Source organism: Lontra canadensis, unplaced genomic scaffold (assembly GCF_010015895.1).
Source record: "Lontra canadensis isolate GAN:19392208 unplaced genomic scaffold, GSC_riverotter_1.0 scaffold4, whole genome shotgun sequence".
NCBI lineage: Eukaryota > Metazoa > Chordata > Mammalia > Carnivora > Mustelidae > Lontra > Lontra canadensis.
Window position 1 is genome coordinate 706,212 of NW_022630998.1, and position 144,179 is coordinate 850,390.

At 39.4% G+C, this 144,179-nt stretch overlaps 2 protein-coding genes across 5 annotated transcripts in view; both read left to right on the forward strand.

The window, feature by feature from the left end:
- Nucleotides 1-29,615: 29,615 nt before the first annotated feature.
- Nucleotides 29,616-83,924, forward strand: SNX2 (sorting nexin 2). Of its 2 annotated transcripts, XM_032844305.1 has the most exons (16): nt 29,616-29,782; nt 48,990-49,107; nt 53,893-54,056; nt 55,387-55,453; nt 55,804-55,847; nt 57,195-57,336; nt 63,229-63,307; nt 70,758-70,833; nt 71,813-71,926; nt 72,181-72,274; nt 73,684-73,889; nt 80,585-80,728; nt 81,177-81,188; nt 81,929-82,009; nt 82,100-82,171; nt 83,431-83,924. In XM_032844305.1, the coding sequence occupies exons 1-16, from the start codon at nt 29,675-29,677 to the stop codon at nt 83,479-83,481; spliced, it is 1,572 nt and encodes a 523-aa protein (XP_032700196.1). In that variant the 5' UTR covers nt 29,616-29,674; the 3' UTR covers nt 83,482-83,924. The 2 variants fall into 2 exon arrangements, with proteins under 2 accessions (XP_032700196.1, XP_032700205.1); XM_032844314.1 differs by lacking the exon at nt 81,177-81,188 and having other exon boundaries at nt 29,619-29,782.
- Nucleotides 83,925-100,586: 16,662 nt separating this feature from the next.
- SNX24 (sorting nexin 24) overlaps nt 100,587-144,179 on the forward strand; it is a 156,008-nt gene continuing 112,415 nt past the window's right edge. For all 3 annotated transcript variants that reach the window (XM_032844337.1, XM_032844343.1, XM_032844350.1), the window contains exon 1: nt 100,587-100,689. In XM_032844337.1, coding sequence (XP_032700228.1) covers nt 100,630-100,689 — 60 coding nt within the window. In that variant the 5' untranslated portion in view covers nt 100,587-100,629. The remainder of the gene's footprint in view (nt 100,690-144,179) is intronic.

A 144,179-nucleotide genomic window follows, 5' to 3' on the forward strand; every position in this document is an offset into this window, starting at 1 on the left:
GGAAACCTATGCTCAGGCAAGACCCTGAGAAATGGAAATCAGAGCTTCCTTTTCACCTGCACCTTGTTCTAAGCCCCCTCCTCAAAGAAAATGCTTCCATTACCCAATGGTAGCATGAATTTCTCCTTTTTAGAAAATCTTATTTTATCGGTTCATCTGCAAGGCAGTTCTTTATGTCTTACAAGCCACTAGAACAGTTAGGGTCCTGACACTAACCAATGAAACAGCACACACACATTGGGATAATTCACGATGAACGTGTTCCAGGGCTCTGGGAAGGATGTAGATCCCCAAGAGAGAGTCTATGAATCTGGGCTAGCTAAGGAGTGCTGTCACCTCCTTAGGCACAAAGAGAGGAAGTGATTACCAGAAGGAAGGAGAGCTGTGGCCAGTGGATCTCCTTGAGATGAGCCAAGACTTTCTGTGATGGCCAACTTGTAAGGTGACCTCCCGGGAGGTGACCAGGATCATACAGAGCCTGACCTCATTCTCTTCCCCTCTTTTAATTTCTTGTCACAACAACCCTCATCAGATGACCCCAACCAGAAGCCAGGAACCTCAGGAACTCCTTGATGGAATCTCTACTGGTCCGCTTCCTAAGACAGACATTAAGCTGGGAAAGACCATGTAATGAACCTAGAATGGCACTCCCAGTGAAAGCAGGAACAGGGTCACCCACTCTCCTTTGTATTCCCCAGAGCACGTTTCACAGATGAATTACTAATTACATTGTATAGACACAATGCGCAAGGTCTACTAACCCATTTCAAAACATTCACAAAGAATGTCAGGTAGATCCCAGTCAGGCCAGTGAGAGGAATGACAGTTGGACTGCGATGACCCCAGTGAGCTCTGAGATTCTCTCTCAAAAACCAGGAACCAGTCTGAAAGGCAAGGATCCTTCACTAAGTCTTTTGTGAGACCAGGAGAAAAATGCAAGAGGAAGGTCCTGAACGGGCTTCTGAAATATCGTAGATTGGTTGGTATGCTGATATTCTGGGCCAGCCCAGTCCCGTAGATGGGAGCCACAGAAATGGCACCATGAATGCGCACAATTACACCCTCCACTCCTACACCTGTGTGCCTGGTGGTGCAATGCGAAGGGGTGTGAATCCATGGACAGGACCCCCAATGCAGCACCGGACCCTGGAAAACACCCTCCTCAGAGCGAGACAGTGTTAAGCGGGGTCTTACAGCTTTATCTTATTCCTTGTTACATCACTCTTTGAGGCTTATAACTTCATGTGTATGATTTATGTGTTGGTTTAGATGTTGGTCGGTGACAAGTATAAAGAAAGATCAATGAAGAAAGGAGAAAGGTCCCTGGGAACTTTGGAACTTAATTTTTTAAATGTCAAGCTAAGGAAATCAGAGAGGGCCACTCGGAACATGGCATATATCTTAAAGACCAATTAGCATTTTACATGCCTTTTATTAAATGGATACTTCCTTTAACTAGCTATATTGCTTTCACTCAACAGCCTAATAACCCAGAAAGTAGTAAAACTAAATGCCTACCTTATTGATTAGCTGTCAAAAATATTATAATATTTCACCTTTCTCATAAAATATGTGCTAAAAATTTATTAGGACATTAATATACAAATTTACCTTTCCAGTGAAATGTGCTATGAATCCCAAGCAGCGTGCTTCCTTTGGTCTCTTCAAAAGCAGTGTTCTTGTACAGAACTACAGAAAATACTTATAAATATGGCAATTTTCATAAGTGAGGATTTTGTCCGTGAGCCTTCCACATATGTTCTTAGTTCTCTTACTAGGATTTTAAAATAGCATAATTCCTGTATGATCCTTTGAAGATCTTATAGTAAGAAAGAAATCATATAAGCATATATTAAACAGAGCTCATTTTTTCATTCCTGGAAACACAATAAAAGCAAAAATTACTGTGAAGCAATCATGTTTTTCTCCCAGAGGGTAAGGGCCCTGTTTTATTTACCTTTGGGTTCCCAGCATTGATGCTAAAGGCTGGCATAGCGTAAGTGTTTTAGAAATGTTTTAACCATGTATATACCATATATGCCAAATATGTAGTTATATATACCTCTCTCATCATTGGAAACTATGTGCTAAGAATTATCAAATGACTACAAGTGTCCTACATACATGGCTTACTCCTAAACATGTGGAATGATGTCTGTGGTGTGTTTTATTAATTCGAATGCTTTCAGCTCTAGGACTAGAAAGCCTTGTTTTAATCCTCCGAAACAACAGGAAAATTGATTCTCACGTGATAAGCCGTCAGGAGAGAAGGTAAGTTCAAGACTGGTGAGGTTGGCAGCTCAGTGACATTTCCAGAGATGCAGATTTTTTCCATCTCTCTGTTTTGCCTCCTCTGCACATTAGCCTCATCGTCAGACTGTGGTTAATTTGAGAAATGAATACAATGTTCAGAGACAGGAAAAACAAAGCCAAGTCCCTTTCTTCCCTGAGTCTCTTTTTAAGATCAAGGAAGAATTTCCCAGAATTCACCCATTACACACATAACAAGCTTCTCCTCAAGTCTCAAGGACCAGAATTGTGTGTGTGTGTGTGTGTGTGTGTATGTGTGTGTGTGTGTTTTAAGAAAAAATATCATCTTTATATCAGAAACAAGAGTCCTCCAACATTCTAATAGAGCAATCAAGAATATTGCTACAAATGTAATTGGAAGTAACTTGTACCTTATAACTCAAGATAGGAAAGCTATGTTTTAAACTGAGGGTCACTGGAGGTTCGGAGGGGGTTATGGGGATGGGGTAGTGGGGTGATGGACACCAAGGAGAGCACGTGATATAATGAGCACTGGGTGTTATATAAGACTGATGAATCACTGACTGCTACCTCTAAAACTAACACATATTATATGTTAATTAATTGAATTTAAATTTTTTAAAAAAGGAAAGCTGTGTTTTTATTTACGTAGCAGATACTCTTGGCTGCCTTCCCAACAGCCATACCCTTTCCTTTTCTTTCTCAATCAAGTGCTGTATTGTAAGCAGATGTCTTCAAAATCATCTCCCTCATATTAGTTCACACTGAAATGTACTCAAACTATTTTTGTTTCCTTTACTGAAAACCATTTTTTTTTCATTCACACTGTTCCATACAGCTAGGATACAATTGTGAGCAGTACAGACCAAAATTCCTATCCACAGGGGATTTAAATGCTATTACAAGTAAGATATACCTCATATAAGAGGCATTTTAACAATAGGTAACAACTTAAAAATATGTAACATGAGTTTTTGATAGTCTTAGAGCAATTGAGTTTCCCTGAATTTATCCTGAAAAAATAATCAGATGTAGGAGCAAACACATTCATTAAGTGGATATTCACAATAACCCCTAGGAGGGGAAAATTGAATATAGCCTATATATCCAAAATCGCAGACCTACTTGGTTTTTTTTTGTTGTTGTTGTTATGATTTTATTAATTTATTTGAGAGAGAGTGAGCCAGAGACAAAGAGAAAACGTACTCTAGTCAGGGAGGGGCAGAGAAGCTTACTCCCTGATAAGCAGGGAGCCCAATGTGGGACTTGATCCCAGGACCCGGGTATCATGATCTGAACTGAAGGCAGATGGTTAACCAACTGAGCCACCAGGAGCCCCAGGGACGTGGTTAAGAGAGAATTATTGGGTGTCTATATAGTTAATCATGAAAAATGATCGTGGTTATCATGATGACTTCTGAGTAATATATACAGTTGTTGAATCACTATATTGTACATGTTAACTATACTGGAATTAAAATACGGGAAAAAAAAAAAAGTAAATTTGATCCTGAAACAATTGGTATGCTTTAAAGACACTTTAAACAAAACATAAATTTGCATTTGCAAAAGAAAAGGAAAAAGGAAAGGAATTATGCTGCTTTTTATTACAATATTGTGTCATCATGAGACATCCTTGTGTGGAATTCTATTTATTTCTTTGTAAAAATGTTCAGGATATGACACCAAATGAAAAAACAGGCCACAAAGTAGTATGGAAATTAAAATAGTGTTTTGTTACACATAAAGATGAATAACATCAAAATGTTAACGGTAGTTAACGGTAGTTTTCTCTAAGTGACATAATTTCGAATGAGGTTTTTTATTTCCACCTGTTTTCCAGGTTTCATTTATGAACATGCACGGACTTGATACATAATAAGAGGTGGTAGCTAAAGTCACCAACCCTGATTTTAAAGTTTTGCTATAATACCATCAACCATTCATCAAGCAACCCCGTGTACAGGGGGTAACACCCCATGTTACAGCTGATGCACTAAGCATTCCATGTGTGTTTTTTTAGTTAAGCCTTTCAATGTCCCCATAGGTTAGGCATTGCTATTTTCTCTGTGTTCTCCCCAGGCTATAAAACGGATTTGATGGAAAGTAAATATCTTGGCCAAGATACACACTACTAAGAGTATATCTAACTACTACAGGGTTCACCCTGAATCCAATCCAAAATAGCCTGACTCAGTCTGGTCTTCTAAGCACTGATGTTACTATGTCTACAAACATGGGCAGTTAAAAGCATGAATTGGCAGTTAAAAGTTGAATATGGCAAAAAGTCAATGACTTAGATCCCAAAACTTTGGGGAAAATACAAATGGATAGACAGAACTGTATCAAGAAGGCAAATTAACTGCCAGAAACTATCTTCTCCAAAAGAGTCTCTTGGAAAAGAACATAATTATACAGAGAGAAAATAATATATCTTGAAGAAAACTGGAAATATACTAATAGTAAATATTATACTAAATATTAGCTGCTACCAGTGAAATATTGACAGTTCCGTGCAAGAAAGAGAGCAGTCTAAAATTCAAAACACGGTCATCTGGAAACACAAAGACAGCGACTCAGAAAAGTGGGTGTGGTTCTGAATGACCCTAAGCCCCCAGGCAAAGAATACAAAATTAAGGGGGAAAGCATTAGCTGAGGCAGTAAGCAGCGCAGTGAGCAGTTAGAGACTTGCATTCTGATAGACTGGGTGAAAAATACCGTGGTCCACTTTGATGTTTTTCCGTCCAGGCCTGAGTAGCAGGTGCTCAAGGGTGTGGCGCAGGAGGACCTCATATCCAGAAGATAACCGCTATTGCACTCAGATGTTTCTCTTCTCCGTTGCTCCAGACCACTCCAAAATGTAACAAGTCTGGACATAATCCTTTGTCCTAACTAGGGTCAGTGAGGCACTTCTGCTTCTGCTCTCGCTCGGAATCACTCACGCATCTGCAGTTAGAAGGTAGCTGGGCGGAACTGGGCAGGAAGCATCAGCCACATGTCCGAAGCCCTGGAGGGAAGTTTGGAAGGCTGGAACCCCTCTCGTTCGCCCTACCCAAAGTCTGCTTTTCTTTTCAAAAAGTCCCCCATTTCCCAATGCGCAGTGCCCTTCGTGGAACCATCTAGGTGCTCACAGGCAGGTAAGTAATCCAGACTATACTGGATCCCCACCCCCTATCTTTGGGGAATGTGATTGGTGAGTGAGGTCCTGCCAGAAAGGAAAATACTCTCCCAGCTGAGACTATTAGTCCACAGCTACACGTCGTGGGGCGAGCCTGGGGCCACACCTGGGCAGCAGGAACATGTCCTGGAGGACAATAAGAACACGCTAGGACCTTCATGTGCCCATGACCGTATCCAAAAATTTCCCATGAGGCTCTTCTTTGTCCGTCTCTACCTTGGAACAATCCAGAGAAGGGGATTCTGAGAAACAGAGCTCTCAGAGAAATCACATGCCATCACAATTTTAAGAAAAACATGGAAATGATAAACATGAACACATCAGCACAGGGCCTCGCCCATAGTTAGTGTTTACTGAAAACTCACTTATTTATTTATTTATAAAAGATTTTATTTATTTGACAGAGAGATCACAAGTAGGCAGAGAGGCAGGCAGAGAGAGAGGGGGAAGCAGGCTCCCTGCTGAGCAGAGAGCCCGATGCGGGGTTCGATTCCAGGACCCTGGGATCATGACCTGAGCCAAAGGCAGAGGCTTAACCCACTGAGCCACCCAGGTGCTCCAAAACTCATTTATTTATCACTGTGGTCATAAATCAAATGACCTGTGCTAATGGTACTTGAACTTGAAGTCACTGTTTATGGCCATTTTAGACATGTGAGTTGCTGGCACATTTTGTCGGAGTAAAGGGCAATGGGGCTCCACTGTATCTCTTCTTTTGAACATATTTGGAAACTGTTTCCATGGATAAGCTAGCTGTCAGTTTGGTTAAACAACAAAAACAGTGCATACATGTGAATTTCTTGTGTTCAGATTTATTTTCACAAGGCTTGTAATTGAATCTCTAGTTTTAAAAATAAGAACAATCAATATTTTTAAGGGTGACTTTTACAATTTAACGTAATGCTCTTAAATGTTCTTACGATGAATTTTTCTGTGCTGTATTTATGTTATTTCATTTTTTCACTGTTAGAGTTGACTCACAACAAACTTCCCCAATAACTCAAATCATTCTCCCATTTAAAAGGCACAGTTGAAAGTATATAATTCAGGGGCACCTGGGTGGCTCAGTAGGTTAAGCATCTTGATCTCAGCTCAGGTCTTGATCTCAGGGTCATGAGTGCCAGCCCCACATTGGGCTCTACGCCCATGGAGCCTACTTAAAAAAATACAAATATATGAAAGCATATAATTCAGTGACACTATTTTATTCACAGAGTTGTGCTACCATCATTATAATCAATAATTACATATTTGTATCACCCCAAAGAAAGCCCACATTCCTTAATCAAGTGAGTATTATAAATCAAATGTGTTAAATATATAGATAAATCTTAAATTCTCTTAATTTTTCTAACTGTACTCTTTACAAACTCAGTAAGATTTTTGCTTAAAATCACAAATATAAAACAGTTATTCACTTACGTTAAATTAGAATCACAGGGCCCTCCTAACAGGCCAAATTATCCAAAACATTATAAATATTTAAATATAGATTATTCCTGGGGTGCCTGGGTGGCTCTGTCAGTTAAGCGTCCCACTCTTGATTTTAGCTCGGATCATGATCTCAGGGTCATGAAATTGAGCTCTGCATCAAGCTATATGCTCAGTGGGAAATCTGCTTAAGATTCTCTCTCTCCCGCTACCCTGCCTCCCACTCATGCTCTCTAAATAAATAAATAATCAATCTGTAATTAATTAAAGTATTCCATAATAAAAATTTTAATAATATGAATTATCTACTTCACTGTTTCTACATTTAATTCCAAATCTTCCCAGAGGTAAAAATACACCTACCACTAAAGAAATTTTGTTATGCAAACAAACATACTTTAGGATTTGCTTTCGAGAGCAAATTCGAGAATATATTTTTTCGTCCAGATTAAGTTGCATCCCAACAAGAGGCTTTGGCCAGGGTTTGAAGTCTAGAACCAGAGACACCCAGAACAACTCTTCTCCTCACCATGAGTAATGAGCTAAGCCCACTTTTATGGGTACTATAACAAGAAGATTGGCGGTTGGAGACTTAGTGGCAGCCAAAGTGGGAGGTTTGGGATAACCTAGAAGAGAGAGGGGCCCAAGCATTATGGTAGCAGGCAGAGGCTGGTTTATATGATGAAGGTAGCTGAGGACTTTTAGGACAGGAATGGCTAATATCCTGAGCTATAATTACTCTCTCTTACCTAGCTGCAGAGGTCTGATAGTCTTACATTTGAAGCCCAGAAGTAGGATGAGTAGGATAACCAAGAGTGATGTAAGGAACCAGGCAGCTGTATGGGCACAGACAGCCATGGGAGCAGATGCAGAAGCACTCCAGAAGCTTCTCCCCCAGGGGGGCTTCTGGGCTACCAGAACTAGGGGCTTGGGCCATGTTATTTGGCTATTAAAGGAAAGGGGGACTCCAGAAGGACAGAAGGCTAGGAAGGCCCTGGCAGCAGAGGCTTGGGCCAAAGGAGGATGTAGCCACATGCTTTTTATAGAAAGCTCTACTCAGGAGAAAAAAAGATGGGTCCTTTCCTACATTGTTCCTAAGAAGACCAAGTCATAGAGTATCTCATTTTGCTGAGTTACAGAATTCTCCATTGCATTCAACTACTCAGCACCTCAGCAGCCAGAGAAGGCTTCCCAGATCCTCTTTTTCGAACCAACCCTCATGAAAGAAGGTATCGGCCTCTCATGTCATGAGGGAGGAAATGAATCATTTGACTGCTCTGACACCAAGTGCTCTTGATTTGTCTCAGAAACTCCAAGGATTTTTGAATTTTGGTCTAAGTAAGCAGAACATTCTGCTAATTTTTCCGTGTGGGTTGTTGTTTATCTTCATAACCTTCTGATTCAACTTAAGATTTAAAAATAGTGTTTTGTATGGGAATATGATTTTGAGTCCCCAAATAACGGATCTCTTTAAAGCGGCTACCCACCATAACAAAGATGCAAAAATTGGGCCTTATTTCTCACTTTCAATGATGATTAGCCCTCTGTATCTAAATCAGGCCATTAGAGTTTGGCTCTTTGAGCCCTCAAGTATATATAGACAGTTTTGAGAACTGGTGTTACTCTACTTCCTTCTAGTTTCACCTTTGTCCCAATGTGTTGTGAGTGAAGGGATGCATAAGAGGAAGGGTGTGTAGCGCTTCCTGACATTGTGCCCTGGCCGCTGGAAGCGCTTTTGGTCAAACCACCATGGCCTGTCCTGGCTCTGCCTGGCAAATTCTCCTGATCCAGAAGGAGAAGTCACTGAACACTTCTCTAAGAATAGTTGAAAAAATGTTAGTGGCAGTTAGGAACTGTTCCACTTAACTTCAGTGAACAGTTAAACTTACCACAACTTCAACTTTGGCGCCATTTTGTACCTTGCTCTGTGGGGGGATTCCAGTTACTGACAGACTTGACAGCCCACTGAAAGTGTTGCCTCACAACCACTTTGGAGATTGGAAATGTGGGTAGACAACGACATGAAGAGGAACGTGTTTTTCTGCCCAAGAGAGAAGAAAAGTTCATGCAAGATTGAGCAGAGCTGTCATAATAAGTTTGTTTTCTTCTTTTGTCAAGGAGCACAGCATCTTCTCAACTCTTCTCATACAAAAAGCCTTTCCCCGTGGAACAGAGAGATTCTTCTGTGCCTCTGTATAGACCATTTCAACTAAAGGGTGAAAATCTAGAACGTGACATTCCTTACATAGAAAGGAATTTCCTTTTGATATTGCATCTCAACTATCCTGTGAAAAATCCCCACTCCCCCCCTTTTTTGCAACACTATGGTAGAATTAGCAGCTTTCTGCTTAAGAACATTTGTAGGGTTTGTTTGTTTGTTTTTTCATATCTTTATGTAATTGTGCATTTGAAGGTAAATACATAAGTATGGTATTAAAATTGAATTGCGTGCCCTCAAGATAATATGCTGAAGTCCTAACTCCCAGTTCCTTAGAATGTGACCTTATTTGGTGATAGGGTCTTTACAGAGGTTAAAGCAAGTTCATTAAGGTAGGGCCTAATTCAGTATGCCTGGTTTTCTTACAATAAGGGAAGATTTGGATACAAGGACACACACCCTCAGAGAATGCCACATGAACATGAAGATGGCCATCTACAAGCCAGGGAGAAAGGCCTGGAACTGATTTTCCCTCCCAGCCCTCAGAAGGAACCAGTCCTGCCCATACCTTGATTGGAGACTTTTAAGCTTCTGGAACTGAGACAATAAATCTCTGTTGTTTGAGTCACCCAGTCAGTGGTACTTCATTATGGAAGTGCTAACAAACTAATAGGCATGGCTAAACAATAAGCTTTGTTCCATGTCCAGCCAAAAGAGGCCATCATTTGGGTTTTGTGCTCCAGAATCACAGATTCAAATGCCAGCAGGTAACCCAAAGCAGTGAATCTAGCTGGATGGACTACCTAGGGTAGTTACATGAGATTGAGGCACAGGGGAAAGCAGACAGCATCCAGATCTAGCTGGTTGGTACCACACAGAAATACAGGCCTAACACTGCCAGGTAATCTGACTTTTTAAAGAGAAACCCAAAATGTGGATTTTTTTCAAATATAAAAATCTCTGGGGTTTTTTTTAAGATTTTATTTATTTATTTGACAGACAGAGATCACAAGCAGGCAGAGAGACAGGCAGACAGAGAGGGGGAGGCAGGCTCCCTGCTGAGCAGAGAGCCCAATATAGAGCTCGATCCCAGGACCCTGGGATCATGACCTGATCCAGAGTCAGAGGCTTTAACCCACTGAGCCACCCAGGCACCCCAAAATCCCCATTTTTAAATATTGACCACTAACTGGGAAAGTTTCAATATTGTCTTGGCCAGTATCATGTGGGCCAAATAAAATTTGCATGATACCCAGTTTTGCCTACAACTTAGTGGTATTTTGAGGAGAGGTTCCCCAGGATGCTCCCAGAATGTGAGAGGATGGATTTGGGGATTTCATTTCTCCAAGCACTTCATTTCCAAGGCTCCTTGAACTGAAGTGGGACTGTGTGACTGGTTCTGACCAGTGGAATGTGACCAGCGGAAATGAGGTGTGTCGCTACAGTGCTGAGATTGGCAAATATCTGGATGCCTTCGGCTTATTGTCCTCCCTTTCCCGGACGATGCTGGAGATACATACTGACCTTGCCAACTTAAGAGGTCAGATTTTTATCTGACAAGGACAAGGTGAAGAAAATTGCAAGCTATTCACATATGGGATCCTTCTCCCTGACGCTGACACTGAAAGAGTGAGAAAGCAGGGGGGGGAGGGGGTTGCCAAATATTAAGATAGAGAATTGGGGTGCATGTTTCCAACATCCTCTTCTTGATCTTGAGGAACAGCAGAAACGTGAGTTAGAGTCAAACTCCCAGTTCCACCTGGGAAGGGTACACAGTAAGCAGTAAGTAGAAGGTGTCTGGTGTCCCTTTCTGGAGAACATCCAGGAAGAATTTGCTACGCTTTCTGCGGACATTCCCCAACAAGAGGGACCACTCAGAAGCACACAGCATTATATATGGTTGGTTTAGGCCTCTATTTGCCTTTTGCCCATTCCTTTTTCCCCTAGAGATGGTGTGGGATAATGGCCAAGAAGTAAAATTTGTACTTCCTTTTTTTTAAACTCCAAAATTATGCCATCAACATAACCATTATAAAATTCTAATTGAATAATCTTATCAGTCACTCCTACTTCTAACATCTCATTGGTTACAGGACTTAATTAAGTAGTAACATTGTTAGAAATGGAACATACTTTCTGGGTACTAGAAAATGCCACAGAAAGGCCCTGCTCCTTCTTTGGTCTTCAAGTTGACCTTTGGGCTCTTTCAAAATTCCCATTCTCACCTAGGTATAAACCCCTGGGTCTTATGACTCTCAGATGAATACATATTAACTTACTTTTGCATGCTTATTGAGTACCTTTTAGTGCTTACATGAGAGTTTATGCCCAATATTGCCCTCTGTCACACTTAAAGCCTTTGCTGACTATTCCCTGACACCCCTCACTATCATTTCTTCACCCAAAACCTCCCTAAACAAGCCCTCCCTGAACAATCTCAGTAAGCTGACTTCCTAGCATTTCTAAATGTTTAAGTCTCCACATGTTGCAAATTTCACTTTGTGAATTTCTTTTTTTAAAAAACAAGTTTAATTACCTTTTTTATTGTCTCTACATCCAACATGGAGCTCAAACTCATGAGCTCAAGGTCATGGGTCTTCCCACTGAGCCAGCTGGGCGCCCCTGTAAATTTCTTGAGGTCAAGAACCAGAGTGTATATTTTGGCTTATTCCAAGTTCCCACTATACATAGTAGTCTTCTATATTTAATTGATCACATCTATATAATTTTAAATTATTTACATGTAAATGTAATGATTTATTGTGATACTTTCCTCATTTCCACATGTCAAAAATGAACCTTTTGTTTGGAAATAAATAAGCCTTTTTAGTTAGGGACTGGCATATATAAACATGGAAACTGGTTCTACCTTTGCATCCATATGTGTTAGCTGATGTTTATTTTTTATTGTAACACCTGATGAACTAATGGCATCAGGCAATTTTATTGTTGGGATCTTTTAACCATGTGACTGTTTATCTCACATGTTTACACTTGAGAACTAGTAGTTGCAAAGTCAAATAAGCAAGCAATGTAGATTGTTATCTACAGAAAGAATTCATCTAGAACACAGGATGTTATAGAAACAGAAGGTGAGTACATTTTATTACTGTAGACTTTCCTCACTCAGCTGGAAATTTCCCTTTGTCATTTAAACATTAACTTGAATAGACTAAATTTTGCATTAATGAAAACATTTTAATCTTCATCTCTGATGCAACTGGAGAACACTGTGTTTCATACATTACTGCACTGTTCTCTATACTTCTGAATAGATTCTCTTGTCAAAAACTGATCATAACCACCCAATGGCTTTTGCTGATTGTGTGAACTTCACTGATCTGTCTCATTTTTTTGCTTTTTTTTTTTTTTTTTTTGAGTAATCTCTACCCCCACTGTGGGGTTCCAATTTCCAACCCCAAGATCAAGAATCATATACCACTACTGACTGAGCCTACCCAGGCACCCCTATTTTTGCTTTTTTGTACTTTCAAATTTTCCCCATGGGTGTTGGGTGGGCACTTTAGGCACACCCTAATGATCCATTTACCAAAATGTCTTTGTAGTTTGGGAGTGGTTGGAGAGATCTTGAGTAAGGTAGGTAATCAGGAAGATAATGGTAGGGTAGGGAGCAGAGGATGTGATGTAAGATCAGATAAGAGGTGCATCTTTGGGGTTTGCAATGGGGATGCTGGGCAGTCACACAGAGCCGGGGAAGTCAGAGGAAAAAATACACTATGTAGAAGAGGTAGATAGAACCCATTCCCCAGGAAATGGCTGGCAAGAATATCACGGAAAGCTGGCTAGCCAGGGTTAAAGGTGACTTTCTCCTTGGCAGAATGGGCAAGGAAGAGCATGAAGCCTAGAGACCCAGACACAAGGAGGTCAAGCAATCCTCCTGCCATCTCCCCGGAAATAATTAAAAGGCCTGACAACATGACTGACAGCCAAGAATAGCACAGCCACTGGGCCCAGGGCTTCTAAACTCTACGGAGTAGAAACTCAAGCAATTTTTCAGAATCTCTATGAACAGGGAGAAGTCTAATGCCTAGTAAGCTCTGTTAATTGGAGAGGGATGGAGCAATCTACAAATGACGGGGTCCTTGGAGCAAACAGCTAGGATGGAGTTGGAAGTAGGACAGAGAACTGGTAATTCTCATACAAGAACTTACCTGAGTAAAAAGGGTCCACTCCGTAGGACTTTACACGAATTTACTGGAGTAAAATTCACATATAATATGCTATTAGTTTCAGGTGTATGTCGTAGTGATTCAGTAATTGTACACATTACAAAATGATCCCCGTGATAAGTCTAGGTACCATCTGTCACCATACAATTATGATAATATTATTGACTATATTCCCTATGTTGTACATTACATCCCCATGACTTATTTATTCTATAACTGACAATTTATACCTCTTAATCCCCTTCATCTGCCCTCTCCCACCTCCCCACTCTTGTAACTGACAATTTGTTTCCTATATCTGTTTTTATTTTGTTTTGTTTGTTCACTTGTTTTATTTTTTAGGTTCTGCAGATAAGTGAAATCAGATGGTATTTGTCTTTCTATGTCTGACTCTTTTCATTTGGCATAATACCCTCTGGGTCCATTCATGTTTTCACAACTGGCAAGATCTCATCTTTTTTTGTGGCTGGGAAATACACCTGTGTGTGTGTATGTATCTCAACACAAAATCTTCTTTATCCATTCATCTATTGACTCTTAGAGTTGCTTCCATATCCTGGCTTTTGTGAGTAAAAGCTACAATGAGCATATGCACGTGTCCCTTCGAACTGATGTTTTCATTTTCTTTGGAGAAATACCCAGAAGCGGCATTACTGGCTTGTATGGCATTTCTGTTTCTAATTTTTTGAGGAATCATCACCCTGTTTTCCATAGTGACTGCACCAGTGTACATTCCCACCAATGTTGTAAAAGTTATTTATATATTTTGGCTATCAATTGCTTATTGGGTGTATGATATGCAAATATCTTCTCACATTCAGTAGGTTGGCTCTTTGTTTTGTTATGGCTTCCTTCCCTGTGCAGAAAGCTTTTTATCTTGTTATAGTCCCAATTGTTTACTTTAGCTTCTGTTGCCCTTGCTGGAGGATACTGGTCCCAAAAAATATTGTTGAGACCAATGTCAAAGAGCTTTCTGCCTTTGTTTTCTTCTAGGAATTTTATAGTTCTAGGTCTTATAGTCAAGTCTTTATCCATTTTGAATGTATTTTTGTGCATGGTGTAAGATACTGGTCCAGTTTCATTCTTTTGCATGTAGCTGCTCAATTTTTCCAAACACCATTGATTGGAAAGATATCCCTCTGTGGGTGAGTGTATATGTTGGTGGGGGGGTTCCTATATTTTCCAATTTGTATGTACAGAGTTCAGTTGTGTTTGTAAATTAATTTTTAAAGTTATTATTTTCATATACATCTCGGGGAAATGGTACAATGTGAAAATGAGTAGTACAGGGAAGATATCCTTAGGATCCAAGTACATTTTCTAGATGGAAACTGCAAATTAATCTCTGAACTTTCTAGAAGAGTTTCAAAGGAACCTCATTTAATTACTAATTCATAGATCCATAAAATAAAAACAGCTCAGTTTATGAGTGCATTCTTGGTCCCATTTTTTCAAGCAGAGAAACAGAGGCATTAATTGCCCAAAATCCCATGGCTAATATGTAGCAGAAATGAGAATGATGCCCTGCTATCCACTATCCAAACACATTCATCTTTTCATTATAAAGTGATTGTTCAAAAGATGAGGTGGGACGCCTGAGAGGCTCAGTGGATTAAAGGGCTGACTCCTGGTTTTTGGCTCAGGTCATAATCTCAGGGTCATGAGGTCGAACCCCTCCACCTTGGGCTCCACACTCAGCAGGGAGTCAGCTGGATATTCTCTCCCTTTTCCCCTCCCCCCACTCACATGCACTCTCTCTCTCTCTCAAATAAATAAAGTCTTTAAAAAACAAAAGAAGATGAGGTAAGAACAGAAAACATGGAGAAGGTGTCTTTTGAGCTGGACTAGAAGGGGGGACCCAATTTTAGCAAGGTAGGAAAGAAACAAAAGATATTCAAAGCAGAAGCACACGTGCAGGAATAGAAAACATGATCAGGGAAAATAAGCTGTTCGTTGAGCGTTATTGTTCCAGGTACCCAGCTTCTATGGAATGTAAACGCTCCCTGCCCATTGATTTAACACAGTAAAATTTTTCCTTTAAATACTGGTTCTAAATGTGATTCAACATCACGAAAAACATTTACATCAGAGAAAATAGTAGTTCATAGTGCTTAACTTCATAGGATTTTTGTGAAGATTAGCAGTATAACATGTAAAATAATTAGTAGTTAGCCGGCACAAGTAAGCAGTCAGTAAAAACTAGTTGTTATATGGATGCCTGGGTGGCTCAGTCAGTTGGGCGTCTGTTGTTAGCTTGGGTCATGATCCCAGGGTCCTGTTTCAAGCTCTGCAATGGGCTGCCTGCCCAGTGAGGAGTCTGCTTCTCCCTCTGCCTCTCTCTGCTACTCCTCCTATTTGCGTTCTCACTCTCTCTCTCTTTCTCTGACAAATAGATAAATACAATCTGAACAAAAAATTATTATTATTATTTTAATTATTTTTTAAAAGATTTATTTATTTGACAGAGACACAGTGAGAGAGGGAACACAATCGGGGGGGAGTGTTAGTATTTTATTATTTTAGTTATTTTAATTTATATATTATTATATATAATATATAATTTTATATGATTATATAATATTTTAAATATATATTACATGCAACTTATATGTATGTTATAATGTATATTAATATAGAGCATATTATTGTATATTGTATACATTGTATATATTATATATTATTTAATATTATTTAAAATGTACTGGATATTTTTATATTTTTATAACTGTTATATATTGCAATACATATTATAACATATATTATTATATATTATATATAATTATATAGTATTTCAAATAATATATTATAAAATAATATATATTATTTTAATTATTATTAAGTCGATATAGGTGGTTCTCTAAATGCATCATTTTAAGAGCATGTTTTTAAATATCATTAGTTTTCTTTCTTCCTTTCCTCCCTCTCTTTCCTTCCTTCCTCTTCTTTCCTCCTTCTTTCTTCACTCCTCTTTCTTTCCTTCCTTTCTTCCATCCCCTCCTTCTTCCTTCTCTTCTTTCTTCCTTTTTAACCTTATCTTTCTGTGGAGGCAATGCTCTGGCCTTCATTATTTAAAGTATAAAGTGGTGGGGCACCTGGGTGGCTCAGTTGATTAAGTGCCCGACTCTTGATTTCAGCTCAGGTCATGATCTCAGGGTCCTGGAATGGAGCCCCATATGGATCCCCATGTGGCTCCCCATGTCAAGCTCCACACTCAGTGGGAAGTCTGCTTGAGGATTTTTCTCTCTCTCCCTCTTACTGTTCTCTCTCTCTCTAAAATAAATAAATAAGTATTTATAAACAAATAAAGTAGAAAGTGATTGTAGAAATTTCAGTTTACACTCTTTTGGCCAATAACCAAATGGGAAGCCAATGAAGAGAGACAAATCATTAAGAGGGGCTCTTTGCTCCCAGTACACAGAAACCCAGGTGTGTGTCCAAAGCCTGAGGCTTTGAACATGATCAAAGAGCACTTATTTGAAAAACACAAAGGAATCCATTTGATGTAAAGTATGACAGCAAACAGAATGAGACTTAAATACCCAAAGACCTCAAAGGCATAAAACTACTTATCAGCTGATTAAGACGTAACTTTCTAGTTCCAAAAGTACTGCCAAAATGGGCTTTTTTCTTCTAGAGTGGTGGTTCTCAAAATGTGCTATTCTAAACAAATGCATCAATATTATGGAGGTGTTTTTAGAAAAGCATATTCTTGGCCCCACCTGAGACCATTTGAATCAGAAAACCTGGGCATAGAGCCCAGAAATCTGGTTTGGTCAAGCCCTCCAGGAGACTCTGGTGCACACCCAAGCTTGAGAATCACAATTGTCCATAAGTTGACTTTTGCACAAAGACATAGTCCCACAGAGAGTTAAACAAGCATAACCAAAATGATTGTCATCTCCCATGCTCTCATGACCAAGTGAGGGAGAAAGGAAAGGATCGTTCAGCCGAAATGCAGCTGAGGGTTAATTTCTCCAGTCACCATAGGCAGGTGGAGGACACGGGTGGGTGACGACATTCATGTAGTCAACAGCTCTTCAGGAAAATTGAGTTTGACCTTTGCCCCAACATACAAGGTCAACATGAACTAGTAGTGGCTGTGACACCGACAGCATGAACTGGGTGTGAGCTCTAATGCATTATGCTGTCCGAAAGGGATGGTCATTGAGCCCTTCCTCCCAGCAGGTTGGCTGGACGTAGTCCTCTTACTGACGGGCAGGAATGCCCAGTCACATCAATGGGAGCTGGGCATTCATTCAGGCAAGAAGCTGCCAGGCAAACAGCATGCTCCAATTCTTTTATTTTACTTACTTTTTAAAAGATTTATTTATTGAGGCAGCTGGGTGGCTCAGTCAGTTAAGCGTCTGCCTTTGGCTCAGGTCATGGTCTCAGGGTCCTGGGATCGAGCCCCCCATCAGGCTCCCTGCTCAGCCGGGAGTCTGCTTCTCCCTCTCTCTCTGCCACTCCCTCTGCTCTCTCTCTCCCTCTTATTTATTTATAAATAATTTATTTATTTGAGAGAGAGACCATGAAGGCATGAGAGAGGGGGTACAGGCATAAGGAGAGACAGAATCCTCAAGCAGACTCGGCACCCACACACAGCCTGTTTTGGGTCTCAGTCTCACAACCCTGAGATCATGACCTGAGCTAAAACCAAGAGTCGGTTGCTTAACCGACTGTGCCACCCAAGATGTCCCTCCCAATTCATTTAAAACATATACATCAGTCTCCCTTATCTGTGGGAGGGATAAGTTCCAAGAAACCCAGTAGATGCCCGAAACTGCCAAAAGATCTGAAACCTATATATAATTTACATTTATCCTATACATATGTAGATACCTAGGTTAAAGTTTAATTTATAAATTAAGTTGATAAGAGATTAACAGCAAAAACTAATAATAAAATAGGACAATTATAACAATATAATGTTGTATGAAATATTATACAGTGAAAGTAATGTGAATGTGGTTCCTTTCTCAAAATATCTTCTTTTTCTGCACTCAGGCTTCCTCTTGGGGTGATGTAAGATGATAAAATGCCCACATGATGAGATAAAGGACGGGAATGGCATAGGCACTGGGAAGGAGCGTTAGGCTCCTATCGACCTTCTAACAATATGTTAGAAGGAGTATCATCTGCCTTCAGACCCACGTTTGTCTTCAGGTAACTGCAGAAAGCAGAATCAGAGACAAAAGGAGACTAAAAAGTCAGTAACCCACTAACATTTTAAAAAGATCACTGGTAGCCAAACTTAAATTGCTATATTTAATCTAGTTTTATCAGACTGTTTTATATCTAAAGGCTTCAAATACTTTGAGAGTCTGGCGTCAAAGACCGAAAGGCTCATTATAATTGCTATTTACCAGGGCAACTGGGAGGCTCAGTTGGGTAGGTGCCTGACTCTCGGTTGCAGTTCAGGTCATGATCTCAGGGTGGTGAGGTCAAGCCCTGAGTTGGCCCCTGAGCTCAGCGTGCAGTCTGTTTAAGATTCTCTCTCCCTCTCCCTCTGCCCCTCCTCACTTCTGTGTGTGCACACTCTCTCTAAATAATAATAATAATAATAATAATTGTTATTTACCTGGAGGATCTTAGCCCCACAAAAATAGACAACTGTCACAAAAGAATGTCCCCACAGTCACATCTTCATGGAGTTTAAAAAATTTTGAGAAAAAAATTGTTAGTATAGTCTCTACCAACTGTTTCTCAGATTTTTAGGGCCGTTTTGTATACTTTATTCATGGAACATCGTATCATTATTAAATATAAAGCAGGATTAGGTTGTTTATTTAATTAGAATATTCCTTTAAATGTGGAGGGCAGGGGAATGATATGTGAACAGGGAATGATAGATGAAGCCCGCTTTCTTCATTGGTAAAATGATAACTTTAATATAAAAGCACTGGAAAACAAGACGTTCTCATTATGGCGACTGAGTAATGAACAACAATGTCACAATCTAGCTCTGTAAATAACATATTGACTGTATGTATAATATTCTTTTTCTGTCTATGCAAATATTTTCCATTTACGCTGTTTGCCAAGATAAAACCATTTTTAAATGACTTCCTTAAAATAACACCATCTTCTTTACTTTTTCTAAGCCCTATATTTACTTTCAACTGAAGATATTTTTAAGGTTTTAGACTTCACTAGAGATTCTCTTAGAAAGGGGTTAGATACTGGCATAATGAAAAATTTTAAATGTTATAGAAAACTACCAAATATATGGAATTTCTTCCGATTCTTATTTGCTGGCACATTGGTCTCCCCCCCAAAAAAGGTGTTACACAAATGTATGGAAATTGTTCTATAACAGAAGGACAAATGTCTACGTTCTCTATGTACCATGTTTCTTTTTCGTGGGAGGGATTCTGACCAGGAGCTCACTCCAACAGGGGGAATTAAGTTTCTCAGTAAACTCGAGGCTCTTTGGAGAAGTTAGTCATCTAATAACGATGCTTTGAAAGAAAATATAATTCCCATTCAAATGTCAGCATCAGATGTACTGCTTTTAGGGATGATATAAGTGTGATATAAAAATGGTAGGATTTGAGATTCCCTCATCAGTCTTAACTTTCAAGATATCGTGTATATGCTGGCTGGAGTTAACAACATAGCTCTTTCATGGGCTGCTGAAAATTTTGCACTCTCCCTCCCACCCTTTGTAATACTTCTTAATGTGGGAAGAGCAGAGTAAGCAGAAAATTAAAAGTGCCTCTCTTTAGTTCCATATGCCTTACCAGCTCTGGGCCACCATGCTGCTTCATCTGCCTAGAATTTAAGGAATGAAACTGCTTTGGTTATATGCATTCCTCTCATCTAATCTTTTTTATTACCTTCGTCTTACAGATGAGGAAGTTGAAGGAAAAGAAGAATCAGAAACTGCAAAGCCTCCAAGCTTTACCACCGCAATGTCGTTTTAGCAGATGGACTTGTCAATTTGTATTCATGAAATGTACACCCACCATTCTGAAATGATCAGGCTCAGCTGTATACTTCCTTCTTTCCCAAGACTGTGAGCTTTCAGGGTAGTTAACTTTTCATAAGAGTAGAACTGTAGAAAACTCCTGCTTATCAGAGATAATTTGTAGTTGTATTATTTAAGATTCAGTTTGGCTCTAGGTAACAGAAATTCCCCCACAATAAGATAGAGGTTTGTTTCTGTCTGATGTAAAAGCTGGGAGGCAGACATGTCCGGGCTGGCAGGGCAGATTCTCAGAGCCTGGGACCCATGCCCCCTCTACTGCATTGCTATCCCGGTCCCAAGTTTTCTTCATGGTCCAGGATGTCTGTCAGGGTGCCAGCAATTACGTTTGAATTCCAGCCTGCAGAAGGAGATAGTGGGGGAAGGGCACATCTCATCCTTTTAAAGACATTTCCCAGAAGTTGTGCATAAAATTCCGTTGCCATTACATAATTCGGCATCAAATAAGATGACAAGAATTTAGTCACATGGCCACCCCTGGCTCTAAGGAAGGAGGAAAATTTTTCTTTATTCTGGGTTGCCGTGATGCCCCCTGAAACCTGATGCTTACTACTAAGGAACAATGGGGCAGGCCTGGATTGGGGGATCAAGCCACCTGGTAAGGGGAAAGAGGTACGGGCCGGTGGGAATGCCTTCATGCTGGGAGGACAACAGGGTGAACTGGGGACTTCAGAGAACTGGAGAGCATATACCAATAGAGATCTGGGCCATACATAGCCAGATCTTTGTTTGTTTGTTTGTTTGTTTGTTTGTTTTTAAAGAGAAGCCAGAAACCTGGATTTTTATGTGAAATTCCTGATTTTAAAATATTGCCAGTACCTTAAAATGTAAAAAAAAAAAAAAAAAAAAAAACCTACCAAAAAAACCAGTGTAGTCCAAATAAAACCCATCTGTGTCAAGCCTACAAGCTGACAGTTTGCTTTCTTTGATCTGAAAGAATTGGCTTTGTTTCTTTTTTAGATTTATTTTCAATTAAACAGAAATATTGAGAGAGGATGATGTGTAAGGTACCACATCAAGGGCCATGAAGGACAAAAAGATATGATCTTTCCCTGGAACAGGAAAGTCTCTGTTGTAGGAGACAGGTTTTATGACAAGAATTGGAAAAAAAAAAATTTTTAAAAAAAGAAGAAGAAGAAGTTGCAGTAACTGGGTTTTAGTTTTATTTTGTTTTCATTTCAGCCCAATTTCCTTACCTGACCTCCATCTTATTTCCCTGGGTCTTTCCTCCATGTTTAATGGTTTCCATCCCCATTTTAGCTCACCCAAGTAAATAGCTTTGTCCCCAAAATTCTGTATTCATAAATATACCTCTTGGAAATATCAAATATTCTCTTATTTTTCTGTTCTCAATATTGTTTTTCCAAGAAATTGCCTTAAGTCTTTCTTCACCTGCACCAGTCCTTGGAAGGCTAACCTTATAAACATTCATCTCTGAACTTGACTGTGTCCTCCAAAGAATGTATTGATGGGACAAGAATTATCAATATTTAAGTGTCTACCGTATTCACTTTGCTTCTGCCAAAAGGAGAAAGTTGAGAGCCCAGGGTAAAGCCACCAAAGCCACTGAATCAATTCTCTTAGGAAAAGTGTTGAGAGTGGAACACAAGCTCATCTCCCTCTGCCCTGGGGAACAGCAGATACCCAATCCCACTGCGTTCTCTGATGCTGTACTAACTGGCAGACTGGAATCAGAACTGGCTATAACATTTGCAAGATCCATTGTAAAATGAACATACAGGACCCCTTGTTCAAAATTGCTAAGAATTTGCAGCCAACGACTGCAAAGCATTCAGCTAAGAGTGGAGCACTTCTGAGTGCAAGATATAATGTGACTGCACACGTCTCATGACCGCAAAGTTGACCGTGACTGCAGCAGTGGCCAGGGGAGTGACAGGAAAATACCACCCAGAAACAGAAGGGGAGGGGGTTTACAGGGGTATTGTGGAGTGAGAGAAGCACAGGGGGAGTTGGTATGAGGGAGAAAATGGAGAGGAAGGGATAATGGGGTTTTGTGTAAGTGTAAGGACCTGCTTATTACCCTTTATGGTGTTCAAGAGATACAAGTGATGAAATAGTTATTTTGAGAAAATGGTTTCGTCTCTAGAACTCTGATGCCATTCATGGACTGAGACACAGGAGGTTCCAACCATATATCCATTTCATAGCTATTTGTCAAGTCATAGGTTAAGGGATCACTGACACTTTGAGTAATGGTAGCTTGTTTGCATTTATGATCTGTAAGAAAGAACACCATGCTTGACTGACCAACTTCCTTCCTTCCTCCAACAAATGTGAAGTCCTTCGTTATCTTTCAGTAAGGAGCTTAAATATTTTCACTGAACAATTGTTAAAGTTAAGCAACCAAAGGATTATTTGGTTAAGCAACCAGAGGATTATTTTTCCTGATATAATTGCAAAGAAGATCATTATGGATCTTACGTGTTTCTAGCTGCTTATGTCACCGCACTCACTAGAAGTTTTGTTCAAGGGTAAGGTCTCTCCAGAGTCTTGTTGATCTGTTGACTTCCCTCTTTACACCCTTCCATCTGCATCTGACTTCCATTTCGCTTTTTGCACTGTGTTCCTACAGCCACAATTTCCATGCAAACAAGTGTTCTCACAACATTGATTGCTTCCCAGAAAATTCCTTTGACCTCCTTGCCTTGAGTAATAGGTCACTTTTCACCCAAAGTATAGCCCATATTGGGTTCAAAATATTACTTTTATGCTACCACTTTTTAATACCCTTGGGAAAAGTTCTTCCTTCTTTCTTTTTTAAAATATTTTATTTATTTATTTGACACACAGAGAGAGCACAAGCAGGGGGAGCTGCAGACAGAGGGAGAGGGAGAAACAGGCTCCCTACTGAGTAAGGAGCCTGATATGGGGCTCCATCCCAGGACCCAGGGATCATGGTCTGAGCTGAATGCAGATGCTTAACGACTGAGCTACTCAGGTGCCCCAAGGACAGCCCTCTCTTTTGAGAGGCCTCAAAATCCTTAGCTGCCTTAGCCCTCAACCAAGCTCATTCTAAAAATGTCTAGCCTTGAATCAATCCAACCATCCAGCTCCACTCCTACACCTCCAATGCTAGACTACAGGAGAAAATAACACAAATGTTGGGATTATTGCCACCAGAAACATATGGTCTCCACCTCATTTATGCTTCCAATAATGTTTGCCAGTTCCTTATATGTCCCTGGTGAATGTTCTCTCCGAATCTTCACAGATCTACTGAAAATACTCTTCCATTTCCTCATGACACCTGTGCTGATACTGACCTCTTTTCTCTTGGAAATTAACCTCTCTTTCCCCATAGGGAGGAAAAAATATTGCTCTTGGGTGTGGACTTTTTCCATTTCCTGCTCCTGTAGCATTTACAAATAAGTCTATGAATGTATCCACCCTGTGCTAGACTGATTGCATCAATGGCCCAAATTAATGGCCTCTCTTTTCCACACCCTTTGCCCTGCAACTTTGTAGTCCCTTCCCACTGTGACCCTGGGCTTGGCTATGGGACTTCTGTGAAGGCTTGAAGAAGTTCTTGTGTGTCTCCACCTTCTATTTTTTGGAAGCCTGCCACAGCCATGAAATATTGACCAGTCTAGAAGGATGAGAGTACACGCAGCAGAGCTGAAATGTCCTAGTCAGGACCAGCCTTGTGCTGTCAGCCCCTTGTCAAGCCCTCAGCCGACCGCAGATATAATACAAACAACCCCTATGATGAGATTTGCCAAATCTTGTCCAGCAGAACCAGCTTGTGGACCTGCAGACTCATTAAAAATAATAAATGGGGGGCGCCCTGGGTGGCTCAGTGGATTAAGCCTTGCCTTTGGCTCAGGTCATGATCTCAGGGTCCTGGGATCGAGCCCCACATTGGGCTCTTTGCTCAGCAGGGAGCCTGCTTCCCCCTTTCTCTCCACCTGCTGCTCTGCCTACTTGTGATCTCTCTATCAAATAAATAAATAAAATCTTAAAAAAAAAAAAAGAAAGAATAAATGGGTTTGTTTTCATTGACCAAGTTTTGAGTGGTTCGTGATACACAATAGCGAATACAAACTCTGAACCCCCCCTTTCTCTGCTCTCAGAAGAAGTATACCTTCTTTTTTAAAGGCAAATCCTACTTCTTGCTGTTTACCTCATTCCAACCAGTATACTTTCAGATTTCTTCCTTTCTGATTATATGTCTCCATATTGTGAACCTCTTGCTCTGCTCTCACTTTCCCTAATATGTAAACATGTATAAATCTCTCTAAAATAAAACAAACATGTACGAAAAAGTAAACCTGTATCTTCAGCAAGTTACTGACCTATTCTGGTATTCCTTCTATTTATATGTCTTGAAAGAATAGTCTATCCTTGTATAGTTGTCTGGGTTCTCCAGAGAAACATAACCAACAGGATGTACTATATATACAGAGAGAGATTTATTTTAAGGAATTGACTTATGCAATTGTGAAGACTTGGTGAGTCCAAAAAGAAACACACACACACGTGTGTGTGTGTGTGTGTGTGTGTGTGTGTATATATATATATATATATATATATAGTGGGTAGACCAGCAAGCTGGAGACCCAGGGAAAAGCTGCAGTTCAAGTTCAAAGATGGTCTGATGGCAGAATTCTTTCTTGCTTAGGGAGGTCAGTCTTTGTTCTATTAAAGCCTTCAACTGATTGGACGAGGCCCACCCATATTATACAGGATAATCTGCTTTACTGACAGTCTAGTGATTTAAACGTTAATTTCATCCCAACTACATCTGGGGAAAACCCAGAAGAATGTTTGACCGAGTATCTGGGTACCCATGGTCTGGGCAAGTTGACACATACAATTAACCATCACAACTTGCTATATCCTTTTTTTTTTTTTTTGTACTCAGCAATGATTCACTCTTTTCTGTTAACACCTTATTAATATACTGAAGGCATTTGATACAACCACACTCTTTGTTCTTTTACTTCCTTTGTAACCCTTTCTAGACTGTAGTCCTAGACTACTGCTTTTCTGTTTTCTTCATAGCACTTCTTCCTTTGCTTGCTTCTTAAGTGTTCTTTAGGGTTGTGCTGCCCTGACTGTCTGGATCCTTGCTGCACTAGTTGCTTTACCTACTGTATGTTATATCTTCCACTTAGCTCTCTATTTTGAGTCACATGCTCATTCATTTATTCATCGAAGGTATCTATTTTGGGTACTAAGCACTATGGCGGTTTATGGCAACCTCTAAAATGGCCGCCAATGAGGTGCCTGGGTGGCTCAGTGGGTTGAAGCCTCTGCCTTCAGCTCGGGCCCTGATCCCAGGGTTCTGGGATCGAGCCCCACATCAGGTTCTCTGCTCGGTGGGGGGCCTGCTTCCCTCTCTCTCTCTGCCTACTTGTGATCTCTGTCTGTCAAATAAATAAATAAAATCTTTAAAATAAAATAAAATGGCCACCAAGATCCCTCCCTCCTGTTATTTACACCCTTGTTTTGCCCCTCCCCTTAAGTGTGAACTCGCAATAAACAGAATACAGCAAAAGCAAGGAGATGCCCTTTCTGAGATTCGGTTATAAAAAGACTCTGGCTTCTGTCTCGCTTGCCCACCCTTGCCTTTCTTAGTGCTTCCCCACTCTCTGTCCTAGAGTCCTTGCTCTAGGGAAGGATGCTGAGATATCCAGTGTAGGAGGCCTTACAGAGGGGCTTGTGTGGCGGTGAATTCACATGTCCAGGCAACAGCCAGTAAGAACTTGAGGCCTGCCAAGGGAGGCCTGGAAAGGGAGCTTGGAAAGAGATCCTTTTCCAGTTGAGTGCTGAGGTGACTGCACGCAGCTCTGATAGTTGCCTTTATTGCAGACCGGTGAGACACCCAGAATCAGAGGCACTTGGCTAAGATGCACTTGGATTTCTGACCCACAGAAATTGTGAGAAAATATACATCTGTGTTTTTAAGTTGTTGAGTTTGGTATAATTTGTTTTACAGTGATAGATAACTAATACAGGGCTACCCAGGATCCAAAGTCAATTCAAATATAGCCCCTAGATGCAATAATCCTCTAGACTATTAAGGGTGATAGAAAAGAGGCCATGATCACAGTACAATATGCTAGGTGTTATAGAAATATACACCCCAGGATGCCTGGCTGGTGCAGTGGGTTACATGTCTGATTCCTGGTTTTGGCTCAGGTCGTGATCTCAGGGTTGTGAGAATGAGCCCCACGTTGGGCTCCATGCTTAGCGTGGAGTCTGCTAATGACTCTCTCTCCCTCTCTCTTTGCCCCTAACTCCCCTTAAATAAATCAACTAAATAAATAAATAAAAATTTTAAAGAAATATACACAGCAAGTGATGGCAGAACACAGAGAATTTTAATTGTGCTTGATACTAAAGGATTCCCTTGGCAGATTTTATTTTGTCCCTGAATGAGGGTGTTAAGCGGTCTGATAAAAATGAGGAGAAAAGGTGATAGGACAGTTAAGAGAAAGGAACATTTTAGAACCTCTTCTGGGAAGAATCATTAAAGGATTTGACAAAGAAACAAATAATGGTATCCAGGCAGTGTGGAGTTGGGGTCAAAGATCATGGACTTCAGGACCTTCCGTCAAAATTGGGTTGATGTATCAAATGGTCTTAGCATTTGATCTAGTCTTAGATATAAGACTAGAGAGGCTGGTGGGACTTCAGAGAAGATTATACAGAAGAGCCAAAAAGCCAATGAAGAGAAACAGCTGAGAAAAATAGATAATTCTTAGAGTTCTGGCTCACGGAATTCAGGTTGAATAAGGAAAGAGAGACAATCAAAGCTGCTAAGAGTCTGGGGGAAATACAGCTGATTCTGACCTCCTACCAATCCCTAGGACTAAGGGAGTGGGTGCTATTGGGTTTAAGCCCGCGTCAGGCCCTCCATTTCAGAGTTGGAGGAGACTTCCAGCAGAGTGTGGGAAAGGAATGGTTACCAGAAGGAAATGCCGTTATGCTACCATGATTGAATCAATGTTTTATAACAGAGACTGCTGGTTCCCTACCAAAATTTCCATTTCTTCCAGAGTATGAGAACCTCTAGTTTTTAGGAAGTGGAGTAACAACTGCCTTTCCTCCTGTGGCTAGGGATAGCCATGTAACTAACTCGCTGCTCAAAGGGATGCAGACAGAAATGTGTGTACAACTTCTGGACTTGGCCCTTAAAGGGAAGGGGCTAGTGTTCCATTTCCCTTTTATTCCTCTTCCGCCTGCTGGAAAGTGGTTGTGGGGAGCCAACTTGGACCAGGAGGAAGAGATTACATCCTAGGGAGGACAGAACAACAGAACAAAGCTATAATCCCTGGATGATCTCATAGAGCTTTCATGGTCCTATATGAGGGACAATTAAACTACATTTTTGAAGCTGCTATGTGAACCAGACTAATGCCATCTTGGATAGATCTGCCATGATGACCCCTCTGCGACCTGAACCTTTGTGAGCACAGCCCCACCAACACCCACCCCCAACACATTGTTTCTTTTTGTTTAGCCACACCCTTAAGTGTACCCTCAGGGCATATGTCCCTGATCTGCTTTGGAGATATGAATATGACACATGACTATTTTCAAACATTCTCCTCCTGGGTAGTCCCTCAGCAAGTATTCCCCTGCCTCTAAGGCTATAAAAGCAGTTTTATGGGAGGTGGGGCTGCGGAGATCTACAGGTCTTGCTGCCACTGAAGACACGAAGACACGCTTCTGTCTGTAAGTCCCCTTAATAAAAAACCATTTCATGTCAAGCTGGACTTGTCCGGCCTTTTTCTTTGGTCTTACAGCCCCTTCAGCCTTTGCGGATTGTTCTGCATATACCTTCTTTTTACAAAACAGCCACGTTCTCTGTCACAAGTGGCTGGACCTATATTTCAAGTAATTCAGATGTGCAGTACAAAAAATAAGCTGGGAATAGAAATGACCATAGCAGAAAAACAGAAAGTAGTAAGCAATAAGCAGAAACAGAGGCAAAAAGTAAGGATGCAGAGAAGCATCACCTCACCCCGGGCTGTGAGCTTTCAGGAGAGATTGAAGGGTCTGATCAGTGACAAACTCCAGACTAACTATAGGCTGGTGGGGTGCAGGCCAAGGAATATGCCTCAACAGCATGATTCTTCCAGAAAGTGACACAGCAATGGTTCTAGTTAAAGCAGTGATGATGGTGGTAAGATGACCCAAGCAATTTTTGAGCCTTGGTATACTTACTTAAATGAATCATGGTTTGGGCTAATGCTTCTTGATAATCATCATGGAAATTTAGAAATGTAGGAGCGAAAGAATTCTTAGCCAAGTAGAAAAACCTGTTGTAATGCAGTTTAAAAAATAAGGCCAGCGATGCTAAGTAAGTTTTGGGCATAGCCAGTAGAAGCCAGACATAATTCGCAGGCCAGTGAGGGCTGAGAATTTGTACTTAATTTGTAAAGAATCCCATCGAAGCTTTTTATTCCTTTGGCAAAAATTATAACCTCAGGTTGCTATTTGTGATGCCCTCTTTTAATTTTCCATGGGCGTATTTTGCATTAACATAGCACTTTTTAGCTTTCGGAATATTTTAACATATTTTTTCATATGATCCTGAGAATAATCCTGGGCAGTGAAGTGTGAGTGGAGAATTAGTAACATTTCCGTTTTGCTGCTGGGGAAGTTGAAGCTGAAAGTCTTCAAGAGATCTTCCCATGATGAAGCACTAGTAATTGGCAGAGGGATTTAAGTATCACGCTCTTGCCAATCATCTGATTTTCCTGTTATTTGCTCAGCCTTTCTCGTCTTTTATGCAGGAAAAGTATGTTGCGGTTCATGATGAAACTGGAGTAAACCTCACACAAGAAAGTATTCAGGGCATTTTTGTTACCTAGAGCTGCTCTGGCCAGTAGGTAGCCTCTAGCCCCATGCGGCTATTTAGATTTAAGTTAAATAAAATGTAAAACTCAGCTCCTCATAGTCGCGTGAAGGGGTCAGTGGTTACACTTGGCCAGCGGTTACTCTACTGATACAGAACACTTCCATCATGCCGGAGAGTTCTGTTGGACAACCTAAAGGTGTCTATTTCTCACCAATCCTCCGTCTTGCCCTCAGTGTGTGTATAATCCAAGCCCAAACTCTTCCACTTCCTAAAGCAGATTTGCAAAGTGGTAATCCCAGTTTTACAACTGGTAACACCGAGAAATCGTTTGAACTAGACGTGCTACGGAGGAGAAGGTAATAAACGCCCCAAAGCCTTCCACCCAAATCCGGCCAGCAAATGGGCGGAGAAAGACAACCCACCCAGAAGCAGAAGAGGAAGGAGAGGCAAAGGGGCGGAGCCGAGCGCAGCGCGCCCGGGGTGGGCGCCGTCACGAGGCCGGGGGCGGGGCCACGAGAGGCGGGCCCGTGGGTGGAGGGGGAGCAGGGCGGCCGGCGCGCCAGCACTGCCGTGCGTGCTCACGTGACAGGTCCGCGAGGCCCCGCTCGCGCAGTCGTCTGGACGAGCGAAGATGGCGGCCGAGAGGGAGCCTCCTCCGCTGGGGGACGCGAAGCCCACCGACTTTGAGGAGCTGGAGGACGGAGAAGACCTGTTCACCAGCACTGTGTCCACCCTCGAGGTGAGACTGCGTCGCCGTGGGTGCTGCGCTCCGCTACTGCCGCGAGTCTCACCTTTAGGTGCCTTTCCCCTGCCGGGACTTGTCCCTCCCCACCCCCCCGGGTTTGCAGGGACCTGCTCGGGGCGACACCTGTGACGCGGGTCCCACCTCAGGTACCTGTCAGCGGGCTGGAGCTTGGCCTGGACGGATAGGCTTCCTCGGGAGACCAGTCCGGGGGCCGGGGGCTGACCTGATCCTCTCTGGGGGGGCAGGGACCGGCCCGAGCATCTCAGCGCCCTTTCCCGGCTCAGCTGGCCTTCCTCCGTGTCACTTGCATCTCTTCTCCAGACCAGAAATGGGCTTTCCCTGAGTCCTGATAAACCTCACCACCCTCCTCCCGACGACCTCCGCACCCGCTTTGAAGAAGTGCTTGCTTTTCCCTTCCCAAGGGAGGGTGTGCCCCTGAAAGGAGAGAGCAGTGAACTGAGTGTTGAGTGGCCCTGGCTGTCCAGGGAGCGTGTGGATGCACTTTTCCCAGTTATGACCCTTCAGGGATTGCCGGTTCCCCTTGAGGGAGGTGCCTCAGTGTTCGACTGTTAAATGCATTTAACCGGTTTTGTCTTTAGTTCCTAGACTTTTTAAGAATAAGAGTGTTTAAAAAAAAAAAAAAGAACGAGGGTTTATAAAATATTAAGTTGAAGGGAGGGTGTAGTCCAGGAAAGTGCTGGTTGGTTGTTGGTTTTTTGTTGGTTTTGTTCTGTTTTGTGTTAAAGTTATCTCAGAGAAGTAAAAACAGATCCTCACTCCCTTTTTCCTCTTTTCTCGCATGGTCAGCGGTCTCTGCAGTTGAGTGTTCCTGTTTTTGTCAAAGGAAACACTGTTAACTGTATTGGCCTCCTAGATCCATTTCGGGTTTGAATTGCTTTGCATTTGGTGAGGGCGCCCACACCTCATAGCCCAGTTTTATGCGTGTATGTGTATTAAAATGTATGCAAATTGCCCAGAAGATTGTTTACCTTGGGCTGTATTTCCTTATAAAGTGCTTTTTAGTATGTTTTTTGGGGGGGGCTTGTGCAGCTAGACACTGAATCAATTGGAAATTACGGTAAAAGACCTTTTATTTGAAAATCATTTACTGGGAACTTCCGGGAACCACTTTCCACAGTGACCATACACTGCAAATTGTGTATACAGATTCTCGGTCAAACCCCACCTCCCCTCAGATTATGTGCTTCTTGGGGCTGGGGATAGTGCCTTGATCATATTTGTGTTCCTTCCAGTCCTGAATATTTCCATTTGGTAAATGTTTGCTGGATTCATTGTCAAAACATCATCTCCTAACAATTAGTAAAAATTGTCTTACATAACAGATTAACCTTTTGGGTTTAGTATCTTTTTAGCCCTTTATACTTACTGTATAACTATCTTAAAATGTAATGAGAGTGTCTGTGCAGGATCCTAAGACCTGTATTTCCTTGAGGGCTGCAGAGGTTTTCCACCAGCTTGGATCAAAACAAACTATTGACCTAGAGTAAACTTGACAATGTGAATACTAAGCATTCTGGTTAATTGAGGATTTTAGGAGTTGAGTAAAAGGAACTATAATCTATCTCCCAGTTGGTTGGGTCTTTTTAATAGGGTCTTTGCCTTTTTTTCCCCAATAAAAGTCTACAGAACTTTTGAGTATGAATCAATTTATCTTGGTTAGTACACGGTGAAAGTTATAAATAAAGTTGATTTTGATTGTTTATCCAAACGCTGTTTGTTATAGATTCATTCAGGTTATTAACTTTAAGGTAGTATAACTGAGATGTATAAATTCAGAATATTTTTGCTTTCCAAACTCTTACAGGAAGGATATATAGCACTGTTTTTTAGTATACCAAAAGTGCTGTAAGGGAATTTTTTTTTTTCCCCCCAGTAACTCCACTTTTGTTTTTTAGAAGTACTTCTCAAACCTCCTGTGTTGGAGAAACCAAGGGATTCTTGTTTGAAATGCAGATGCCCCTAGATCAGTGCTTTTCAGAGTTTATACATAAGTTACCTAGGGATCTTGTTAAAGTGCAAATTATGATTCTGTAGGGCTGGGAAAAGTCTGTTATGCATTTCTAAGAGACTCCTCATGACATTGCTTCTGGTCCACAGACAGTAATAAGTTCCCAAGCCCCAGATAATTCTGATGTAGATCATCTGCTTTGAATAGTTATTATCTAAGCTGTAAATTGAAAGACATATAAATTAATGTCTTTAATTAAAGAAAAAGTAAGTCCGAGTTTAAAAAATTATATATTTATGTAGAAACTTTTTCCTTTGAGGGCATTTGGAGGGAAAAAAATCAATTGAAATCCATATAGGTGAAATAAGATAATAGACATTTTCAGTGTCATCATTGTTAGGCTTGTAATGACCATACAACTTAGTGTATATTTTTAACATAGTATTAGACTTCTCTCATTTCATAATTAAGAACAGTAACATAAAGCCAAATTCAGTGAATGAAACATATTTAAAACTCTTAGTGTTTGTTATTGTTGTGACTATGAAACAAAAAATAGGCAGCAGCTGTCATAGGGGGCTGGGAAGAGAAAGAGAAGGAGAAAGAATCTAGTGAAACTTGTTCTTTTTGGTACCTGAGAGGCAAGGCTTTAAATGTTTAAGAATACTGCTTTTTCCTTAAATGATACAGCCCTAAGCTTAAAAGGTGCTTGCCCTAGAGTAGTATGGAGTAGTAAGATCACACCTTAAAGAAAATAATAAAGGGGTGCCTGTGTGGCTCAGTTACTTAAGTGTCTTCCTTTGGCTCCGGTCTTGATCCCAGGGTCCTGGATAACCCTGCTCAGCAGGGAGTCTGTCTCTCCCTCTGCGCATCCCCCCCTCCTAGAGCATGCACATTCTCTCTCATGCGTGCTCTCTCAAATAAATAAAATCTTTAATACAAAAATAAAGTTGGGAAATTTATATTATATGCCTTGTTCTCTATCTTAAACAGCTGTATTGAGGTATAATCTATGTACCACACAATTCATTCATTTAATGTGTACAATTTAATGGTTTTCTAGTACAGTCACAGATATGTGCACCCATCACCACAGTTAGTTTTAGAACATTTTCATCACCTCAAAATGAAACCCCGTACTTTTTAACTATGACCCCCATCCCCATTCCCCAAGCCTCTCTGTCCCCAGCCTTCAACAACCACTAACTAACTTTCTGTCTTTGTGGACTTCCCTGTTCTGGACTTTGTATGAATGAAATCATATAATATGTGGTTTTTCATGATTGGCTTCTTTCCCTTAGCATAATGTTTTCAAAGTCCTTTTTATAGAATGGGGTGGAATAATATTTCATGGCGTGGCTGTACCACATTTTATCTGTTCGTCAATTGATGGTCATGTGGATTGTTTCTACGTTTTGGCTGCTGTGAGTAATGCTGCAGTAAACGTTTGTGTACAAGTAGAATTACTGGGTCCTATAGTAACTGTACTACATTTAATCATTTGAATAATAGCCAGACTGATTTCCCAAAGAAGTGGCCACACCATTTTACATTTCCACCAGCCATGTGCGAGGGTACCAGTTTCTTCATACCCTCACCAACGCCTGTTAATAGGACTTTTTTTGGTTCTGTTCATCTTAACGAATATGAAGTGGTATCTTAGTGTGGTTTTGATTGCATTTTTTTGGTAACTGAAGATATTGCACATCTTTTCATATGCTTTTTGGCCATTTGTATATCTTCTTTGGAGGTATGTCTATTCAGATTCTTTGCTCATTTTTTTTTTACTTGAGTGGTTTATTACTGAGTTACAAGAATTCTTTATAAATTCTAGATACAAGTTACTTATTACATGCATAATTCATAGATATTTTCTCCCATTCTCTGGGTTCCTTTTCATGTTCTTGATGGTGTCCTTAACAATTTTAAAAATCATTTAGCAAGGTCCAGATTATTTTTAAAATTTTGTTTCTCATGCTTTCACTGTCATGTTTAAGAGTCCCCTGTCAAATCCAAGGTCATGAAGATTTATGTGTATGTGTTCTAATGAGAATTTTTTGATTTTGGCTCTTACTTTTGGGTCTTTGATCATTTGAGTTAGTTTTTGTGTATGGCATGAAGTAGGGTCCACCTTTATTTTTTTGCACGTGGCAGTTCAGTTGTCCGAGCACCATTTGTTGAAAAAACTATCCTTTCCCCATTTGAGTGGTTTTGGCACCATTGTTGAAAATCGCTTGACCATAGATGTTCATACCTGGTTCTCGTACTAACCTCAAATAGAAGGGTCAGTTGAAGTTAAGATGAGGACCATAGTCTGGTCAGTTGTGCATATGATAGAGATTATAGAGCATTTCATATTCAATATCTAGATGGTCTTAAAACTCCTTTTCTCTGTTGTGCTCAGAAGACATCTTACTTCATTGACTCCAGCAGATACTTGGGTATTTACCCTCTGCTGTACCGTTTAGGTGATAATCGTAGTGCAAATATCAGCGAACTATTGCAAATCTTGGAGGACAAAAAATCTCCAGTGGAGAAGAAAGAAGTGTACGGAAAACTCATACAGGTTGTGATTATATGGTCTGAAGATGCATTTGTTTTCAGTGGAAGTACCAATGAAACATTGGGGAGATTCTAATTCCTTTCAGTGTTCCTGATACATAGTAGATGAACAGTAAATGCATCTCTTGGCTGGGAGAAGCTCACTGAAGAGGTAATATTTAAGAGAGACCTTGAAAGGGTGATGTAGTTTCAAAGTGGGAGAATAGCAGGTCTCACTCGAGGGTCAGTCCATTGTCTAGGAAACCATAAAAAATTGTGTGAGTGGCTGAATATGGGGCGTTATATGTTTACTACGGGTGAGATTGTGAAGGGCTTTGGAATTTGTTACGTAGGTGGGTGAGATCTATGAAAGATTTTGATGGCAGTTACCGTGATCACCTGGGAAGATAAACGTGCTAGCAGTCTGAGAGGAGATTTTGAGTGGAAGGTATTACTGGTAGGTTGATGAGTTGGAGGCTATTTTAAGCCTGAAGTTAAAGACCTCAAGAAGCAAAGCACAAATAATAAAGGAGAAAAGGAAATTGATAGAACAGTAGCTAAAAAGTTAGACATCTAAAGACATCATTTTATGTCTCCCTCTCGTGAGGTGATTCTTAGACAAAGGAATTTTAAGTTTCATTTCACTTAGGGTTATATTAAACCAGTGAGGAGAACGCCAAGCAGTTAGAAATGCTGGGTGGGCTAGAAATGTTGATTTAGGAATCTCATAAATTTGTTGAATGATTACATTAAATCAGATTGTGGACATCTAGTCCCTGCCCTAGGGAGTATAGGAAAGGAGTCAGTGTAATAAACATAGCTGTGTGAACAGACACCTGCAATACCAGGTGATCCATGTGTAATTGAAATGCACCCATGGCACAAAAATGGTACGGAAGACTGGAGTGACTTAATTGCATAGAAATGATCTTTGATATTCTGAACGTGGGTGAAATTATGAGGAGAGAATAAGCAGAGTAAGACAAGGGACTGTTGATGAAGAGCTACTAAATTAGTATGTACTGTGCTTTTGCAATAGGTACTAATAGTGCATAAGTTGTTTTCTTAATTCTGTTTTCTGATCTCTGGGTAGTCCTCCAACTTTAAATGTACTCATTTTTCTGAAAATTCCAATGTGAGTTACCTTTGTTTCAGAGAAACATTTTATGATCAGGTGTTAAAAGGAGGTGAGCACTGAAAATTACTAAAAATTTTTTTGAAGCAGTAGCACTCAAGTTGACCAGTTGCCCTTAAAAACCATTAAATTTGAGGATTTTAGAATGAACTATTTTTGTGCCTCTAAAAAATGTTATTAAATGAAGTTGCTTGAGATAGAGTTACTTTTCTGTAGACTTTTTTCTTAAAAAGAATAAAATTGGCCTTTAGTGTAATTTTACAAGTACCCACTTTCCTACAAAATGGAATGGTGTTTTTTGGTTTTGTTTTAGGTTTTTTTGGTTTTGGTTTTGGTTTTGGTTTTTTCCCCTTCTGTGATGGTAGTTTTTACTTGGGGCAAAATTAACCTCAATTTAGTAAAATTCACTACCACCTTAATCAAGATACAAAATACTTTTATCACCTAAAAAAATTCTCTCACATGGTTAACACTTCTCGTTCCTAATCGCTGGCAACCACTATTCAGTTAGATGGAATCATACAGTGTGAAACTTTTTGAGTCTAGCTTCTTTAATTTAGCCTAAAGTATCTGAGACTCAGCTGTTGTTTCCTGTTATCAGTAGTTCATTACTTTTTTATTGCTGAATTTAGTATTCCATTGTAAGTGTAGCACAGTTGTTTGTTGTTGAAGGACTGTTCTGTTGTTTCCAGCTTCAAGCATTAATGAGTAAAGCCAATATAAACATTTTTGTGCAGGTTTTTGTATGAACACCGTTTTCATTTCTTGTGGGTGAATATTTGGAAGTAGGATTGTTGGGCTGTATGGTAAGTACGTTTGAATTTGTAAGAAACTGCTATACTTGTGCCAGAATGATTCACAAGAGGTGAAGTCACTTGCTTTTAGTCCCATAAGTTAATGGCTGTAGTAATAATAAAACTCAAGAACATACCCATTAGAACACTGTTGTCCAAGTCTGAGATTCGTTAATCTATGGTTTCATTTTCTAGAAAGTATGATGCTTCAGTATAAAAGCATGTCACTCTATTTCCTGGTATCATAAAAGTTATTTTAATACAGAAATTTTACCCTTATTCAGAGTCATACTTTGTATGTATTATTGAATGTTTGAATATTGAAAGCTTGCCCCAGGGAACCTTTTGTGCAGCTAGATTTGGTTTAGTCTCTGGTCAGGTTTCTATCCATTCCATCTTTGAAATCTAATGAAATTATAAAAGATCCAAAGGAAGGAAGGGAAAGAAAGCAAAGAAACCGCCAGACTCTTCCAAATCAGATGTATTATTACATTCCCATAGCAGTGAATGAGAATACTAGTTGTTTGACATCCTGTCTGCACTTGTTAGTGTCAGTTTTGATTTTAGGTAGTGGTAAGCTTTAGGGGGGATTACATTGTCTTGAAAGAAGTGATTGTTAAATTGTCAAGAATTTGGAAACTGGTTATTAAACACAGCCGTTGTTAAAAATAAGTTCCACAAACATATTTAAATGAATTATATTAAAAATGAAGGTGGGTCGCCTGAGCGGCTCAGTTAAACAGCTCACTCTTGATTTTGGCTCAGGTGGTGATATCCAGGGTCCTGGGATCAAGCTCAGTGTCAGGCTCCGCACTCAGTGGGGAGTTGGCTTCAGGATTCTCTCTGCTTCTGCCCCTCCCTTCACTCACTGGCTCACTCTCTCTAAATAAATAACGTTGAAATCTTCTCTCTCGAAGACGTGGTCTCTCTCTCTCCCTCTCTCAACATTTACCAGCATACCAATGATTTTTAGCCCTCTCACAGGTTTGTAGTGTTAACTCATTATAGTTCTAATATACATTCTGTAATGATGAGTGATGTTGAGGTCTTCATATGCATATTCACTGTCTGAAAATCATGTTTGGTGATGTCCTTTCACATCTGTTGCCTATTTAAAAAGTTGGATCTCCTCATTGAGTTTTGAGAATTCCTCATGTATTCTCAGTACAGATCCTTTGCCAGATGTATGTTTTGCAGATATGCTTATCCAAACTGTGGCTTGTCTTTTTATGCTGTTAAAATCACTTTTTACAGACCGAAAGTTTGTTACTAGATGAAGTGTAAGTTACCCTTTTGTTGTTGATTGTATTTTAGATTTCACCTGTGAAATTCTTTCTTAATGCTAACCCAAGGTTACAAAGGTTTTATGTTTTCTTCTAGAAGTTTTATTAATTTTAGCTTTTACATTTAGGCCTAGGATTCAGTTAATTTACATGCGCATTCAAGTTATTTTTTTTTGCATATAGATATCCAGTTCCAGCCCAATTATTGAAAAATAGTCACCCCGTTAAGGTTTGTTTTATGGATCAAAATCTGGTCTTTGTGGTAAATATTATGTTTGCACTCCAGAAGGTTATATAGAGTCAGATGTGGATGGGTGGAGTGTTCTGTAAATGCTATTTCAAGTTGTTTGGTTGTATTTTTCAATTTTTACAGTATTGTCAATGAATCTCATATGCTTTATGGCAAGTTACGCTAGAATTGAAAAGTTTCTTGATGAGTTGTCTTTGAACCTTTCTTAAAGGTTTTGATCTTTTTTGATCTTTTTTAAAGATCAGTTGAGCATATATATGTGTATACATCTGTTTCTGGACTCCATTCTATTTCACTGATCTACTGACTCTTTACCAGTTGTATGCTGTCTTACTGTAACTGAGTCTTGAAATTAGTAATGAGTCCATTGACTTTTTTTTTCTTTTCAAAATTGCTTTCCCATTTCTACTTCTTTTGCCTTTCCATGTAAGTTTAGAATCAATTTATTGATTCCTACCAAAACTTCCACCTCGTATTTTGATTTGGTATTGTGATGAGTCCATAGATTAGTCTGTGGAGAATTAACATATTAACAGTATTGAGCCTTCAAGTCATAGGTTTACTATTTTTTTTTAAATTTTACTATTTTTTACACACAGCCAGAGAGGAAAACACAAGCGGGGGGTGGGGCAGAGGGAGAGAGAGAAGCAGGTATCCCACAGAGCAGGGAGCCTGATGCAGGGTTCCATCCCACTTGGATCATGACCTGAGCCAAAGGCACAGGCCTAACAACTGAGCCACCCAGGTGCCCCTAAGCCATAGGTTTACTGTTTCTTTCCATTTTTTTCTTGTTTACTTGATTTTTTTCATCTGTGTTTCAGCATACCAATCTAGCACATATTTAGTTAGTTCATACTTATTTCCTGGCTTCTTTTTACATTTGTTTGTTGGTGGTATATTTACCCTCTATCCAGCAACTGTACTAAACACTCATTAGTTCTAGTAGGTTTTTTGGAGAGTCCATGGGATTTTCATGTATTTAATCCTACTGTTAGTGATTTGGAGTTTTATTTCTTTGTTTCCTGTATACCTTAATGTAGTAGCTAAGACCATCAGTATAATATTGGATAGGAGTGGTAGAAGTGGTTCCATTTTCTTCCTTTTTGTGAACTTAGGAGGGAAATATTCTTTATACATACGATGTTATCTGGTAAGTTTTTTTTATTTTTAAAGGTTTTATTTTTAAATAATCTCTCCACCCAACATGGGACTTGAACTCAAAACTGAGATTCAATGTCGCATGTTCTACCAGCTGAGACAGCAAGGTGTCCCTTAGGTTTTTTTGTTTTGTTTTGGTTTGGTTTGGGTTTTGTTTTTGTTTTTGTAGATGTCCTCCACCAAGTTAAAGAAGTTCTGTTCTTAGTTTTCTGGTATTTTGTATTCATGAATGGAGGCTGGTAGATACTAGATTCTTTTTCTGTTTATTAAGATGATTGTGTAGTTTTCTTCTTAGGTTAATGATAACATGGATTATATTGCTTGATTTGAAAACACTAAATAAACCTTGCCTTCCTGGGATAAGCCCATCACAGTCATAAATGTACTTATTTTCCTTTTTATATGTTGCTGCATTCAGTTTGATAGTATTTTGTTTGGGCTGCTATGTCTGTTACAGTAGATATTTGTGCAGTATTTTCTTTTATGTGTAATATCTTTGATTTTGGTACTGGAAATACTGGTTTCATTAAGGGAATTGGAGAGTGTTCATTCCTCTTCTGTGTTCTGGAAGAGGTTGAATGGAATTAGTCTTACTGTCTTCTTTAAAGGTTGATGGGACTCACTAGTGAAATCATCTGAGCATGTAGTTTTGTTTTTGGAAGACTTCTAACTTCAAATTCATTATCTTTAATAGATACAAGGTGATTTCTTGTTGAACTTCTGTAGTATGGGTTTTTCAAATAATTTGCCCATTCAGTCTAAGTTGTGAAATTTATGGGCATAAAGTTTTTCATAATACTCTTTTTTATCCTGTGACCATGTTTGTGGGGTTCTGTGGGTGTTGCCCCTGCCTTTTCACTCCTGGCATTGACAATATATGTCTTCTGTTTATGTATTCATTTATTTTAGTCTCTCTAGAGAATATCTTGGGATCTTTTCAAAGAATCCGCTTTTGCTTGATTTTTTTTTTCTCTTGTTCGTGGAGGCTTAAATCATTGATTTGAAACTTGGTGGTTTTTTATTTGCTTGTTTTGTTTTGTTTTTGAGTATTAGCTATATATTTCTTTGTAAGCACAGCTTTAGCTGTATCCCACGAATTTTAATGCTGTGTTTGTTTTCATTCAATTTAAACTACGCTCTAGTTTCCCTTCTGACATACTGTTTGACCTGGGGGTTATTTAGAAATGTGTTAATTTCCAAAATTTGGGGATTTTCTCAATATGTCTCTGTCATTTCTACTTTAATTTGATTGTGGTTAGAAAATGTTTTGTGATTTTAGTACTTTTAAATGTGTGAACATTTGTCTCATGGCCCAGAATATGGTCTCTTATGGTGAATATTTTGTATGTGCTTGAAATGAATGTATATAATCTGATGATGTTATTTTTGAAGTGTTGTATAAATGTTAAGTCAAGTTGGTTAAAAGTTTTTCCAGGTCTGCTCTATCTTGCCTTGCTACCTTTCTATTCTTTTTTTTTTTTTTTTTTTTTTTTTTTTTAAGATTTTATTTGTTTGTCAGATTGAGAGGGAGAACACACAAGCAGGCAGGGTGGCAGGCAGAGGCACTCAATCCCAGGACCCTGGAATCATGATCTGAGCCTAAGACAGTGGCTTAACCAACTGAGCCACCAGGTGTCCCATTAACTGTCTATTCTATCAATTACTGAGAGAAGAGTGATGAAGTCTCCAAATATAATTGTTGATTTTTAATTTGTTATTTAATTACTTTTAGTTCAGTTTCATCTTCATATTGAAGCTCTGTTGTTAGACACAGGCTTAACATTGTTATGATTTCTTCATAAATTGGTAATGCTTTTATCCTATGACGTCTCTCTTCATTGCTGATAATACTCGTTATTGGAAGTTTATCTGATATTTATGTAGCACTCCATCTCTTTTTTGATTGTTTGCATGACATAGTTTTTCCATTCTTTTACTGTTAACTATCTGTGTCTTTAAAGTATGTATTTTGTAGGCAGCATATTGTTCTGTATTGCTATCTTTATATCTAGTCTAGCTACCTCTGCCCTTTAATTGGTGTGTTTAATGTAATTATTGGTGTAACTGGATTAGATGTACCATTTTATTTTCTGTTTTTCCCATTCCCCTTTTCTTCCTTCTTTTGTATTAATGTCTGTAAGTGTTTAATTTTAATTTATCTAATGGATTTTTTGCTTTATCTTCCCTTCCTCTTATAAATATATATATACTTATGTATATTTGTTTATGACATATAACTATATTTTAATATATATTTATATATGTATGTGGTTACTGTAAGGATTATAAAATACATACCTAATAATTTACCATCTAATTAGAGTTAAAATTATACTCTACAAATAAAATGTAGATCCTTATAACCATTTACCTCTCCTTCCTCTATGTTTTTAGTTTTTCACATATATCTCCATACATTGAAAAACTTACCAGACAGTGTTATAATTTTTGGTTTCTTAGTCATACACATTTTTAATAATGTAAGAGAAGAAAAATGGTCTATTATATTTCTCCAGTTAGTTAATTCTTTCTGTGATTCTCACTGTATTCCTGAAGACCCAAATTTATGTTAACTCTTATCATGTATCTTCAGGCTAAGATTGTCTTTTGGTCCCCCCTACCCTTTTTTTTTTTTTTTTTAAAAAAAAAAAAAACAACTGGCCTAGTGATGATAGGTCCCTATAGTATTCTTTCATTTGAGAATATCTTTATTCCATCTTTGTTCCTGGAAGATATTTTTGCTGGGTATAGGAATTATGTTGACTTTTTTTTTTTTTAAACATTGTGGAGATATTGTGCCACTGTTGTCATCTCTAATTTCTCATGAGAAATATACAGTCTTTGTAATTGTTTCCCTGAATGTAACTTTTTTTTAGCTACTTTAAGTTTTTTTTTTTTTAACTCTGTTTTTTCATCTGCTTTTTATGATGTGGCTGGATAGGATTTTCTTTGAAGTTGTCTCAAATCTGTAAATTTAGGTATTTCAACAAATTTGGGACTTTTTAAAAATTTTATTTGATAGATCACAAGTAGGTGGAGGGGCAGGCAGAGAGCGAGGGGGAAGCAGGCTCCCCATTGAGCAGAGAGCTCGATGGGATGCAGGGCTTGATCCAGGACCCCGGGATTATAACCGGAGCTGAAGGCAGAGGCTTAACCAGCCACCCAGGTGCCCCAAGGGACTTTTAGCTATCATTTATTGAAATATTTTTGTGTACTTCTCTAGGAGTCCATTGAGGTCAGTGTTAGACTTTTTAAAATTGTCTCACAGTTCCTGCCTTTGTTTTCCCTCTATTATTCAGATTGGATATTTTCTAATGATTTTTCTTCAAGTTCACTGACTTTTTCTGTCAGGAATTGTAAAGAGTCTGAAATTCTATGTTTCTTCTAAGCTAACAAATTAACTTGGAAGACTTGATTAAGCACTTTTACTCAAAACATAGCAAGCAGCATGAATATCATGTTTGTGATAATTTCCCCTATCTCTTTCTTGATGGGATGGTGTGATAGGAATAGGAGTGGGGAGATTAATATTGCATCTGCCTTTGGTTTGTGTCGCAGCTATAGAACCTGAGCTTAGGGAACCCAGATCATTATAAGAGGCAATAAGTGTGCCTATTCTTTGCTCCACAGGAAACATTGTCTTTATTAGAATGGACACCAAACAAATCCAGTCTTTGGGAAAGAGACACTGACCTCTGTTTTCTAAGGCTATTTCCTAGAAACGTGGCCTTCTGTCAGAGTTGTAGCTGCCTGCACTGGGCACACACTCTTGCTCAGCTTGAGGTCACTCTTAGGGAAAAGCAGTGAAAGAAAGGAGGGAAGATACTAATGAGGATTTCTGTCCCCCTTCTTCACATTTGTATGTAGGTCCTCTTTTCCTGGTTCAGCTGGCCAGAAAAGTAGATTTTCTCTTGGGATTTTAGCTGTCAATGCTGTCATCATTGCAGGTTTTGTGCATCTAGCCACTGAATTTGGCCTCAGGGCAGAGCCAGGAAAGAAAATGAGGTAGGAAGAGGAAGAAAAGAAATTTTTCCACTAGCATTCTCTTGGTAGCAGGGGCCTTGTGTTATAATTAAAAGATAAAGATTTTTCTCAGAGTGATTGCTGCACACACTACTAGACTAGTTCTACAATTGGAGCCATTCTCAGGAAACGCTGAAAGAGATTAAAGAAGGGGGGAAAATCATAAAATTAACCCTCACATTTTGTCTCCTTACCCAGTCTATCTGCCGTTATTTAATTTAAGTCTTTGTTTTTTGTATTCTGTTCAAATCTTTTAGTGCTAATCAGTGGGAGAGAAAGGTATGGTAGTATATCTGTATAACACCACCAAATGCTGGCAGAAGGAACTCTCATTCACTGCTGGTGGGAATGCAAAATGGTACAGCTAGTTTGACAGATTGGCAGTTTCTTATAACTTACTCTTACATAGTCCGGTAATCACTTACTCTCTTTAAGTATTTATCCAGAGAAGCTGAAGATTCATGTACACACAAAAAACAGCACACGATGTTTACAGCAGCTTTATTCATAACTACCAAAACTTGGAAGCAACCAAGATGTCCTTCAGTAGGTTAATGGGTAAATAAACCGGTACGTCAAGTCAGTGGAATGTTATTCAGCACTAAAAAAAGAAATGTGTTATCTAGCCATGAAAAGACACAGAAAACTCAAATGCGTATTACTCGTTAAAGCACCCTGCCTAAAAAGATTACTTATCATAAGATTCCAACTATATGATATTCTGGAAAATGCAAAACTGTGAAGATAGTAAAAAAAAATCAGTACATTAGAAGGGAAGAAGGGGCGAATTAGAGCACACGTGATTTCTGGACAGTGAAACTACCTCGTGTAATAGCATGAGGGTGGATACACATCATGTCATTACACACGTGTCCAAGCCCACAGCACATAAAACACCATATACTATAAACTTTGGTAATTAAAATATGTCATTGTAGATTCATATATTGTAACAAATGTACCATACCACTCAGGTGGAGGAAGTTGGCAATGGGGGATTTTTGAGCGTTCTAATGTGTATAGATACACTATCATGAGGTGTTGTGAAACCTTTTTAATTTGCATTTTCCCTGTTGATAAATGCTGTGGGGCATCTTTTCACTTTTCTTCCAGTCTGTGGCTTTTTTATTTTCTTGACAGTATTTTTCACAGAAAATTTTAATTTTAATGAAGTTTATCAATTTTTTCTTTAATGGAGTGTGCCTTTGTTAATGTATCTAAAAACTGCCAAATCCAGGGTCATCTAGATTTTTCTCCTGTTACCATCTAGGGATTTTATACTTTTGTGTTCAATTTTTAGGTATGTAATCCATTTTGAGTTGATTTCTGTGAAGGGTATAAAGTCTCTGTGCAGATTCATATTTTTGCATGTAAATGTCTAGGCCAACACTTTTTGCTGAAGAGACTCTTTTTTTCTCTATTGTGCTCTTTGTTTATTTGTCAGAGATCTGTTGACTGTATTTATATGGGTCCATTTTGGGGCTTTTCTGTTCCATTCATCTATATTTTCACCAGTACCACATTATGTTGATTACTATAAGGCTGAAGTCAAGTAGCTTCAGTCCTCCAATTTTATTCTTTTTCCTCAGTGTTCTTTTGGCTATTCTGGGTCTTTTGCCTCTCTGAATAAACTTTAGGATTTTATTGATATCCACAAAATAATTTTCTGGAATTATCAAAATTCCATCATCAGATACATCAGATCTCTATATCAAGTTGGGAAGAACTGACATCTTGAAAGTATTTAGTCTTCCTATTTGTGAACATGCAGTATCTCTCCATTTATTTAGCCATTGAGTTCATTCATCAGAGTTTTGGATTTTTTCTCATGTAGATCTTGTATATATTTTCTTAGATTATACCTAAGTATTTCATTTTTGGGGGTGCAAATGTAAATGTTAACATTTTGAACTTGAAATTCTGTTTTCATTAATGCTGTGTAGGAAAGTAATTAACTTCTGCTGTAAGTGCTTAGTAGTTCTGGGAGGTTTTTTGTTTGGATTTTCTACTTAGACACTGATATAATTTCTGAACAAAGGCAGTTTTATTTTTTCCTTCCCAATTTGTATACCTTTATTTTCCTTTTCTTGTCTTACCACATTGGGTAGAACTTTCAGTACAGTGTTGAAAAGCAGTGGTAAGGGTTGATGTCCCTGTTTTATTCCTGATCTTAGTGGGAAATCTTCTAGTTTCTAACCATTAACTTTGATGTAGGGGACGCCTGACTGGTTCAGTGCATAGAGCATGTGACTCTTGATCTCAGGGTTGTGAGTTCAGGCCCCACACTGAGCATGGAGCTTTTTTTTTCTTTTTTTAAAAGCTTGCTTGCTTGCTTGCTTGCTCGCTTTTTCTCTCTTTCTTTCTTTATCAGAGAGAGAGATCCTGTACACACAAGCAGGGGAAGTGGCAGGCAGAGGAAAAGCAGGCTCCCCGCTGAGTAAGGAGCCTGATGCAGACTCAGCCCTAGGACTCTGGGATCATGACCTGAGCCTAAGGCAGTCACTTAACCCACTGAACCACCCAGGCATCCTGTGGAGCTTACTTTAAAAAAAAAAAAAAAAAGTTGATGTAGGTTTTTATAGCTATTGTTTCTTAACTTGATAAGGTTCCCCTGTATTTTTAGTTTGGTTAGAGTTTTTATCATGCACGGTTGTTGAAACTACTCTGCTCCATTTTTATGTAGATGTGTTGTAGGCTATTTCAAATTTTTCAGTATTATAGATAATCTCATTGACAAACTTGGGAACAATTCTTAGGCATATTCATAATTATTTTCTTGGAATTCAGTTAACAGATAGTCATTGAGCGTTTGTGGCCCGGAACGGAGTAAAAAATTAGTAAACAAAAGAAGATAGTCTCCTTTCCTTATAGAGTTTGTAATTTATAAACAGTTAATAATTATAGTGTGGTAAGAGAAATTATGATAGGGGAAGTAGCTATTCTGTGGGAGCATGTAGGCCATTCCCCTAACCAGACTCAGCTAGAGGTGAGGTTGAGGTTGTCAGAAACATCTTCCAGAAGAAAAAATGTATAAGCTTAGTTATTTTTAAATTCCTTCAAATGAAATTGCTATGGTAAATTAGGAGGCCCACCTTTGTGAGAGTTGGAGACTGTAAGAATGAGGCTTCAAAGAGAAAAAACAAACACCTTCCCTTTAAATTCTATAAAGAATTGAAACTGGGGTGGGGTGGCTCAGGTGGTTGAGCATTGGACTTGGTTTCAGCTCGGGTGTGATCTCCCAGTTGTGAGATTGAGCCCCACATCGGGCTCTGTGCTCAGCGTGAAGTCTGCTTCAAATTCTCTCTCCCACTCGTACCCTTCTCTCTCTCCCAAATAAATAGATACAATCTTTTTGTTTAAAAAAAAAAAAAAAAAAAGAATTGAAACTTTCTGAAAGGTGTTGAGAGGAGCACCTGGGTGGTTCAGTTAAGTGTCAGTTAAGTGTCTGCCTTCAGCTCAGGTTATGATGTCCTGGGATCGAGCCCTGCATTGGGCTCCCTGCTCACCGGGAAGCCTGCTTCTCCTGCTCCCACTCCCCCTGCCTGTGTTCCCTCTCTGGCTGTCTCTCTGTCAAATAAATAAATAAAATATTTTTAAAAAGAGAGAGAGAGCTATTAAGAAATGTCATTATGCCATAGAGGATAGATTACTTAAAAAGCTTGAGAAAATCTTAAGAATTAGGAATGACTTCAAAAGAGTATCCTAAAAAAGTTTACTAATCATAAAAAGAAAAATTGATTATTTATCTTTAGTAAAATTAAGAGTTTCTGTTCATCTAAGTCCACTATTGAGACAGTGGGTTGGGGGTGGGCAGCTGGCTGCCTTAGTCAGTGGAGCATGGGACTCTTAATCTCACGGTTGTAGATTCAAGCCCCACATTGGGCATAGAGATTACTTAAAAATAAAAGTTTTAATAAAAAAAAAAAAAAAGAAAGTTGAGGAGTGCCTGGGTGGCTCAGTGGGTTAAAGCCTCTGCCTTCGGCTCAGGTCATGATCCCAGGGTCCTGGGATTGAGCCCCGCATCAGGCTCTCTGCTCAGCGGGGAGCCTGCTTCCTCTTCTCTCTCTCTCTGCCTGCCTCTCTGCCTACTTGTGATCTCTCTCTGTCAAATAAATAAAAAATAAAACCTTAAAAAAAAAAGGTTGAAACACAAGCCACTGATTGGAAGAAATTACATATCTCGCAAAGAACTTGTCTCCAGAATACATAAATAATTTGTACAAGTCACTAAGATCTATAGCAAAATGGGCAAAATACTTGATCAGACTTTTCACAAAAGAGGCTTATCAAGGGGTGCCTGGGTGACTTAGCTGGTGAAGTGTCCGACTTTTAGTTTTGGCTCAGTTTGTGATCTCAGGGCTGTGGCATTGAGCCCTGCATCAGGCCCTGTGCTCCATGGAGTCTGCTTGAGATCCTCTATCCCTTGCCCCCTCTATCCATATGCATGTGTGATCTCTCTCTAAATAAATGAATAAAACCTTTTTTGAAAAAGGGGATAGTGGGGGGGGAGGCGCCTGGGTGGCTCAGTGGGTTAAGCCTCTGCCTTTGGCTCAGGTCATGATCCCAACATCCTGGGATCGAGCCCCACATCGGGCTCTCTGCTCAGCAGGGAGCCTGCTTCCCCCTCTCTCTCTGCCTGCCTCTCTGCCTACTTGTGATCTCTATCTGTCAAATAAATAAATAAAATCTTTAAAAAATAAATAAAAAAAGGGGGGATAGTTAATCTTTCAGCCATTTGCCATGAGAAATTGCTGGGCATCGTTGTTCGGCAGGGAAATGAAGATTAAACACTAGATACTCTGAAGTGTACCACCATAATGTCTAAACTGGAAAAGATGGAATATTTTCAAAATGTTGACAAGGATGTGGAACAATTGGTATTTTCATATGTTGCTGGTAGGAGTGTAAATATGCAGCCACTTTAGAAGATTGTTTAGTGATAGCTTCTAAAGCAAAAATGTTCACCTATCCTGTCATCTAGTTTTTCTACTCATACATACCAAACACAAATTTGTTCACATGTTTATTAAAAGATACATATAGTAGGAAGTTTATACAGTGTTGCTGATTGTGGTACAAAACTCAAATAGCCATCAATAATAGAATGGATCGATTGAAGTATATTTACACAATGGAGTATTTTGCAGCCACAAGAATATGTGATACATTAGTACACACAACAGTATGGAAGTATCTTGAGTATATAACATCAAGAACAAAAACAAAATGTATTCTGTGTGATTCTACTTTTATGAAGAACAGAAACGGAAAACTAATGCATGCTGATAGAAGCTTCGGTGGAGAGAGGATAAAGAATTAGAGTAGAGTTTCTGGGGTTGATGATAATGTTCTTTCTGGATCTGGATCAGTTTGATTTCTAAAAAATCCCTAGCTGTATGCTTTTGACATACACACTGTCATTTTTATGTGATTTTTTTTTAAAGCATTGGTTTTAACTATTAGAAGAAAACTATAATAAAGCTAAAAGATTCATAGTCTCGTAGTCTTATGTTGGTCATTACACTTTAAGGTTAAGAAGTACAAAAAACAGCCCGAAAGTTCAGTTGAAATGTAAATGTTGGGGAGGAGGGCATTTTTTAAGTTTTAAACCATGGAAATTTTATAATAGTTGTAGTGTTAATTCAACTAGTGTTAAACTTTTCAGTTACAGTAAAGGAATACTTTGAACTTCTTATACCTGCAATATGTTTTCAAGATGTGATTTTTTTTTTTACTTTTATAAAATAATCAGTGTTATTTTATATGGCTGTAAAGCATTAAATTTTTGTTAATTATAACAACATGACAAAATTATTATCTTCAAAGGGATGACTGAAAAAGATTTTTTTACTCTTAAGTGACTTTTGTTAAGAAGGAAAATGAATAAAAATGTGGTTTTGGTTTATTCTTACCCTTAGAGGAGGTACTATGAGTGGCTGTTCTTGTTCTTTTTTCCCTTTTTATTAAGAGAATGTTCTATTTCTATAATCTATAGAGATATAATAGTTAAACATACTAATCCATCATCTATTATTGTTTTTTTAACAGTCAAGTCCATCATCTCCAGAACCAGCCAGTTTTAATGCAGAAGATGTCAGTACAAACTCCAATGGCCCGAAACCTGCAGCGGTGGTGCTAGATGATGACAGAGAAGACCTTTTTGCAGGTAATTGTGAATATCTTTATTTTTTTAGGAATAGTCCACTCTATCCTGTTACAAGATATTTTCTAAAGCAAAACTGAAATTTTGTGTAAGGTGTGAGTGGTAGCTCTTCTTAGCAACTTGGAAGGACAGGAGATTTCCAGTTAGATCACTATGAAAAATATAAACTGTTGAGAGAAGGAAACCCGTGATCCTTTCTGGTTTTAAGCATTTGAAAATAAATCACATATTATAATTCCATGTTTTGATCAGTACTTACTTTCAAAAAACTAGTGGTTGTAGCATTCATACTTTGAGTAATACCAGTGATTGTAATCTTATTCTTTAAGGTGTCACAAGCAAAATTAAGCTCTGGATTTTAAAATCAGTTGAAATGTCTTTGTTTTAATAAAATACTTCAGTATTTATGACCTGTTGTATTTGACTTACTTTTGTGTGAGTAAATTGATGGTTGAGGAATTTATTTTCCTGGGAAGAACTTGGTATAGTACTACCTTTAAAAAAAAAAAAAAAAAAAGCATTCTCTTCAAGACAATTACATCTACTTTAGCATTAAAACTTAGGTAAAAGTTAGTGTTTGGATAGTGAAACAAATCTTTTTAGGATTAATGACTCAAAAAATTAAAGTAGTAAATCCTTGTCTGCTTAACAACTTAATTTACCTGAACTGGTTTTCACTGCGTTAAAATTCAGTAATCTGTCCTTAGCTTTTATGGTAGTTGCATATTTGAACCATTCTCTATTTTTTGTATAAATGTGTTTGAAGATACGATTCTCTATCACAGAAGTCCATGTGAGTTCCTGCTTGATTCATTTTATGAGAAGTTTTTACTACAGATGAATTCATGTATTTCAGCTTGTCAGAAAAATTAAAATACCATACAAATACTAATTGTATTTCCCATTTATTTTTTAGTTAGTAGTTACCTAACGACTTATAGTTTAACCAAAGTTATAAAATTCATTTTTGTTTTCTTTTATGGACTTTTTCCCAGGCAGCCCTTAAAAGTTTTTTTATGGCATTTATGTGTTAAACTAAAAGACAACCTGAGTCTTTTCTCTCCTGAGTGGGTACTAATCTAAAATTGTGTACAATCCTTTAATAGTATAGAGTAATACGTAGAAGTTTCAGATTATCCATTTCATAGAAGACCCTTTTACCTTGAAGTCTCAGAATTAATACATAAGGAGTATCCTAAAGCTAACAATGTTGTGAATGTTTTGTTGTTGTTTTCAGTAGCATGCACAAATGTTCGGTTTGCCAAGTGAGTACTAAACAAAGATATTTGCCCATTTGGCTTGATTAGAAAAGTCTTCATGTTTTACTCTACCTAGCAGTCTATACTAAATACTGCCATTCAGTTATGGTCACCAGTGTTAGTATTTGCTTAAACAAGTCGAGGGAGGTGGTGCGCCTGGGTGGCTCAGTGGGTTAAAGCCTCTGCCTTCGGCTCAGGTCATGATCCTAGGGTCCTGGGATCAAGTCCCACATCGGGCTCTCTGCTCAGTGAGGAGCCTGCTTCCCCCTCTCTCTCTGCCTGCCTGTCTGCCTACTTGTGATCTCTGTCTGTCAAATAAAGAAATAAAATCTTTTTAAAAAGGGGGAGGGGGTTTGCCTGGTCAGTTAAGCATCCAGCTCTTGGTTTTGATTCAGGTCACGGTCATGATTTCAGGGTCATGAGATTGAACCCCCTATCGGACTCTACACTCAGCAGGGAGTCTGCTTGAAGATTTTCTCCCTCTCTCTGCTGTTCCGCCCACTCAAGCTCACGCTCTCTCTCTCACAAATAAATAAAATCTTTAAAAAAATAAAAGAAAAAAGTAAAATTATTAAAAAATAAACATAGTCATCTGTTTCAGTTTCCTTTACTATCTACAAACATAGAAACTTGTTGGGGGCGGGGCGGGGGGTACTCCATCTTACAATCCTGAGATCATGACCTGAGCTGAAATCAAGAGTCAGATGCTTAACCGACTGAGCTACCCGAGCATCTTTTATGCTTGATCTTTTATCTTAAACTCAGGTGCATTTCAAAATGACATCTTTAGTAGTTCTAAGACCTAATCTGGTCACTTGTATGTGAATGGATTAATACTACACTTGCCTCTTATTTTAATGCCTTTAAGCAGGTGTATCATTCATCCTCCTGTGGAGGAGTAGGATTCTTAGAAACCATAATAAAGAGTAGCATATGTTATCAGGATGGTGAAGACTATTTTTCAGGTAATGAGGACATGTACTTAATTTATTTCCCCTGTATTAGAGGAGAGAATATCAATATTGCTCTAAGGATCTAGCCATTTTGGTTTTAAAACCATGAAGAGATTAGATAGAGTATTGGTACGTTTTGGGTAGCATTTCAGGAACTCTTTTGTCAGACATCGTATCAGAAAGAGTTGGCATGTGACATGTTACTGTTAGTAGTTTACTTGGAGAGCTTTGACTACATAAGCTTGACTACACAGCTCCTCCATTTGTTACATCCTTCACACCAGGCTTTGCTGTACACCAAGAAACAATCATAGAGGAATAAGTGAGGGTGAGCAGATTTCCAGTGTTGAAATTGTTCTGGACTTTTAAACTTGTTTCTGCCAAGGTCCTTAGCTTATTTCACTTACACATTTCAGCAGACAATGCAAATAATAAGTTTAATGAATAGTCCTTTGTTTAAAAAAATTCTTTGGTATCTATGTTATGAGTAAAACATTTCTTCCCTGGCATTGACATCATCAATTTATACTTGTCCTCCAAGTATCTCTTCCCAGGAGAAGTTCATCTTTATAGTTAAAACCTGTGGGGCATCTCCTGGAACTCTCAGGTCTGGTTTAAATTAAGATTTCTGAATTTGTAGTATGTTTACTTAACTAAAAGTTACGAGAAGACTTTAAGGCAGACTGTATATTAATATGCTAAATCTTAATATCCATTTTCATTCTTTTCTCCAGAGCAGCTTAATTCATATTTAGCTTTTCTTATTTTGAGGTTTCCTACTATTTATGAAACAGCCTATCAGAGTCCTTGCAAAGAACACAAAATCTGAAGTAAAATGGGATTGAAAACTTAAAAGTTATGTTATCTGTCCTGACACATCAATCAAGTTAATATGCCTTTCCCTTTGTCTCTGGGTCTGTTGCCAGTAACCGTACCTCTTTTAGAGAATTTTAGATTTCTTTGTGTTTGCTCCTTGTTGTTTTGCTTGTTTGTAGATAATAGCTCTCACACCTCCTAGCTCTGATAGGCCGCTTTCTTATTTTATGTTGCTCATTAATTTCATTTCTTTAAAAAACAAACAAATACTAGCCATCTTAACAGCCTGAAAGCTTTTAATTTTTTATATTAGGGTCATTTATTGTGTGATTGTCTATTTTATATCTATCATCTGTTTTTCTTCTCTGGTTACCACAGTTGGAAAGATTTCTGGTTTAATATAAAAATATAAAGAGACCTATGTCAAGTAAGGAGATCTCATTATCATGAGAAAACCAGTAAGAGCGTAGATTGATAAAATGTTGACCTGTTTACATTTAAATGTAAATGTTCACATTATTTACCTTATTTCAGGTAAATATGTTGTTACTGCTATACTTTTTGAGGTATTAAAATGGATCACTGACTGCCATTACTACCTTCCCAAACCTCTGGGAATCTAAGAACCTCAGGTTAGAAACCACTGGTCTGATTCTGTTTCACTTATAGCCCTCCTTTCTTTTCCTGTTATCAGTTCTATAATCCTACAGAACTGTGGTTTTCTTTATGGCCACTGAATGTAATTTTTATCTTTCTGGTTTTGCTTTTTGTTTGTGCTGTTGTTTCATTTTTCTAGAATTCTTCCTCCATTTTTTGTCTACCCATTCAGATCCTCTCAGATCAGTTTCATAAACTATTGCTGATTCCCCCAGCCTAAAGTATTGTCTCCCATCTCAAATTGTACTCTTTGTTCTGTAGTTCAAAAAGCAGTTAAATGTCTTGTAACATTCTTTTTATTGTTCTCTTGGCTATTATTTGTCTTTTATTATTATTTAACATTCCACATGCTTGTGTCTTATTTTCCCAACTAGATTATAAACTCCCTGAGGGCAGGTATGATATTTTACGTTTCTTTGTGTTTCTCCATTGCATTTAGCACAGTGTTACATAGCTTGTAGACGATCAGTTTATTGATTTGATTTCATTTTAAATATGTTTAATACTAAATCTTTCAAGTGGATGAGCATTTTAAATTAAAAGTTAAGCAGCTATTTGCTTTGTGTCATACTCCTGTATTCAACTAATAATAAGTAATCTTTAGCAGTTAATTGCTTTAGATTACTAACTTTGTGGATTTTCCATAACCGATTTTTAATCCCAACTGGGATAGTTCTGGGCAGCCTCTTGCCATAAAATTTGTGTTTGTATGTATAAAATAATCATAATGTTAGCCTGAATAAACAGTTTTGAAAGGTAAGTTACCCCAAGCATAAGATCTGTTACAAACCCAGCACAAATGAATGGGGAATTATCCACATCATTGCTTTCCTGCTAGCTTTCTCCTGACCACTAGTATAGATAATTAAGCTGACTTTCTGTAATTCTTCCTAAAATCAACAGTCCTCACTGTTGGTTTTAAAGTATTGATGAACAACTAAGGAAGGATTCATTAAATTATTTATAATAATTATTTTTAAATAACATTATTTTGATATTTTTTGTGGGCAGTCTAAAAATATTTTTCATAACTCATTAACTGCAGATAGACTATTGGGGTGTGTTATCAATATCCTTAACTAACTTGTTTAATTTGTATCTAGAAGCCACAGAAGAAGTTTCTCTGGATAGTCCAGAAAGGGAACCTATCCTGTCTTCAGAACCTTCTCCTGCAGTCACACCTGTGACCCCTACTACAATCATTGCTCCCAGAATTGAATCCAAGAGTATGTCTGCTCCTGTTATCTTCGATAGATCCAGGGAGGAGGTATGGGAAAATGTTTGTTCTAAATTGATATGTAAATAGTAAGCTTTTTGTTCCTCCACCCAGCATCACTCTCCTATTAGTCATCTCCAATCAAAGCCTTCAGACCCTTGGGGGAAAGGTATTGGACTAAGAACTCAGCTGATTTGGTTTCTGATTTTATCTTCATCACATTTTAACCCACTGACTTCCGGCACATTACTTTTCTCCTTAAATTAAGGATTTTATCATTTGTAATCTCATGATGCTTATTTATGACTCTTAATATTTCTGTTAGTCAAATGAGAAAAATGTATGAAAGTGCTTTAAAAACTTTAATAAAGTGACATTTGGAGTAATTTTTTTTGATGAATCATGCAATAAATATTAGTGGTTATGTTGGCAGGGTGTAGGATGGGTTGTGAACGGAGAGGAAGCACAAGAGGGCCTTCCTGTGAATAATGATGGTGTTTGTGAAAGTTAACTAAGCTGTATACTTAGGATTTATATAGTTTATAATTCAAATATGGTTTAGTTTCTTAAAAATCCATACAAGAAAAAGGTTATTTACAAAGAAAAGATTATGGTTAGAAAAATTCATTTTCTTTTAGACAGTCCTAGGCTATTAATATTACTCTAAAATAGTTCCAAGTTCTAACAATTTCTGTGCTCGCTTCTTGAAAATAACAAGACTTTATTGCAGAGCTGCTCCTAGGATTGCTTATTTATAATGGCGTTAAAAAGTGCTTCTCTGCAGTCTCGTAGGATTATCATTTTTCCTTCTTACTGCTTTTTTCAGTGAACTTTAAATTCTTTCATTGGCTTCAAAACAGCATGTGTTTATTAGGTTATTGGAGAAATCATGGTGCTAAAGATTCTAAGTGTAGTTACTTCTACAGATACATAGGGTTCTACCAGCAAAAATAATGGCTACCTCCTGGTCATTAAAGAGTAGAGATAACAACTTTAGAATGTTAATATTAAAATTAATTGAGGTGTTAGTTTAATGATCTGAATATGAAGACTCAGTTTAGAGAATAGCAACAACAACAAAAAAATCCTCAGTATTCCTACAGAAAACTAAATCTGAGGAGTTGTGAGAACATAAGATTTTCTGTAACTTCTCCAGATGATCCTTTTCCTATTGTCTCTGTCTGTGTGTGTTTTGTTTTTGTTTAAATATTGTCAAGGAAATATGGAAGCTTTATTGTTTTTCAGAAACCGAGTGCTGAGTGTCTTTTTAAATTGTTATGACAGCGACTCTAATAAAAGATAGATGATAAAATTGAAATTATTAGTGTTAAAACAATTACATAAATTGGAATCTTTAACATAAAAAAATTACCTTTTCTAGATTGAAGAAGAAGCAAATGGAGATGTTTTTGATATAGAAATTGGTGTATCAGATCCAGAGAAAGTTGGTGGGTCAATATTTACTGTATTTTAAATTTGCTTATTTTTGATAAGTACCTTGTTTGTTAGTATACGTTTTTTCTTTATCAAGTGCAGTGTTAAATATTGAAATAGTACTTCTGTTTTCAAGCGTGTGGGGCTTTTTTGCTTCTCATTTTCTTTTGTTTTCTTTTTCAGCTTTATTGAGTTTATAATTAAATAATTTTATATATAAGATGCACAGTGTGATGATTTAAGATATGTACACATTATGAATTGATAATCACAAGTCTGTCAGCATATTACTTCACATAGTCACCTTTTTGAGTGTGTGGTTAAGCTTATTATTTTTAGTAGTATTGTTTGACTTTTCTTATAGGTGATGGCATGAATGCTTACATGGCGTATAGAGTAACAACAAAGGTGAGTCTTTGCTCCTTTAAAAAAATAGTGAGCCCTCACCATGTGTAGTATGAGCTTACAACAGTGATTAAGGTTTAAGGATTTCCTGTCTTTACAAAGGTTACCATCTAGTGAGATTTCAAATAAGTAGTTACAGTGAGTTATGAGCAGTTTGTTAAATGTAATATTCTCTAAAGTAGAGGTAAAGTGTTCTGTGACTGTATGCAGGAAGGGACTTAATATAGACAAAGGTAGGCGAAAGTCATGAGGGGTGGGACATGGAGAAAGGAGAAGAATGCTACTTCCAGGCAAAGGGGTTTGCTTTTAGAAAGGCCAGGAGTCAAGAAATCATTGTGCTTTCCAGGATCTGCAGGAAGTGGTGCCTACTGAAAATTGTTTGGCGTTGGCCTCCCTGTATTATGAACAGCCACTTTAAGGAATTTGGGCTTTATCCTGAATATAATGGAGAGTGTTTGAAGAGATTCAAACAAGAGTGTGGCACAATTGGATTTTTGTTTTAAAGAGATCTTTCTGATTACTAAATTGGGAATGCAAAGTAGAGGTCAGGATTTCCATATAATTCCTTTGCAATCCCTAAAGGATTGTAGGCCTTAGATCTTGAAACAAGAGAGTGATCTACAGCAGTACAAGCTGCGAGAAGTAATATTTTATACTAAGGAAGGAATGAATAATGGCTTCTTGAGTTGTGTAGGAGGAGGTAGAATCAGTAGGGCTTGGATGTAAGGAGTGAAGCAGAGATGCCTGAGTCACTGATTAGAGGATCTCTGTGGTTGTTAGAGGGATCTCAGAGATAAAGCAGCACAGTTTGGATGGGCGTGAGATTTGTTAATTCATTGAACAGATAATTATTAAACACTCTGTTCCAAGCACCAGGGCTTAGTAGGAAACAATGTGGACAAGTGCCCTTCCTGCATGGAGGTTATGTTCCAGCAAGAGATGTGGTTGAGTTTGAGGTGGCAGCAAGATTTAAGTGCAAGTGTACCTTGGGCATTTTGATAACTTGGACTAAAGCTCAGAGGAGATCTGGACCTGAAGAAAAGATTTAAGAGTCATTAACATAAATGTAATTAGAGTTGATGAGATGAGTCAAGGATAGAATCAAGCAAACATTTTTTCCTTATGAGCTTCTGTTTTAAAAACAAAACAAAACAAAGCAAAACAGAAGGGTACTGTAGGTTTTTTTCTGTTAGAAATATATCAACCACATTAGTGAGCTACTGTACATTCTTTTGCAAAGTAAACCAGAGTGTGTGTGTATATATATGTATGTTCACGGTTATGTGTGATACTAACTTCTAAAAAATGACTTAGTATTCAGAATCTGAAATACCTCTTCTTCACTTGTAGACCTCTCTTTCCATGTTCAGTAAGAGTGAATTTTCAGTGAAAAGAAGATTCAGTGACTTTCTTGGTTTGCATAGCAAGTTAGCAAGCAAGTATTTACATGTTGGTTATATTGTGCCACCAGCTCCAGAAAAGAGTATAGTAGGTAAGTATGAATGACTAAGAAAAACTTGTTACTTAGTTCAAGTTTTACTATAGTTTAACTATACAGATTAGAATATCATGATCTTTCATTATTGTGATAACTCATAATGTCTAGCGATACTGAGTTTAATAAATATCCCATTTATGATAATCTTTCATCACCTAAGGAATGTGTAAGCTAATAGTTTTATTTTCTAACATCTTAGGATTTTGATTATTATATGGGATCAATTTAGGATTTGATTTATATAATCTAATGATGTTAAATATTGGGTCAGAATTTATCAAGTTGAAAGCAGTTGAACACCCTAACATTTTAAGGTCATATTACTACTGAGTAGCACTCAAAAGATATTTAATATCAGTACCATATTAATGTCTAAGGGTTGGAGGTATTTGACTTTCAGCTATTCAATGTCCAAAAAGAAGATTCCATCCAGTCTGAATCTTCTAAGACCTATCACGTTAGTATATTTCATCTTTAATTTAATGTTTAAAAACATTTCTACTTGTGCAGTACCTGGCTGGCTCAGTCAGTTTGAGGATGCAGCTCTTGATCTTGGGGTTGTTAAGTTGGACCCCATATTGTGTGTAAAGATTCCTTAAAAAAGAAAATCTAAAAAAAAAAAAAAAAAAATCTACCTGCACAAGTAATAAAGGCTTAGTTAAGAATTTGCAGAAGGGAGCACCTGGTTGGCTCATTTGGTAGAGCAGGCGATTCTTGATCTCAGGGTCGTGAGTTCAAGCCCACACTAGGTAGGTATAGAGCTTATTTCTTAAAAGGGTGCTGAGTGAGGGTACCCCTGGGTGGCTCAGTCGCTTAAGCTCCTATTCTTGGTTTCAACTCAGGTCATGATCTCAAAAGTCATGAAATGGAGCCCCTAGTCAGGCTGTGTTCTCATTGGGAAGTCTGCTTGAGATTCTCTCCCTCCCTCTCCTTCTGCCCCTCCCCCCAGCTTGTGTGTGCACGTGTGTGCTCGCACGTACTCTCTCGCTCTCTCTAAAATTAAATAAATCTTCTAAAATTTTTAAAAAGAATGTGCAGAAAATTACAAAAGAGGATGACTTCCATTGTCCCATTAAAAGACATCTGTCATCTCTTAAAATTTTGTAGTTTCTTTCCCAGTGTTTTCTGTTGCAAGTTTTTATTTATTATACTTTGTCTTTATATGTAAGAGTATTCAGAAAATATAAAAATGAATTCTGCTGATCATTTAAAGGCATTTGTTATATTCTCTGTGATTTTTTTTAATTATCAAAAACTTTATAGGGGCACTGGCTGGCTCACTTGGTAGAGCATATGACTCAATCTCAGTTGTGACCTCAAGCCCCACATTGGTGGTAGTTTCCTTAAATTAAATTTTTAAAAAACTTTTTAAAAATGTGAAATAATAATAAGCTCAATATTGGTAAGACAAAATAAGTTTAGGAGTGGCTTGCTTTTTGTTTTAGTTTTTATAGTCTTCCAAATCCCTAATTTCCAGCTTGATAGAAAATAGCTATGTTCTCATGTGAGTTTCTACATTCATTCTGTTGTGATATAGTACACATGTTGGTAAATGTCCACTGAGTTCTCATGAAAGAGAGTAAAAAAGACAGTAGTTTAATATTATTATGAAAATAGCCTTTGGTGACCACTTCCCCACACCTGTACAAAAAAGGGTCTCAGAAACCTTTCTGGTATTCTGACCGTACTTTGAGAACTGCTGACCTAGTTAATGATCTTCTCTCTTCTAAACTTTTGCAGTGGTATCTTTTGGTATCCTTCTGTCTGTGAAGGGAACTTAAGTTTCATGTATCACAAATGATTATCTTTTTTCCTTTGACTTTAGTTGTATAACTATTTTTATATATGAGAGGGAAAAAATATTTTTCTCATTTTGTTAACATGCTAACCTAGTCCTTAAACAGTGAACACCCCCCCAAAACAGGAAACTGAAAAAAGTAAATTTTAATGCCCATGTTTTATTATATTTCAAACTAATATTTTGCCTTAGTCAACCTTTCACAAATTACTACAATATAATAAGCATGTGTAAAGTTAAAGTAGAAGTGAGAAACTAAATCCTAAGCACATCCTTTTTTGACACCCTTCAGAGAGTTAATAGGGACAGTCACACAATTTTGTTTGAATTACTCACATACATGGCCAAGATAGCCCATTACATTGTAAGGCTATCAATTAAATTATAGGAATAATTAACATTTATTGAGAATTTACTGTACTACGCTGTGTACTAAATAATTTATGTGCATTCTCTCATTTAATCCTCATAGCAACCTTATGAAGTTAACTTATTGTTGTCTTTATTTAATAGGTGTCAGGAAGCTAAGATCCATCAAGGTTACATAACATGTCCCATTCCATTCACCTACTAAGAGGTAGAGCCTGAACTTTGAATGCAGGCCATCTTACTGTAGAACTTAACACCTTTAATCACTATTTTGTTCTTCCTCTAATTTTGATATTTTAAAAAATATAGTTATGGTTTGCTTTTATTTTTTATCCCAAATAGAAAACTTTCCAATTTAAAAAAAATAATGCTATGTTATTGTAGACCTGTCTAATGTACACTTAAGGTGGATTGAGTTGTTTCAAAATTATTTTTTGGTAGACCACTTTATTCCAGAAAGGACTTGAGGCAACTACATATAATGCAATTTAAAAAAAAAGAAAGAAAAGAAAAAGATCAAAATAAAGAAGTTTGCAGGAAAGATAAACATAGTCAAATAATAAGATGAAGTCAAATTAAACATTTTCTTTTCAGTGTATGTATGCGGTCTGAACAATTACTAAACGTGGGTAAAAAATTGATCTGTGAACTTCCTGGCAGCCAACCAGGAAAGAAGCAGTCTTTTTTTTATACTGACCATCATTTTTTTTTTAAATCGAAATGAATAGGTTGTCTAAGAAACTGTTGAAACATGGGAGGCCTGTTTGATTATGTAGGCAGTGGTTTTCAAGTGACAAACATTTAAAGTGGGATAGCAAAAAAGGAATAGTAAAATAATAACTTGCCTTCGTTGCTGAAAAAAGTTTTAACTACCCCCTAAAGGAAGAGGACTCTTTTCATTAGCTCTCAGTTGTTATCCCTTTATAAGTTTAGTTAATGTATAAAAACACCATTTCACTAAGTTTTTAGAAAAGAGCAAAAACAAAGCTGAAAAGTTGCAAGAGTTAACTGATTAGAGTGTTTTTTATTTGCCGCTTTGGCCTGTATTGGTTACCTGTGGGAAAAGTACCATGAGCACAAGATCCTTAAAGGGAAAAATGCAAAGAACTGCATGGTGGTAAGATATCTTCAGGGAAACAATATGTGTAATAATTAACACCCCACTTCTTTTGGTCCATTCAGAGTAGATAATTTTAGGTGCTTGGATTTTCTTTTTCAAAGTTGTATTTCAGAAGAACTATGTTAAACAAAACATTATTGAGTGATACGTTTATTTACCAGATGTACCAGCCTGAGTAAGAATAAAATACGTAAGCTTATTTTTAATGGCTTTGTTGAGATATAATCCATATGCCATATAATTTATTCATTTACAGTGTATGTAATTCGAGGCATCTGGTTGGCTCAGTTGGTAGAGCATGTGACTCTATCTCAGGGTTGTGAGTTCAAGCCCTATGTTGGGTGTAGAGCTTTCTTAAAAAAAATAATAATAAAGTGTATATAATTCAGTGTCTTATATAAGGCTTTTAGTATATTCAGAGTTGTGTACACACTACCACAGTTGGTTTTAGAATACTTTTATTACCTCTTAGCCATCGTCCTCTGATTTCCCCAAACGCCTAGCCCCATGCAATCACTAATTTACTTTCTTTCTCTGTTGTTGTGCCTATTCTGAACATTTCATATAAATGGAATTAGACAATGAATGGGCCTTTATGACAAACTTCTTTCACTTAGCATATTTTTTAAAGATTTTTTTTTAATTTAATTTTTTCCCCAGTGTTCTAAAATTCATTGTTTATGTACCACACCCAGTGCTCCATACCAACCACCAGGCTCACCCAATCCACCACCTTCCTCCCCTCCAAAACCTTCAGTTTGTTTCTCAGAGTCCACAGTCATGATTCATCTCCCTCTCCTATTTATTTCCCCTGACTCAGTTCTCCTCTCCGTCTCCCAATGTCCTCTGTGTTATTCCTTATGCTCCACAAGTCAGTGAAACCATATAATGATTGACTCTCTGCTTGACTTATTTCACTCAGCATAATCTTCTCCAATCCCATCCATGTTGATACAGAAGTTGGGTATTCGTCCTTTCTGATGGAGGCATAATACTCCATTGTATATATGGACCACATCTTCCTTATGCATTCATCCGTTGAAGGGCATCTTGGTTCTTTCCACAGTTTCATGGCTGTGGCCATTGCTGCTATGAACATTGGGGTGCAGATGGGCCTTTTTCACTACATCTGTGTCTTTGGGATCAAATACCCAGTAGTGCAATTGCAGGGTCACAGGGTAGCTCTATGTTTAATTTCTTAAGGAATCTCCACACTGTTTTCCAAAGTGGCTGCAGCAACTTGCATTCCTACCTACAGTGTAAGACGGTTCCCCTTTCTCCACATCCTCTCCAACACATGTTGTTTACTGTCTTGTTAATTTTGGTCATTCTGACTGGTGTAAGGTGGTATCTCAGTGTGGTTTTGATTTGAAATCTCCATGATGACTAATGATGATGAACGTTTTTGTCATGGGTCTGTTAGCCATTTGTATGTCTTCTTTGGAGAAGTGTCTGTTCATGTCTTCTGCCCATTTTTTGACGTAATTATCTGTTTTGTGTGTGTTGAGTTTGAGGAGTTCTTTATAGATCTTGGCTATCAGCCCTTTGTCTGTAGTGTTATTTGCATTTTTTAAAGATTTTATTTATTTGAGAGAGAGAGGGCACGAGCACAGGGAGGGGCAGAGGGAAAGGGAAGAGACACCACTGAGCAGAGAGATGCAGGGCTTAATCCCAGAACTCTGAGATCATGACCTGAGCTGAAGGCAGACACTTAGCTGACTGAGCCACCCAGGCACACCTCATTTAGCATATTTTTAAGGTTCATTCATGTTGTAGCCTATGTCAGTACTTCATTTCTACAGAATTGATGTTGAAAGAGCAACAAGGAAAAAAATCTGCATTACAGAAATGGTTAACATGATTTTTATTTTTTAAAATATGAAAGCATTTGTTCTTTCAAGTATCACAGAACCAGCAGTGATTAACAACTTGTTCTCGGACTCTGCATTGGTGTAACATTTACCAAATTCATGGATTACACTTAATTTTTCTAATCCCAAAATGAAAGAACCTTAATTATTGCTTATAAGAAATGAAGATATTAATACAGGGATGCCTGGGTGGTTCAGTTGGATAAGCATCTATCTGCCTTTGGCTCGGATCATGGTCTCAGAGTTCTGGGATCCCAGGATTGAGCCCTGTATAGGGCTTGCTCAGCGGGGAGCCTTCTCTCTCTACCTCTGCCTGTCCCCCTGTTTGTGCTCTCTCTGTGTCTGTCAGATAAATAAATATTTAAAAAATCTTAATCGAACTTAAATTTGCTAATGTGAATCTCTGTGCATACTGAAATGCAAACACATTTTAATTTACCAAGAGTGTAGCAAACAAACAGGTGCAGAACCCAGACAAAGGTGTGAAGACTGCAGACAAAGCTCACCCTCCGCTTTATCTAGTTTTGTGTTGTAAGTACTTACCAAGTTGAGATGGTAGTGTATCATGAGTTTTAATTCCTCAGAAGTATGGATACTAGTGATAAATTTAGGAGCATTTTTGGGTCAAGTTCAAATTTTAAATATATTTTAAATTATGCCAAAATGACTTTAAAAGATGTTTACAATAATATAAAATTATCATGAGTCTCATTCAATTTTTTTCAAAGGCATGACCAAGGTCAAAGTGGGTAAAGAAGATTCTTCATCCACTGAATTTGTAGAGAAACGGAGAGCAGCTCTTGAAAGGTAATTGTGGACAGCTGTGCATTATTACTCATGTTTTTTCTTCAGTAATAGGAGTCTAATTCTATTATATGGCACATTGTATTTTAACGATTAATTTTTTTCACAGTACCATTTCATGACTGTTTATTAAGAGTGCTTTAAACTTTTAAGAAAATTATTTTAACAACACTAAATACTATGTTCTACTTATATGAATCCTCATAGTGAATTAATATTTAGCAACAGTGTATCTAATAAAATCCTACCTATTTTCGTATGCTGTGATATAAGCAATAGTGTAAACGCATGAGTTAGTTGGAGATAGAGGTATCATGGGATGCCTGGCTGGCTCAGTAGAACGTGAAACTCTTGATCTTGGGATTGTCAGTTCGAGCCCCATGTTGGGTCTAGAGATTACTTAAAATCTTTTTTTAAAAAAGGAAAGAAGAACTAACGTGTCATAGTTGTCATCCACATGAGAAGTAAGAAACTGCCAAGCTTGTAAAAAGATACCATGAAACTTATGAATGGGAAGAAAAGAGTGATAAAATACTTGGATTTTTAGTATTTAGTATTATGTAGATTCTTAGGAAATTCTGCTTGTAGTCAAGTTCTATCTTGGATAATTTGGCTAATTATAGGTAATCTAAAGTAATTTTTCCTTTGAATTACTACTTCATGAACATTATTAAACACAATGAAAAATTGGGCTTGTGCTCCCTCCTTTAATTTTGTATAATTGTTTGACTTGAGTGCATAGTAGTATTAGTCATCTGTTGAGTTGACTGTATACTTAAAATCTGATATATTTGCTCCTACCTTCCTTTAGAGTACTTGACACATTTCCTGTAGTTTTGAAGACTTGGGTGTCACAGACTAAAAAGAGGAATGAATAGAGGGAACCTAAACTCAGAATCTTAACATTTATTCCTTAATTACTATGCTGAAAATTGAGAATATAAATTTGAAACTCACTTAAAGTCCAGCTTTTAGAACATAAGTTGGTAATCACCTAGACATAAAAATTTTCTAGCTTCATAGGGTTTTTTGTTTCTTATTTAGTCAAATTTGTTTATCTTAATTGAATTTGCTTATTCTTTATTTTCTCTTTCTGCTTAATATCAGTGGGTGTGGTAAGGTCAGACAGATTTTAAGGAGTAGTGTATTTATGTCCAGGATACACATTATTTTTTAAACTCTTTAAGGCTTCTTATTTCTGGGTTTTAGTTATAATTTGTATACATTTTAAGAAAATGCCACAGAAAAATCAGGTTTGAACAATTACAATAAGAAAGCTAAATATGCAGCTTACTATTAGAGAGGACTTAAAAGATGAGATTATGTCTGTGAGGATTGCAGTTACTCAGGAAAAGGACTTAAATTGTATCAAGAGAAGTTTAGGTTAGGCATTAGAATTGTTTATGTTGTGAAAGAGGTCACATAGACCGAATGTTTTTAAGAATAAAGGGTAGATAATGTTGCATTTTGATTTTGCTTAGTTCTTCTGAAAGTGTAACCATGACCCTTTGAGAAACCTTTCAAGTCCTGTTTTTCTATGAGTAAATTTGAAATATTTCAGATGGCATGCTTGATAAGGAACTTAATGAAGATTTATTGTACCAAGGACATATAATTTGGTTCTACATTCACCTTTCTTACAACTTGAATGCATTGCTTAGTACTTACCATAACATCATGTAGTAGGAAACATTGAGGAGAGTTGTAAGGAAATACTGGGACTTGACCTGCTGGATATTTGAGTAGTTTCTTCAGTGATAAGTGTTACTTGTTAAATGCCACTTTAGTTGACTTTGCAAGTTAAAAAAAAATAATAGTGGGAACGGTGTAATATGAGGGAGAAATTTATTTTGCATTAAAAATTATGACTTAAAATATAAGTGTAAAGGTCTACAAGCCGAGAGATTGGAATGCTTCTTATAAAGGCAGTTTTCTGTGGCATATCTTAAAATTTAAAAATTAGAAAACAGGCTTATCTGTGGAATACCCAAACTAGTTGAATCTAGTGGGTCAGGGAAGTATTTCTTTTTGTGTATACTATAACAGTTTATGTATTCATTTGTTCGTTCCACTCAGAAAATCTAGATGACTGTCTTGAGTGAAAGGATGACCATCTAGCATTAAAATACTGGAAGAGAAGGGGAATGGTTAAGAAAGTGAGACTAAGGTAACCAGAAACTACTTCTAGGAAGAGTGTCCCTAAGATCCCTCTTGGTTTTCTTGAGAATGCTTCACATTTTACCTTAAGACCATATTGAGTTTATTTCATAGGTGAGGACCCAGTTCTACAGATACACGCAGAGAAGTATTGAGTGGCATGAAAGAGTTGTAGAGTCCTTTTTTTGTTGATGCCTATACTGCACTACACACTGTACACTATCTGTGTGACTTGGGGCAAGTTACTGAACTTGAATACGTTTTTACTTGTCTTACAGTTTATCAGGATTGTGTTCACTGCAAGCACAGAAAAATTCAACTGGCTTGGCTTAAACAGTTAGCATAGGTTAATTAGTCTACTCTTTCATATCAGGAAATATTTAGTATTAGCCAGTTCATCAGGAAGTCTTGTTGCTTCTTTCCACTACGACCATTTCTCAACCAGTACGGTACTAGTCCAAATGCTGGAATTAACTTGAGTGGGCTCCTAATTGGCCTCTTTGTTTCTGTCCTTGAACCTCTATTAATACAGCAGTCAGAGTCATCCTTTTGAAATACAAATCAGATAATATATCACCCTCCCCATTTCACTCCGTAAAAGCCAGAATCCTTATAATTGCCTACAGAACTTTATGTGGCATTTGACATGCATTGCTCATTCTGGTACCTCCTTGATCACTCTGCTCCAGGCCATGCTGATGTTTTGCAGCTCCTCAAAGGTTCTAGGCATTTTCCCACCTTACTAGTTTTTTCACTGGCCTCTCCCACTGCCAGAAAAGCTTCTGTTCCCAGGTATCTGCATGGCTGATTCCCTTATGTCTTTTAAGTTCAGGTATTCAAGTATCCTCTTTCCAGTGCAGTCTTTTCTGATGGTTGGCTCTATTCTTGTAACCTCTTCTCTTTCACTTGCCACCAACCATACTTATATACTTGATCACATTTGCTCTATTGTTCTGTCCTTTCTTTTTCCACAGCTTTTGCCAACTTGTCCCATAGTATATAGTTTATGTGTTTATTGTATTTATAGTTTATTACTGGTCTTCTCTTACTAAAATACAGTTTCTGCTGATACACTGAGTGTTCAGAACAGAAAGTGACATGTAGTAGATGCTTAATAAATATTTGGTGAATGAACAAATGAATGTCATCAAAGATCAGGCTCTTTCTGCCTTTCTGTTCTCTCATTGTTAGCACATGTTTCAAGCAGGAGAAATATTTTTAACTTTCTTCCTCTGAATTTTGTATAGCCTGATTTATTTTGTCTTATTTTCAATGAGTAAATAGAAGTTTAAAACCCTCAGTGATTGTTCTAAATTTATCAGTACCTTTCCTTGGAGCAAATGTGAAAAACAACTACAACTGATTACCTCTTGTTCTGTGTGATAATTAACTTTTCATCATTTCCTTTATGTCTTCCATTTCTTTCTTCCTCTTCCGCCCCATGCCTCTTTTCATGTGTTCTTCCTGAATTTTCCTCTCTCTGTTCTGCATCCATCCTTTATATATCTATAACCTCTCTGACCTTAATACTGAATTGGTGAGTATTTACCAATACTCATTAATTTGAAAATGTATCTTTTGTTCAGTATCACTCATCACCAGGGAATTGCAGATTAAAACTATAGCGAGATACCACCTCAAACCTGTTAGAATGGCTAAAATAAAAAACACAAGAAACAAGTGTGGACAAGAATGTGAAGAAAAAGGAACACTCTTACACTGTTGGTAGGAATGTAAACTGGTACAACCACTCTGGAAAACAGTGCAAAGTTTCCTCAAAGAGTTAAAAATAGAACTACCTTATGATCTAGGAATTGTACTGTTGGGTGTTTACCCAAAGAATACAAAAACACTAATTCAGAGGGATGCATGTACCCCTATGTTTATTGCAGCATTATTTACAGTAGCCACATTATGGAATTAGCCCAAGTAACCATGGATAGATGAATGGATAAAGAAGGGATACGTATATGTGTGTGTGTGTGTGTGTGTGTGTGTGTGTGTGCGCGCGCGCGCACGCGCGCGCAAAATGGAATATTACTCAGCTATTAAAAAGAATGAAATCTTGCCATTTGCAGTGATGTGGCCTGAACCAGAGAATATTTTGCCAAGCAAAATAAATCAGTCAGAGAAAGACAAATACTGTATGATTTCACTTTATGTGGAAATTAAGAAACAAACAGGGGGAGAAAAAAGAGAGAACAAGAAACAGATTCTGTAGAGAACAAACTGATGGATACCAGAGAGGGTGTGGGTGGGCTGATGGATTAAATAGGTGATGGAAATCAGGCAGTGCACTAGTCCTGATGAGTGTGGAAGTACTGAATCAGTGAGATTGTTGCACTCTGTGTTAACTGATGGTTAGCAGAGTGGGCTGGTAGGTAGGAGAATGGGTGAAATAGATGATGGAAATTACAGAGGACACTTAACTATGATGAACACTAGGTAATGTAGAGAATTGTCGAATCATTGTATTGTACACCTGTAAGTATTATAACACTGTATGTAAGTCGACTATAATGGAATTAGAATTAACTTAATGAAAAACGTGAAAAGATACACGTAAGTGAAAAAATACACATATGTCATAATATATGAACATAAGGATTATGAAGATAAAGGATAGTTTCATGGCGTGTAAGAAATGCAGAAATTGATAATGATACTAAGATTGATATGAAGGAAGAAAAAAAAATTTAAATCTTTTCCTTTAATTGTCAGATTTAAAAACACACCACTTTCTAAAGAATTTTAGAATTTTCTTTTTTTTTTTTTAAGATTTTATTTATTATTTATTTGACAGAGAGAGACACAGATAGAGAGGGAACACAAGCAGGGGGAGTGGGAGAGGGAGAAGCAGGCTCCCCGCCGAGCAGGGAGCCTAATGTGGGACTCAATCCCAGGACCCTGGGATCATGACCTGAGACAAAGGCAGATGCTTAATGACTCAGCCACCGAGGCACCCTAAAAAAGGGAATTTTCATTTAAAATATGTAATTGAGGAAAGCAAAGTAGACACATTAGGTACAACCGCTTTGAAGACTAAAGTTCCATTGAATGTGGTTACTGTCACATTTTGCAGATTATAAGCAAGTAATGATCATTGGTATTAAAAAATGACATTATAGTACATTTATATAATAGAATTTCATGTGGTAAATGAAAATGGCATTAGAGAACAATATTTAATGCTAAAGAAAGGTATCTACAACATACTGTTTTGTGTAAAACGGTACACAACTACAAGCATAACAGTGTAATATTTTTGTGAAAACCAAAGTTACCTGAGTTTGGGTGTGTAGATACTCACACTCCTAGGAAAAAAAACATTAAAAGGTAGTTATTTCTGGAACAAGAAATTTTCTGTTTCTGTCCTTAATTTTGATGTGAATTTAGTACTTTTAAAGAAATGGTTATTTGCGGTTTGTTCTGTGTAACCCTTAAGAAGTAAAATTTTCTGTCTTTTTTCTGGAATACTATTTTCCAAAATGATTCCTCAGAATACTAGTATGTGGTAGGGTGAAAAAAGGAAACACTGTAGATTGTTGAGTCTTGTTAACATACCGTTTAACAAAGTTAAACCAGGTTTATTTCCTGTAGGACTTCTCACAGTACTTAACATGCTACTGTCCAGGGGCACCTGGGTGGCTCAGTGGGTTAAAGCCTCTGCCTTAGGTTCAGGTCATGATCCCAGAGTCCTGGGATCGAGCCCCGCATCAGGCTCTCTGCTCAGCAGGGAGACTGCTTCCCTTCCTCTCTCTCTGTCTGCCTCTCTGCCTACTTGTGATCTCTTTCTGTCAAATAAGTAAGTAAAATCTTAAAAAAAAAGAAATGCTACTGTCCATTATAACTTAGAGGAATATGTATTTAGTATATTCCAGACTGTCTTGATTGTAGAAACATTCTTTTTCCTGGAATACTGCATGAGACTAGTATTCCACAGAACTCACTTCGGAAAGCTGTTTTAGAATATAAGTCGTTTGAAGTAATTACATTTAGGTTTGAAATACTGGGATTGTTCCATGTTTGGGTATGACATGTTTTGTCTTCTACGACGAATAGTTTACTAAACTGCTCTTAGCCGTATGCACTCTACACAAGTAAATAACAGTATTGGAGAACTTGGGTCTTAAAATTCTAAGTAAAGTTCCGGTGGGAAGATACCAACATTTCTTTAACACAAAATTAGTGTTCCTGTTGCATCTCATTTTTAGCCTGATAATATAGGCAGTTGTTTATTTTAAGCCATAGTATAGTTGTCCTGCACATATCTATCAAATGCTCTATTTCTGTGATAATGTTTTCATGTGTGGGCTAATGACTTGAAGTTTAATTTGTTTAAATATATAAATACAGAAATTAACATGTAAGCCAGGATAAAATGTTCATCTTAACCATTGTATAGAATTTGACTTCATAGAAGGTTACCAATGTTTTTCAGAAACTCTAGGCATATTTCATAATCTCACAATGAGATTGAAGAAATTATTGTTTACATTTGTTCCACAGAAAAAAAAGGTACATTAAATGAAGTAAAATACTGTAATTGAAATGTAGTCATTAAGGAAAGAATGTTTTTTTTTTTTTTTTAAAAATGGGATTAGATAAGTAATCAAGAATCATTAAATGGTGGACCTTTTTTCTTTTTATGAAAGAGTGTTAATTTTTTATGGATGATGGAAATTTGGCCTTTTCCATTTTCTACCATAGGAAAACTACTAAAGTTGGGCTAATAGTGATTAATAATGATGTTTCCCTTATCATTTTTATTTTATGTGGTGTCATATGAAAAAAAAGGAATCAAACTTTTAGCAAAACCCTTTGAAAGTAGAATTTTAAAGAAAATTTAGCCGCTGTCAAAAATGGATCAAAGCTGATTTGATAATTTAAATCTCCTGACAAAGAACTAGTACTTTTACTGTTTTGGTAATAATAGGAATAATCAAAAATAGTTGATTGAAATATGTATAGTGATATATATATGTTGGGACTCTGAAATAATAGCTGGGAACATGGTGATGCCACTCAAGGATAAAATTATTCAACAAATTCATGTACCCTTTTACAACTCTAATACTTTGCAGGGTGAAGTTTGGTAAGTTAATCAACCTCCTATGTCTCCCACCTCCACGACCTACTGTGTCTCTTTTTACATAATTACGAATTTGCAAAAGATAAAAAGCTTTTTAATCCTTAAATTGCTTTTAAGAGTCTAAAAATAAATTAATGTGAAGGCAGACTGAGGAAATTGTTTTACCTAATTTTTATTATTATTTATGTTTATTCTTAAATCTAGGTATCTTCAAAGAACAGTAAAGCATCCAACTTTACTACAGGATCCTGATTTAAGGCAGTTCCTGGAAAGTTCAGAGGTATTATTTCTACTTTAAATTTTTATATGATATGAATGTTGTCATTGTTTGTGTTTGTTATTAACTTTTGTAGAAATATATGTCCAGTAAATAGTTGGGTTGGTAAATGGAATAAAATTATTTTTTGGCTTAGTATTTTAATTAGCTTTAATTATTTAAATTACTACCAAAATATCTTCTTTGCATTGATAATTGTAGGATGATCGGTTTCTTTTTCAAAAATTTTAAACGACATTTAGAAGAATGACTTACAAGTAGTCTAATTCTCAATGCCCAAGTTGTTGCTTTAGGCATTAAGTTGAAATAAGTTCATTCGGGCCTTCTTTTAGAGACATTTGAGTGTGTTCATTTGTCTACATTCTAATATTCTTACTGAGGTTCTGAAATGCAGATTTGTGACTTAAAAGAGCTTAAATTATCACTGTACTTCCCCTTATATTTGAGATGTTTGGTACATTTGGGGCTTGTCACAGTTTAGAATTTTAATTACTACCCTTTGAATTTAAAATAATTTATTTGAATCCCAGAATTTTTGAAAAACACAGAATCACGCTGTCCTAACTGAGCCTAAGGAGATTTTTCTCAAGACTTTCTTCTTTCCTTATAAACAAGTTTATTTCTGCAAGCAAACAGGTGGCCAATGTTAAGGTAGTTGGCAATTTCTTAATATATTTTGACAAACAGAGTGTTGTTCCATCTAAATGTAAACGTGCAGAAGAAAACAAATGGAAAGTCTATTTTTTAAGTTTTCCTTTGAGAGTGTACAAGTGGTGTATTTGAGAAATTAGATCTCACTATTGAAATGTATGAGAGTGAAGAAAATACAACCTCCTTTTTTCCTTTTTCTTTGATTTCTTTTTTCTTTTTTCTTTTTTTTTTTTTTTTTTTTTTTGGTGGGGGTGTGCAGTCCCTTTTGTGCCCCGTTAAACCTCCAGCCTTTTAACCGGTTTGTTTGCCCTTATTTGTCATTCAATCCCAGCTGCCTAGAGCAGTTAACACACAGGCCCTGAGCGGAGCAGGAATATTGAGGATGGTGAACAAGGCTGCAGACGCCGTCAACAAAATGACAATCAAGATGAATGAATCGGATGCGGTAAGAGCTGGTTTTTCGACTTCAATAATGAGATGAATTAATGAGCCCCACAATTGCATTTTAAAGCTGTACAAGTAGAAAATAGGATATTAATTTGCTTATTGAGTTTAGTTCTCAGCCACATCACTTGACTACCATGGTTATACATGGCTAATTTGTTGCTTTAAAACAAGGAATGTGCCTTGCTATTGGTAACCTAATTTACGGTGGTTTGTTCTTGCTAAATTAGCTCCATTTTTCATTTCTTTTCTTAGTGGTTTGAAGAAAAGCAGCAACAATTTGAAAATCTGGATCAGCAACTTAGGAAACTTCATGCTAGTGTCGAAGCCTTGGTCTGTCATAGAAAAGGTGTGTTTGCCTTGTCTTTTTATGTGTTTAACACCGTCAGTTAATTCAAATATTTTATTTAAATTTTATTAAAATGAACATTCCAAGGTTTCTATAGAAGAGGGAGAGCAAAAGTTTAAGAGAAGGTTTTCTATTTGAATCTTGTTAATGTTTTTTTTTTGTTGTTGTTCTACTTTAGCCTCACTTGTAGTTGAGAAATCGAAAAATCCTGAGCTTGTAAAAATATATTTTGAATTTCAGGTTAAAACTGTTGTTATTTGATTAACTCTGTTAAGCATACTTAGAGTTTAATGAAGATGTCTTATTAGTAACTGATATAATTAAAAATACCAGAATAAAAAATTGATATTTGAAATTTATCTTTAAAATTTTTTTGTGTACCTGTATTTCATAGAATACTCTGAATTATTTTCGTTTTTGAACAACGTTATTGGAAAGTCTGGGGAGAGAAAGTTTGTAAAAAACTGATAGAAAATTTAAGTTGTGATTTTTTTTAAATTCTACCATGAAATGTTTATTGTTTTTTTAAGAATACAAGGATCTTAATGTTAGGTTTCTAAAATACTTAATAAGTAATTTACTGCCATTACCAGTAATCCATTTTAGTAAAAACAATTACAGAAATACATCAGTGCACTCATTATTGAAAGTAGTTTATAACAGCTTTTGCCATTTGAGCTCTGTCTCTTAGGGAATTGCTTTATGGTTCTTAAAGAATTTTATGTAATGCAGGCAATGTCAGTTTCTAAGCAATGTATTATTAGTCATTGACATTATGTATTCTGTAAACATCTGTTTTTCTTTATTCAAAGTATCTGAAATGATAATGTTCAAAAATCTTTCAGAAATTTTTAGTATTTCTACTGAGCATTGTTTAAGCATTGTTGTACACACACAAAAAATAAGATTTCCATGAATTGTATGTATAACTTACCTGGCTTTTGTCTTGTTAGCTAAATGATATTTTCATTAAAAATTACAGACATTTTCAATTTCAACTAAATGTTTAAAGGCCAAAAAATGTAGTATAAATTGATTGTAAGTGTTCCCGTTGCATTCCATATTAAAAATAAATCTGGTCTTTTGCAAGAATACGTAAAAGCAGTGAGCCCTTTAGAAAGAAAGGGGAGGCAGATTGTTAAATTATTAAACATCGTTCCTTCCCTGGGAATATAGGCAGTAGTTCTTCTTAGTTTTCCTTTAATGTTGTTCTTAACTCTCAGCAGAGCTCTGAGCACTTGGCATTTATGCCAAAGGCATTTTAATGACTGGTTGTTTTACATTAATTATTTTAAAATAATTATTTGAATGATACAGGAGCTGATAAAATTTAGGGGAAAGGTGGGAAAACCATAGCAATATTTAAAACCTAGTAGAGAACACTAAAAGTGAATACTTTCTTGTTTCAGAACTTTCAGCCAACACAGCTGCCTTTGCGAAAAGTGCTGCCATGTTAGGTAACTCTGAGGACCACACTGCTTTATCTAGAGCTTTGTCTCAGCTTGCAGAGGTAGAGGAGAAGATAGACCAGTTACATCAAGAACAAGCTTTTGCTGACTTTTACATGTTTTCAGAACTACTTAGTGACTACATTCGTCTTATTGCTGCAGTGAAAGTAAGCTTTATTTGCAATCTTCCCTTGAGTTCTTCTCACTTCTGTGGTTTGGTTTGCGACAGTTTGGTTAGCTGGAAGGCATGTACTTAAGTGTTTAAGTTCCGTATTCTACCAGTACATATAATGGGTTCAGAATGATGATTCATAGCCAGATGTTTTCTTCTACTATGACTTGGACAGTGTAGTAAATATAATTGATGTTTTTAAGAGATCTAAGAAATGCCAAATAAGGTAAAACTGGTTAACATTTACTTTCATATTTACATATATAAGTTTACAACTAGGTGGTAGCATTTATTCTTTGTAGCATGAACTGAAACTAGCCATGGGCTCTTAGTAAAGGTATAATAGGAAGCAAAACAAAACCAGAGGTGATTGGTGCACAAGTATTGTTTAATGGTGGCTTTTAGCATGTGTTTGGACTATAAGCAGACATTTTGTGCATACACTAAAGGGTGTAGTTACTGTGTATTTATAGATGGAATGGGACTAGATTAGATAATAAATTGTGTTCTCTAGTGGTAATGTTTAAGAATAAACAGTTCAGTTTCTGAGTAATTGGGAGAGTAATTGAGTTAACTAGTAAAAATTGGTACTCTGTAAGTATCTCAAACAATCAGACAGTTAAACCGAGTATTACTTCATTCTGTGTTTCAGAAGGTACTTTAAGGTCTTGTTGCATCTTTTAATTATTGTTATGAGCATTAATTATCATGGGGTGGAGGAATTGGGAATTCACCTTTTATTGAAAGTTAATGAGACCTTGTTCTTGCTTTCTTAGGCAAAATTTTTTCAACTAAAGTCTATGATCAAGTTAGTATTCATCTGTAGTCAGAACATTGATACACTGCATATTTATTTATGATCCTTTTCTCAAGCTAATTGTAATAATTATTGCTAGAGGGTTCTTAGCACTTCAGAATGGTGATACCTTGGGTTTGGTAGATTACCAGTTTTGCCTGTATTTACTCTTAGATGTTACTCTTTATATTCCTGGTGGTTAACTTTTCTTTTCAGTTATTTGAAGAAGTTAATATAGAGGTACCTGAGTGGCTCAGTCAGTTAAGCCTCTGCCTTCCGCTAAGATCATGATCCCAGGGTCCTAGGGTCTAGTCCCACATCTGGCTAGTGGGGAGCCTGCTTCTCCCTCTCCCTCTGTTGCTCCCCCTGCTTGTGCTTCTCTCTCTCTGTCAAGTAAATAAAATATTGTAAAGGAAGAAGTTAATATAGATAACAGTTAGTAGATTGTACTTTGCTATATATCAGCAGCTTGTGATAAACAAAAATCCAGTTCACAAATAATGGTTCCTGCTTCTCTCCTACCCGCTTCCAGCCTCATTCCAGAATTCGCACTATCATGAGGGCTGCTGTAAAAAAGTTTGGGTGCCTTTCAAAATAACTGTGGGTCCACAAAGGCAAGCTGGGCATTGTTTGTGAGAAGTGCCAGCTGAGAAGAGCTAACCTGAGAGGACACTCCCTGGTGGGAATGGCCTGCTAGTGTCCTGGGTGGTGAGCCCCCACCTGGGCAGGCCTCGTGCTGCCTAAATCTTCCTGTGTATTTTTACATTTTCTGAAATTACCCTTGGATTTATGTTTCCCAGAGTAACCGTGACACTAAAAGAGGTACTACAGTCAACTGAGTTTGGGAGATAATGTGCAGTATCCCTGTCTTACTGATTCAGAGAGCATTAAAATGCTCAGAACTGTCTCTCAGTAAAAAATAAAACATTTAACTTTGTTTACTATAGAGACTTCCGAATTCATACAAACAGGAGTTGTTTTCCATTTAATATCTTTTTACATGAATGGAACAGAGTTTGGAAAGAACTGAACTAGTGATTCATTGACTAAAAAAAAGTTAAAGAGCTGTGCTCAAGCTATACCTTGAGGTTGACTGCGCTGTTTTCATGTTGGCTTTGTGTTTTCTGCTGAAACCAACCCAGGTCAGCTGCACCAAGGAGTTGAGAAGTTACAGAATAGTGTGACAGGGAATTTTTGTGCCCTTTTCATTTGGTTTGGTTTTTGTTTTAAACTGATTGGGTTGTGTTTGAAAAAGTGATACATGGACATAATAAACCCAACAGCCCAAAGAGGTCAAGTTCTCTACCCAAGACTGCTAGACTCTCTTAAGTCAGATGCTGTTACATTCTTGTGTGTCTTTATAGAATTAGCTATGCACGTATGAAGGCTCTTTTTTCCTTCCCTCATTCTCTTCCTCCCTCCCTCCCTCCACCTCTTCTTCTTGAAGAAGGAACATACTGTATGCACTGTACTTTGCCTGCTTTTTTCATCCTTTACATTTTAGAGGTGTCCATGTTAGGATATGTTGAGATGTTAAATCCTTTTATGTTTGCATGGTCTTAGATAGCATATTAAAGTACCTTACATTATTTAATCAGTCTAGTTGTAAATACTGTTCTTTGAAAATAACTCTTTGGGCATAAAATACCTAGAAGTGGAGTCACTTGGCCGAAGGGTATATGAATCTTAAATTTCAATAGATACTCTCATATTACTGTCCAAAGAGATTATACTTCTTTGTACTCCCATCAGCATACATGTTCTCCTTCTCTCACCCAATGGTGAAGGTACTTTTTTGTATAAGCTTACATTTCTTTGGTTAGTTTCAATTTAAGCATCTGTGTAGATGATAAGCCATTTGTATTTTGTGTGTGTGTGTGTGTATGTGAACTCTTCATGTCCTTTATCCAATTTTCTCTTGTGTTTTGTCTTACATATTTCTAAAAGGTCTTTAATACTACTTAGTCCTTTTGTTTTTAATCATATCAAACATACTTTACTTTTTAAAAAAATATTTATTTGCGAGAGCAAGCATATGCCCAAGCACCGGGCGGGGTGGGGGGGTGTTGTGCAGAGGAAGAGGGAGAGAAACTCAAGCAGACTACTCGCTGAGTATAGTCTGATGCAGGGCTCGATCTCACAACCTTGAGGAGATGACCTGAGCTGAAACCCAGTCGGATGCTCAACCATCTGCATCACCCACGTATCCAAAAATACTTTTCTGATGATAAATTTGAAACTTAGAGTACTTTGAGAATTAGAGTATAGGGCCAAAGCGGGGAAGGAACTAAGACCCTTTGAAATTCGGACCCTGAAGAAAGATAAATTTCAGCCATTTACAGTATTACCTAGGCCTGGCGTTATATCCAGGAAACACCTATTTTCCTCTTTGTACAGAACATGGCCTCTCATGTCCAGGACTCCATATTTTGACTAGCGCTATTAAATAGTAAACTCGTTGCCTGCATTCTCATGTATTGGCCTTCTGTGAATCACTAAAGTAGGGACAGGGGTTGACAGTAATGGTTTTCAATGTGTTTAGCACTAGAACTCTTGATAAAAAGAATTCTCGCAGGGAATCTGAATTTATAAAATATATCAAATACGTTTTTAAACCAACCCAGTAGATGGGTTTCCCAAGGAGTTGAAAAGCCTCATTGTTCAGCTATAAGTAATCAGCATCCTTTCGGGACTCCAGGAGTCTGAGCAACATACTTTCAGATTCACTGAATTGCAGTGTGATATTAATTAAAATTACAATTGCAATGTCTTGATGGGCCAGGAAAAATGTTTCACAACTGCAGCCTTGTCTAAGCTAGACCAATTTGTATATAAATGTGTAACATAAATTGTCAAGGGGGTGGAGGTCCAAAGTGTGTCGTCAGTGTAAGTTTGTCCCTCTTAGAGGAGTTGCTGGGTTCTCTTAGAGCAGACTAGCATCTTGAAATACAGTTATGATTTATTGATCTTTAAGGTAGCATTTTTAGATAAAGTATGCTTTTGATTCTTTTGTGTGTGTGTTTATGTGTTCCAAGGGTAGGAAAACAAATGAAAAAGTTATTTCTTACAGAGCTAAGATGAATTTTTTCTTTCTGAAATAACCTGACTTTAGTAATTTTATCTTTATTTTATAACTCCTACATCTTTGCCATAATAAACATGTGATGATTCTGGAATCTTAGGAGTTACTAAATTGGACAGGGAACAAATTAGTTTAAATTAGTGTATCACCAAAAAAGCCAGTTTATGTATATTGAGAACTTAAGCAATATTAAAATTAGAGGGCATTATGGTTACCTTTTGCCCTTTACTGGTACATACTTTAAGTAATCAAATTATTATTACAGAGGAGTTTTATAAATGAGGAACTGATACGGCCCTCTTCCCCTAAAGACTAGGAATTTAAATTATTTTTTGGTGTTGTGTATGTGTGTGTGGAAGGGATGAGGAGTGAGGATTTGTTTTAAATGCGAGTGACTTTCACAATCTAGTTATGGTAGCTGTTTTTGTTATGTTTGTGATTTTGTCCCAAATTAACTTGGCTGAAGCAAAATTAACTTGTAATAAGAAATGTCTTGAGGAAAATGTTATCTCATGACTATAAGAAAACCGACAAAGGGGACAGTAAGATATACTTAGTAATGTAGGAAGAGAAGTTATATGAGACGACAAATGAAAACTAACAAGGTGGATTTAAGTACTGGTAGATAAGGTGTTTTGATTTATCAGTTTGCCCAGTATATCTTTTATCATGGTTATTATGAAATATACACAGTCTTTGGAAAAAAATACTTTTGTTTCTGGTGGATTTGGAGTTTTCAGTGCGGTTGCCTACATTTTTAAAATATGCAATATGATATAAATACAGTCTGATACTGGTTTTTTTTCCCATGTTACTAAGCTGTTATTATTTGCACTTTTAATATAAATCTTGAGTTAATCAACTCTAATTGATACGTGTGTGTTTAGAAGTCATCTGTAATAGTACCTGCTAATTATTAAACATCCACTAGATGGATGTTTGGGCGTCTGCCTTCGGCTTGGGTCATGATCCCGGGGTCCTGGGATCGACTCCCGCACTGGACTCCTTGCTCTGTGGGGAGCCTGCTTTTCCCTCTCCCTCTACTGCTTCCCCTGCTTTTGCTCTTTCACTCACTCACTCTCTCTCAAATAAATAAATAAAATCTTTAAAAACAAAAAACAAAACCCACATACAAGATGCATTTCATGTGCTACTTTTTTTTTTTTCATTTTATTTCATGGCCACTAATATAGATCTCATTTTCTTCCTTTTATATGGGAAACCTGTGGCTTATAGAAGTTAATTTATCCATGCTCATAGAGTGACGAAGCTAGGATTTGAATCCAAATTTGATCTGTTCCAAAGTCTACATTATTTTTAAAGATTTTATTTGTTTCATATGAGAGAGTGAGCAAGCAAGGAAGAGAGAACAAGAGCATGAGTTGGGGGAGGGAGAGGGAAAAGCAGACCCCTTGCTGAGCAGGGAGCCCAATGTGGGCATCCCCTGACCCTGAGATCGTGACCTGAGCCAAAGGCAGACGCTTGACCTACTGAGCCACCCAGGTGCCCCAGAAGCCTACGTTTTAAAAATAAATTATCTGCATGCTTTTCTCTTATTAGGACATGTATTTATTTACTGTTTCTTGGTCGAAAAAGTTCTTTTTGGAATAATGAAAATAACTCTGTTGTAGTGCTTTCTGCTTCACCCAGTTTATTAACACTTGCTTCATGCTGCTGATCACATGTATCCCCAGCATCAAATTAGGAAAGGAATTACTGTGGGTTTTCTCCCATCCTGTCCATCCCCTTTTCTCCTGAGATTTGAATTACTCTAATGGTCATAATTCATTTCTTGGCTTCCATCAGCCTCCTCTTGTTCTGCCAAACCCCTTGAAAGCACTGGTGGGTTTGGTTGACTTGGTCTGTTACGGTCTTTTTGTCCAATTCTTCATTTGGTCCCGCCTACTAGATAGGTGTGTGTGTGTGTGCGTGTGTGTGTACACACAATAAAGGCATGTACAAATACCCTTACTCGTTTGCCCTGTTTATTTTGTGTAGGACTATCTCTCCTTTTTTCTTTTCTTTCTTTTCTTTTTTTTTTTTTTGAATTGTGTTATACTATTACTTTTTAATTACTTTGCCTTTGTTTTATTTGCTGTTGGTCTTCACTTCCTGTTGTTTATGGGTTTTTCTCATTTTATTTTAATAATTTCTGACTTACTTCCAACATTTAAATCTGCTTTTAGTATTACTTAGTAGGAAAATTTAGAATGTAGGTATGATACTGGCTTTTTCTTATTAAAGAAATCTTTGTTGAAAGCATAAAACTCTGTTAGAAATCTTATTATTAAGTCAAATATAAAACCCAAAAGGCTAGTGAAATGCATCCTGTATATGGGTTTTGTTTTTTGTTTTTAAAGATTTTATTTATTTATTTGAGAGAGAGTGAGTGAGTGAAAGAGCAAAAGCAGGGGAAGCAGTAGAGGGAGAGGGAAAAGCAGGCTCCCCACAGAGGAAGGAGCCCAGTGCAGGAGTCGATCCCAGGACCCCGGGATCACGACCCAAGCCGAAGGCAGACGCCCAACCATCTGAGCCACCCAGGCGCCCCTTGTATGTGGTTTTTGTTTGTTTATTCAGAGCTGTTCTGTTTCATCCAGTCATAGGAGCCTTTTTTAATTTTTGTTTTTAAGCAAATGAAAATGGATGTTCCTTTTATATCAGCATGTTTATTTTCATTATCCCAATATCTGAGATTAGTGTGTTAAGTACTTGCTTTTTTGTGTTTGTTTTTAGTAGTATCAGAGCACTTCTCGTATTTTGAAAGCATTTCAGCGTTACTGTCACTTGCTAACATTATGTCCTTCACTTTCAGGGTGTGTTTGACCATCGAATGAAGTGCTGGCAGAAATGGGAAGATGCTCAAATTACTTTGCTCAAAAAACGTGAAACTGAGGCAAAAATGATGGTTGCTAACAAACCAGATAAAATACAGCAAGCTAAAAATGAAATAAGAGAGGTGATTAATATAAAATGCTTTATTTACCACTTTACTCAAATTTTTCATGAGTCATTCATATATGCATAATTTTTCATAAATTTTTTTCTGAACCATTCAACACTAGCCATTTTTCCATAATTTTATGAACTGTGTTAGAATTACTTTTAACATTTTGATCATCATTAAAATCTCCAGAGCCCTTTGGTATTTCCACATGATTATGGAATGGATAAAGAAGCACACAAGGAAAAGATTTAAATTAACCTTTAATCATTTCTTTTGAGATGGTCAGTTTGACTTCAGTTACTTACTTTATGTCTAAGAATAGCTTTAGAGCATAGACTTACCCCACGTTTAGCTTTCCAAGCAACATTATCCCCCATATATATGTACTATATATGGTATTTTAGTAAATTTATATAAGTTTATTATAATTTATACACTTTTTTTGCCATGCTTCAATAAGGAAATTGAAGAGGTAGGACAACCTTTATATTACTAAAAGTAAATGTACCTGCTCTTTGAAGAGTATGTACCACTGTTTTGGTTACATAGTGGGAAAATATCATTTCATTGCTTTAACTCTTCAGTTATTTTATTTTAGCTACTCCATTGGTCACTAATCATGTTTTGTTGTTTCTGTACTGAACTTAATGTTTACCAGTAGGTCTTCAGTAGACCATAATTCCACGTTGTTGTTTTTTTTTAAATCTGAGCATTTAATATAAAAATTGTTTTTAAATGTTTGTTGTACGGTTTTCTTAATTTAAAGTATTTCCATGGGCATATAAATTGTGGTGAACATGTATTCTTGAGTTGGCAGAATGTTGTTGATACGTTATGAAACAATGATATCAGAAAGAAATGATAAAACTACCCCAACACTGCTAAGTTGATAGTGAATTTTATATTCAAAAATCTTTTCATCTGTCTTAGTCATATTTAATTAAGCTATGAGGATTGTAATTGATTAAGTACTAGAATATCCTAATCTTGAGTATGTGTCTGACAGGGAAATATTAATGAAAATTAAGCTGATAGGCATTTCTAGTATTGAAAAGTTAGATAAAAGTTTGAATGATCCTGAATTGGGCTTTGCCATTATGGAGCTTCCTTAGGGTTTACAGAAATTAAATTAAATGAGTGATTGTGACTGCTAGTTCTATACTGTTTTCCTTACAAGAATTCAAAATCTGCATTTTTGTTTGTTTCTATTAGTGGGAGGCAAAAGTACAACAAGGAGAAAGAGATTTTGAACAGATTTCTAAAACAATTCGAAAAGAAGTGGGAAGATTTGAGGCGAGTATAATGACGTGGTCCTTGTTTGCTATGATTTTGTAGTAAAATCAAACTTAGTTTTGTACTGATGGACTTTCTTCTTTATTACAGAAAGAACGGGTGAAAGATTTTAAAACTGTTATTATCAAGTACTTAGAATCATTAGTACAAACACAACAACAGGTAAGCTAATTTTTTTTTTATAACTTATTTTATAACATACAAACTTCTTCTAGAACTTACTTTTGGTATATTTTTCATTTTAAAGATGTCAGTGAAAGAGAGTTTTTAAATTTAATGGAGGAATAAGGAACAGAAAAAAAAAACTGATGATCACAGAAGAAAACATGGTAGTTAAATTGGAAACTCTCAGGTGGTTTTTGCCTTTACTCCTCAACTCCAGTTGAGATACATTTTTCCCAGGTTAAGGCGAGGAGAAAGTTGCTGAACAGCATTTCCCTTTTTCAGTCTTCCTAGAAGGTTTTATTTCCCCAGTGATCACACCTGTTTGAGTAAATTCTTGTAATAAATTCTCTTCCATAACAGAACTTAAAAACTGGCTTTTTTAAAGCTTGGGGGTGGGGTTTTTTATTGTTGTGATTTTTATTTTATTTTGTGTGTAGTAGGTGGTGATGGTATGCCACAGATGGTATTTGTTTCCTTAACTAGAGAACAGAAGACCAGCTTTTAATTAAAATCTGTAACAAGATAATACAAATTTGAGTAATCAGATTATTTGATGTCATGAATTGAAGAATTTCTTTATCCAGCTTTAAAATATGTGGATTAGGAAGTTGCTTATATAATAGATTGATTTTTAATTGAGAGATGACATTATACCTTTAAATTATATTTACTCTTTAAATACTTCAAAATATATGTGAATTTGTTTTTAAAGGAATTGTTTTAAATATAACTTTATACTTTGATTAATTCTGTGGACTGTGGAAGAAACTGGCAGCAGATTCCTTTTACTCTCAAACACATGTCCCTTTCTTGCCTAATACTTTTTTCTTCCACCTTTTTGCCATTGTTTTTTGCTAGAGTAACATAAAATGTGAATATCCTCTGAATACTATGTTACCACTTTAAATTGGAAAAGTTCGTTGCAGTTTTATTATTTAAGGTATTCTCACTTAATTTACATTAACAGTCTGTTACAGAGTTTTGCATAAATAAAGAAGATCTTAAGTTGTGAGGTTTTTTTAAAAATTTTATCATTTACATCAAAAACTGAAATTAGCCTGTAGTAATTAACATTTTAAATAATTTATACTTGAATTACATTGACAGACTTCAGAATGGGAAGTTTAAATGATCCCTTATAGAACTAGACTTTAGTAAATGTTAATCATTGTTAGGTTTTTTAAAAAATGCTGTATGGTATATATGCATGTAAGTGACAAAAAGATAATTAGAATATCTTTGGTTATGATCCGCAGCTGATAAAATACTGGGAGGCATTCCTGCCTGAAGCCAAAGCCATTGCCTAGCAAGAAGATTTCTGTTATGAAGATCTTGGATGTTTGTTCCAGTTACGCTGAATTCCGCAGTGAAATCATTTAAAACCATCTAAATAAACCACTCTATATTTTATGAATTACATGTGGTTTTTTTATATACATATATATGTATATATATATACCCTGACATTTTATTACAAGCTGCATGTCCTGACCCTCTTGGAATTAAGCGGACTGTGGCATGACGTTCTGCAATACTTTGCTGAATTGAACACTATTGTGTCTTAAATACTTGCACTAAAAAGTGCACTGCAAGGCCAGAAAATTTTACAATATTTTTTCTTTACATTCTGTAGTGTGTTCACCCTCTTTATGAAGTGAATTATCAATGCATTGATTAATGTTCACTTATACATTCCTGTACAGAAATTATGATTTTGTGATTACAGTAATAAAATGATATTCCTTGTGAATTATTAGTAACAAATTATTTGGGTATGTAAATATGTTAGCTTTTAAAAGCATTTTTAATCAGAAGAAATTTTTGCTTCTGGATGTACATAGGTGATGCTGTGATCCATTAAGTTTTTCTTAGTTGACAGAAAAAGCTGAACTCTTTCATTATAAATGATGAAATGAGGGTTAAGTTCTCTTCTGAAATCATCATAAACCAAAGAACATTTATCTTTTGATTCTACTCTGGGGAATGCTCTTGTCTTGAGTAAAGGAGAGAATGAATACTTTGCTTGTTTTACTCCCATCCCTATTACCAGTGTCCAAGTTAGGAATTAGGAAAAAAATGTATTTGTCTGCTTCTGTTACAAGTCCTGTGATTTTGCTCAACTTCTTATCTTCAAAGTCCTAGACTTCGCATGTATTTGATTTATTCTTTGCCTTTTCTTTGTTTTCCATTTTAAAGTAGGTAAGATCATCTATGGTCGTACCTGACAAAGAATGGTACCATGCTGAAATTCCCCATGATTTGTTGAAAAAACAAGGATAACATAAAGTACATTTGAAGTAAAATGAAATTTGTCTTTGGCACCCTTCTTAGTGATTCTATATCTTGTTCAGATGGCTGTTACCTAATCCTTGATGCTAGGGAAAGTTTTAACTTGTGACTGGCATCAGAGTTTTCATTTTTTAGAGTGTTCTTAAAGATGCCCCTCTTAAGCTTACCAGCTCCATCTCCCAGCTCAGTCAAGTATGGTATGTGGAACTGAGCCCTCTCTAGCACTTTACTGGATACATATATCAGAGTATTCTCAGGATATGTTTGCTTCCACCTGTTCCAGCTGAAGTTTAAACCCTGCTGTAGACATTACTGATTTTTTAGACTCCTGGAACTCAGAAGAGTACCTAACACATAATATGTTAGTAAGAAAGACTTGATGAACAGGAAACGAAAATCCTGGAAGATGCAAAGTTATACATGCTTCCTTAAGAAGAAGAAAATGAAGCAGAAATAGGACTTTTCCTGTTGCTTCTGTTACAAATAACTTAGAAACTTTTGAGAAATGAGCAGTTCATCGTAATCTATATCACAGGCTATCTTGTTGTACCATTAGTACCGAGCAAAATCTACAGTGATGTTCTACTATTGCATCCACCATCACATCACTTCCAAAGGTAGAGTTTACATAGTAGGTTAATAACTTAGTTATTCCCGTCAAGATCTTCCATTCCTCTGTGGTATGTTCATTAGAATATTCAGTACCTCCAAATAAAATAATATTTTCATTCTTGATCAAGCCGAAGTGAGTAACAGACCCTGACCCCATTCCAGACTTTCTCTTAACAACCTTCGCCAAAAAAAAGGAGTCTGTTGGAAATATCAAGTAAATGATACAATCCTCTGGTAGTTACCAACCTTTTTAGTATCTTCAACACTCAGCCCACCTCCACCTATCAATCTCCACATCCATTCATGTGACTAAAATACTTTCACTTCAGTAAATAGAACAAGGGCATTAATATTGCTGATAACATAGTCTTTAGTATAGGTCTGATTTTTTTTTTTTTTTCCTTAAGCCAGATAAAGAAGGACTAAACCCGTTCAAGTGGGACAAGCTGAACCTGGAGTCAACATACCTGTGTACAGTCTTGCTTCTGTCATTTGTAGCTACATGATTTTGGCCTTATCACATAAAACTCATCTATAAAACAAGGGTATAAGACTGATTTTCCTGAAGTGCCTTTCCACTTTAAAATAGTTTGCTTAAAATACCAAACTTCAGTATCGATATTATTCTATTAGAAATCAAATTTTAATTAAAATCACCTATTAATAAAGCAAGGCTAGAAAAAAAATACGTCAAAATAAGATTTCTAAAACCAAAAAGGATGTTTTCCTGATGGTATTTTGACAAGCTATTTTCAACTATCCAGCTCGTTTTATACATGCATATATATTTATAGTAACCTCAAAATACCCTTGTTTCATTTTTGCTCTTTAAACTTTTTAATTTTAATATTTGGATCTAGTAAAGTTTTACAAGTTCCTTGTACAAGTTGTTTCATGAATGGTCCTTTAAGAAGCCTTTTTAAAAAATCAGGTTTTTCTGGAGGAATGGAATCAGATAAATAGAGAAGAAAGAGTATATTCTCTTAAAAAATGCTTTTTAATGTCTAAGGGAATTATGAAGACTTCCATTTTTCTATCTTAACGCGTATGACTAGTTACAAATGGCTACTTCACTTTCCTTGTTGTGTCTCCCTGCTTGGGTAGTCCGTGACTCACAAGAATCAAGGATGGACAGCAGAAATTCAGTAATAGTAACTACTGATAGGCTGAGCAAAAGTCTTCTTGTTTTCAAGGTAGTGAGGAGGAAAGAGAACACGTGTAAAAAGTCCATTCACTGGCTTGGGAACTGTGCAGGCATTTTCATATCCTGTTCCTTAGTCTGGAAATGTGTGTATTTCTCCATGGGATATAGTGTGTGTTTCCAAGTATTGAAAAAAGACTTTGAAAAGAACCACCATTCCCTTCCTTATCTGAAATCTAGAGTCTGATTAAGTATCATTGCTAACTTTCACAGTGAAGGATTTGGTTTCAAGTAATAATGAAGGTAAATGGTTGACCAGACGGAATTAGCAAGAAGAGGGGAATGACGAGAGTGATGTAAATACGAGCTAACCCCTCTGTTTTTTTTTACAATCAGGGCTATGAAGAGAGGTCACAGTCATCTGTGGATGAGGTCCATAAGAGTTGAGACTAAAAAAAATGCAATGTGAGCCACATAAGTAATTCTGAGTTTTCTATAGCCAAATTTGAACAAGAACAAAAAAAGTTAAATATTTAAACCCAGTAGCTCCAAAATACTATTTCAGCATGTAATCTGGTATATCAAGGATTACTGTGATACTTTACCTTCTGGTTTTCATGTTAAATCTTTGATATCCAAAAGTATTTTACCCTTTCATTATCTCTCCATGCACACTAGCCACATTATAAGTGATGAGTTGTCACACGTGGCTAGTGGCGAGAATACTGAACAGTGCAGGTTTGAGCAACGCCTGTGGAGATGGGGGCTAAGTCCCAACAGCTGGTTTATTTACAATCTTATATGCAGTGAAGAATTTGAAGTGAGATAAAAGGGACTAGCGGCTGTTGCTCTCAGGTATGATCTAGGTGCAAGACTTTGCAGCTTAGTTCTTTGCAGATACTGGATACTTGGTATCCACTGTGCATAAATTGTAGCACTGTGTTGCCAGAAGCCACTAAAGACTGTAGTACAACTTCTTCCTCTTACTGATGAGCAGATCCAGAGCTTGAATCCTTAGGATTGAATTGATTTTTCCTGTTTTCCCTCTGTTAACCATCTGTGAACATTCATTCTTGAAAATGTGTGATAAGCTTTTCAAGATTCCTGTTCTAATCATTAACATATATAATTCGAGGAAGTCCTCTGGCATACAGAGAAGTCATTTCTTCAAACTGTTAATTCAGAAGTGGCTAAAAATAGAAGATTGTACAAAACAAGAAAGTTGTGGCTTGCTGTCTAATCTTTTAACGTATGCAAAGAAATTAAAAATGCTTACCTTTCTCTTGTCACATACTTTTTAAAAAAAATTCTTTAAGGATTGAATAATTAAAAGTATTTTTTTTAACTAATTGGGTCAAGTGGAAACTTTGTAATTAAAGCCAATTAAGGTGAAGCTGCCTGTTAATACACAGGAAGTTGTTGTTGTTGTTGTTGTTTTAAGGCCAGTTAATGGGATAAACTGCTTTAAGGGAGTACTTTGAGAAAAAAGAAGGTTCTATTTTAAATTTATATATTTACCTATGTAACTGTTTAATAAAAACTAAAATCAGACAAAATTTAACAAAACTAAACAATAAATTGCCTTATTGCTTCCATAGTCAAGTCTCGAGTTATCTCTTGATTTTAACTTACATTTTCCAGATTTTCAAATGTTCTCACTATATAAGTGTGTGTGTATTTGTATGTGTACATAAATATTTGTGTACATGCATCACTGTAGGCTTTTCAAACAACTTAGGTTCTAAATTTCAATTAAAAATGTTTCCCTGCCTCCTGCAGTTGAGACATAAAACAAACTTTTTATGCTGTCATTTACGTTGCTTGGTACCATTATTTTACCAAGACCGACTTGAGTTGATTCTGTTTCTGAAATGTATTCCCTTCTTACTTTTTCTCTCCCAGAGTCCAGATCCTGTGACCAGATACCAGAACTGTCTTAAGTCTCCTACGAAATACACATTCTTTCACTCCCCGTATACTGTCAGTCCTGCAATCTGCTACTAAAATTACCTTTCTAAAGAATTCTTGCCACAGTACCATTCACAGAATTCCTTAGTAGACCCCCCCTTACAGACCACAGATACAGTTCCAAATGATACAAAATCTGGTCTCAAACTACTGCCTGTCCTGGCCTTATTACCCTTTACCTTTGCTTTAATCACATGCTGCTGCTGTCTTGTGTGCATGCTCTAAACTTTCTGGGTCCTTGCTGTTGTTGATGTTACCTTGTCTGAGTTAACCTTTTCCCCTTTACCAGCAATCATTTAAATCCTATCCATTCTTTAGGGCCAAATTTTAAAAGTCCACATCTTCCATATATCCTTTTTAGACTCCTAACTAGAAGGACTCTGGTAACACCTTGTGCCTTTCAGACTGTACTAAACTGATGACTTTGTTGCATTATAGCTGACGGTTGTCTGGTCTATCTGCTTTGATTAGTCTGTGTGCCCCTTGAGGAATGACTATGCCCTTGTTAGTTCTCATAGAACCTACAGTGGTACAGTCACAAGATGTGTATAGTGCCGCATCTAGCCCACGAGTTTAAACCCTGGCTCTAGAATCTACGTGATTGACTTCGAGCTCATTATTTTTCTATAAAATGTAGTTTCCATCATCTGTAAGTGGAGAGTACTGATAGTACTTGTTCAGGTGCTCCTTAAGGGGATTAAGATCATTGATGTGACTTTCTCAGCAGTAGCAAGTGCTTAATAAATACTAGCTATTTATCCAGTAAGTGTTTACTTAATATCTCCATCTGAATGAAGTACCTACATTTTGGTTATTTGGGGCTTCTATAATAAAATGGGTGTGCGCTTTACTAGATAAATGGGTTTACCAGAAGGATTTCCTTGAAGAACACTGCCCTTGAGATCTGCTCTTGGAGCCCTGAGGCTGAGAGTTTACAGTGGGGTTGGGGTGGGGGGGGCGCTTCTAGTTAAAATCAGATTGTATTCAGACAAAAAAAGTTCAAAACTACAAACGGGGCTTGTAAAGAAATGAGCTAGAGAACTTTTTTTTTTTTTTGACAGAGATAAAGTATAGACAAGTAGGCAGAGAGGCAGGCAGAGAGAGAGAGAGGGAAGCAGGCTCCCTGCTGAGCAGAGAGCCCAACTCAGGGCTCAATCCCAGGACCCTGAGATCATGACCTGAGTTGAAGACAGAGGCGTTAACCCACTGAGCCACCCAGGCACCCCTGAGCTAGAGAACTTTAAAGGAGCCTGGGGACAAAGAACAGAACGGTGACAGAAATGTGGGACTTGCTTAGGGAATGAAGTTTATTTCCACCCACAAGAACTTTGCGGAGGACTTTGTAAGAACTTTGAATATGTTGCAGACTAAAGGAAGTCATAAACAATGAAGAAAAATCACGGAGAATACAAATGTGATCATAGTTGATGGAACAGGAGTCGGCCAGCCAGGCGTCGATGAGGGTTTGACCACTCAGTGGAAGAAAGGAGATAGTCCAAGCAAATGGGAGATATAAGTGGGTAAGTTTCATTCAATAAATATTTGTTCAGTCTCTACTTTGTGTCAGGCCCTGAAGCAATGGATTGAGATCAGGAAAATACAAGAAAATTGCCTACAGTGATGCCCAGAGTTTGGGCTTTGATGACTTTAGATACTGCTGCTTTGCTTAACCCAGATCTTAGAGGAGATGTAGGTTTGGAGAAAGTGAACTTCTTTGGGGGTATGTTGTCTTTGAGGTACTTTTGGACATCCAACATGAAAATACGAATGCGAATCAGAACTAGATATTGTATCATTATAGAAATGCAAACATGCTCTCCCTTCAAACCATGATTATTCATGAAAGCGTCAGAGAACAAACAGATTAGTTTGTGAAGGACAAGTCCCAGGTAAAACTAATCTCTCAGGTGAAAATGAAGTTAAGAAGTCTGGTAGATGGAAAGAGTCTCAGTAAGAAGTAAAGATATTTCTGAACGAAAAGGAAGGGAAGGTTGCATATATTTGGAAATAAAGATTGAAAGCTCTTTTCTTGGGAAAGTAGGAAATTAAGCCCTCGGGGTGCTATCAACAGGAAAGTCAAAGATTGCTGGTCAAGGAAATGGTACATGTTTGGAAAACCAATGCGATGAGTAAGAGGGGTAATGACTCAAAGTTGGAGATCATGAATTTACAGGGAAGCCAACCAAAGAAAGTATCCATTTTTTCAGCTATGAGGACCTCACAGATGGTTGGATTCATTCAGAACTAGGGATTGTTGATGGGTATGAGAGAAAGTCAAGGGGAAGGGGATTTCAAAAATCAGTTTAAAGGACTAGTGAGACAGGCACAAATTGGGAGATACAGATGCGATGATAATGGTAAAAGAAAAAAGTCAAAGAAGGAAACCTAAGTTACAAAAATGATATTAACTGTTAGTATATTGGCATTAAAGATTTTATTTCTTTATTTGACAGAGATCACAAGTAGGCAGAGAAGCAGGCAAAGAGAGAGGGGGAAGTAGGCTCCCTGCTGAGCAGAGAGCCCACAATGGGCTTGATCCCAGGACCCTGAGATGATCTGAGCCGAAGGCAGAGGCTTAACCCACTGAGCCACCTAGGGACCACCTCTGCTGTTTATTTCTAAGTAAATTGCATGTCCTATTTTTTGAGTTTTCAATTTTAGACATCATCTACTCTTTTTTGTGGCAAATGGACATTTAGTTCTCTTCTTTGGCCATCTGTCTTCCTCAACTTTGCCCCCCCCCCCTGCCCAAGTGTAATTAGGTTAACAATTCCCAGTTAAATCAGTATTTAATACTTGGAATATTGTGCCTATACAAATATTATTCATCTACAGAAAGTTGTAGTATATTTAATGATTTTCTTTCTTTTTTTAAAAGGTTTTTTTTGGATTTGCTTTGTAGTTTTTCGGTTTGATTTAAATTCAAGTTAGTTAAAATATAGTATGTTATTAATTTCAGGGTAGAATCCAGTGATTTATCAGTTGCATGTAACACTCCGTGCTCATTACATCACGTCCCCTCCTGAGTGCCTATTCCCCAGTTATCCCCATCACCTGCCCACCTCCCTAAACTTTATTTTTCAGAACAATATTGGATTTATGTAATCTTGTGAAAGTAGTATATATAGAGTTCCTCTCTATATCTCCTTCACTCATTATTAACATCTTCCATTAATATATACATTGGTTAGAATTAATGTAGTAATTATGCTGTTGTTAAGTAGAGTGCATAATCTATTCACATTTCTTAGCTTTTGCCTTAATGTCCTTTTTCTGTTCCAAGATGCAGTCCAGGAGGCCACATCACATTTAGTCTTCTTGTCTCCTGCTCTTCTTGGTTGTGACAGCTTCTCAGACTTCCCTTGCTTTCAGTGACTTCCTACTTTTTTCCCGAGGTAAAACATGCCTTGATTTTTTCATTTGGTTGGTGCGTTTCTTAAAATGTATTGCTAATCTTTCCCATGTCTTCAAATAGTCTCTTAGTCCATCTTCCCATGAGACCACTCACATCCAAGTTATCTAGCCTGATTGTTTTCCATAAGCAAAGTCCCCTGGGACCTTCTGTTTTCTCTGGACCTGTTACCTAATTGGATGTCCCTTGCTTTTGACTTTGGAAGTACCTTTAGCTTTCTCCTGGGGTTTATTTCCTACGTCCTGGGTCTTATGCCTTCCTCTTTCTTCACTTACGCTCCTCTGTTGGTGTAGTATATTCTGCAGTACTCTTGTAGGTTGGAAAGAAGATATGTTAGAAAACATTGTGAAGACAGCTTTCAAAATGTCTGTTGCTGGAAAGAGGTTGCTCTAGTCTGGACCTTTTCTTACCTGGCCCACAGTGGTAATTTTGAGGATTCCCTTTGCTTCTCCCTAGGTTTTACCTCCTGTTCTCGATAGCCCATGCCTTCCTCTTTCTTGATTCAGCCCTCATTTTGGTGGATATACAGAGTATCCTGGAAATGGATACATAGAAGCCATACTACGAGACTTTATTTTACCTTAATTTTTCAACGATAATTTAACTGAGTATATGTTGAAAGTCATTTTCTCTAAAATTTCGAAGACATTGCCTTATTGTCTTCTAGCTTCCAGTGTTGCCGTTGAGAATTCCAAAGCCATTCTGTTTTCTGATCTTTTACGTATAAGCTGTTTCCCACCCCCACACTGCCCACCCCTCTGGAATCTGTAGGATCTTTTATCGCCAGTGTTCTGAAATCTTACAGAGATTTGCTGTTGTGTATGTCTGTTTTCATCCAGTGTGGGTGCTTTCAATCTGGAAACATGACATTCAGTTCTGGAAATTTGCTTGAGCTGTTTTGCTCATGATGTCTTCCCTTCTGTATTCATCTTCTCCTTCTGGAAGACCCATCGTGGATATTGGATGTCCTGGACTAGGGCCATTGTTTTTCTTATATTCTGTCCCTGTCATTTTGTTCCTACTCTCTGATTGTACTTTTTTGATTTCTGACCATTCCTATTTTTAAGTCCTCTATTGCTCTGAGGATATTAGTGATAGTTTACTTTTAAAATTATTTTCTTTTCTGTGTTTCTATTTCCTCAAAATTATTTTCCTATTTTGGTCTCTCTTCCATGTTAGATGGTTTCCTCAGACATCTGTTGATTTTTTGGATATCTCTTCCTTTTTAGCAGTGGGAATTGAAAGCTAATTAGATGGTCTGAGCATAGTTATGGGACCTGTGAAATTTAAGTGTCACTGAAGAGTGATATCATTGGGCTCTTCGTAGGGAACTTCAAATGTGGGTGTCTCCAGATTTTTCCTCTTGGGCTGCTCAGATTGCCCAGAGAATACTTTTCCTGTGTCCTGCCTGGACAGTAAAGGTACACAGCGGCAAGCCTCTGTACGCTTTCAGCATTCATCATTCCATATGTGTATCATCATCAAAGCCCAGACCCCTGCTGTTTTTGGGTAAACGTTTTCATGCCCTCAGCCAGGCTATCAACTTCCAGTGCAAAGACTCTCTTTTACCGTCTCTTGAGGACATACCCTCCAGAACAGTGTGGAGCTGGGGAGGGGATTAAGGGATCTTTTGATTCTCAGCTCTCCCTCCATCTTCCTTATTTTAGCCAGCTACCTCCCATTCTAGAAGTACCTGCTCTTCCCTGTTCCCTGTTACTGGGCCTTTTGACTTGTGCTGTGTAAATGAGGTTGGTTTTCAGCTTCCTCATTTAAATTTGGCTTTTTCTTGTTTGCTAAAACAGTTACTTCTCATCCATCTGCTTTCTAGCTTACAAAAATCTTGTTGCTGTTCCCTCTCTTCCTGTTTTCCCTATTTTTATGGGTTTTTTTTTAAAAAAAGGAAAAGTTCCTTGTCTTATATTGAGGCTGGAGGAAGAAGTGAAATTAGTCATGGATGTTCAGTTTGCTATCCTAACTCAGAAATCTCTATGTGGGGTTTTTTAACAGCAACATTATATTCATAGTATAGATACACTAACACTTTTTAAATCCATAACATGAAAGAATGTGTTTCCAAATTTTTGCCATCAAGTTCTTGTACATACCTTTCCTAACCTGCACATAAAGAACTACTTTTAGAAGTGAAATTTCTTTTTTATCTCTTTTCTTTTTTTTCTTTCTTTTGTGTTGTTGTTGTCATCATCGTCATCAATGACATCGTCTTAGTCGTCATGTTAAATGCTAAAATAATGCAGGGCACCTTGTGGCTCAGTCAGTTAAGCGTCTGACTTGGTTTCAGCTTAGGTCCTGATCTCCAGGTTGTGAGATGGAGCCCCAGGGCAGTCTACACACTCAGCAGGGAGTCTGAGATTCTTTCCTTTTCCCTCTCAGTGGGCCCCTCTCCTGGCTCATGTGCACTCTCTCTCTGTCTCTAAATATAAACAAATAAAATCTTTAAATAAATACTTAAATAATATTTTGTTTTATTTTTAATTATTTTTTAAGTTTTTACTTAAATTTTAGCTTGTTAACACAGAAGTGAGATTTCTAGACTGACTGTGTCCCTTTGGAACTGTAATAGCTACTGTCAGCTTCTTGTTGTTCCGAGAGGGTCCCAGTGTACGCACTTACCAATAATACTTACTTCCCCACATCTAATAGTACTTACTTCCCCACATCCTTTCCGATGCTGGAATAACCTTTGAAATGTTGCCATTCTATAAGTTGCAAAGTGATACCTCATGATTCAATCTGCATTGCCTTGATTACCACTGGATTTGAGCATCTCTGGTGGCTAGCCTCCAGGATGGCTCCATTTAATTCCTGCCTCCTGAGACTTAAGCCAATGTATAGTCTCTTCCCTCATGGAATGAGCCAACCTGGGTAACCAGTAGCATGTTACAGAAACGATGGAGTATGACTTCTGAGGGTAAGCAATAGAAAGTCATGGTGGTCTCTCCCTTGAGCTCGCACAGATTTCTTGCCTCTGGGGGAAGCCAGCCTCCCTGTCTTCAGGACATTTAGAGAGACTGATGGAGAGGTACAAGTCGCCAAGGAGAAGAGGTCTCCATCGATGACCAACGGTAACTTGCCAGGCATGTGAGTGAACCAACTTGTGGCCTAGTAAGTAGAGTCTGAAGATGACTAAGCCTTGGTGGACATTTTGACAACGGCCTAAGCTGCTCCCAGATTCCTGACCCACAGAAACGGTGGGAGAGAATAAGTATGTATCGCTTTAAGAAGCTAAATTTGGGGGTAATTTGTTATGTGTTCATAGATAATTCATGCAGACTTTTGGGTTCATTTGCATTTTTCTGGGAAATACCTGTTCGAACTGTGTCCATTTCTTATTCTTCCCTTAAAAAAATATGTATTCTTTCATATAAAATACACATTAATCCTTTGTTATACATGTTGAAATATTTTTCTCATTTTATTAAATGTTTTTTAAACTTAGAGGTCTTTGGTTTACATTGCAGTTGACCTTTGAACAACTTGGGTTTGAACTGTGTGGGTCCACTACCATGTGGATTTTTTTTTCTTATAAGTACAGTACAGTATGTATATTTTTTTATGATTGTAACAATATTTTCTCTTCTGCAACTTACTTTATTGTAGGAATACAGTATATAATACATCTAACGTAGAAAGTACGTGTTAATTGAAGGTTCATGTTCTGGGTAATGCTTCTGGTCAGTTATAAGCTATTAATAGTAAAGTTTTGGGGGAGTCAAAAGTTATACATGGGTCTTCAACTGCAAGGGGGAGGGGTTCAGTGCCCGGACCCCACTTTTATTCAAGTGTCAAGTGTAATTTTAAATCCTTATATAGTCTAAAATATCTTTCCATTAATGCCTTTGACATTTTGTATATTGCAATTAGAAGACTTTGTCCACATTAAGGTTTTATAGCTTTAGTTTTTCATAGAGATTTTTTACTATATATGGAATTCACTTTTAAAACCTATTTTATTTTTCTTTCAAATGGATAGCCAGTTATCCATAAACTATATATTATACCTTTTATTTAAACACCATTTATTTTTAACATATAATAACATTTTACAATTTAAACATTTATGAAAACTACGTAAACACCATATATTGAATACTTTTTTTTTTTTTTTTTTTTACCCCTACGAGTTTGAAATAACACAGTTGTTCCATACTATGTTGCCATATATTCAGGGTTACGCTTCTGGAGTAGTTGGTTCCCTTGATCATTCTGTTCCGGGATCACACTGATTTCATTACAGACTGTCCCTGACTTAGAGTGGTTTAACTCAAGATTTTTGGACCTTACAATGCTGCAAAAGTGATTCCCACTGAGTAGAAACTATTCTTTAAGTTTTGAATTTGCCTCTTCTTTCCAGTGATGTGCCATCCAGTAGCCTAGGTGACGCTGGGTAGTTGCAGGCAATCAGAAGGGTAAACAATTGATACACTTACAACAATCTTTTTTTTTTTTTTTACATTCAGTACAATATTCAATAAATTACATGAGATACTCAACACTTGTTTTGTAAAACAGGCTTTGTGTTTGATGATTTTGCTCTAATGGAGACGAACAGAAGTGTTCTGAGCGTGTCTGAGGTTGGCTAGGCTAGGCCACGATGTTCAGTAGGTTAGGCTTATTAAGTCCATTTTTAAAAAAAATATTTTTTATGTACTTATTTGACAGAGAGAGAGATCACAAGTAGGCAGAGAGGTAGGCAAAGAGAGAGGGGAAGCAGACTCCCTGCCAAGCAGAGAGCCCGATGTGGGGCTCCATTCCAGGACCCTGGGATCATGACCTGAGCCGAAGGCAGAGGCTTTAACCCACTGAGCCACCCAAGCGCCCCTATTAAGTCTGTTTTCGACTTCATGTTATTTTCAACTTACAATGGGTTTATCAGGACAAAACCCCATCATAAGCCAAGGAAGATCTGTATTATGGCTTTATATATTTTGATGTCGTATAAATTAACTTATCCCCTCATTCATTTTTCTTCTTGTTCAAACTTGCCCTGACTTCATTCTTCAAATGAATTTTAGAATGTACTTGTCACTTTTCTCAACCTGTTGGGGTTGTAATTGTATTCTCTTAATAAATCATGTTGGTGAAAACCCCTACCTTTAAAATATTGATTCTTGAGGTGCCTGGGTGGCTCAGTGGGATAAGCCTCTGCCTTTGGCTCAGGTCATGATCCCAGGCTCCTGGCATCAAGCCCCACATCGGGCTCTCTGCTCAGCAGGGAGCCTGCTTCCCTTCCTCTCTCTCTGCCTGCCTCTCTGCCCACTTGTGATCTCTCTCTCTCTGTCAAATAAATAAATAAAATCTTTAAAAAAAATATTGATTCTTCCCATCCAGGAATGTGATATAGCTATTTTCAGATCTTCTTTTATGTCCCTTAATGAAGTTTTTTAGGTTTCTTCAGAAGGTCTTGAATGTTTGTCATAAAGTTTATCCTTAGACATTATGAGGTTTATATGTTAATGAAATCTTTCGATTTTTCCTGTTATTTTTTTAATTGATGAATGTTGGTGTGTAAGAAGTCTGTTTTATAGGAAATCTATTGAGTAGTATACATTGATTTAGTATATGGCACCTTCCAAAACTCTTTTATTAATTCTAATCATTTTTTAGTTGACTCAGTTCTGTGTAGATCATTTCATCTACAAACAGCTTTAGTTTTCTGTCTTCCTACCCAGTATCTGTACTTCTTAGGTCTTTGACTTGTCCTATTTCACAGGTGAGGGCCTCCAGCAAAATGTGAAAGAATAGTTGTGGTAAAGAGGTGCCTGGGTGGCTCAGCTGGCTAAGCATCAGACTCTTGGTTTTGGCTCAGGTCATGATCTCAGGGTGGTGAGATGGAGCCCCACATTGGGATCAGTGCAGAGTCTGCTTGAGATTCTGTCCCTCTCCCTCTTCCCCTGCTCCCTGCTCATGCTCAGTCTCTCTCTAGGAAATAAATAAATATTTTTTTAAATAGTTGTAATAAAATTATTGGGACTATTAATGATGCTTCCTCAGAGGACGCTGAGTAGGATATTTGCTTTGGGATTATGGTAGCTAAACTTTATTAACTTAAAAATGTTTCTTGCTATTTCTAGCCTGCTAAGGATTGCTAGGAAGAGGTATACTGATGTACTAATGGTTTTTTAGGATTCACTGAGATATTCATTTATTTTTCTAATAGGGCAATGTTGAGAAGTACATGAACAGATCTCCTAATGTTTAGCCATCTTTATGTTCCTGGGATAAATTTATTTGGTCATGATGTATTAGTCTTACAATCGAATGTTGAATATGTAATATACATTCCTGACAGATTTTGCTCTAAACTTCTAATATAGGGGCACCTGGCTGGCTTAGTCATAAAGCATGCAACTTTTGATCTCGGGGTTGAAAACCAATATAAGTTGGTATTTAGAGCCATTTATCATTAAACTTGCTGAAATGCATTTGTACCCAATATTAGGTAAATGTGGCATTTTTAGTATAAGGATTTTATACCCAGATTCTAGCAGAATTTTATTATTTTGCTGATGTAAATTTTTTGCTTCTATTAGCAGATACTAACTGTTCAGTGTCTTACATAGGTATTCACCGTGTATTTTTATTAAGGTTCTGAGAAGAAATCTAGCTAGCTTGTCTCAGAGGGTAGATTCAGTCTAAAAGTTGTATAGGAACAACACGATAATACATTTGCCACGGTCTCTGTAGCACTATTCTTTTCTCCCCTTCTTAGGGGTTACTCACAGAACTTGGATAGAAATTTAGCTCTTCTAATTATCAGCTGGTAATTTCATAGTATTTATTTCCTCTGAGCCTCAGTTATGCCTCTGTAATCATTGAAATAACAGTCCCACTTATGGTTAAGCTGATAGACCCTCCAGAGCACACCCATACATTGAGAGCTTACATAGATTTTCAGCAAGGCAAAATTAAAGTACACACTGCTATTAGTAGAATACAACAAATATTGTTATTAATATTCACAGTAATGCATTTAATTATATATTATGTGATAATAATGTTATAATAATGTGATTAATATTAGTAGAATCCAAAAATTAGTAGAATGCAACAAATAGGCTTCACTTGGACCATCTGTCAGATCTTCATGGATCCACACATTTCTGCCTTTTAAGTTCAAATAGGTGAGCCATGTCAGACAAAAAGGTATATGCCAAGCCATCAGCAGGCTTTGGGGAAAGGAAGGTATAGAAAGCATTTTAAAAGCTCAGTCAGGGGCCAGCTGGGTGGTTCAGTCCATTAAGCCTCTGCCTTCAGCTCAGGTCATGATCCCAGGGTCCTGGGATGGAGCCCTATCTCGGGCTCCGTGCTCAGAGGGGAGTCTGCTTCTCTCTTTTCCCTGCCCCTGCTCTCTCCCTGTCTCTCTCGCGCACGCGCACTCTAATAAATAAAATCTTTTTAAAAAATTAAAAATAAAAGCTAATCAGCAATCACTAGTGAGAGGACTTTATGATGATATAGACCTGTGTTACATTACCCACTGAGACTTTTTTTTTAAGACTTTATTTTTAATCTCTGCACACAACATGGGGCTCCAATCCCAAGGTCAAGAGTCTTATGCTCCACCGACAGAGCCAGCCAGGCACACCTAACCACTGAGACTTCTAACAAGTTGTTTCAACCAATCTGGAAATTGTTGTTGGTCTTCTGCCATCAGAAGCCATTACTATTTTATTTTATTTACTTTTTAAACTTTAAGACTCACCATTTTTTAATTTTAATTTTAATTTTTAAATTTTATTATTATTATTTTTTTTAAGTAATCTCTGCTCCCAGTGTGAGGCTTAAACTGATGACACTGAGATCAAGAGTTGTGCCCTCTTCTGACTGAGCCAGCCGGGAGCCTCCATTATTATTCTAACAATAAAATACAGGAGCACTTCTCCTTAGTCCTTTCCAGTCCTACTGCAGGTAACACTTCCTCGTGGGGTTATTAGAAAGCTTAGTACTGAAACACGCTTGTAACAGTATCTGCTATAGTAACTGCTGCATTCTACTGTTTTTGTAAAGATGGAATATTCTAATGCTTCTATAAAGCTTTCAAGAAAAATGTGCAGGCAACAGGCCAATCAGGGGATTAAAAAAAAAAAAATCTTTTTTTAAGATACACTCCGAGCAGTAGAAAAGAGGAAGGGGCGGGGGGGGGGGGTTCTGGTCATAGAGCACAGCTCTCTGCTGAGGCAGGGATTTGAGTGGCAGATCCTGGAGTTGCAAGTGTGTGGGCAAGGAGGATGGGTCTTCAGACGAGGCTAAGGTAAGAAGGCTCTGCGGGTCCGCATCAGGCAAGTCCTTAAAGCAAAGGACGGGATTCCTCCTCTTCTCCAGGACTTAGGGGCTCAGCGTCAACTTTCGAGTTGACCAAGTTGCAATGTCCCCTGGCTCAAGAGCAAACTGAGAAGCAGCTGTGCGCCTGCAGCCCCAAAGCTCACTGGCCCACAAGTCACCTCCAAGTTTCTGTTCTGCTCTAAGCTCTGACCTAAGGAAGAAAATGAAGAGTTTACAAAGATAACCTGATCAAGTTTCCCAAAAGACGAAAATCCTAATCTCGGGAAGAGAAGGCGCTCCATGCTTTTCAGCTCCCCGCCGTCCTGCAAATCGCTCAGGCTAGCGTCTGGCGAAATGCAAACGCAGCGCCCGCCGGCGCCCGAAGGCCATGGAGCGCCCGGGTGCGGCCGGGCCCCAGGCGCCTGGCGCTCAGGCGCGCACACCCCTTTTCTGCAGACTCACAGGTTTTCAGGCCCCGCCTCCTCCGGGCCCAGCTCCACTCCGCCACCCTGTGGGCCCCGACCCAGGGGTCCGCAGCCACGCGCCCTCCGCCGCCGCGCCCCCGGCACCCGCCCCGAGCCCCCCGGGAGCGCGGCGCGCGGCGGGGGCGGCGGCGGCGCCTCCGGTCCGCGCGGCGCAGCGTCTGGGTCCTGGGGGCGCAGGGCAGGGAGGCGGGGCGCTCGGCCGGGGGCGGAGCTGCGGCCGCGAGCCCGCCCCCCGCTCGCCCTCCGCCGGCCGGCTGGAGCGGCCATGGAGGTCTACATCCCGTCCTTTCGCTACGAGGAGAGCGACCTGGAGCGGGGATACACGGTAGGCGCGAGCAGCGGCCGGACAGGGCCCCCGAGGCGGGACCGCGGCTGCTGAGCGCGGAGGTGTCCCCGGTCGCCGCCGGCCCTGCGCGGGTGTCCCCTGGCTGCCCTCCCTTCCGCGGGGCCTGAGGCTGGGCTGCGCCCCGGCGCGGTTGTCAGGGAGACGCCCCCACCCCCCCATCTGCCCCTCGCCAGAGCTCGGCTGCCGCGGGCGCCGGGGGCTCCTCCGGTTCGCTCCCTTCCCCCTCCCGGCCCCGCTCCCGGCCTCGGGGCAGCAGCGGCGGGACTCAAGCCCCGGCTCGCGACGCTCGCCGTTCTCCCCGCCCGCCGCCCGCCCTCTGCAGCCCGGGGTGGGCTGCGTCCGCGTCTGGCCCAGCTGCCCCCGCTGTCCAGGCAGGAGTGGCCGCGCCGCGCATTGATGTTGGCTTCCAAGTTCCGTGGGATTCATTCAGATGGAAAACATGCTAATCCAAAAAAAAAAAAAACAAAAAACAAAAAACAAAAAAACAAAACAAACAAACAAAAAAAACCCACATCATTTGCAGCCCTTTATTAGCCAGAGTGAACACATGCGTTGCTTTGAGATGGCTTCCAAAGTTGTTTGTGTTTTTTTTTTTTTTTCCTAGTTCTGGTGGGCCATGAAAGGGCATAATCAGCTACTTACTGCGCACCTGTTCCATACCTAAGCGGGATCCCTGAGAACTGAGAAACAGGGCCTCTGATCTCCAGAGTGGAAGAGAGGGTCGGGAGGGTGAAGACCAGGGCCTGGGACCTTTGCATGAGTTAGCAAGTAAACCGTAGGTGGTTGGTTTCCTAGTGAACTTAGACACCTTCATCTAGACGGTTATTGCCAGAGGGAGAAGTGCCTCACCCGGGCTCGACCTCGGAAGACTCTGTTTCCAGTTGTTAAAGACCAGGTAGGCGGAGAAGATTGCAGAAGGCAGTCTGAAAGGACTGATGGAATATTCATTTCGAACTCACTCACTTGCTAAACAGCAGTTCTGTTAATTGGGCAGAGTATTTTAACCTTTCTTTTCCCTAACTATTCGTGGGTTTTGGTGACAGCCTGTTTGGAACCTTCCGTGTTTTCATAGGGAGAATTAAATCTCCCTATTTTTTAGAATTAAGAGTGGTGATTGAAAAAAAAAAAATCCAGGGAGTATGTGGATTTTTAGGACTAAGTAGACCTCTGGGTTCAAGTGTTCAAGTGTCCCAAGAGAAGTACTGAATACCTTCCTTTGGGATGGAGACTGAGGCGGTGGGGGGGGGGGGGGGGGGGGCGGGCAGCTGAGCTCTGTTTGGCCATTATTTATGTAAGTTTTATATAAATAACTCTTCCCGATGAATTAATAGTTGGTTAAATATTCTGCATCTTCCTTAAAAAGAGGGAGAATTGAACTTAAATTTGAACCTGTGCGAGGCCTTTTCCTTAGAGCCTTGAAACCTTGCTTGTCTTTCATTAGTCCAGGTGTGTCAGCCCCACCCCTCCCCACCCCCATCAGCATCAGCAGCCTAGGAGGGCCTGATGTCTTTGGGGCATTCTTTAGGATCTGAAGATTACAGCCTGCTTGTTTAGTCTTTTGATGTGTTTAGATGAAGGTGGTCTCAGTCCAAACTAAAAGTTACTTACCTCCACAAATAAGGACTTTGAAGTAGACCAGAATTAAGGCTTTTGGGCCATTACTGGTTATTCTTTTCTTACAGGATCTGTGTTTTCCCACACTATTTTCCAGTATCTTTTGATTACTCGTATTACGACCAGGCGTGTGCTGGCTTGTGACTTAAATTGATTTGGAAGGAGCCCTTTTCTTGGCAACCGTGGCAGTCTGGAGATTGCTTATATGATGAAAGTTTGTGTGCTTTGTAAAAGCTTACTTTTTAAAAAAATCCTAATTCATTTAGATTGATAACCATATTGTCGAGATACCTCTGCAAGTGATTTTTTTCCTATGTGAGTCAATGAAGCAGCTGTTGGATACCTTGTTCCCTTTGAGCAGCTGTTTTATAATTGCACAGCAGAAGACTATACTTTTGGGGATCATTTTCTTTCGGGGATCATTACTATAGTTTGTTATAATTGCACAGCAGTTATTCATTTAGTAAATATTAACTAAGTGCCTGCTTGGTGTCTGTATTCTAGGTCCTAGGAATTTAGCGGTGAATAACATTTCGTCTTTTTAAAAAACCCTTAGAATTTACAAATATAATCTCAGTTTTCTGATCAAGAAACTGGTGAAATAATGTATACTTCAGAGTAAAAAGCATCTTTTTTCTAAGGTGATTATGTGTATTTAAGAATATGTAAGGAATATTGCATTAGAGCAAATTCAGTGATTGGAGGCTTATAGTAAAGAAGTGTGGTTCTTCCTTGCTTCTAGTCCCATGCCCTCAAAGCATAAAACATGGGTTGCATTCTTAGAGACTTTTCTGTATGCCATGAAAACATATGGGTTTCTTTCTTAGAATAAATTGTAAGATTTAACTATAACTGTCATCCCGCAACATGAATATCTTTCTGTACCGATATGGATAGGTCTGTCTCCTAGCTACTAGCAAGGGGATCTTCCTCATAAGGAACATGCCATCGTTTGTTTCCCCAGATCTTGTTGCTGGCCACTAACACTTCTAATTTTTAGCAACTGTGTCAGAGATGTTGAAATGAGACATCCCTATACATGGCTTTTTTTTTTTTTTTTTTGAATGCCTACGGCTAGGATTTTTGTAGAGCCTTAACTAGAATTGGTACTTCTGCGCCTTTTAAAGTTTTCATGGGTAATGCTCAGTTGTTACTCAAGAAGTTTATACAAAGTTATGCCCAATGTATAAGGTAATTTACCTTTAAAGAGTGAATTTTTGCCTTTTTAACACTTAAACATTGACTGTGGGCTTGTGGGATGTCAGGTGTGGAATTGATAGGTAAACGGATGTTGCTTCTGTCCTTAGAATTCTCAGCCAGCAGGGGCAAGGTAGGGACAGGCTAGGGTGCCCTGGTGTTATCTGGCAATCTTGAGGAGGAAGAGGGCTTTTCTGCACTGCCTTGAGGTCATGTGTGGTGTGGGGTTGGGGGTTGCTTAGGAATGCTGACTTTTGAAATCTGGCTAGGTTTTTGCTGGCACTGTGAATTCTAGAAGGAGGAAGCGTAACACAAAATCTCATCTCGGGGGAAAGGCATTTTAAACTCCCAGATTCATCAGAACTAAAAAAAGAAAGAAAGAAAGGTGATGGGGGAACCCTTCTAAATCATCTTAATTTATAAAGAATCAGGAAAGGATCTGCTACCGAAATTCACATGAACTCAGATGTACTTCATGGGAAGGTTATTCTCTACCTGCCCTCTGTCCCCATAGCTTAGATGTTTACTGTCTGTTTCCCAGCTAGGCTCTAAACTCCTTGAGACTGGCACAGTGTTGGTTTCTACTGCTGTACTCCAGTGCAAGGGTCTATCCCATAGTAAGAATTCAGCACTTGTGTGATGAATAAATAATGAATGCATGAGTCTTCTAATAGGAGAAGGAAACCCAAAGAGCAGTGATTATGAAGCATGAAGCAGCTCGGTGGGTAGAAAGGGGTCTGGGTGCAGACTGGAGTTTCCAGTAGCAGAAGGATTGTGCAGACATTTGACAGAGGGAGGTGGAGAGGGATCAGCTCGCCAGCCTGAAGAGCTGGAAAGGAGTACGGACTTCAGCCACAGACATTGGGTTTGAGGAAGGAAGAAACATGATGAGCTTTGCATTTAGAAAGATGACCCTGGAGTTTTAATCATTTAAGGGATGGTAGCAGAAGGAGAGAGAAGGTGTGAGCTGGAACTAAGGCATCTGTGAAAGGAAGATGACAAGAATCTCTAGGATCTGGTGACCAGACGTGAGGCAGGAATGTGATTCCCTGGGTGCGAGCGCCGTTGGCCTACTCAGAGCTGAAGCGAGGGGGAGATTTCATGTGGGGACCTGTTGTGTTTTTCATGATTGGTGAGGCTGTTTGATTTTGAAGCTCAGGATAGAGGTCTGGGGAAGGAATATGGCTCTAGAGGGTCCTTCCGCACAAAGGATGAGAAAAGTGTAGCAGTTAATGCTATTCCCAGGAGGAGAGTGTAGAGTGAAGAAAGATGATGGACTTAAGGTAAAATCCCACAATTTGCCTGAGCAAAGAATTCTCAGCACTGCGTGCTGAGGGAGAGGAGAGAAGGACAAAGGATGAAGGACGGGCAGGGGTGAAAAGTGGGAAGACAGAATGGTAGATGCTTTACAGGAAGGAAAGGGCTGGATGTAGCTGAGTGGTCTTGTAAGGTGACGATGGAGAACAGTCCGTTGGATGTGAGAGTAAGCAGGTCTGGGGTATGAATATAGGCTAGTATTTTCAATTTTCAGATACGTTTTTGGGAAATAACAAAAATAGAATTACTACCTAGGTTGCAACAGAAAAGTTTGAATGTATTAGATTTCACTATTTTATAGCTGTAAAAATCAAGGCATTGAATTAGATGGTTTTTCAAGTTCATTTTAACTGTCTGTGACTCTGTTATGGTTATACAAATATGTCTTTTTCTTGTATTCTGGTCTCTTTGATTTACTTGATGTATCATGCTTTTCACTATGTAAGGCAGCTTCATATTTACATGATCATAATGCTGAGACATATGCAGGAATCATTGCTTTAATATTTTATGGATTAAAATACAAAAATAGAAGAATACAAGGAACCATTTACCAATTCCTCATCTTCAGTCTTTTAAATTATTACTTCATTTATCACCCCTTATTCTTCCACTTTTTAGGAATATTTTGGGGCACCTGGGTGGCTCAGTGGGTAAAAGCCTCTGCCTTCAGCTCAGACCATGATCCCAGAGTCCTGGGATCAAGCCCCACAGCGTCCTGCTCTCTGCTCAGTGGGGAGCCTGCTTCCCTTCCTCTCTCTCTCCCCTGCCTCTTTCTCCCTTTCTCTTCCCTGCCTCTCTGCCTACTTGTGATCTCTGCCTGTCAAATAAATAAAATCGTTAGAAAAAAAAAATTCTGGAATATTTTGAAACAAACCCAGGACATAATTTCACCTGTAACTGTTTCACTTTGAATACCTGACAGGTACAGACTTTTAAAAAATATATAACTAAAATGTCAGTCTTGTCACAAAACTAGCCATGCCTTCAGACCATCCCAATTCTCACTTGTTTTTGTTGTTCTTAGCATGACCACAATGTCGACATTTCCTTGGAATTAACAGTGATCTGCAGGAAGTATTTTTACTGCCATTTTGTACTTGTGAGAATGAGAGGTTGAGTAAGGGCACTTCTCTACCCGTGAGTAGCCCTCCTCTGTGCTTTCATCCTCAGAGTGCTGCCATCTGGAGCAAGTTGCAATGAAAAACTTTGTGTGTATGTGTGCTACAGCTAGCAGAGGAAGAGAGGGCATTTCTTCAAAGTACTGGCCCTGTTTTTCCCCAAAAGCTCTGAACAAATCCATGCGGTTTCTATCTTGTTGTCCCCCATGGGTTTTTCAACCAATCCTGTTGCCAGGGGAATTCTCTGTCCTGATTGGCTGAGGCTGGGCTGTCTGAACCAATCACCGTGGCAAGGACACATTAATTAGATGGAGTTAAAATAATGGGCCTTTCTGGAGCCGGGAGTGAGGTCAGCCTCTTCCTGCCACCTAACCCTGCAGGCACGACAGTGAGACCACAGTGTCCGCCAAGATGTCTTCAAGTCACCCATTATAAGCATCTATGATGAAGGAGGCCTTTGTGTGACAAGGACATAGCTGCCCCAGGGCTCACTCACGGTAAACTGACAGCATAAGCAAACATTAAATGTGTGTCGCATAATGAAATCAAGCACGTGTAGGGTATGTTCCTTATCCTTAAGGACAGGAAATACAAGTGTGGAAATATATATATTTTTTTTAATTTTTATTTATTTATTTGAAGAAAAGACAGAGTGAGAGAACATGAGAAGGGAGGTCAGAGGGAGAAGCAGACTCCCCATGGAGCTGGGAGCCCGATGTGGGACTTGATCCCGGGACTCCGGGATCATGACCTGAGCTGAAGGCAGTCGCTTAACCAGCTGAGCCACCCAGGAGCCCCACAAGTGTGGAAATATTCTTAAAATCCTTTTAATTCATTTATTTAAGAGAGAGGGGGTGAGAAAATGCATGCGTGGGGGCTGTGGCCCCGTGCAAGTAGGGGGAGGGGCAGAGGGAGAGAATCTCAAGCCGACTCCCCACTGAGCTCAGAGCCCCACCAGGGGCTCCCTCTCAGGCTTGATGAGATTAGGACCTGAGCCAAAACCAGGAGTCCCAGGTTTAGCCCACCCAGCCACCCAGGCTCCCGAAGTGTGAAAATATTCTTGAACATTAGCCAATAGAATGCTACCTTCACTTAAGAATCAAAATAGGTACAAGGGAATTGAATTTTGCAAGTTCCTCGCTTAGAAATTTAGAGACTGAAGTAAGTTTGTTTTCACTGAGCAAGAAATACATTGTAATCTTTTTTTTAGTAGTTTGCACTTTGCAATTTATGTTTTTTAAAATAAACTTTTAATCGTGCAATAATTTTAGATTTGCAGAAAAGTTACAAAGTTAGTAACTGAGAATTCCTGTATACCCCCCAGCCAGTTTCCCTTGTTGTTTTAACATCATATATTACCATGGTAATGTCAAAACAAGGAAACTAGCATTGGTGCATTACTGTTGACTAAGCTCCAGACTTTATTTGGATTCCACTAATGTCCAATCCAGGATATTGTGTTGCATTTAGTTTTGTCTGTCCTGATGTGAAACTAAGTTAATAGGCCAAATTACAGCACAGTGTCTCAAAAATGAGGCAGGAATGGCATTAGAATTAAAGCCATACAGATCAAATCAGATTTTGTCTATTTTAGATACTTTATGTGTAACTTTTGCCATTTGACAAGAGCCCCTTAGACTGTTCTACCCATTTATGACAGAGGCTGGCACAGTCTAAGAGCAGAAGCTAAGGCTATAGATTCATGCTGTCTGCATTCAAATTTTGCCTCCAACATTTAGCTTGAAGTCTGACTTTGGACAAGCCACTAAATCTCCTATGTTTTTTTTTTCCCCTCTCAACTGTGAAAAGGGAGAATACTAGTACCTACCTTGTAGACTGGTTGGGGCATTAAATGACATAATTCTTGCAAAGTGCTAGGAAAGAGGTTTGTGATTTTTTTTTTAAGATTTTATTTATTTATTTGACAGAGACACAGCAAGAGAGGGGAAACATGCTGGGGAGAGTGGGAGAGGGAGAAGCAGGCTTCTTGCTGAGCAGGGAGCCCAATGTGGGGTTCTATCCCAGGACCCTGAGATCATGACCTGAGCTGATGGCAGACACTTAACGACTGAGCCACCCAGGTGCCCAGTGATTTATTTTTATTGTTTTGAATAAGGATTGCCTTCAAGTTCTTTTTTTTTTTTTTAAGCTTTTTTTTTTTTTTTAGATTATTTATTTATTTATTTGACCGACAGATCACAAGTAGACAGAGAGGCAGGCAGAGAGAGAGAGAGAGAGAGGAGGAAGTAGGCTCCCCACTGAGCAGAGATCCTAATGTGGGGCTTGATTCTAGGACCCTGAGATCATGACCGGAGCACGAAGGCAGAGGCTTTAACCCACTGAGCCACCCAGGTGCCCCCTTTTTTAAGCTTTTTAAGTCAGTAGTGTAAACAAAAGTCCAGGAGAAATATTCATGCTATATAAAATAAATTCTTTGCAAATACTTTGAAGTATTTCAGAAGTAATTCACATGGAATCAACTGGTACTCTTATAACAACTTTCATTCAGTTCAGGTTTAGTTTTGTAGCGTTATTTACTACTTGCATGTGTTTTCTTTTTCCTTCAGGATGCTGAAGGCTATTATATTTACGTAAGTGAGTGGTATATATTACAGAGAGCACTGAGACACCTGCTTCTCACCTCCTGCCATCTCTTCCATCCCCCAGCATCCCTCCAAAACACAGGGGCCATCAGGCTCATACCTTGCATTCTTACGATGGCTTTCCAGATGTACGTTCAGATTTTTTAAAATAATTTTTGAATAGATTTTATTTATTTGAGAGAGAGAGCATGAGTGGGATGGAGGGGCAAGGGGGGAGGGAGAAGCAGACTCCCCATCAAGCCAGGATCCCAACATGGGGCTCCATCCCAGGACCCTGAGATCTTGACCCAAGCTGAAGGCAGAGGCTTCACCAATTGAGTCGCCCAGGTGCCCCCACATACTCAGATTTTTAATGGAATTTTCTGTTATTTTGCTTCATATGTGTCTTTTCTGTTTCAATTTTCTGTTTTCTTGCTCCCCTTCCCTTTTGAAAGTACGTGTTTTGTTACGAAAAATGTCAACATATGGAGAAGTGGAGAGACTGACCCCTTTACTCAGCTTTTAAAATGATGAGCTCTTGGGGCACCTGGGTGGCTCAGTCACTTGAGCATCCGACTCCTGATTTTGGCTCAGGTCACAGGTCTCAGTGGAGACCGACTGAGCCACCCAGGCATCCCTCCCTATGTCATTGTTAATACCTTTTTCAGTTCCTTACCTTGTATAAAGGTAGAGACTTGATCATTTTCAGATTTGATTTGCGGTGCTAGAGACCATTGAAGAACACTGCCTAGATTTTTTTCGTTCCTTAGTGGTTGCTAAGTATTGATAGTTTAATTTTATCATTCTTTCTTCATTTATTGGCTTGGATACACGTATACAAAGCAACTTGGCCTTGTAAATTAGTTACTGTGAGATTTTTAATAGGAAAAGCAGAAGGGCCTGATTCTTTCTTTGGTTATTTACTTTTCAAAACAATGAGTTGGCTATCTCCAAAGATAAAGATTATCACAGAGGCTCTTTTAAAAAAAAATCAGTATTGGGGCGCATGGGTGGCTCAGTGGGTTAAGCCTCTGTCTTTGGCTCAGGTCATGGTCTCAGGGTCCTGGGATTGAGTGCTGCATCGGGCTCTCTGCTCGGTGGGGAGTCTTCTTCCCTTCTCTCTCTGCCTGCTTGTGATCTCTCTCTCTGTCGAATAAATAAATTAAAATCTTTTTTAAAAAATCAGTATTGTTAGGGATCTGTGGATATTAGCATATTTGATGTAGTTGGGTCTCTTGCATTTATTATTCTTAGATACTTTCTGTCCTTCTTCATCTATTTTCATATTTGGCGTTTTCAAGTTGGGTGCTGTGTCCTTGACATAGCCTTAGTGGTTTTGGTAACTCCTTGCTTCCTGGCATAACAAGGTACATCTTTTACCTTTCCCACCCCAGATCTGGAATTAGGTTTTTTTCTAAAGATCCCTGGTTGCTTTTAGTGGGAAATGAGAGAGACTATGATCTACAGACAAGGTACTTGGGAAGGTTTTGAGATCTTTTCCATTCTCACAGTGGAGGGATGTTTCTCTTCAGACCAAATACACGGTTATGTTGAGGACAGCAGGAATTTTTGTCTTGGTCTTTTATCTTCAGCTGTGTCTTTCTCCTGCCTTCAAAATCTCAGTACTTTAGATGCTGAGATTGATGGAACATTGTATGATTAGCGGTTTACTTTATCTCCCATCATACCCATCAGTGTGTCTCCATTATAATACCAGTACTACTGTCAACAACACGATTACTGAATACAGATTAAAACTTTTTTAAAAAAGTTCTTTTGTTCTTTGACCCATCCCTCTAGAAGTGGCTAATCAAATGACTTTCAAAATCACCTGGTTTGGTTCTTCCCTGCTTATAACTCCAATGAGCTACCCAGTGTCATTTTCTTTTGTGTACTTAGGGATTTTTCTAGAAGTTGATTTTGTTTTATATTGTGTAAAGTATATACTGCGTTAGGTTTATTTGCTGAAATCTAGCTGCTTTTTATATTCCCTTCATTCTGTTTTCTTCCCTTTCCCTTGATGACCATTAAAAAAAAAAAGTTGTAGTTTATCTTTCCATTAAAAAAATAGAAACATGGTGCACCCTCCTGCTCAGTCAGAGGAGCATGCAATCTTGATCTTGGGGTTGTGAGTTTGAACCCCTCCTCACGTTGCGTGTAGAGATTATTTAAATGAAAACTTAAAACAAAAAGAAACAAATACAGGTACATTTGTGCCCTTAAACAGTAGTCTAAAATTAAACAGTAGTATATGAAAACATTTTCTTCCACCTGTTTTGTGGGGGTTTTTTTGTTTGTTTGTTTGTTTCAGATTTTTTTTGACTTTACAGTGCATCCTGTAGTTCACTCCCAGGGGCATATATCAAGATGCAGACTCCTTTCCTATAGCTTAATTCTTCTGCATTGTTGTCTGCAGTCACTAGCCTTGTGCGTCTGGTTCTTGCATTTTTGTCAGGGTATCTTTAGAATAGATTCTTAGCCGTGGGTTACGGGAACAAAAGGTACATGCATACATGCTTAATTTTGCCAGATATTGTCAGATCCCCTTCCTTTGGGATTGTGCTACTTTGTATTCCCATAGCAGTTTATGAGAGTGTGTATTTCCTTACAAGCTTGCCAACTGAGCGTGTTGTCAGGCCTTTGGGTTTGTGACGATCTGATGAGGGGAGCAGTGGTGTCTCCTTGTAGATCCATTGTAATTTGCTAGCTCAGTTCTGAGGACTAGCTTTGACATTTTTGAAACATGCTAGTGTCCCTTGTAGTTGTGTTGCATTGCTTTTCTTTTTTTTTCTTTTCTTTTCTTTTCTTTTCTTTTCTTCTCTTCCCTCCTCCTCCTCCTCCTCTTTCTCCTCCTTCTTTTTTTGAAGTAGGTAGTGGGTAGGTGGGTATTTGAAATAAGCGAGTATCCGCTTGTTGATTTTTATGAAAAGGCAAATGATGGAGGGGAGGGAGTCAAGATGGCGGAGGAGCAGGAGGCTGAGGCGACATCAGGTCGCAGGAGTTCAGCTAGATAGTTTTCAAACCATTCTGAACCCCTACAGATCCAACAGGAGATCGAAGAGAAGAAGAGCAGCAGTTCTAGAAACAGAAAATTGACCACTTTCTGAAAGGAAACAACTGAATCGGAGAATAGTCTTGGGAACCTTGGACACACTATGTGCCATTCATGGAACAACATTGCTTCCTGATCTTTAAGAGTCTTAAAGTATTTTGTAAATTTTGAAACTTCTTTTTTTTTTTTTCTGCTGACTGAACATCCTCACTCTGCACACCCTGCCCAGGTGACCAAGTGCGCCAGAGTGATAAGGATGACCTTTCCCTGCCCCGAGTTCCCCTTCCTGCCATGCCCTATGACCTAGTAACATTCAAACACACCATTGACATCTCCTCTTGCCTTTCTCTTGTACTCCACCTTGACCTCCAATAAAGGCACGTCGTTTGGGGGGAAAAAAAAAAAAAAGAAGGCAAATGACATCGGTTTTCACCTTACAAATCTTACTCGAAGGAAGAACCAATATGTGAGTGGAGTCCTACCGGCCACCTTTCCTAAATTCTTTGAGTTTAGATGAATTTAGGAGTTTAAAAATTGTTTTAGAAACTATTAGCTTCTCTCCTTCTTCATCCTCACCCTTCTCTCCACCTTGCTGGTGGATATTCCTCTTATATATATAAAACATATATAACATATATATGGGGGCACCTGGGCTCAGTGGTTTAAGCCTCTGCCTTCGGCTCAGGTCATGACTCGGGGTCCTGGGATTGAGCCCCACATCGGACTCTCTGCTTAGCGGGGAGCCTGCTTACCCCTCTCTGCCTGCTTGTGATCTCTCTCTCTGTGTCAAATAAATAAATAAAATCTTTTTTAAAAACCATGAATATGTTAATAGAGATGCACATAAACATACTAGAGACAAAGTAAGGGAATACTTTGGGACAATTACAGTCCTCACTTCTGTAACTTGTCACATGGTCAAGGCTGGTATTTATAACTTCCTTCTTTTACTACTTACTTATATTCCCTTTGCTTTCAGCAAGTACTTCCCTGGTTGTGGATCTTTGCCATGTAGGGTGACTCGAGCTGTTAGAATCTTTGAATTGGGTTGTGGGAGCTTTCCGTTGACTTTAATCACAGGGCATCTTATACTAAGAGACACCATAAGGAGTCTTCTGTGGTGTAGACAATCTTCCTTGCCCTCTCTGTTCTTTCGCAGTCCACTTTACACTTGCTAGTCAGGATCCATCACGCCAGCCAGCACACTCATTCTCTTTCTAGCTGTGTGGATTCAGAGACACAAGGAGCTGAAAGTGGCCAGGTGACAGTCTTGACTTTGAGTTCAGTGAAATTCCTGCTGTGTCTCCTGGTGGAAGTGTTCATCCTTTTGGAACTAAGACCTCTAGACCAACAACAGAGCATCAAGTCACAGAGACTGGAAACAAAAAATTGGGCTGGTGGGCCACTAGAGGTAACGGTGATTGATGTCACTCCCATTTCCACCCCTTGATTACTTGGCCTATGAATTCTGTTGCATCATGTTGCCCCCCAGCAGGTCATGTACCTGAGTCTACAGAAGGCCGTTCCACCGTTCTGTCAATCTAGGTGCTGGAGGATGGTGGGGAGCTTGGTGAGACCAGTGAATTCCATGTTTGTGGATCCACTGCATCATTTCATTTACCGTGAAGTAAGATGCTTGATTAGAATCAGTGCTGTGTGGAATACCGTGGCAGTGGGAAGGGATTCAGTAAGTCAATGAATGGTAGTTGTAGGGATGTAGCATGCAAGGAAGGCAAATCTCTATCCAGAGTACGTGTCTATTCTAGTAAGAACAAAACACTGTCCCTTCCACAATGGAAGTGGTCCAGTGTAATCCACCTGCTACCAGGTAGCTGGCTAATCACTTCACAGAATGGTGCCATATTGGGGGTTCGGAATTGGTCTCTGCTGTTGGCCGACTGGGCCAACAATCAATATTAGTCATAGCCAGATGGGCCTCGGTAAATGGAAATCTGTGTTGCTGAACACTGGCATTACCTACATCCCTCTCACTGTGGTCACTTTGTGAGCCTGCTGGGCGATGACAGGAGTGGCTGGGGAAAGAGGCTGAGCAGGTCATCCTATCCACTTGATTAGTAATATCGCCTTTAGCTGCAGTCACTCGTTGATGAGCATTCACATGAGACACAAATAGCTTCACTTTCTTCTCTTTCTCTTCCTCCTCCTCCTCCTTGTGCCTATTCTTACATCTATTTACGTACCTCATCTTCACCTTTCCACAGAGCCAATTTTCCAGCCATGTTCTTTTCCATTTCCCCAACCATCCACCCAAACCATAGACCATAGCTGGTGCCTTGGTATGTAATCTCACATCTGACCACTTCTCCTTTTAAGCAAAGTGAACAAGGTGCATTGCTTAAAATCTGACCCCAGAGACAATTTCTGTTGACTGTTGTCTTTCACAGCTGTCCCAGAGAGAGAATAGCATGGTACAGGTGCGCCCTCACAGGTGGTGCTTGCTTATGTTGCAGACTCATCTGCAAACCAGGTCCAAGTCTTCCCTTCCTCTGTCAGCTAATTCTAGGGAACTCCTCATGAGGCCACAGGTGCAGGCTGGAGAGAGTAAGTAGTATAGCAGGACTGGGGACCATGAGCATTTGGGCCACTTCTTTTATTTTAGAATGTAACTTTTTTAAAAATTTAAATTCTGTTTTTGCGTATAACACCCAGTGCTCATCACATCACATGCCCTCCTTGATTGGGCCACTTCTTCATGCAACTTACTTGTGCCTTCAGGGCCTGCTTGGGCCCAATCACATGTACGCTGATTGCATTTGGTAACCAAGTGTTGCTGTACCCAGCTGTGTAGCTTGGTGGGTCAGATAATACCTAGTTCATGATGGGCAGCTCAGTTCACATGATAATTTGATAGTCTCTGGTCAAGTCTCCAGCCCTTCTAAGGTGCAGTAGCAAGCCAAGAACTCTTTCTCAAAAGGGAAGTAGCTATCCACGGAGGATGGCGGGGCTTTGCTCTGAGGTCCTAAGGACCTGCACTGCCCTCCACCTGTGGAGGCCTGCCAAAGGTTCAGACAACATTGCTATGTGTTTCTGTCACTTCATGCATTGTTGGATCTGGTGGATCATAACCCAAGTGGCAAGGCAGCTTGGACCTATTGCAGAGCCTTCTCTTGGTCTGGACCCCACTCAAAAGTCATAGCTTTTTAGGTCCTTTGGTAAAAGGGTGGGAATAACATACCTGGACCATTTGCCTCCAGAATCAAGAGAACCACCACATTATGGAGGGCAATCTGCTTTACTCCATCGATAGGTTTAAATATTAATCTCACCCAAAACCACTTCACAGAAACACCCAGAACAACATTTGACCAAATATCTGGCCACCCCACTGTAAAATTCACCAACATACTTCCTTCTAAAGTCGCAATCCACGCTTCATTCCTCAATCAACCTTGTGGTGTTTTTTCCCTTTTGTTTTAGTTCAGATGTAGATAACATGAGAAAATATGTTTTTCTATTTTAGTATCCACTGTTTATCATAAACGAGATTTAGTCCTCCTTGCAGTTGGAAGTGTTTTGTTTGTTTGTCTGTTTTCCTTCAGATGCATGCCCATGGAAAGTTTGCATCTCTGTTTTGCCAACGTGATCAAAGTGCAGGGAATAAAAGTTTACAGAAAAGGTCTGTTTTCCTTGTTTATTATTAGTGGACAATTAGATCTCGTTGTCAGTAATAATTGATGGTGGCAGCTTCCAAATTATTGAGCCTGTGCTAATAAATGCAACAGTTGTTCATAATTTGGTGGTAAATGACCTTTAAATGTAGATGTTTACGGAGGCAGTCCTTGGGGAACAATTTAACTTCCAAATGACACCCATGAGTCCTTGTTATCATTTAAATATGCTTCCTTTTGTCAATAACAGAATAACAAATACTGGTTAGATTTCTAATGTTGATTCAGATACCAGGGAACCTGCTGAATAAATTAGTGTACATTTGATTCATATTGACCAAAATTTTTTACATTGCTGTGTTACAGGTCAAGGTGACATGCATTTAAATGCATTGTAGCTCAGAGGTCATGCTTGACTGACAAGAATGCTTACACGGTTTTTAATTAACTTTTAAATATTATCCTAAAATTCCTTCTCAAATACCAACTAAATGATTAGGAACAGGACTGAAATTAACTTAGTAGAGAGAAACCTTATTTTGAAAGTCAATAATTTTGATCTTTCCCATAAAAATTATTGGAGTAAATCATTGCTACATTTTTATCTTACGATTTGTGAGGAAATCAGATCTGCTTTTTCCATCCTAGACTCTGAATTCATTATCTGTGGGTTTTCCATGGATAATTAAGCAGAAATAACCCGAGATAGTACTGAAACAAATTTGTGAAATACTCAGCAGTCTTACCTAGTACAGGAAGTACTTTATCAAAGGAATGCATTTTCTTAGTGCTATGTACTTTTCCACTGATATTGTTGTTATGTATGTGGAAGGAGGATGCTTTGCAGGGCGAAGGTGTGAATTAATTTTGTCAGCCACTCATTAGTAGTCCAAAGTAGTATATGTTTTAGGGAAGCTTTAATCAACACCTCATTTGCCCTTTGAGAGAATATCTTCACAATTAATGTTGCTTCTTTTGCACATAAATATTATTGGCTAAAAAGCATTTTGCTATTAGTGTAGAATTTATTTCATGTGTGACCCATGCAGGAAGGTTTACCTAGTTAAAAAGTTTTGAACCAAAATGCACAAAGGTTTTTGTTCTTCCTTTTTTTTTTTAATCATGAAGATCTTTGTAGTTAATCAAAAAGTGTGGTTTGGGAATTTAAGATAACCTTCTGAGCTTTGTTTCTGGGGGAGCTGTGTGTAATCAAAAGGCAGCACAGAGTTCCTCTCCTTTAAAACTTTGCATCCATCTGAACTTTTTCATGTAAAGAGAGCTCCCCTCCATGGGCTCCTGTGTGGCTCAGTGGGTTAAAGCCTCTGCCTTCAGCTCGGGTCATGATCTCAGGGTCCTGTGATCGAGCCCGCATTGGGCTCTCTGATCGGCAGAAGGCCTGCTTCCCCTTCTGTCTCTCTGCCTGCCTCTCTGCCTACTTGTGATCTCTCTGTCAAGTAAATAGATAAAATCTTAAAAAAAAAAAAAAGAGAGAGAGAGAGAGAGCTCCCCTCCAAAGCCAGAAAGGACATCATCTCAGCCTGCCTGCAGCTAATGGCATCTGTCCAGCCACAATGTGGTTCCTTAGCCTGGAGCTTTGTCCCTCAGTTTCTTGTACCCAGAACAGCATTAATCCCAGCTTGTCCAGAAGGGCAAAAACAGTAACAGTGTGGAAAATACTAATAAGAGAGACAAAGAAGTGGACATTAGAAAATGGAAAGTGGTGAGAGAATGACAAATGTTGCCTGTGCACAGGGAATGAATCATTTATTCAGTAGTAGGAATGCTTCTGAATGACAGAGGGAGAGAGTCCTGTAGCATTCCTCTTAAGTGGACATGCACTGGGGGCGCCTGGGAGACTCAGTGGGTTAAAGCCTCTGCCTTCAGCTTGGATCGTGATCCCAGGGTCCTGGGGTCGAGCCCCACATCAGGCTCTCTGCTCAGCAGGGAGCCTGCTTCCCCTTCTCTGTCTACCTGCCTCTCTGCCTACTTGTGACCTCTCTCTCTCTCTCTCTGTCAAATAAATAAATAAAATCTTAAAAAAAAAAGTAGGCATGCACTGAAGAAGCGATTGGCAAACGGAAAGGCTTCTGGGTGTCAGCCTGATGCTGAGAGAGGAGGCGTGGAGTTGGAGAAAACAGGCTGTCAACGCGTTGATGCCATTGGTAGATGGTGCCTCTGGTGGATGGGATGTTGGAACTCCATCCAGAGGAGGGGTAGCTACTGATCAAATACCCAGCTGCCAAGGCTCTGGTGCCCAGCCCATGCTGCATGCTAGGGACCGTCACAAAGTGCCAGTGTCTGGATCTCACCCTTGGGGAGTCTGATGGTTCTAGATTATGCATTGAGCATGAGAATTTTGAAAAGGTCCCTGGGTGAGTCTGATGAGCAGCAGCAATAGAGCCCTGCCCTGAAAATGTCCCCAAGATGGTTGTTCAGCTCATTAAGGCAGGTTACTTGCCCCAATGCATCTTCATCAGATAAGTCATTGGTTCTTGGGAGTGATTAAACATACAAATTTTCAGGCTCTCTGCCCAAAGATTCTCATGTCATTGGGGCTTATGCTCTGGGATGGTTTGAAAGTTCTCATGTTGATTTTACTTTGTAGCCCAGCCTGCAAATTAGAGAGTAGGTGACTTACCCTGTTTTGAAAAAGGCACCGTACAGAGTGCACAGTTCGCATGAAGGAGAATGTCAGTGTTGTTTTAAAGCTTTAAAGGACTAGTTCACATTCTCATTCAGCGGAACAGCATTGAGGACCTAGGACCTGAACCATGAACCACTCTTGAGTCTTTGGAGTTATAAACCAAATGAACTGAGGCTTTTCTCCCCTCCCCTGCCCCCCAGAGATTTCTTTTTTAAAGCTATCTCTACACCCAATGTGGGGCTCAAACCCCAAGATTAGAGTCACATCCTCTACCAATTGAGCTAGCCTTGTGTGTAACTTTCCTGACCTCAACGAGTTTGAGCAACTTCTAAAGAGGGTCATTACTAAGCTTTGGAGCCAGACAGTCCTGGTTCCACATTCTGGGTTTGTTACTCACTAGTGAGGGCACTTGTGCAAGTCATAAACCTCCCCCAGTCTCATTTCCCTAAAATGCTTACTTCATTTTTCTCTCAAGCCTCCCCTGTTCCAGGCACATGGTAGGAAGTCGCCACATGTACAGCTCTTGTGATTGCTAGTACTTGTAATTAAGTTTTTGCCAGTACAGACTAATACATCATGATGTATTTTACCTTCCTTTAATCTAATAGGAGAATTTTCCTTTCTCACTTTTGAATAAACTGCACATTGGATGCTTTAAATGCATTCTTTTTAAAAGAGTAATATCAGCAGATCCTTGCAATGCTTTCACATTAGAGAGTGACATCTGAAGTGTCCCAGTCACCTCGTCTAGAAGAACACATGAAGGACGTTGATTATGTGATGAAACGACCAATTGTTGAAAACCGTTGTTTCTCCATCACAGAACCCCTAGGTGACATTCCAGCCATTCTGCTTTGCTTTAAATGCTTAACAGTGTTCTCAGGTAAAACTTTGAAGTGGTTTTCTACATTCTTCAAATATAAAGTCTTCTCTTCGAAGAGGCCAGACAATCAAACTTCTGTTTGTAAGTGTTTGAGTATATGGCGTCAGCTTGGTAATGGAAGTGAGGTCAGTCCCTACCCAGATCCATTCTTAGTGCTTTGCTCTGAGCAGGAAGTAGAACTTTTTCTTTTAAGATTTTACTTATTCATGAGAAAGAGAGAGAGAGCATGCAGGCAAGGGGCAGAGAGAGAGAGGGAGAAGCAGACCTCCCACCGAGCAGGGAGCCCCTTAAGGGACTCGGTCTCAGGACCCCGGGATCATGACCTGAGCCAAAGGCAGAAGCTTAGCTGACTGAACCACCCAGGTGCCCCAGCAAATAGAACTTTAGTCTTCTCCTCCGAGTTTGGCTTGGGGCAGATTCAGGTAAGGCCAGTTTTAACCTGGAGTTTTGTTTTTGAAGTTGTGTTTTGCAGTCAGGATTTGCTTCTTGGGTGAGCCCTGGGTCTAGGAAAGTTCTGTGGTGCCCACTCTCTGTGGCCCAGAGGATTCTGAAATGTACAGCAGGGCAGGTTAGCAATCTCTTTAATGGTAAGTCGAGTTCTAGTCAATGTGACCTGCCGGGAGCACATTTGAGCACTGGGTACCGTGTGTGGTCTGAAGAGGGAACTGCCCAGGAGAGCCAGGCAGAAAGGCCAAGCAGGAGCTGTTAAGAGGTAGCAGTGGGTGAGGGCTGGGGAGAGGCAGTGATGTGGTATGGGACACAATTTTATCCATCCTAGTATTTACTTAACATTCATTTATTCAGCCGGTGGCTCTTGAAGACCTATAGTCCCCCAAGCCCCGTGCTGGGCCCTAGGGATGCCATCATCTCCCTCATTTTCTCTCCAAGACCCTCAGGACATTCTGAAACTCTTTCTCAAAGGGATTCTTCCCATTTCTGAACACAGGATATGCTAGAGCTGGGGTAAATGAGTCCTGTATTGCTCCATGAGGAGCTGAATGTGTGAATACAGTTCTGTTCACAGGCTTAAATAGGAACACACGGTCAACCTTCGTTTCCTTGTCTTCAGAATGGGCTAACAGTACTGCCTAACCCCGTGGTCATTGCCGAGTGCCCACAGGGTCATAGCCAAGGTGACATGAAGCAGCACGTGTGAGATGCCCTGCAAGGGGTCCGCCTCCGATGACAGGTAGCTTTTTTCCCTGCAGGCCAGGCACTAATGCACAGTCTGGAAACCTGTGTGAAAGCCTGGAGGACGTCTGGGAGAGGGGTCTCTGGACAGCTGTGTGGCACTGGGAGAGCAGGGCTGGAGCAGTAAGTAGGAGAGCTTGTTCAGCCTCGGTGGGTTTTGCTGCATCTGCTACTGAAGCATACGGCCCCGGAGCCAGCTCTGGTGAACCAGGCGGGAGCTGAGGTGGCCTCTTGGGGAAGCTGTTCTCTGGGAAGGGAAGTAGCATTGTGGTTGAAAAGTGCACCTCAGAGCGGATCACTTCTGATCCCTCCCTAACCCTGTGTTTAATGTCACCATTGCTCAAATGCTGATCCCGGATTCCTTAAATAATACCTGCTTTGTAACCAATAGGGGATGTTGAAGCAAATGAAATAATAGATGTAAAGCCCTTAACACATAGGGTTAGTGCTGTAGTACTTCTTGTTGGCATTTATTTCTGAAAACTGAAATCCTCATGTTGGGTTTCTATAGTGAGTTGCCCCAGTGATGGTTGTGTGGGATTTCTGACTTGAGTACCGCTGAAACCGTAAATTCATCTCCCGCTCCTTTGCTTTTCCACCAAAGTGAAACAGAAACACCAAAAAAATTGGATAGAAGTTTCCGTATGACAAAGAGATTTGGGATTCATGAAGTTGAGTAGAGTTTGGCCTGTGTTGATTTTTTTTTTTAAGATTTTATTTATTTATTTGCCAGAGAGAGAGAGAGAGAGAGCAAGCGAGCAAGCAGGGGAGAAGCATGCTCTCCAGTGAGCAAGGAGTCTGACTCGGGGCTCGAACCCAGGACCCTGGGATCATTGACCTGAGCTGAAGGCAGATGCTGAGCTGACTGAGCCACGCAGGTGTGCCATGGCCCATGTTGATTTTATCCATAAACTGTGTAGAACTGTTCCTTGTGTCCAGTAGACACACCCTATCAAAACCAATTAATGATAAGAGTCGTAACAGATGAAATATACAGCACATAGAAAGAGATTACAGAGGACACCAGGGAGCTCACATATTAAGATTTCATTTTTATTGGGGGAAAAGTGCACACCTCTTTTGGCTTGCCCAGGCAAAGAAGTTTTCTCTTTGAATTTTTGCCATCCCTTGCTTGAGGCTTACGCCGTCTACTGGGAGAACCGCAGAGCAGAAAGTGCCTGGGCTTGACCTGACTTCTCACCTTGGCTCGCCTTCTCAGGCTTCATTCTCCTAGTCCGTGAGGTTGGGGGGGTTGCTAGCATGGAGAGCCCCGGGGATAAAAGAGGAGGGCAGATAACAAATGACAAGCTCCTCGTACAGGGCGAGGCACGGACGGAAAGGTAATTGCTGTTACTGTCCCGGACCTGCAACAGGTAGGAGAATGGTGGTTTCTCCTTCCTGCAAGCAGAGCATGAGACCGGTCATTTCACTTTCTCTGGTGGCAGCTCTGCCTCCGACCTGGGCATCCCCGCTCTGCTCCCAGCCACCTGCTCTGGGGCTCGCAAGTCTCATGGGTTTACACTGCGTGGCCGGTGGGGGGGCGTAGGGGGCGCTGTTGAGCCTGCTAGACTGATTGCACGTGGTGGACTGTGTGCTCTGGAGATTGCTGTGATTTTGGGGCTGTGCAGGGTTTCTTTGATGGAAGAGCCGGTAGCCCCAGAGACCAGGATCCTGCTGGAGCTGTCTGGGTCTGGAGGGCTCTGGTGTTGCTGGTGCCTGAGTGGTTCTGAGGGGAAGGTCGTGCCAGTGCCTGATGGAGGGTGTCCCTAGGTAGCCCAGAAACTGATTCGGGGGTCAGATTTGAAACTTCCACCTGGTTCATTAAGAGTTAACTTAGGCGATCAAAGAGAATTTTCCAGTCTTGTCATTAAGCTCTAGAGAGGACCTTAACCCAGAAACTCAGTCCGAAGGCTGACCCATGGTACAGTGGTTTTGGGAAATTTGACAAAGTGTTCTGTAACCTGAAATGTCCGATGATGTAGAGAGTTAAAATATAGTTAACATTTTCATAGAAAAAATGGATAGAGAACCAAATGCCAAGAACTGGCTCATTCAGTAATAATGGCCAAAAAGGATTTTATGTTGAAATGGACTTTAGCACTTCTCTTGTTTGGTTTGCCCTGTTTTTGCTTCCTTTGGCTGCCCTGGGTCTGTTCGAGAGCAGCTCCGTGTATGACGGAGCCCTGTGGGACTACGAACTTGCCTCTGAACTTCCTATGTACTGTTTTGTATTGAAGCCTTCATACACGGTTCCACTGGTTTTCTTCAAGTGATGTACAGACTGTTATTAAATGAGTGTGGGTGGACACTGGGTTCTTAAGTTGACTATAGTGCTGTCGTCATCATTGCCTTCTTCTTCCTCTGCCTCTTCCTCCTCCTCTTACTTTTCCTCTTCGTTTTGTAAGCGAGGCTCCGTGCACAATATGGAGCCCAATGCAGGGTTTGAACTCATGACCCTGAGATCAATGCCTGAACAGAGATCAGGAGAGTCAGACACTCAACTACCTGAGCCACCCGGGCGTCCCTGAAAGTGTATATTTATTTTACATGTGTTTTTTGTTTGTTTGTCTGTTTTAGGTTTGGAGGGTGGTTTTTTTTCTTTTTTTGAAGCAACATTTGCTTTATGTTACAGATGCATTCATTTTTGTTGGCCACTGATAACTGCATCAGGTTATAAAAATGAAGAAATACTCGTCTTTGATAGCACCGTAACGTATTTTGAACTGATCATTTCCTTAATTAATATATTTGTCATGTTGCATGATAGTAAATTTTAAGGAAGAGTTCCCTAAGAGATGGATGGGGAATTAGGGAAGATCAATGCCTCGTAAAGTCTGTGCTGTTAGTGTCAACATACAGTGGAAGCAAAGCCTTTCTCTGTTATAAAGAAGGATAATTAACAATGTAACTTACTAGATCAAGTATCTGAATGCCTGCTTGGGGCCGGACACCTGTATGCCGACAACCTTAGGGCCTGATTCTAGCCCATCAAAGCCTTTGCAGTTAGATACTCACACCCAAAGACACAGTGTTATGAGGCAGGAATGAATGCTCTTTGGTAACAAATACCAAATAGTAAACTGCATTGAATGGAGCTTTTGAGAAGGAGATCAGAGGAGTGAATACCTTCAAGAAATCATGCTTAAGCTGCATTGTGAAGGTTGAGTAGGACTTAGATAAGCAGCTGGAAAGGATAAGGCTTGAAGGAGCACCACGCCCCTCCACCTGCCCAGTGGGAGAATATAAATGAACATTATATGATGGGGGTTGGGAAGGGAGCCGTGTCCTGTGTGCAGGGGGCGGTTATGGGAAGAGAACGAACGTCTTTTGGAGACATGGGACAGAGCCACATGCAGAAGTCCCCGTGGGTGATTATTTTTGTTCTCTGTAGGCTAGGCATTGACCAGGGTGGAAGGTGTCCAGATCCCTTCCACTTATGATAAGGAGTGGGGAGAGGAGGGCACATTCTAGTCGGAGAAGTGTCTGTGTTGTTCTGAAGGGAGAGATGCAGAGGAGAGAATGTCCATCCCTGGCATCAGACAAGGGTGGGGTCAGAAACTCTGAAATCTGTGCACTTTGTGCATAAATAAGCAGGACTGCATGGCGCATTTCTGAAGAGCCAAGCCAGACGGAAGTGAGGCCATCAGGCTGATCACACTTAGCTTGGTGTACAGACTGTTTCCAAAAGGGGTTGTTGATGTCCCCTGGGGGACTGTTGCTGTGGCCTAGGCTAGGCTTGGGGATTGGAGGGAGGGTGGGTACAGATGACCAGGATGGAGGGCTGGCCTGGGCCAGTGGCACAGGATGGACCTGAAGGATTCTGAACAGCATGCCAGTGAGCTTGGGAAACTGTCTGGAATTGGCAGCCAAAAGAGAAGGATAAATGAAAAATAAAATGTAGTGACCTCTGTCTCACCTCTTCACTCCCCACCCACACACACACAGCTGAACTGCTCCCCTCTCCCCTCAGTTCCTGGAGGTCCAGGCCATTCCTGTCCCCCGAGGGCCAGAAGCCTCTCCCACTGGCCCCGACCTGCCCTTGATTAGCTGTGTTTTCCCTTCGAGAACCAGTTCTGGTTTCTCTTACTTCCTCCAGGCAGTGTTGCAATTTTCACTTTTGCCCAGAACCTTTCTTCTTACTTCCTTGTCTTCAAGCCTATAAACCAATGAGCCATAATTCTCTGAGAGAGCCCCCTGGCTGTGCTTGAGCGTCCTCCTAAGTCCGCCTTTTCCTATCCGGGAAGGGCAAGGGGGGAGGGAGAGCACACTGCAGAAGCAGGGCTGAGCAGGGACGGTCTGGGACCAGCACAGCTGCAGTGAGCCACATCTGCCTGGAGCAGGAATTCCCAGATAATGAGAAAACATCCTGCTCTGGACCAGGGATGGGAGAATGGGGTGGGGAAATGGGTGTCCCTTCCAGATGCCTGGGTGATACTCAGTGCAGGGAGGCACAGGGTAGGTGAGACCCCTCTGTGCTCGGGGGGGTTCCTGAGAGGGCAGAGCATTGGAACCAGGTGAAAAAGGAACCTGTGGGGGTGATGGGGACCTTGGAGGAGCAGCAGGAAGGGAATCCATCAGGTAAAGTCTTTTTCTCAGAAGAACGCAGTCAGTGTTTCAAGGTCATGAAGAAGAGGCAGGGGTATGAGAAAGGAGAAAGGAGAGGGAGGGAGTGGGAACGAGGCTGAGGAGGAAGGGGCCGATGGCAGCTTGTGGAGTTGCTTTTCGTGTCCCAGTACAGATTTTGTGTTGAGGATTCTGCCCATGTCAAGTTTGGGTTTCAGGGATGAGTTTCAAACAGCATTGTCCAGAAATACAACGTGAGTCACACAAGGATTTTATATTTTCTTGTAGACATGTTTTGTCTTTTTTTTTTTTTCTTTTGAAGATTTTATTTGGGAGAGAGAGAGTGAGCAGGAACAGGGGGAGGGGCAGAGGGAGAGGGAGAAGCAGACTCCCTGCTGAGCAAGGAGTGGGGGGCCTGATCCCAGGAACCTGGGATCACAACCTGAGCCGAAGACCTTCGCAGCCTCCCAGGCGCCCTCTGTTAGATGTTATTTTAAAAAGTAAAAAGAAACAGGTGAAATGAACTGTAGTGATGTATTTCATTTTGCCCAACAAATCCAAAGTATTATTTCTACATGTCAGTCGTATAAAAATTACTGATGAGATATTTTACTTTTTTTTTTTTTTTGTAGTAATTCCTTAAATGTGACATGTCTTTTACACTTACCAGAACACCTCTCTTGGGACCAGGCACATTTCAGATGCCCAAGGGCTGTGTGGCCATTGCCAACATATTGGACAAGACAGATTGAGGGACAAAGAGTGTCCAGCTCTCAGCAAAACCTCCTACGAAGCTGGAATAAAGCTGTCCACTCTGGGGAGCTGAAATCTCAAGTTTTAGCTTCTTTAGCTGCTGGTGAGAATTTTTTTTTTTTTTTAATTTTAAGAAAAACATGGGGCTTGAACTTAAAACCCTAAAATCAAGAGTCACCTGTTTTATCCACTGAGCCAACAGGGCCCCCCTCCCCCCGCTATTGGCCCGCTATCGGTGAGCATGTAATCTCACTGTGATTTGTATGTCCAGTCAACCTGAGTACACGCTCAGGGCTCTTGATTTCAGCTCGGATGAGGTATATTGTGCCTGTGGTTGACCCGCACACAAGTAGGTGGGGCTGTGGAAATGGGAAGCAGTACTGAAGGGGGTTCAATTCCCAGCCCCGCTATTTTCCAGCCGTGAGTCACTGCGCACCTTAGGTTCTTTTCTGTGCCTCAGTTTCCTGGTCTCTAAAAGTAATAACACACCTTATCGGAAATTCTATACCTATGTTAGGGTTGTTGCAAGAATTATGTGGAGGGCTGACCCAGTTAAGGCTTAACAAATAAATTTCAGAAGAAGTAGTTTAGTTTATCCGAGTCGTGTTCCTCATCATTATAGATCAAAACAAAAACCAATCCCCCCACCCAAAAAACCAAAAATCATGTGTAGGAACCATAACTTTATGAAGTGTTATTTGAGTTTGGATTTTATTTTATTTTATTTATTTTTAAATGAGCCATTTATTTTTCATATGATATGAAAAATATGAAAAAATATGATAAAAAAGCCATATTTTTCATATGATACACATTTTTTTAAAGAGTCCATTAACCTATTAAGGAGAGAGAGAGCACAAGCAGGAGGTGGGACAGAGAGAGAGGGAGAAGCAGACTCCCCGCTGAGCAGGAGCCCTATGGGGGACTCTGTCCCAGGACCCTGGGATCATGAGCTGAGCTGAAGGCAGATGCTTAACTGACTGAGCCACCCAGGTGCCCCTGGGGTTGGATTTTTTTTTTTTTTTTAAGATTTTTATTTATTTATTCGACAGAGAGAGACACAGTGAGAGAGGGAACACAGCAGGGGGAGTGGGTGAGGAAGAAGCAGGCTTCCTGTGGAGCAGAGAGCCTGATGTGGGGCTCGATCCCAGAACCCTGGGATCATGACCCGAGCCAAAGGCAGACACTCAACTGCTGAGCCACTCAGGTGCCCCTGGGGTTGGATTTTAAACAAAATACTGCCTCCTTTAATCATGCACTTTACTTCGGAAAAATATGAAAACATGCACTTTCACATCTAGCAAATTAAAATACATGGAGCAACGATCGGCACGTTATTCTGAGGAGCTGCCCTAGGGTGGGTGATAGGTTCTTTACAGTCTTCCACAAATGGAGTAGCATTCTTGAATCTGAGACTCTGGGGTTTCGGAGAAGCGTGCCACGGAAACAACGCGGCTTGGTTCTCAGGGCATCCCAGGTTAGAAAGATGTTTTCATTAAGAATATCTGATGGAAGAGGCTGGTAGAATGGAGTTGGGGACGAGGGGAAAGGGCACGGAGGAATTACTACAGAAACCTACAGGGCCACGGCCCGTGTGCCCTTTATCTGTCAGTCGATGTCCCATTTCTCAGATGAGCTTTTCCAGTAACCGCAGGGCCAGACCACACCCCTATGTGAGGAGGCAGGAGCCTACCTGCCTGCTTATGTCCAGCTCAAGCCTTCCACCCGAGCCCACAGCTGACTTTTTGCCTCTAAAATTAAAGTGGAAAATGGGCCTGACAAAGATGTTGAGTCTGCAGAGCCTCGTTTTATTTATCATATCAGGAAAGAACAATGTTTTGTTGTGTCGTGGTCAACAGGGAAGCCGACCTTGCTTGTTCACACGAGCTCCACTCCTGGAGATAAGGGGGGCAAAATAATAGAGTACAATGGAAAGAGTGGAGTGCAATTATTTGTAGCTTGTCAAGTGAAGCCCTTTGAAGCCCCAAGTGATTCAGATCTGGGAACTCTGCACGATTCTGCAAGCGAAACGCGGCCGGCATCAGAGAGATCTTCCCCGGCCCGCGGACAGCCCTGAAATTGCTTCAGTTTGTCAGCCTCACACAATATCATTTGGTTGCAAATGGGCCTGCCCCCAAAGCCCTGGAACGAATTCTCTGGTATCTGACTCTTGGCCTGTGATTCGTCATGTCCCGGCTGCTATCAGTGTCCTGTAATTTTAATAGATCCTGATGGTTTCCTCGTCGAAGCACAGGGTGCGTCTGGTTTGGGCCTCGGACAGTGGGAGAGACTCCCGCTGGCTGAAGACGACAGGGGCGTGTGCAGAACCGGAGGTGCATTTTCTTTCGTTAAGAACTGGTTTTAGGGTGGTGTGATTGGAATTAAAAAAAAAAGAAAGAAAGAAAGGAAAAAGTGATTTCCCCACCCAGTTGAATAACTGTAAGACCATACTGCATTTTTTTTAAGATTTTATTTATTTATTTGACAGAGATCACAAGTAGGCAGAGAGGCAGGCAGAGGGAGAGGAGGAAGCAGGCTCTCCGCTGAGCCGAGAGCCTGTTGAGGGGCTCGATCCCAGGACCCTGAGATCATGACCCGAGCTGAAAGCAGAGGCTTTAACCCACTGAGCCACCCAGGCGCCCCCATACTGCATGTTTTTATCCATAAAGTGGTTCCCTCCTTAGGAATGGGCGGCTGGCACCCGTCTTGGTGTTCAGAAGTCATGGTGTACATGTGGAAGCCGTTGCACATCATGGTTGCCGGAGCCCCTTGCTCCTCAGAGCGAGGTCCAAGGATGAGCAGGCGGTGTTGGGAGCCTGTTGGAACGCAGGCTCGCAGCCCACAGGCCAGACCTACCGGAATCTGGGAATCTGCGTTGTCACGAGATTCCCGGGGCATACGCATTAAAGTGTGAGAGGATGAGAAATTCAGGCGCAGAGTACAGGCTTTGGAGTCTGAGAGATCTGTGGTTAAAGCCCATCTTTCTGACTTAGTTATGTTTGTTTGACTTTCTGTCCATTGTTGGTTCTTATCTGAGTGGGGATTGCATGACCACATCCTACAGTTCCTTTGGTGATTAAACTATAGATACATGGAGATAGAAAGATCTCTTCCTATACCTTTCCCAATTTTTTTTTTAAGATTTTATTTATTTATTTGAGAGAGAGAGAGCATGAGAGAGAACACAAGCAGAGGGAGGGAAGAAGGAGAAGCAGGCTTCCTGCCAACCAAGGAGCCAGATGCTGGGCTCGATCCCAGGGGTCTGGGATCATGACCTGAGCTGAAGGCAGACACCTAACCGACTGAGCCACCCAGGTGTCCACATCTACCTATTTGTATATACACAGAGGTTGACATGGGAAAAGTATTCAATAAAGGGAAAGAGGTATGATGCTACCTCCCAGAACTTTACCTTAAGAACATGAAACTTTGTCCACTTGTGAAATAATTCACCTGCAGATAATTTCCACAGTACAGGGATGGTGAATTTTACAGACGAACTGTAGCTGAGTATTGATACATTCGGTGGCCCTCCACAGATTATCACGTATCTTGTTAACCTTTGTCCCACAGCCTCAGAATATGTAATAGAGCCATGGACAGTGCCTGCTGCCTGGAGAGGGGTAACATGCACCTGCCAGCTCTTGGAGGCTGGGCTCAGTACCATTGCAGCATCCATGGGTTCTGGTTTTAGAGCCCTCCTCTGGCCATGGAAGAAACTCCTGCCCTTGTCCCCGTGTGCAGTGTTATGGTCCCACACTGGGTGCTCAGGGGTCTCTCTGTTCCCGAAACCCCCTGATTGCCACAGGCACTTTTTCCTAGTTTTGACCTCAGGGGAGAAATACAGAGACAAAATTAACAGATTTACTGGGACTTTTTTTTTTTTTTTTTAAAAAAAAACTCTTTTTCCCTTCTTTCCCCTCTGTTTTTTTTTTTCCTCATCATAAATCTCTCTCTTTTTTAAGATTTTATTTATTTATGTAAGAGAGTGGATGAAAGGGAGGAGAGGAAGAAGTAGGCTCTCCGCGGAGCAGGGAGCCTGATGCGAGGCCGATCCCAGGACTCCAGGATCATGACCTGAGCCTAAGGCAGATGCTTAACCCACTCAGACCCCCAGGCACCCCGTCATGATAAATCTCTTAATTTCTGTCTGTAGATGTAAAATTTTCAGCTTACCGATGTATAAAATTAGGAATAACAACATGAAAATTCAGTTTGTTGAGCCACTCAAAAATAGGATTTATTTCCATATCTGGAACAGTTAAGGAATCGGAAGTGGGAGACTATCTACAGAGAACCAGGGGTGGGCCAGGAACTGGGAAAAGCAGGGCTGAGCAACAGAGGGATGGGAAGTAGGAATAGAGGTTGCCGATCAAGGTCAAGGGGAACGGGACAAGGTGAAATGGAGTCCAGAGCCTGGGAGTGTACGGGCTGAGAAGAGGAATCAACTTAGCTACTAAGGTTTGTTCGTTAAGAATCAACTAGCTCATCAGTGTTTCAAAGATAGGAAGTAACTTCTTCAACACAGGTTCCTCATCTTGCGATTGCATGGGAAATCTTTTTTTTTTTAATTTTTAATTTTTTAAAATATTTCATTTATTTATTCATAAGAGACACAGAGAGAGGCAGAGGCAGAGGAAGAAGCAAGCTCCCCACGGAGCAGGGAGCCCAATACGGGACTCGATCCCAGGACCCTGGGATCATGACCTAAGCCAAAGGCAGATGCTTAACCGACTGAGCCACCCAGGCACCCTGCATGGGAAATCTTTTTTTTTTTTTTAAATAAATTTATTTTTTTAAATAAACAGATAATGTATGGGGCACAGGTCTGTGAATCGCCAGGTTTACACATTTCACAGCACTCATCACAGCACACACCCTCCCCAATGTCCATATCCCCACCACCCTCTCCTGTCCCCCCTCCCCCCGGCAACCCTCAGTCTGTTTTTTGAGATTGAGTCTTTTATGGTTTGTCTCCCTCCCAATCCCACCTTCTTTCATTTTTTCTTTTCCTATCCCCCAACCCCCCGACATTGCATCTCCACTTCTTCATATCAGGGAGATCATGTGATAGTCGTCTTTCTCCGATTGACTTATTTCGCTAAGCATAATACCCTCTAGTTCCATCCACGTCGTCGCAAATGGCAAGATTTCATTTCTTTTGATGGCTGCATAGTATTCCATTGTGCATATATACCACATCTTCTTTATCCATTCATCTGTTGATGGACACCTAGGTTCTTTCCATAGTTTGGCTATTGTGGCCATTGCTGCTATAAACATTCAGGTGCACGTGCCCCTTCGGAGCACCACGTTTGTATCTTTAGGATATATACCCAGCAGTGCAATCGCTGGGTCATAGGGTAGCTTTATTTTCAGTTTTTTGAGGAACCTCCACACGGTTTTCCAGAGTGGTCTGCATGGGAAATCTTGCGTGAATGTATGTTTCCATGGAGATCCCAGATTATCAGATCTGTAACACCAAGGAGGTTTGAGAGTTAGTCCAAATCACAGGTGCGAATGACCTTCCTGTTAAAGATGAAACTGTTCTCTGAGTTGTATTTCAGTGTATTTAAGGATTTCCTTATTTGATAAGCACTGTTACTAATGTAGTAACACCTTTCTGTATTTGCTCATCGGTTAGTATCTGGCAAAATCTCCTGATGTGTCTTAAAAGGAACAAGGGGAATATATTCCTGAATATTACATTTCTTTCTTTAGAGATTTTAAGCTACCGTGATTAATGGGTTGCTTTAGTGATGGTTTGCTTCTGCCATTACTCTGTGAACTTCTATTAATGTTTATGCATTGCATTAAAGTGTTAATGCATCCAGTAAGCTTTCAGAACTGTCAGAAATGTATTACTCAAGAATGTCACATCATTGATTCTTAACGTTCGGACTTCGCTTGGATGGATTGATAAATATTTTCTGTGGTAATGTCATTGGTTCTGGAGAAGAAGCAAATTTAGTGTCAGAGCGTTAATGAACAGTACTTGATTTATTCAGCTGAATATATAAATGTCCGTTTTAACTTATGAAATTAGAGTTCGGACGTGTTAGATAGGAAACACATTTTCTAACTTTTCCTTGGGTTCCTGTAGGAATAAGTTGGTGTGGAATGAATTATGGATCGTCTCTCTACTTATTATTGCTCTATCGAATTACCCTCGGTTTTTTCTTTATCTGACAAAACATATGTCAGACAGTTCCTCTCTCTGTATTCAGTAATTACAGCCCCAACGGTGCTTGACTCACCTTAAACTTAAATAATAAAGAATATGCAGTGGAGACGGTAGAGGTTGTCAGGTGAGGGTTAAAAAGCAGGTTCTGATGGAAGTGGGGGCGGGGGAGGTATGAGGTTGAAGAACCCATGTCAAGGAGTTAGGGAACTGCATGGTTACCAGGAGCCAAGAGCATGTCCCTGCTGAGGGGTCTGTGTTCCAGTGGAAGGGACGGAGCCTCTCTGAGTGGAGAGCTTAAGATTTACACCCAGCCTCTCAGAAAAATACATCCACTGCGGACAGTGAAATTGTTTTTGCTCTGACCCTTCTGCTACCAACAGTGGTAGCAGGTGACACACATCTTCTTACAACTGCATTGGCCATTGCAGAAGCATTTCTGCTCCCCCACCCCCGCCCCGGAAAAGGACATATTTGAAATGGGAGTCGTATAAACAGTTTAGAAGTGAACAGGTCAAAGAGTGCAGTTTTTAAAAGGCACAAGCAAAAGGCTGGCTTTGAATAGTGGGAGGGTCTCCCTTTGTGAGGAGAAAAGGAAAAGATGCTCCAGGGCTGGATGGGGTATGCCAATAGCCAGCCCACTGTACTGTGGGGGCTCCCCGTTTTTCTTGGGTGTCACTGCCTTCCTGAGTGTCCCCTGCCTCCTCTTCTCAGGCTTATTCTCTCTGTGCCCGCTGGGGCAGGCACCTGTTGCTCACAGCCTGGCCCAAGATGTCCACGGCCCCAGACCCCCTCCTGTTCCAGGGTCTTCTGCCTCTGGCCTTTGAGTCCCTTGCCACCCCTCTCCAGTTTTATATCCTCCTGTTTTGTGCATGCTCTGAGAATCATGGTTTTTCTCCTTCCCTTCTTTGTAATGCTATTATCTGTGACAGATGTTGGCCTGTTGAGAGTACCCATTCTTGTTTTCTACTGTGGGTATGGATTTATCATTCTAAAATCCGTCTCTAATGTCATTTCCAGGAATTCAGGGCAGAGGCGGAGCCCACAGCCTATGTCACTGAGCCCACCCATGTAACCCTGTACCCAGCAGGTCCTCCTTCACTTGGTGCCCTGACGTTCATGGATGAGCAGGCAGTTAAGGAATCCGTGGCATTTAAGGACGGAGTGTTTGGAGGATTCTGGGTTTGAGCAAAGTAAGAGCAAAGGCGCTGTAGTAGAACTGGGTGTAGTGTGTGCCAGAGAACGGGAAGGGAGGTACTGAGCAAGGGGTAGACCTCAGAAGTGTCAGGAGTGTGGTTGTAGGTAGGAAGAGTGCAAGGAGCTGCTGGAAGTTCATGGTGGGTAGCTTAGATTTGATTTAGAGTAGACTAAAGATAGTTAATTGATGACTGACATGGGGATAGCACTGCCTTTTAGTAATTAATTTGCAAACGCCTTTGTAGAGAAAATCAACGTTGAGTTGATTTCAGTCAACTTATAGAGTTCTCCCTTTACTTTGATCACTAACAGATTTCCATCTTTTTAATTTGTTTTCTGCTCATTAAGCTTCATTCCCGCCCCTTTCTCTCCTTTCCTGTCTCTTATTGGATGGGTTTTCTTTTTCTCTCCTTTACATGCACCTCCCAGATATTTTACAAACTATAGGTTTTAGAATATTTAATATTAACAAGTTAACATTTATCCTGTGTCTTACATATTTCCAATAAAATTAAAAATTTCCTATTATTGGGGCACCTGGTTGGCGCAGTTGGTTGATTTCAGCCCAGGTCGTGATCTGGGAGTCCTGGGATCAAGCCTGCATTGGGCTTCTCGCTCAGCCTGAAGATTCTGTTGTCCCTTTGCCCCTACCCTGACTCACAATCTTCTTCTCTCTAAAAGAAATAAATCTTCAAAAGACAAATACCTCATTTTTCTCCTGAGCAAGGGAAGAAACTTCAGCATCCTTAACACCTGTACCCCCCATCCTATTTCCCTTTATATTGCAGGGGGGAGGAGAGAATCTAGAATTTTTGTTCCAATTTTTTTTTAATCTATCTTTCTTTCTTTCCCTCCCTCCCTCCCTCCCTCTCTTCCTTCCTTCCTTCCTTCCTTCCTTCCTTCCTTTCTTTCTAGAATTTTATGTATTTGAGAGAGAGAGAGAAAAAAAAAAAGTATGAGCCAGGGGGAGGGGCAGAAGGAGAGGGAGAAGCAGTCTCCCCGCTGAGCATAGAGCCCAATGTAGGACTCGAACCCAGGACCCTGAGATACTGACATGGACCGAAGGCAGAGGCTTAAGCAACTGAGCCACCCAGGCACCTGTCTATTCCAATTTTTAAACAAAATTATTTTAACAAACATTTTATCAATCTCTGTACTGAGTCTTTTTTCTTGCATCCTAGTTTTTCCCTCTGAGTTTACATTTTATTTGCTGTGAAGCGTAGTTCATTTAATTTTATTTCTGGATGGTACACATTAATAAAACTAAAATAATAAAAAGAGGTCTTAATTTTGCTTGTACTCTTGGATTACAGTTTAGTTCCATTCACAAGTCTGAGGTGACTGTTCTATTTTATCTGCACCTGGGATATATTCCTTGGTTATCTTTGCATTTTTGTTGGTGATAAAGTCTGCAGTCAGCCTAATGGTCATTTAGCTATAAATCTGATTTTCTCTCTAATGGTTTGTGAGACTTTCTCTTTATCTTTGCCATTCAGCATTTTCACTACAGTATGTCCAAGACAGAATTTATTTTTATATATTCTTCTTAGACTTTGCACTTTTTTCATTCTGAGCATTCATATCTTCATTGAATTCTGGAAAATGTTTTGCCCTGGGAACAACTTTTAGATGTCTATAAGGGCTTCTCAGTCTCTCCTTCACGCCCTTTCGTTATTCTCTCAAACTTTTATGTCATTATCTTCCTGGCTGGGATCCGATTTCTCTCTGAGGTCACCCATTCTCTTTTCATTGTTGCCTAATGTGTTGTTAAGCTGATGCACTGAGTTCTTCATTTCAGTGACTACATTTTTCATATCTGGAATTCACATTTGGTCCTTTTTCTTGCTTACCTGTGTACGTTTGGTTTGATGTGCTTTTATTTTTTAATTCCATTGTGCTTTTGTGTTAAAAATTTTTTATCTTTTCTAATGGATATTGTTCCTCCCTTTCTTCATTTATCCCGTTAAGCATATTAAGTGTTGTTTAAATTTGGGGGGTTGTTCTTTTATTTGCATTTCCCCCCAGTCATGGTTTGTTGGTTTTCCTCACATGTTTTAGAGTTCAGTCCGCAAACTTACTTGGAGAGAGGGCCCACCTTCCCTTCTACTATCCAAGTGTCATGGTTTGGGGGACTCCTATCCCCTCTGCCCTGCCCCATCATCTCGGTTTCCGGTTCACTCCAGGCTGCTATCATTTAGTGAGAAACAGTGTAGCACAGAAACACGCTAGAGCTTCACTTGTCTGGAGCCTGACATCCTGAATTCAAATCCCGGTACTGGTGATTACTCGTGTATTATCTTGGGGGATATTATTCAACATTTCTGTACCTCAGTTCCTCATCTGTCAAATGAGGATAATGCTAGTATCCATGTAAAACGGTCCTCTTGAGAGGAGCATCTAACACATAGTATATGCTCAGTAAATGTTCTCATGTATTGGGAATATTGGGTATCCAGAGAAAGCCAACAGGGCTTTTCCCAGTGGTTTGCTTGACTGCCCCTGTTATCTCCTGCTACTTTGGATATAGAGCTTTGTTCAAGCTGTAGCTCTGGGTGGTAGTAGTTATAATCTTCAGTTTCCGGCAGTGAGTGATCCTCGTTCCCCTGTTTTCTCATTATGGGTTTTTGATCCTCATTACATCACAGGAAAGGAGCCATCAGCCCCATGTACCTGCCTCTACTCTCGGCATTCAACAAGTCGTAGATCTGAGGGGACCAGTCAGAAAATACTTTTAACTGTATTCTGAAATAATTTCAAGTGTACAAAAAAGTTGCTGAATAATACAAAGAACGATCATTTCTGTGTGACCGGATTCATCGTTTTTAACGTTCTGCTGCTTTTGCTTTTTCCTTCTTCCTTCTGCCCTCTGTCGTGTGTATGTAATTTATTTTCTGAGCCATTTGAGAGTAGGTTTTATACATGGTACTTCTTTACCCCTCATTATTTCAGTCTGTATGAGACAAGAATCTTCTCCTCACCACAATAAAATGGTCTAAACTGGAAATTGAACGTTTTGTAGTTTATATCCCAGATTAGTCAGTTGTCCCAATAATGTTCTTTATGGCATTTTCCCCCCTCCTGGTATAGGACCCAGGTGCACATTGCATGTAGTTTGTGAGGTCGTTTAGCACCCTTTAATCTGAACTGTCATTCTTTCTTTGCCTTCCGTGACATTGGGATTTGGTGTAAAAGATAGGGCACTTATTTCAGACTGTCCTTCAATTTGGCTTTTTCCCGTGGTTCCTGATAGGTAGATTCAGGTCATGGGTTTGGGGCTGGGAAACTCCATTCGGGTTACTGTGTTCTCCTAGGGAATCTCATTCAGAGGTTGTCTGCTTGCCTGTAATTGGTGATGCTAATTTTGACCCCTTGGTTAAGTTTGGGTGGTTTTCATTATTGTATATCTACTATTTTTTTCCTTTTGTAATTCGTAAGTTACATTTGGAGAGACACTGTAGGATGATGTAAATAACTCTCTTCCTCATTAAATGTTTCCTCCTTGATTCAGCATCCACTGATGATTCTTGCTAAGTTTTTACTGTGATGCTGGCCAAGTGGAGATTTTTGAACTTTTATCATTTTGAATTTTGAATTTTATCATTCCTTTTCTGTTAAGGAAGTTTCACTTCAGAGAGGGCTTTTTTTTTTTCACCCTGCCCAGAGAGGATTTTAAAAGCCTGAGTTTAGAGCCAGGTCTTGGCCATTGAGCCCCCAAGGGTGACCCTTTCTTTGACTATCATTGCTTATTTTTAAGGAAATGAGCCTTAGATGAGCAGTGAGTTTAATCCTGTTCCTTTTTGTACCTATCGGAGACATTCATTATCAGTTGAAACCTTTATCCCTTCAATAACTATCTGTAAAAATGAGAAAATAAAACTTAAATAATATAGAAGTTTGTGAAATAAAAACTAAAAGCCTCTTTTCTTCCCCTTTTCTTATTTCTCTGGGGTAATAGTTGGGTATATGCCCTTCCAGATAAACGTATAGTCATGACATAATTACTATTCTGCAAATTGTTGTGTTTTTTTTTAATTAAAAAATTATTTGAAAGAGAGAGAGTATGAGTGAGAGTGTGAGAATGCAAGCCGGGGGTTGGTGTGGGGGGGACTGCAGAGGGAGAGGGAGAAGCAGACTCCCCGCTGATCAGGGAGCCTGATGTGGGGCTTGATCCCAGGACCCTGAGAGCATGGCCTGAGCCAAAGGCAGATGCTTAATAGACTGAACCACCCAGGTGCCCCAGAAACCATTTTTTAAATGGAGAATTGATGTATCACGTATCTTGACTTAGATATTTTTTCCTGGTTAAAATCGTTCTAGGGTGTTGACTTGAAGTGCTTATTTTATTCTAATATTAATATTTTTGTCAAAATACTGATTGGTAGGTAACTTCAAAAACTCTCTAAGGCGGGGTGCCTGGGTGACTCAGTCGGTTAAGCAGCTGCCTTTCGTTCAGGTCATGATCTCAGCGTCCCGGGATCCAGACCTGAGTGGAGCTCCCTGCTCACTTGGGAGCCTGCTTGCGCCCGAGCTTGTGCTACTCCCCCCTTCTCTCTCTGCTGCTCCCCCTTCTTGTGCTACTCCACCTTCTCTCTCTGCTGCTCCCCCTGCTTGTGTTTAGTCCCCCCTTCTCTCTCTGCTGCTCCCCCTTCTTGTGCTACTCCACCTTCTCTCTCTGCTGCTCCCCTTGCTTGTGTTTATTCCCTCTTCTCTCTCTGCTGCTCCCCTGCTTGTGCTTCCCCGCACTTTTCTCTCAAGTAAATTAAAAAAAAAAAAAATCTTCAAACAAAACAACTGTCTAAGGCAAAGTGTTAAATAGAAAAAAAAGCAAGTTACCAAATGCTGTATACCCTGTGAGTCTAGTCGTGGGGAAAAGTACTGAATCAGCTTTCTCTCTGCGGGTGAGCACACACCAAGTTGACAGTCAGGTTTGCCTCTAGGGAACATTCTCTTTTAGGGGAAGGAAGATGTGAGCATTTGAATGTAGTTTTGTTTGCAGTTTTTGTAGTGGTAATTTATCCATATTAAAAAAAAAATACAGGGGCATCTGGGTGGCTCAGTCGATTGAGCATCTTACTCTTGGTCTCAGCTCAGGTCACGATCTCGGGGTCGTGATATAGAGCACATGTTGGGCTCCACACTCAGCGCAGTGTCTGCTTGAGAGTCTCTCCTCCTCCCTCCACCCCTTCCCCGTTTTTGCGAACGTGCTCTGTCTCTGGAATAAATAAACCTTTAAAAAAAATACAGTCCATTTTTTGAAAGTATAAGTTTGGGATTATTACGTGAAGTTTTCCGTTGTCTCCTCCCACCCTTATTGGTATTCCAACAACAATGCATCTCCCCCCAAAATGCCTCTCATGATTCTGGAAGAGTATTATACCATACTCAAGTTTGATCACATTACACTGGGTCTGAGTCATCTCTGTATAAACTGATTTTTTTTTTTTTTAAACATGCATTGCTTCATTGAGCAGTGTTATTCTTTGAGTAGCCTTTTTGGGCCAGCCTGGAAAACTGATTCTGTGCAAAACCGTGTGTTGCGTGTTACATATTGACTTCGGAGCAGACTTGTGCAAGGCGGAGACTGGTGAGCAAAATGGCACTTATGTCGGTGAGATAAGAATGGTAAGTGTAGGAATAGAGGTGTGTCATGAGGTCAGAGGTGTAAGTCTGTGTGCCGTTGTTAGCTAGTTCTTCCAGCAGACTTCTCTTTGTTTTTTCCCAGTGATCAGTTTTGAAAAAATTTTGATCTACAGGACTGTCGAAAGCCAAATACAAGGGGTACACATATTCACTCAAGTTCACCACTTGTTACATTTTGTCACTTGTGCTTTATATTTTCTCTGTGCCTCTTTGTCTCTTTTTCCACACACACCCTTTATTTTTCTTGGATGAATCCTTTGAAAGTACTTTCACCCTTAAATTACAACATTTCACTCCTTTGACTCACTGGTTACCCAGAGTAATGATCATTGCCTGAAGAAGCTACTGTGTTGTTAGTTGCAAAATGGTGGTTTTCTAATTTTATCATTTTTCCACGTCTGTTATTTGGCATTCTTTTGTCAGGAAGAGTTTCTTCTCTTTCTGGTTCCTCACTTGTATCTCTATAGACTCATGACTTTTCTTTTTTTTAATTAAAAGTTTTTTTTGGTAATGTCATTATTCTTCTTGATGCTCAAATTGTCACACATTTGTCCCATGGAACCTCCTTCAGTTTGATTCTTTTTTTTTTTTTAAGACTTTATTTATTTATTTGACAGACAGAGATCACAAGTAGCAGAGAGGCAGGCAGGGGGGTGGAGAGAAGCAGGCTCCCTGCTGAGCAGAGAGCCCTATGTGGGGCTCGATCCCAGGACCCTGGGATCATGACCTGAGCCGAAGGCAGAGGCTTAACCCACTGAGCCACCCAGGCACCCTCTTCAGTTTGATTCTTATGTCCTTTTGACATGACCCTGTTTGTCTTTGATCAGCATTTCTTTCTGTCCAATAAGACATGCAGGTTCAGTACCCACTTTCCCAATTCTGGATTTTTCCAAGAACCCTGCTTCCTTGTAGTAGGGGATGGTATTCAGGACCAAGGTCTGGATGCTAAGTGTGCTGTGGTATATCGTTGCTGCTGGATCCTTCCAGAAGGTAGAAGTGGGAAAGAGATATATTAACGTGTGAGTATATACACATTTTAAATTAGGACTGCATTTTATGTATGGTTCTTCTTCATACCTAAAAATTGTGGCTTCTTAAGACCAACATTTTTCTAACAATAAACTTAATAAAATGTAAGGCTTTGATGCAAGTCTTTGCAAGTCTTATAGACTATTTCCCTTTATGTTTAGGTCGGTACTATTTTTATAAGGTACTTATATTTATAAGGTACTTATAAGGTGTTTCTCTTTTGTACACACTCACACACTTATCCCTAAATATCTCCACCTCTTGTTATATCTCTGTTCCTTACTTTCCCTTTCATAACAGCTAGTATCATGCTAAGTATGATCTTTCTTCCATGATTATTTTTTAGTCCGTATATCCTGAAAAACACTCCATCTGCATTTGTAAGAAACCTTCTTTATCATGGCTGCACGGTACTTCCTTGTGTGGGGTACCATATTTGATCCACCCGGTCTCTTGTGGTTGTGGATTTGGGGTTTGCTCTTACAGATAATACTTCCATAGCAAATGTGTTAGGAGCAACTACTGCAGACAAGGCATTGTCTGAGTACGGCTTGGTGACATTAGTGAAGAGTGAGGTGTATTTTCTGCCCTGGAAATGCTCACAGTCTTAGTGGAGGGAAGTTGTCCTAAGTATGCTAGCCGGAGGAATGGGCCATATTTAAAATAGCTGAATATGATTTAAATGTTATCAGTAATTTGGAGTCTCTGCCTACCCATGCTCATAGAAGCAGGATGAAACAGATACATGGGAGTATATTCTATGCTGGAATCTGGCTTCCAAGGAAAAAATAAAAAGAAGCCTTTTTTAAGTAGGCTCCATGGCCAGTGTGGAGCCCAACATGGGGCTTGAACTCATGACCCTGAAGTCAACACCTGAGCTAAGATCAAGAGTTGAATGCTTAACTGACTGAGCCACCCAGGTAGTCCTTATAAAGCCGACTTTTAAAAAATTTTTTATTAACATATAATGTATTATTAGCCCCAGGGGTACAGGTCTTTGAATCCCCAAGTTTACACACTTCACAGCACTCACCATAGCACATACCCTCCCCAATGTCCATCACCAAACCACCCTCTCCCTACCCCCCAACCCCCAGCAACCCTCAGTTTGTTTTGTGAGATTAAGAGTCTCTTATGGTTTGTCTCCCTCCCAATCCCATCTTGTTTCATTTTTTCCTTCCCTACCCCCTAAGCCCCCAACGTTTCCTCTCAAATTCTTCATATCAGGGAGATCATATGAGAGTTGTCTTTCTCTGATTAACGTATTTCACTCAGCATAATAGCCTCTAGTTCCATCCACGTCATTGCAAATGGCAAGATTTCATTTCTTTTGATGGCTGCATAGTATTCCATTGTGTATATATATCAGTTTTTCTTTATCTGTTCATCTGTTGATGGACATCTAGGTTCTTTCCATAGTTTGACTATTGTGGACATTGATGATAAAACAGCCTTTTAAGCAGGGTAAATAGTCTTCACTAAATCAGTGTTTCATAGCTCTAACTGCTAGGTTTCATTAAGTCGTTTCATTTTAATAGCACTTTCTAAAGGTAAATAGTGTTAGGGGAACTTTTCTCTTACTGGTATTATCTAGCTAAAATACTAAGTCTGTTTTATTGATTTTATCTTTTTTTTTTTTTTAATATCTAATTTTCACTTCTGCAAAGTAAAAAAAAATATCATTCCACAACCCATTCATGGTTCTGGGGCACCTAGTTACCCTGATTTTCAGACGGTTTGTTTGATTTTGTTTTAGAGTCCCCACGTTTACTGCGTGCTCTATCAGGATTCCTTTTTCGTTCCATGCATTTATTGCATGGTATTGTAGAATATTTAATGTAGGTGTAGAAACCTGTAATGAATATGTTGGCATTGTTACATTCATTGCAAATTATGTGTGTTATCCGTATATGATGATTACAATTTTTGGGTTTTGGTTTGTGGTTATGCCTGAACTATATACATCTGGGTTCAGGATTGAGCACAGGGACTCACGTGGCCTTGATGACCATTTTCTAACAGACTTGAGCAGCATTTGGCCTCTTTCTTTTTACGATCCCCTGCCTCATTGTGTAGGTTTGTTCCACCTTGGAAATGCCCATTGACTATATTCCCACCTTCACATTCATTCTGCAGTGGTCAGCCCCCTAAAACCTGTAGGTAGTCATTTTCCGAGAAAGCTTCAGATGAATACTTACTATATCTAAAGGACAGTTTCATAAATTTTTAAAATTTGTCTCAAGGATAGCTTGTATTTTATTCTAAGTAAGCTCCCCAAAATATCCCACAACCCCCCCAAGCCCCACATTATGACAAAGCTAAGAGTTTATACAGTTTTTAATAATTGTGCAAGAAATGGTCATCTTTTGTTTCATCACATATTAATATGTTTTCCCTGCACTGCTTTCTTGTAATTCTTTTCGTAATACTGTCTTGCCTTTATGGTACTTAATCTTTTAGTGTTTTTTTTTTAATATTTTATTTATTTATTTGACAGACAGAGATCACAGGTAGGCAGAGAGGCAGGCAGAGAGAGAGGAGGAAGCAGGCTCCCTGCTGCGCAGAGGGCCCGACTCGGGCTCGATCCCAGGACTCTGGGATCATGACCTAAGCCGAAGGCAGAGGCTTTAACCCACTGAGCCACCCAGGCGCCGCCCTGGTACTTAATCTTTTAAATGGTTTGTGTAATCCTAAATCTGGCATGCTACTCTGCTTTCCATACATCTCCTTTCAAAACATTGCAAACCCTGCTGATTGGTTTTCAGCTTTTAGAATCACTGTATGGATGAATGCAGACTTGCTGGTGGTGGTAAAATATCAATGTTAAGAATTTCTGAGACTATGAAACAGTAGCTGTGGGTGACAGATAAGGAGAAGTTCAGGGGAAAGTTTGAAAGTACTGATGAGTACAGATGGAGTTATTTAAAGTTACAAAAGTAACCATCAGAAGAACTAGAAATAAAAGAACTTTCTGATACTGGGGAGGGATAAGCAAAGTGGGGAGTAATGTCATGTCATGTCATGTCCTCATCTTTCATATAGAGGTCATTAGATGCTTTTTAAGGTTGGCAAATCAAAAAGGAGAACCAGATGCCTCTGGTCCACCTCCAGAGGTAACTACCAGAGGACCTAAAAGTAGAAACCTTTAAAAGTTGTCTCTTGCTGGAGTAGGGAGATTTTGCTTTCCCTCACAGTGCTGGGTCTACACATTTGGTGTGCTACTATGTATACTACTTACTTTACTAAAAAAAAAACAACACTAGATATTTATAATAGAAAGGCTCTAAAACAGAAATATACAGAGGAGAAAATAACCTAGAGGACAGGTTTAACTGCTAACTTATCCGTGATTAACTTATTCCATTTTCATTAATTTTAAGTAAAACATGTTTTCCTTGTAACATGATGTCATCTCTAACTCATGAGATATTTTGCATGCAGGCTTAGAGGCCAAGAAACATGCTGGTGGCAAGTTCATCGCCATTGAGATTTAGGACTCCATACTGCTGAGGCAGCTTTTGGCCATCTCATGTCCTGCACCAGGGTGCAGGCATCTTTTTGTCCTGGTGACCAGACACAAAGCCTCGCCTACGCTGTGTGTTGCATTAAATGCCCTCCGCGGAGGGACCACCTGTCACTCTGGTAGAGGACACTTCTGTGGAGTGTGTCTCATGAGCATCCCCCAGGCCCTCCCTCTCCTGGTTAGTGTGCCCACTTCGTCCCTGCCACCCTCCCTGTGCCTCTCCAGCCAGCCAAGGACAATCTCCCCTGTCGATTTCAGCCCAGGTGGGGGCTGTTTTCACAATCAATTTCCCTGAGAAACAAAGGGAAAGGCCAAATGCACAAACAAAATATGCAGCAGGATGGAAATGGCCGAGGTTATGAAACACAGCTCTTTGTTTTTAATCTTAGAATAACGAGGTTACAGATCTTTGGCACGCATGGTGTCCTTTCCCCTCTCCCTACCCACGACAGATGTGGCTAATTGATCCCAGCATTCATTCTGGTGACTCAGCCTTGGAAACTTTAGCAGTATTGTGGACCGAATCTAAGTCAGTCAGATTTGGCATGAGGGGTGTTTCTCCTATTGTTAAGATGGTTACATTCTGTCAGCAAGTCGACTTCATGGAACTTCAACCGCCCAAATCCATGGCATTCTGTCTGGTTCCACTGGGTCTACCCTCATACCATGTTGTCTGGGGGACAGCCACCTGTCCTGTATTCTTGGCAACCTCCTGTCCTGTCCCAAACCCTTCTCTTTCTAAAGATTTTTTTTTTTAAGATTTTATTTATTTATTTGACAGAGAGAGATCACAAGTAGGCAGAGAGGCAGGCAGAGAGAGAGGAGGAAGCAAGCTCCCCGCTAAGCAGAGAGCCCGATGCGGGACTCGATCCCAGGACCCCGAGATCACGACCCAAGCCGAAGGCAGAGACCCAACCCACTGAGCCACCCAGGCGCCCCCAAACCCTCCTCTTTCTGTTTTAAAGTTAGACCACCTATAGTTTACCAGATAATTGATGGGCACTCTGCTCACTTGTCCATATTTTTTCTACCTGATTTCTCTTGAGCTTTCCTTATAACTAACACTTGCACTTCTATAGTCTGGGGGGGAAAAAGTCTTATAAGTCTCGTCTTGTTTCTGTGATAGACTATAGCTTATTTATAAAAGGACACCGTTTATTTATCATGGGTCCCACCTTGTTTATACAGCAGCTAATGTCTCCCAGCTACGACTTTCTTGGTTTCTATGATTTTTAAAAAATTATCACGTTCTGTGACTGCTCTCAACCAAACATACTGACTTTAGTGAGGTCTGAGGTTTAACTCCAACCACCAAAATAACTGCTTATGGCTTTTGGAAAATTTGAACTGAAT

What these genes read in the sequence shown, in the direction of transcription:
- SNX2 (XM_032844305.1), top strand. Translation starts at nt 29,675, where the DNA reads ATGGCGGCCGAGAGGGAGCCTCCTCCGCTGGGGGACGCGAAGCCCACC. An exon ending in ATCAGATCCAGAGAAAGTTG is followed by an intron (nt 55,454 to 55,803) that starts GTGGGTCAATAT and finishes CTTTTCTTATAG; the next exon opens with GTGATGGCATGAATGCTTAC. An exon ending in AAGAAGTGGGAAGATTTGAG is followed by an intron (nt 82,010 to 82,099) that starts GCGAGTATAATG and finishes TCTTTATTACAG; the next exon opens with AAAGAACGGGTGAAAGATTT.